General features: G+C 42.4%; 1 protein-coding gene and 1 long non-coding RNA gene across 3 annotated transcripts; both read left to right on the top strand.

The window, feature by feature from the left end:
- The first annotated feature begins 53,250 nt into the window (after positions 1-53,250).
- LOC122781796 (endothelial PAS domain-containing protein 1-like) lies at positions 53,251-131,390 on the top strand. 2 transcript variants are annotated; one of them, XM_044045815.1, is made up of 16 exons: positions 53,251-53,702; positions 90,662-90,852; positions 95,221-95,366; positions 97,010-97,097; positions 102,781-102,899; positions 103,290-103,492; positions 113,971-114,077; positions 121,321-121,468; positions 121,716-121,924; positions 122,007-122,215; positions 123,104-123,220; positions 124,089-124,642; positions 124,742-124,829; positions 125,446-125,539; positions 125,633-125,842; positions 126,465-131,390. In XM_044045815.1, the coding sequence occupies exons 1-16, from the start codon at positions 53,644-53,646 to the stop codon at positions 126,614-126,616; spliced, it is 2,694 nt and encodes an 897-aa protein (XP_043901750.1). In that variant the 5' UTR covers positions 53,251-53,643; the 3' UTR covers positions 126,617-131,390. The 2 variants fall into 2 exon arrangements, with proteins under 2 accessions (XP_043901750.1, XP_043901751.1); XM_044045816.1 differs by having other exon boundaries at positions 53,252-53,702; positions 125,666-125,842.
- LOC122781798 lies at positions 79,740-81,993 on the top strand. The gene is made up of 2 exons (XR_006361857.1): positions 79,740-81,486; positions 81,895-81,993. It is a non-coding gene; the product is annotated as an uncharacterized LOC122781798 (long non-coding RNA).
- Positions 131,391-144,179: the final 12,789 nt, after the last annotated feature.

Genomic DNA, 144,179 nt, shown 5'->3' with positions numbered 1-144,179 from the left:
CCGTGTTTCTCACCACATATCTTTAAACTAAAACTCCGCACCTCAGCGCTTTTGATGTGTGAGTTGTTAATGCTTGATCTCAACTCAAGATGCCAAGAAATGAGGAAGGCCAAAGTCACAAGTCGACAACTTGCCAAGGCAACGCTAGCAGCGACACCATATTGGCTGCTATTGCAAAGCAGGGCACTGAACTTTCTAAAGTTTGTGGTCTCGTGGATGACTTGAAAAAATCTATGGAGGGGTGACTCGACTCCATTGAAGAATGCCTATCTAATCTGCAAAAAGATCACCGGGAGGTGCGACAGCGTTTGGGTGACATTGACGAAGGCTTAACATCAACTGACGCTCGCATCACGGCCCTGGAGGCCACCTGTGGTGAGCTACAGGCTAGCAATGCTAAGCTAAAATCTAAGCTGGTCGATCTGGAGGGGCACTCTCGTCGGCAGAATATCCGCATCGTTGGTATCCCAGAGGGGGAAGAGAAGGGGCATCCCTCCAAATTCGTCAGTGGGCTAATTCCGAAGATATTCGGCCAGGAAAACTCTGCCAAGCTGCTAAAAGTGGACCAGGCACATCGACTCTCCAACGCACATTCTAAACCATCGGATAGACCCCGGGTCATCATCGTGAAACTTCACAACTACGCTGATTTGGGGAAGATCTTTCGACTCGTTTTCAGGAGTAGAGAGTGCACATCTTTCCCGATTATCCACCCGAGGTCTCCGCCCAGCGCTTCTCTTACAACAATGTGAAGAAGAAGCTGAAAGATGTCGGGGCAGAGTGCTCATTCCACTTCCCACCAAAGCTGCAGGTTACTTACAACGGCTCTGTCAGCACATTCAACTCGGCGGCTGATGCTGAATGGTTTGCTAGTTCGTTGCCTGCTAAAACTTAATCTATTAACATATGTCCCGTTGTTTGGATTGTTTGGATTTATATTTTTGAAATTGTTCACTGGCATGTTTACAGATTTTTCCATGTTGGTGCAGTGCCTTTATTTATCTTCTACAGTTGTGTATTATGATGGCAGGTTAGTCATACACCCTTCATATTAATATTTTTTATTTCTTTTTTTTACCTTTTATAAATTCCTTGGTTCTTTGTACACACTTAAGACACCTTTACTCTTTTCGATGCTATTATATCGCATCTGTGGAATAGATTGTGGAGATATAATTTCAAAGATAGGCCTATACGCTGATGACGTGGTTTTGACTCTATCAAACATTGTGAGCTCGCTGACACCCCTTCTGGATCTCATTAAACAGTTTGGTAATCTTTCTGGATTCGCCATCAATTACGACAAGAGTGTGTGATGATCTTGGTGCAGACTTTTTGAAAAACCTGCCCTTTAAAATATGTGCTGATTATTTCACTTATCTTGGTATTAATGTGACTAGGGATTCCAAGTCCTTGTTAAAACCTGACTGACAAACTGAAAAGCAAAGTAAACAAATGGAGGCTTCTACCTTTTTATCGCTGATTGGACGGATTAATATTATCAAAATGACTATACTTCCTAAATTCACCTATCTCTTTCAAAACGTGCCTGTATTTCTTACATCTGTGTTTTTTAAGACTGTTGACTCAATCATTTTACTGTTTATCTGGGCTTACAAGACTCCTCGCATAAGCAAGTCTCACCTTTGAAAGCCCAAGGCAGATGGAGGTCTTGCTCTCCCAGTGTTAAGACATTATTATTGGGCATGTAATGCCAGAAATTTGATTTTTTGGAATCAGTCTTTGTCACATGACAAACAAAACAGTTCACCTGCCCCCTTGTGACCATTAATTGAATTGAACAAAACTTTAGCTTGTCTTGGTGCCTCACCTCTGGCTATTTTGTTTTCTAAGATCACACCTCAGTTAAAAGACTTGAAAGATGACTTTGTAATGAGAAACACTTTTGAAATAGGCACCTCAAAATATTTAATTTCTTTGCTTGTTGACTTATTTTATGTGGCAACCCCATCTTTGCATCTTAAAGAATTGTGGGAATCGGACCTCGGTGAGAATATTTCTGATGATTTGTGGGCAAAGGCGTTGTCTAGGATCAAACTCTGCTCTATAAACGCCAGATTTTAGCTCATTCAATTTAAAGTGATTCACAGGTTGCACTAATCTAAAACTAGACTCAATAGAATCTTTCCTTCAGTTTCCTCCTTATGTGACAGATGTTCAAACAGCGACAGAACTTTGGGTCATTTGTTCTGGTCCTGCTCCAAACTTACTACATTTTGGCATGAGGTTTTTTTTACAGGATCATACCAAACTGATCTTGTTCCGAGTGGTACCTTGGTTGTTTTGGGGTGTTCTGATTCCTCTTTAAAACTGTCTCATGATCGTCAACAGGCTCTTGCTTTTTGTTTAGTTGTAGCTAAGAGGGTCGTCTTGGGCGTGTGGAAGTCTCCCTCTCCACCCTGCTTTAAGAAATGGCTTAATGATATGGTTTCCCTTTTGTATCTTGAGGAAATTAGATACTCTCTTTGCAACTCTCACGACAAATTTATTAAGATCTGGGGGCCGTTTTTGGATGCTATGAAAAAGGACACCGCCTGATTGTTGGACTCAATTGAACTAATTTCCAAGAGGATTGATGTGGACTCTATGACCTTTTCCCGCACTGGCGAACGACTGAGCTGTAATTTGTGATCTGACTTGTGTACAGTTTTTTTTTTCTCTTTTCCTTGTATGCTGGCATTATATTTTACTTTTATTTTTATTTGTTGATTTATTTATTTATTTGTTGATTTATTTATTTATTAAATTTTTTTGTGTGTGTTTTTGTCATTCATCTTCATCTGAGTTTGGGGAGGGATGGGGGGGGTGTTGTTTATTTTGTGCCTTTTATTCTTGTCTAAAAATTTGAAAATGTAAATAAAATTTACAAAAAAAAGAATTGTCAATAGTAGCACCAAATTGTATCTTAAAAGTATTTATTTATTTCTTACCTGAGCCTAACTCAAATGTAAACCACACTATTGAACATCACGTGATTGACTTGTCACCTCAGCATAGCATCCATGCTTTCACTAGAGGGATTTACCATCTGTGTGCAGACTTGTCAAATGATCATCATTTCACAGCTTTCTGTTCTATATTAAAAGACCAACAACAGGAATCCATTGAACAGCCTGTGCACTTAAATTGTCACTGCAATCAGAACTCCTGCACTTCACTTCAAACAGTTGAACGTGGAGGCATCAGTTCTAGATTGTGATAAAGAAATCATTGTTTAATGCTCATGTTTCATCATTTGATGTTCTCTGGGGGAAGAAAAGAAACACCTTCAGCCTGAGGGATGTTCCAAAATAAGCAGCAGTGTTTCTTTAGTGCAGTGAAGCATGATGGGACATCAACAGCATCAACAGCTCTTGAACACATTGTTGAGCTTTTATTTTTGGGTTATCGTGACTTCAGAAGAACACAAACACGCTCCAGCTCCTCTCTAGCTTGTTGGAGCGGCTGCAATTTTGAAAATATCTCGCTCTGAATGGTCGAGATGGTCGAGTGAAGGAGATGTTGACATTTAAGTGGCAATCAACCATCAAACACTGAACTGCATGTATTCATGACTAACCCTGTCATCTCTCAACACTGCTCTCTCTCTCTCTGTCTCTCTCTCCCTGTCTGTCTCTCTCTCTCTCAATTCAAATTCAATTCAAAAAAGTCTTTATTGTTATGGTAACGTACATCTTACATTGCCAAAGCATTTGTCTCTCTCTGTCTCTCTCTGTCTCTCTCTCTCTATCTCTGTCTCTCTCGCTCTCCCCCTGCACTGCATGCTGGGAGTTTGGTGGTGGAGAGCATGGTGAGTGTGTCTGAGAGTTTGTGAATTTTCAAACTTTTCTCTTTGTTTCTGTGTTTTTTGTATGATAGTGTAGTGTGTGTGTGTGTGTGTGTGTGTGTGTGTGTGTGTGTGTAGTTGCGGTCGTTGTTGCTTGTGTGTGGTGTCGGTGTTCTGTGTTTCACGGTGGAGATGGCGTCTCCTGAGACACTGTCTCAGACAGACAGACAGACTGACAGACAGACGACTTTATTGATCCCTTTGGGAGGTTCCCTTGGGGAAATTAACAGCTCCAACATCAGCACACAGCACTGTTAAGATTAGAGTCACACTTTTCAGGAGACTGGAAAGAGAAACACCCCAGTTACCAAACACCATAAAATATAGAATAGAATAAAATAAGCTAAAAATAAAGTTAAAATAAAAATAAAAATAAAAATCTAAGAGAATATAAAAAATATAAAAATACAAACATAAATGACCCATGCTATATATATATGTATGTATACATACATACACACAACACATATATACATACACATATATATATATATATACATATATACATACATACACATACACATATACATATATACACACACACATATATATATATGCATATACATACACACACAGGTACACACACACCTACAGTTACCCCGTATTGCCCAGGGTTTTATTGCACTGTCTATAAGGTTTTATTGCACATGTTATTATGTTGTTATTGTTGTGGTTATTGCACATTTCACTGAGTTGTGATTATGGACATATGTTTGTTTAGTTCAAACTGCTTGTTTTGTTTGCCCTACTCCCCCCCAGTGAGGAGTTGTACAGTTTGATGGCCCGGGGGACAAACGAGTCCCCCAGCCTGTTGGTCCTGTACTTTGGGAGGAGCAGCCTGTTGCTGAGGCTTCTGTGGCTCCTCTGGCTGCTGATGACAGTGTGCAGAGGGAGGCTGGCATTGTCCAGGATGCTCAGCAGTTTGTCCACAGTTTTTCTCTCTGCCACTGTCACCAGAGGGTCCAGCCTCATTCCTACCACAGAGCCGGCCCGCCTGATGAGTTTTTCTAGTCTGTGGAAGTCTGCCTTAGTTGTGCTCCCGCCCCAGCACACCACAGCGTAGGAGAGAACACTGGCAACCACAGACTGGTAGAACATCCACAGGAGCTTCTTGCAGATGTTAAACGAGCGTAGCCTCCTCAGGAAGTACAACCTGCTCTGGGCCTTCTTGTACAGATGCTTTGAGTTGTATGTCCAGTCCAGCTTGTTGTCCAGCCACAGCCCAAGATATTTGTAGGTCTGAACGACCTCCACCTCCTCTGCTCCTATTAGAACTGGTCTCGAACTGGGTCTGTCCCTCCTGAAGTCGATGACCAGTTCCTTGGTCTTTGAGGTGTTGAGCTGCAGGTTGTTAATGTGGCACCAGACAACAAAGTTCCTCACCAGGCTCCTATATTCCTCTTCCTCTTCATTGTCTCTGATACACCCCATGATGGCCGTGTCGTCTGCAAACTTCTGGATGTGACACGTTTCAGAGTTGTAGCAGAAGTCCGCAGTGTACAGAGTGAAGAGGATGGGAGACAGCACAGTCCCCTGAGGAGCTCCGATGTTGCTGACCACAGTGTCAGACGTGATGTCCTTCAGCCTGATGACTGTGGTCTGTCTGTGAGGTAGCTGGAAATCCAAGCAACCAGGCAGGGGTCCACTCGCATTCTGGTGAGTTTTTCTTTTAGTACAAGGGGCTTGATGGTGTTGAAGGCACTCGAAAAGTCCAAAAAGAGGATCCTGACTGTGCCACTTCCCTTGTCCAGATGCAAGTGGGCTCGGTGTAGGAGGTAGAGAATGGCATCCTCCACACTGACCTCTGCCCGATAGGCAAACTGTAGAGTGTCCTCAGCGTGCTGTACCTGAGGCCTGAGGAGGTTGAGGAAGAGCCGCTCCAGAGTCTTCATCAGATGTGAAGTAAGTGCCACCGGTCTGAAGTCATTCAGCTCGCTGGGCCGGTTCTTCTTTGGAACTGGAACGATGCATGATGTCTTTCAGAGGGTGGGCACTCTCCCGAGTTGTAGGCTCAGGTTGAAGACCCGTTGGAGTGGCTCCCCGAGTTCCGCAGCACAGGTTTTGAGGAGCCGTGGACACACCTGGTCTGGTCCTGCTGCTTTCCGGGGCCGGAGCTTCCTCAGTTCTCCCCTCACCTGATCAGCTGTGAAGCAGGGAGGTGGCTGCGAGGAGGGAAGGGGGGGAGGATGGCTGGTGTCAGAGAGAGGTGGGAGTGGGGGCAGGTTGGGGGGTGGCTGTGGTCGCAGAAGGGGAGGAGGAGGGGAAGGTTCCGCTGTGCTGCCTGGGTGGGGATGTGCTGGGAGGGGGAGGGGAGCAGGTTTCGGTGAGGGCCGCAGTGAGGGTGGGAAGTGGGGTGGAGTGGATGAATCTATTGAAGAAGGTATTCAGATTGTTTGCTCTCTCCACTCCTCCCCCCTCTGTGCTGGATTTGGCTTTGTGGCCTGTGATGGTTTTGACACCTTCCCAGACCTCCCTCATGTTGTTATCCCTAAGTTTCTGCTCCACTTTCCTCCTGTAGTCATCCTTTGCCTCCCTCAGGCAGACTTTCACCTCCCGCTGTGCTGCTTTCATCTCCTCTCTGTCATTAGACCTGAAGGCCTTCTTCTTCTTGTTGAGGACCGAACAGTCTTGGTGGGGGCGACCACGTCTGCACAGAAGTTAAGATAGTCTGTGAGACAGTGAGTCATCCCCTCAATGTCCTCAACATGCTCACCCAGCAACACATCCCAGTCCGTGGTATCAAAACAGTCTCTCAGGGCCTCCTCAGCTTCAGGAGTCCATCTCCTGATGGAGCGAGTGGTGACAGCCTGCCTTTTGACCAGGGGGGGTGTATTGGGGCTGTATATACACCAGGTTGTGGTCTGACTTTCCCAGTGGGGGAAGGGCGGTGACTCTGTATGCTTCCTTAACATTGGTATACAGTAAGTCAATCATCCTATTCTTCCTGGTGGGGCATTTGACAACCTGGTGAAAAGCAGCCAGGGTAGAGTCCAGGGTGACATTATTGAAGTCTCCAGAAATAATTATGAAGGCTTCAGGATGTTGCCTCTGCAGCCGTGCTGTGACTTTAAGAATCTCATCACAAGCAGCGTCTGCTTTAGCCTGCGCCTTGACCTCGGGAGGAATGTAAACACACAGGGTGATCACGTGACTGAACTCCCTCGGCAGATAGTATGGCCGCAGGCTAACAGCAAGCAGCTCCAGATTCGGGTCACACAAAGCCGCCTTCACGGTGACATGGCCGGGGTTACACCAACGGTTGCTGACATAAATGATGAGCCCCCCACCTCTGCATTTGCCGCATGCCTCCGCGTTCCTGTCGGCTCTCACCGCAGTAAAACCCCGCAGGTCCACGTTAGCATCCGGTATGCTGTCGGTTAGCCATGTCTCCGTCAGGATGAACAAGCTGCACTCCCGGTAGATCCGCTGGTTCTCCAAAGCGGCCAGCTCGTCCAACTTATTCGGCAGCGAATTGACGTTCCCCATAATCACGGAGGGAAGCGATGGTTTGAAGCGCCTCCGGTTCTCCGCTAGCCCAGCCTTTAGCTTGGCCCCAGCCTTACAGCCCCGGTAGCTCCTCCGTAGCTCCGCTGGGATGTTGTGCCTCTGTCCGTCTGTTGTCCTCCTGAGAGCCAGTAACTTCTCTCAAGAATAAGTGAGAGAGCTGGCTCCTGTGTGTGTTTTAAAGTTCATTGTATCCATGGGATACATGTTAAATCCTTCACAAAGAAGTTCAAAGGTATTTAAAAGAGTAAAAAGAGGTAAAAGCGTAGAAACGAAGAAACTGCTGCGGAGCGACTGGAAATGCTGCCGTCTCCTACAGCGCAACTACTATTTTACTACTGTCTCTGTCTCTGAGACACGGAGTGCGGCTTGTGCCGCAGCCGAACACCACGGTGGAGCAGGTGTTGTTGGTGGTAGGAGAGCAGCTGGGACATGGGAACATCTCATACGCGTCCCGCATGAACAAAGCCGTGGTTGTGTTTTCAAAAGAGGCGGCTTTTGTTCCTAATGTATACAAGGTTTATACAGGTCTCTCCTCTGGCAGTTCCTTCCACCTGGGTCACCGTGTCTGGGGTTCCCCCGTTCATCCCCAACGAAGCGCTGGCACAAGAACTGAAGCGATTCGGGAGGATGGTGAGTGGATTCCGGTCTGTGACTCTGGGCTGTAAGGACCCGAAACTGAAGCATGTTCAGTCTCTAAGGTCTTCATGTTTCTGGACTCTCCCACTCACACTCTGGACGTGTCCTTCAGAGTGAAGCATGAAGACAGGTCTTATATGATCTACGCTTCCTCTGGAAAGTATTTTAAGTGTGGTGACATGGGACATAAAAAGATTGCGTGTCCTCATAGACAGAGATCAGCTGTTCAGGTGAACACAGGGGAAGGTGGGACTGCTGAGGTCGGTGGTCCGGTGTCTGTGACGGCCAGTGCCGGTGGCTCGGGTGTCGGCGGTCCGATGTCTGTGGCGGCCGGTGTCATTGGCCCGGTGTCTGTGGCTCCCGGTGTCGGTGGCCCGGTGTCATCTCAGGTGTTGTCTCAGATGTCAGTACAGGTGTCAGCTGAAGCTGTGGTCAGGGAGGAGCAGGCTGAAGCTGACATCACAGATCTGGTAAGTGAGGCAGAGTCAGATGTTGTCTCTCTCACTGACAGTGACAGTTTATAACCTCTGCCACCACCCTTCAGAAAGTGGTGGGCTTAGATCTGCTGAATGAGAAGAAAAGATTTTGTTCAAAGAAACTTGTGACTAACCTGTGGAAAAACTCAAACATCGCTAATGTTAAAAAAAGGAAAAAAAGGAAATCGTCTAAATAAAAGGTCATGATTAATAATCACTTGTTGTTTCTTTTTACTGTTCTGTCTCTTTTTGTCTGTCATGAAGGTCTTGAGAGCGGCCTCTTCAAATATTAATGGAGGTAGAGACGCACATAAAAGAGCTTTCTGAAACTATTCAAGAGAAAAGACTGGATGTATTTTTTCTCCAGGAAACACACAGTGATAGTGGGAATTAAGTAGACTGGGCTTTATGGTGGAGAGGACAGTACGTCCTCAGCCATGGCACCAACTTCAGTGCAGGAGTGGCTGTTTTATTCTCTCCCCTTTTAAATGTTTAGATTATTTCAAGCTCAGAGATCATCAAAGGGAGAGTTTTAATGATAAAAGCTGAACTGGAGGGTCACACTTTTAATTTGATTAATGTGCAAGCACCAAACCAGGGCTCTGAGCGGGGAGAAGTTTTTAAAACACTCCAAGAAGTAAATCAATTTGACAACAGACATTGTCTTATTTTAGGAGGAGACTGGAACTGTTTACAGATTTTACTTTGGACAGAAAAGGAGAGGAGTCACATTTCCAGTCGTCCTCTTTTTTATCTCAGCTTTTAAAGAAAAGTCATGTGGTGGACACTTGGAGGATGAAACACCCTGACGTCAAAGAGTACACGTGGGTAAAGATGTCAGATGGTAGAGTCAGTGCTGCTCGTTTAGACAGATTTGATCAGATTCAGATTTTTTTACTGCACATGTTTTTAAATGTCAGAACCTCCCTGTGGTTTTTACAGACCATCACTTAGTTTTAATAGAGCTCGTTTTATCTCACACACAGAAATCAGACTAAAATTCAATCCTCTTTCTCTAACCCCAAAAAACTTTTCTCTATCTTCTCTAACCTCCTTGATCCCCCCACCCCCCTCCTCCTTCCTCCCTTCTACCAATTCACTTTGTCAACTACTTCACAAAAAAGGTAGATGACATTCGCTCTTCTTTCTCAACCCCACCTCCTGATCTCACCACTCTACCAACCACACATTCAGCTCCTTCTCTATCCTCTTTCTCCCCTCTATCTCAGGATCAAGTTCTTTCCCTAATAACCTCTGCCCGCCCCACCTCCTGCCCCCTTGACCCTATCCCCTCTCACCTTCTTCAGTCAATTGCTTCTGATCTTCTTCCTTTCCTCACCCACCTCATTAACACATCTCTGTCATCTGGTTGCTTTCCAGACTCTCTTAAAGAGGCCAGAGTGACCCCCCTCCTTAAAAAACCCACCCTTGACCCGTCTGAAGTAAATAACTACAGACCTGTCTCTCTTCTTCCTTTTCTCTCCAAAACTCTGGAGCGCGCTATCTTTAATCAACTCTCCTCCTACCTTCACCGGAACAACCTTCTTGATCCTCTTCAGTCTGGTTTTAAAGCAGGTCACTCGACCGAAACTGCACTTCTTGCTGTCACTGAGCAACTCCACACTGCCAGGGCTGCCTCTCTCTCCTCTGTGCTCATCCTCTTGGACCTTTCTGCAGCGTTTGACACAGTTAACCACCAGATCCTGACTTCCTCCCTTCAAGAACTAGGTGTCTCAGGCTCTGCACTTACCCTACTCTCGTCCTATCTTCAAAACCGAACATACAGAGTAACCTGGAGAGGATCCGTGTCGGAACCCTGTCCTCTAGCTACTGGGGTCCCTCAGGGTTCTGTCTTGGGCCCTCTCCTCTTCTCTCTATACACCAACTCTCTTGGTTCGGTTATTCGCTCTCATGGTTTTTCCTATCACAGCTACGCCGATGACACCCAACTCATTCTCTCTTTTCCCAGCTCCGACACACAGGTAGCAGAACGGATCACCGCTTGTCTGACAGACATCTCTCAGTGGATGTCTGACCATCACCTGAAACTCAATCTTGACAAGACTGAATTTCTTTTTCTCCCAGGAAAGGGCTCTCCCACCACAGATCTAACCATCACCCTCGACAACTCTGTGGTAACTCCTTCTCACACCGCAAGGAACCTGGGTGTGACACTTGACGACCATCTCTCCCTCACTGCCAACATTGCTGCAACAGCTAGATCTTGCAGATACATGTTGCACAACATCCGAAGGATTCGGCCTCTTCTAACCCAGAAGGCGGCACAGGTTCTGGTCCAGGCTCTTGTCATCTCACGCTTGGATTACTGCAACTCCCTCCTGGCTGGTCTTCCTGCATGCGCCATACGACCTCTGCAACTCATCCAGAATGCAGCAGCTCGACTGGTCTTCAACTTACCAAAATTCTCCCACACTACACCCCTCCTCCGCTCCCTTCACTGGCTTCCTGTAGCTGCTCGCATCCGCTTCAAGACTCTAGTGCTTGCGTTCCATGCTACAAACGGATCCGGTCCAGCCTACATCCAGGACATGATCAAAACCTACACCCCAGCCCGCCCACTCCGCTCTGCATCGACAAACCGGCTCGCTGCCCCCTCACTGAGAGGATCGCAGAGGCACTCGCAGAACTCGAGACTGTTCACTGTCCTCGCTCCCAAATGGTGGAACGATCTCCCCATCGACATCCGGACAGCTGAAAGCCTCCACATCTTCCGACGCCGACTAAAAACACATTTCTTCCGACTCTACCTCGACTAAGACGACAAAAAAAAAAAAAAAAAAAAACTTGTACATCGCACTTATGACTAGCACTTAATAGTTTGTTCTACTTGAAGCTCTTACTTACTTCTAGCTCTTATATGTACCCAAATGTTTAAATGCACTTTTGTAAGTCGCTTTGGATAAAAGCGTCTGCTAAATGACATGTAATGTAATGTAATGTAATGTAATGTAAAAATCCAACGCATTTTAATCTTAAATTGTTACAGGATTTAAATTTCTGTGAGAATTTTTTAATTGTTCTGGGAGTACTGGAGATCCAAAAAGGCAGATTTTAACTCTTCAGTGGTGGGAGGTGGGAAAGGCCCAAATCAGGGTCTACTCTGCCTACTCCACTGTGAAAATTCAGAAAGCTGTGCAGGAGTTAGAGGAGGAGATCAGGGACATGGAAACTGTCTCTGTCTCACACAGTTCCCCAGAACATTGCAATCAAAGAAAAAGGAAAACAGCTGAGCGCTCTTTTAAATGAGAGAGCTAAAGGAGCTCTAGTCCAAGCTTATTTTATTAAACTCCAAGACCTGGACCAACCTCCTTCTTTTTTAACCTGGAGAGATCTGTGGTTGAGAGGAGGATGGTGTGTCTTTGTCTTCCTGATGGAACAGTGACCACAGAGGCGGCGCAGATGAGGAAGCATGCAGTGGACTTTTACACAGACCTGTTCAGGGCGGACGGTTGTGATGAGGCGTCTGCTGCAGAGCTTCTTCATCAGCTCAGTGTGGGAGACCAGGAAGTGCTTGACTGTGACATCAGCTTAGAAGAGGTGACCAATGCTGTGTTCCAAATGGCATCAGGGAAATCTCCAGGGGTGACTTTTTTAAACACTTTTTTAAAAATTCTGGGACAGGATGTTTTTAAGGAGTCCCTTTAAGTGTCCCTTTTAAAAAAAGGGACACTTGCTTCCTGTCAGTGTGCGTTTCTCTCACTGCTTTCCAAAGAAGGAGACTTGACTCTTTTAAAGAACTGGAGGCCGGTGGCTCTTTTATGCTTGTACTATAACATTTTATTGAAGGTTTTATCAAACAGACTGAAAACATGATGGTCAACCTGTTTTTAATGAGAGACGTTTTTGACATTTGTGGACTGTGCGGGCTGAAGGCTGGTCTGGTCTCTCTTGACCAGGCGAAAGCATTCGACCACGTGGACCATGACCTGTTCTCCACTCTGCAGGCCTTTGTTGTTGGTGGGAGCTTCCTGTCCTGGGTGCAGCTGCTGTACTCTGAGGCGTGCTGTGTTGTGAAGGTGGGGGGAGGTTTGAGCCGTCCCATTCCAGTCAGGAGAGGGATCAGACAGGGCTGCCCCATCTCAGGACAGCTCTACAGTATCACCATCAAGTCTCTTCTGTGTAGGCCGAGGAGCAGGCTGGGGGGTCTGGTTCTGGCCGAGCTGGGCCAGAGTCCTCCAGTTGTTGTGTTGGCCCATGCGGAAGACGTTAATGTTTTTATTCAGGACCAGAGGGATGTTCAAGAGCTGGAAAAAAGCCTGTTGTTGAGAGAGTGAACTGGGGGAAAAGTGGGGCCTGTTTGCTTGGTCGCTGGGACCCTGGTACTCTTCCTGGTCTTCCAGGGAATCTCCAGTGGGGCAGGAGGGTCCATTTAGGCAGTGAAGAAGTGCAGAGACAGAACTGGGTGGGAGTGCTGGACAAGGTTGAAGCTAAGTTGGAAATGGCTGCTCTCTCAGTTGTCATACAGAGGCAGAGCTCTGATAGTTAACAACCTGGTTGCCTTGACTCTGTGGCACAGGCTGGCAGTTCTGACGCCACCATCAGGGCTGTTAGAGGAAGTGCAGCGGCTCGTGGTCAACTTCTTCTGGTCTGTGTTACGTTCTAATAACATGGGTCACACTGTGATACATGGCATTTTGCTGTATGTTGCTGGATAATGGGGAATGTACCTTTAAGGGACTGGGTTAATATTATGGGAGGGATACATGTTGAATCTGTGACAATAACAGAAGTAAAGGCAGTGTTGTGTAACCCTTTTTGGTGGAGCTACAACATATATAAGAAACTGTGGTAAACAAATGAAATGTAATTTATCTATGGCTAGTGAGATCAGAAGCTCTAGAGCCGACTACAGAGCCAAGGATGAACCAAACAACACACCAGGAACAACTCGGACGCAGTATCTCTCCTTTGAGAAAGAACTCCTCTTCCCATTTAATAAAACAGGGAAGGATGAATAGAAAACACAGTTACAGTGTATATAATATGTACAATACTTACCCGGGTAGATATAAAAATAATAAAATAATAAAATAATTCACAGATGTTTAAATAGTCTTTAGTTTCAATGTTCAATTCAACCATTTCAACTCAAAAGCATAGTCCTGCAGCAGGTAATACTGCACAGTCCACTGGAAAAGTGGCAACTGTTTATCCTTCCGCACTGTTGAATGTGCTGACTGTGTGCGTGGAAGCAAAGTTTCTGGGGTTTAGGATTCCAATCTTCTGCATGCAATTGAATCAGTAATTCTTCTCCATTGGGCCGTAGCTCGCCATCAAACGTCCAAGCTCCAACTCCAGGTAGATCGGGAACTCTCGGGATCCACAAAAAAACCTGACCTATTGTGAATAAGGTCAGACATTCAAACTTCTAATCAGTATACCACATAAAAGCTAGAATTCACCTGATCATTCTCTAAATTACCAGAGAATAACTCACAAAACATTTTAAAAGAATTTCACAATTATCAAACATCAACATATATAATAACAAAATCAATTTGCTAGAAAAATTGCTAAAGAATTATGGTTACTGAAATAAACTTTCACTCATTGACCTTCACATATCTCAATTGACATAAAATGATAACATACAACAATAATAATAAAAAAAATCATCATCTGACCTGCAACAGCAGCCTATAGCAGAGTCTACAAAATAATTTAAGTGCAGCTTAATGTGCTTTAAGTGCACAGTAAAGGTAGTTAACCAACAACAAAAATTATCTAATGTACACAATTACCAAAGTGCAGATGTGTATGCATAAAAAGCACAAATTAATGTCCTTAAATCCACACAAATAACCATACAGCATATAACAATTATGCAAGGGTTAAATACAAACAAACAACAACGACTAATTTAGACTTCACTTTCAAATTAACAAAGCTAACATCTTTAGCATAAGTGAATGGCATTACCATAGTGTTTTGTTAGCGTTAGTGGCTAGCGCAATAGCGGCTAGCGATAAGAAGGGTCAAAACATTTCTCACCGATCTGTCCTCACTAGAGGAGTAATCCTCTAGTGAAGACAGATCCTTCTCGCTGTTCTCTCACGGGATTGCAGTGAAACTATCCAGCTGATTTTCATCGATTTTAATCAACTTCTAGAGCTTTTTTCTGTCAATGTTTCATGTGCTGTGTGTCCCGATGTTTGCTCTCGCTTATCAAGAGAGGGAAAACCTTTGCGGAGGTGAACTAGATGAAAGCTGACACCTGATTGGTCAGTTGAACCAGCATCTTGACATGCGACAGGCTGATAAAACAAACAGGAATTAACCCGCTGGCAGAGGGAACAATCCTTTCAAAATAACAGCACAGAGCATTTCAAAATAACAGCACATTTAACCTTGGTTACAGTTGGTTCAGACATCGGAATGTGTGTGCGTGTGAGTTTTGTACACAACATTTGGCGACAAGGATCTCTGGATTTAGCCTTCCCCCACCCAAAGTGTTTCTCACGGTGCCCGGGGAACCCGCAGTGCCATGGACACGGTGGCTGACAGGGTTTAATGCCTATGTTGATGCGCTGGGACTGCGCTGGGATGCACTCTCTGACGCCGAGCTTCCCGACAAGCGCAAGACTGCTATCCTCGTCCACTGTCTCGGTACCAAGGGAAACAACGTGTACTGATACGGCGGTACAGGCTCAGGAAGCGTCACCAACGACCAGGTGAGTCTATACACATACAGGAAATTCTTTTCCAACATGCCACTGGGACCCCCATCCTTGCGGGGTTATACAAATTCTGCCATTGAGATGGTGGGCACCCTGGATCTGCATGTCCACTACGGTACAACGCACCTTCCCTCCTTCCCTTTTCATGTGACACGGCGGGGTACCAACCTTCTTGGCCTGGATCTGTTTATAGAGCTGGGTTTTTCTCTGATGGACAACAGTGGACGGGCTATAATGCAAGTTTCTCCAACAATGCACCAGCAGTGGCCTGCACTGTTTGATGGCCTAGGCTGTTTGACGGCATTCATTCATCGACCCCTGGTGGACCCTACCGTGACACCTGTTATTCAGCCCCTCAGGCGCCTGCCTCTCGCCTTCCGGGAGGGCATCACTGCTGATTATCGAGCCAATAAATGCTGCACCTTGGATCTCAAACGTGGGGTCTCCGGGTCTGTGTGGATCTGCAACAGGTCAATAAAGCCATCATTCCGGATAAATACCCTCTACCCACAGCAGAAGAGCTCACCTCTCTGTTCCATGGCTCTACAGTTTTCTCAAAGCTGGATTTACGCGAGGGCTACCTGCAGGTTCCCCTTCACCCAGCCAACCAGGATTTAACAGCATTTGTGACACACGCTGGGGTGTATTAGCTCTGCCCCCAGCTGTTTCCAAAAGGTCATGTCCACAATTCTCGCTGGGGTCCCAGGGACAGCAGTTTACCCTGACGACATTGTGGTGCATGGGCCGGACCAAGCCACCCACGATGCCCGCTTACACAGAGTGTTTGAGGCTCTCACCAAACTACCAAAATCATCTGACTCTGAACAGTGAGAAATGTCTATTCTCATTACCGGCTGTGGACTTCATTGGATTCCGCCTCTCAGTCGGTGGCATCGCACCTCTCTCTTCCAACGTCGAGGCAATACAGCGCATCCCAGAACCAACCTCCACCACACAGGTTGCCTCTTTCCTGGGAATGACGGCTTATTATTTGCGTTTCCTGCCCAACTACTCACAAACAACAGCATCCTTCCACCAGCTCTTGAAGAAGGAGGAGCCCTGGGTCTGGAGTCCTTTTCCATGTTAAGAGGACAGTTGATTTCGCCTCCTGTCCTTGCTCACTTCAGCCTCTCCAGCCCAACCTTCATTACCTGCGACGCCTCTATTGCTGCAGTTGAAGCTGTCCTGTTGCAGCTTCATGATGGTACAGAGAGGCCAATCGCCTTTGCATCTCGGGCCCTGACACCTACAGAGCAGCGGTACTCTGTGGGTGAACGTGAGGCGCTGGCCTGTGTGTGGGCATGCGAACGATGGCACATGTACCTCTACAGCCATCATTTCACCATCAGGACGGACCACCAGGCCCTCACAACAGTGCTCTCATCGTCTGGTTCAGGACATAAGCCTCTGCGACTCCACCGTTGGGCAGAACGGCTCCGTAGGTACCATTATGACCTCGTCTTTGCGCCCAGGCAGGGAAAACGTGGTGGCAGACCTCCTCTCTCGCTCCATCACAGCCCCAATCCCTTCAGTACCGCCATATGATGAAGAGCCGGCTCTCATCCAAGCACTGTACACACCGTTACAGCCAGTAGTTACACTAGAGGAACTGAACACTGAATCTGAGAGAGACCCAATATTATCCAAGCTGCGCACGTACATCAGAAACGGCTGGCCATCCCACATCCCGGAGGAGTTGAAGGCTTTTGCTCGAGTGAAAGACGAGCTCTCCTGCTGAGACGTGTGTCTCGAGGGGGCTCTGCATCGTCATCCCAAGCACTTTGCCGTGAACTGGTGTGGTGGCCAGCCATTGACCATTTGGTCCAGGACTGCTCAGCGTGCCTCCTCAGTGGGAAAACTGGACCCCCGTCGACCCCTCCCCTACAACCACTCCCCTGGCCTTCCCGCCCCTGGGAACATGTACAGCTGGACATCTGTGGGGAAATCCATGGCCGTGGTGTTCCCCACCACCAGCGCTTCCTGGTGGTCGCATATGACCTTCGCTCCAAGTGGCCGGAGGTTGTGCCAGTGGGGACAGTTACGTCGCGCGTCATGATCCGGGTGCTGGACACATACGAAGCGCTTTTTTACCACCCACAAGCTAACGGTGGAGTGGAATGTTTCAATGCGACATCGAAGAATAGAATCCGTGCTCATCAAGCGCAAAGCTGTGTGTTCGAGGAAGCCCTTAACCAGACCTTACCGCACTACAGGGTAAGCCACCACTCCACCACACTCGTGTCAACAACTTTTCTGATGTTTGGACGAGACTTGGAACTGCCATTGCACAGGCTCCGAGCACCACATGGTGATTTCCCCACACCCACCGGCCACAACGACACAACAAGATGGCCTCCTTCTGGTCCCAACCCAGACAGATCAGGCGCCTTCTTGGCCCCGCCACTTTTCTGCTCGACGACGGATCACGGTGGCATGCCAGTAGGCTGAGGGGAGTCCCAGAGCCCATCTCTGAGTGCACAGCCTCAACACAGGGCCCGTCACCGTTCCTGTACAACATGGCCTCTGATCCGGGTCCACCCCCGGTTCCGCTCCCTGCCCCTGTTCCACCCCCCGTTGCACCTCGCCAGACCCAAGGCCGGTGCGAGCCAGAGCTCAGCCTGTTACCTTGTGTGACTATGTCATGAGATACCATGCTTAGTTAAGCAGTTTTGTCATGGACTCTTGCGTAGTACATTTTGCATTCTGACTGTGCTGTCATCTTGTTTTGCCATCTTGGTTGTACGTTTGGGTGTTTTTTTTTAAGTGGGGGGAAATGTTATGTTCTAATAACATGGGTCACACTGTGATACATGGCGTTTCACTGTATGTTGCTAGATAGTGGGGAATGTACCTTTAAGGGACTGGGTTAATATTATGGGAGGGCAACATGTTGAATCTGTGACAATAACGGAAGTAAAGGCAGTGTTGGTTCAGACATCGGAACGTGTGTGTGTGTGAGTTTTGTACACAACAGTCTGGTCAGCACTGGCTGAAGGCATTGGCCCTGTACCTTCCAGGGACAATTTGTCCAGAACCGTTGCTTTCAGGCTGAAGGGTGCACAGAGGCCACTGTACGGCAACAACCTCTGCTGGTTCTCCACCACACACCTGCCCTTTTTGAAGAAGCCGCTGCCCGAGTGAGAAACTTGATTTGCGTCTAACCACGCATCCTTCCAGAACTGAAATGGAGACGCTGCAGCCGCCAGCTGCCATCCTCCGACCCGCGATGTCCGCACCTGGGCCGACATCTCGTACTACGCGAGTTTAAGCAAAAGTAGCGGGTGAAAGTATTAGTCAATTCAATAAAACAAGTGTTGTTCAGTTAATCGATCGTTACAGTAGATAGAAACCCACAGAGAGCAGGAGACACACAGTGTAACACCAGTGGAAACACAGGAAGTGACACAATACGTTACCGCCCCTCAGAATGTGAATATATTGTCTGACAAAATCACAACACCCCTCCAGGTGGTTAAGAACTTTATGTCTTTTATGCTTAGAGATGATTCCCCGCACAATTCAAGTGTTTTCATCTTATTGAGCTTATCAGTTTATCTAGTGTAACCTGTGTGTGTTCTTTGTGTGTGCTTATGTCGAGGATAGGGTCAATAAAATCTATGTGTGTGTGCTGGTGTATGCAGGGTTCTCGTATTGATGTGGTCATTAATTACAGGATATGTATAGTAGACAATGTCAGAGAAAACATGAAAAAGGTAAAAAAGGTAAAAATACCGTGATATTACCAAGGGGTACACTACAGAGACGTGCAATCATAGTGCTATTATGTGAAATTAGTGACAGAATAGGTGAGGGAACGAGAGTGGGAAAATAATTTCAGTGTTTAATTATAGATGTTTTGATTTATTGAGGGGAGATGGATCAGCTTTTTGTGTCTTTAATAGAGCCAGGGCTTTACCTCTTTGTCCTTCTTTGTCCCGGTATAATTGACCATTAACGTAGAGCTTGTCCACTGTGATCACTGCCCGGGATTCGCCGTGAACAGATTGAGTTGGTGCCGAGTCCTTAAGAACACGTTTAGCAGCTTATGAAGTGATACACAACCTTTCTGTTCTACCCCCTCTAGTCCTTCTACTCTTGTGTTTGTATCATGTATTGTCTATGTGTGTGTGTCGCTGAACAGCATTAAACTGATGCACAAGCAACACAACCTGCATCATAACCAAGTGTTGATTTTCTCACAGCAGTTTCTGAGCGATCAGTGTATTTTTCAGTAACCAAGAGACAGATAACGGCCCGTGGCATCTCACTGTTCCCACTGTCAACGTCTCTGACAATTTAGATGGCAAAGATGAGGGTCAGGTGCAGAGCAGCCGATCACACTTGTCCATACTTTGAAATCAATTGAACGTGAGATTCATATCCTTTCAAAATACAGTAAATGTAAATACCATGAAGCTGAAACAAAATACATATACGTGGCATTGGAAATGAGTCATAAAGGTCAGAAAACACAATAAAGAAGCTTCACACAGACACAGACACACACACAGGTCTCATTGACTGCTACATTCCTGTCTGGATGTATAATTCACACGTTTCATTCACATCTTAATATTCATATCTAACCCTAACACTAATTTTACAAACACCAAATCTATATAACTTGTTACGTTTGTTTAGTTTTGTAATTCATTAGAATGGAAGCAATCAAAGTCATTTACAGTGCAGTATGTTTCACTGTAAAATCTCATAACATTCAGACTAAAGAAGAAATGAAACCAATGCTTTTTCCAGTGTTTAAAGTTAGAGTTTAATTTTATTAATCCCCTTAGGGAAAGTATTCCTCTGCATTTGACCCATCCTAGAATTTGGAGCAGTGGGCTGCCACACTGAGTAGCGCCCGGGGAGCATTGGGAGTTGGGTACCTTGCTCAGGGGTACCCCAGCCCTTTTTGGCCGGGTGGGGATTTGAACCGGCGCCCTTCCGGTTACAAGTCAAGTTCCCTTTCCACTTGGCCACGGGCATTTATATATGATGTGTGAAACCTCTGCCTTAAAGTTAACAAGTTATACGAATCTAAAGTAACTTCTTACCCTTAGTATGAAGGAACTTAATTCATTAGCAAGTATCCAACTGAAGTAGATTTTTTAACATGAGAGTCCGAGTCAGGAGAATAGATCAAGATGTCATCCAAGTAAACATATGTCGCATTCACACCAGTCCTTGTAACTCCCACCCTAGTTTGTTAGTTTGTTTGCTCGGAAAGTCCGGTCCGTTTGGGGAGACGTGAATGTGCAACAGAACTCTGATCCGCACCAAAGAAGCAAACTCTGGTTCAATTCAATTCAATTCAATTTTATTTGTATAGCGCCAAATCATAACATACATTATCTCAAGGCACTGTACATAGACAACATCAAAGAGAGCAGAGACCCCCAACAGTTCACACAATGAGCAAGCACTAGGCATCAGTGGAGAGAAAAAACTCCCTCTTAACAGGAAGAAATCTCTGACAGAACCAGGCTCAGAGATGTGCGGTCCTCTACCTGGACCGGTTGGGGTGAAAGGAAAAATGGGGGACAGCGGAGAGGTGGGGGACAGAAAATGGGGGGAGAGAAAGGACAAGAGGGAGATGAGGTAGAGACAGAAGAGAGAGAGGGAGACCAGCAGCAGATACAACTGTATCAGGTTACAAGTTTATACAGTTACTGATCTCGACTTTTTAATTATAATAGATTAATAATGGTGATGATAAGTGTAGCCTCTAAAACTGGATCTTGATCCTGCAACCTGCATGATGAGAATTCAGAGAGAGAGAGAGGGAAGGAAGGAAAGGCACAAACTAGGGAGAGAAAGAGACAAGGTTAATGACATATAAAAAGTCATAATCATATCCTGAGTGTGAGAGAGTGAATGTGTGTGTACCACAGCAAAATCCCCCAGCAGTTTAGTTCTATAGCAGCATAACTAAGAGATGGTCCAGGTTTCCCTGAACCAGCTCTAACTATAAGCTTTATCAAAAAGGAAAGTTTTTGACGACCATCTCTCCCTCACTGCCAACATTGCTGCAACAGCTAGATCTTGCAGATACATGTTGCACAACATCCGAAGGATTCGGCCTCTTCTAACCCAGAAGGTGGCACAGGTTCTGGTCCAGGCTCTTGTCATCTCACGCTTGGATTACTGCAACTCCCTCCTGGCTGGTCTCCCTGCGTGTGCCATACGACCTCTGCAACTCATCCAGAATGCAGCCGCTCGACTGGTTTTCAACTTACCAAAATTCTCTCACACTACACCGCTCCTCCGCTCCTTCACTGGCTTCCTGTAGCTGCTCGCATCCGCTTCAAGACTCTAGTGCTTGCGTTCCATGCTACAAACGGATCCGGTCCAGCCTACATCCAGGACATGATCAAAACCTACACCCCAGCCCGCCCACTCCGCTCTGCATCGACAAACCGGCTCGCTGCCCCCTCACTGAGAGGATCACAGAGGCACTCGCAGAACTCGAGACTGTTCACTGTCCTCGCTCCCAAATGGTGGAACGATCTCCCCATCGACATCCGGACAGCTGAAAGCCTCCATATCTTCCGACGCCGACTAAAAACACATTTGTTCCGACTCTACCTCGACTAAGACGACAAAAAAAAAAAAAAAAAAAAAAAAAAAAAAAAAAAAAAAAAAAATATATATATATATATATTGCACTTATGACTAGCACTTCATAGTTTGTTCTACTTGAAGCTCTTACTTACTTCTAGCTCTTATTTGTACCCAAATGTTTAAATGCACTTTTGTAAGTCGCTTTGGATAAAAGCGTCTGCTAAATGACATGTAATGTAATGTAATGTGGAGATGAGGGAGAGACAGAAGAGAGAGAGGGAGACCAGCAGCAGATACACAACAACTGTATCAGGTTACAAGTTTATACAGTTACTGATATCGACTTTTTAATTACAAAATAATAATAATGGTGATGATGAGCGTAGCCTCGGAAACTGGATCTTGATCCTGCAACCTGCATGATGAGAATACAGAGAGAGGGAAGGAAGGAAAGACACAAACTAGGGAGAGAAAGAGACAAGGTTAATGACATATAAAAAGTCATAATCAAATGCTGAGTGTGAGAGAGTGAATGTGCATGTACCACCGGAAAATCCCCCAGCAGTTTGGTTCTATAGCAGCATAACTAAGAGATGGTTTAGGTTTCCCTGAACCAGCTCTAACTATAAGCTTTATCAAAAAGGAAAGTTTTAAGTTTAACTTTAAATACAGAGAGAGTGTCCGCCTCCCGAACTATCATTGGAAGCTGGTTCCACAGGAGAGGAGGAGCCTGGTAGCTAAAGGCTCTGCCTCCCATTCTACTCTTACAGACTCTGAGAACCACAAGTAAACCTGTATTTTGTGACCTAAGTGGTCTATTAGGGTGATAGGGTAAGACTAGGTCTTTCAGGTATGAAAGGGCCTGACCATTAAGTGCTTTGTACGTGAGGAGGAGGATTTTAAATTGAATTCTAAACTGTGGGTGGAGCCAGTGTAGAGAAGTTAACACTGGAGTTATATGGTCTCTCTTTCTAGTTCCTGTCAGAACTCGTGCTGCAGCATTTTGAATTAACTGAAGGATTCTAACAGACTTGTTAGAACATCCTGCTAATAAGGAGTTACAGTAATCTAATCTAGATGTAACAAAAGCATGAACTAGTTTTTCAGCATCCTGTAAAGACAGAATGTTTCTAATTTTCATAATGTTCAGCAGGTGGAAGAAGGCTGTTCTGGAAATCAGTTTTATGTGTGAATCAAATTACATTTCCTGATCAAAAGTAACTCCAAGGTTCATCACAGTGGAACTGGAAGCCAAGGTGATGTCATCTAAAGTGACAATGTAGTCAGAAAGTTTTTCTCTGAGGTGTTTAGGGCCGAGTATAAAAGTTTAAAAGTAGAAATTTACAGGTCATCCAGGACTTAATGTCTCTGAGACATTCCTGAAGTTGAATAACCTGATTTATTTCGTCCGGCCGCATTGATAAATAAAGCTGTGTGTCATCTGCATAACAATGAATGTGTATGTTGTGCGTTCTAATAATGTTCCCTAGAGGAAGCATATATAAGGTAAAAAGTATAGGCCCAAGCACTGAGCCTTGTGGAACTCCACAATTAACTTTTGTTTGTAATGAGGCTTTATCATTGATATGAACAAACTGGAATCTATCAGATAAGTATGATTTAAACCAGCAGAAGGCAGCACCTGTGATACCAAGAGTCTGCTCCAATCTCTGCAGTAGAATATTATGATCAATGGTGTCAAATGCGGCACTAAGATCTAACAGGACAAGTAAAGAAACTAGTTATCTGAAGCCAAGAGAAGATTGTTACTAACTTTAGTGCTGTTTCTGTGCTATGGTTTAATCTAAAACCTGACTGAAAATCTTCAAACAGGCCATTAATGTGCAAATATTCACATAATTGGTTATCAACTGCCTTTTCTAAGATTTTAGAAACAAAGGGAAGATTAGATATAGGTCAGTAATTAGCTAAAATATCTGGGTCCAGGGTCGCTTTTTTGAGAAGGGGTTTAATAACTGCTATTTTAAATGTTTGGGGCACATATCCAGTTAATAAGGACAGATTAATTTGAGTTAATATAGAGCTATTAATTAAAGGAAACACATCTTTAAACAGTTTGGTGGGGATAGGATCTAACTGACAGGTTGATGGCTTAGATGATGAAACTAATGATGTTAACTCAGGGGGATCTATAGGGGAGAAACTGTCTAACTGTGCACCTGGTGCTTCTAAAGCTCTTGTGCTAGAAGATGAGTCAGTCCCAATATGAGGGAGGAGATGATCCATTTTTTCTCTAATTGATGTTATTTTATTCACAAAGCCGTTGATAAAGTCATCACTGCTCAGTGTTAAAGGAATAGATGGTTCAGTGGAGCTGTGGCTCTGTGTCAGCCTGGCTACAGTGCTGAAAAGAAATCTATGATTATTCTTATTTTCTTCTATTAGAGAAGAATAATAGGCAACTCTAGCTTTGTGTAAGCTACAAAACCATCTTTCCAGGCTATATGAAGTTCCTCTAGGTTACTGGAACGCCATTTTCTTTCTAATCTACGTAACGTCTGTTTAAGAGCACGAGTATTGGAGTTAAACCATGGTGCTCGTCTCATCTGATTCACCACTTTCTTTTTCAGAGGGGCAGCACAATCTAATGTAGTACGCAGTGAGGCTGCTGTACTATCAACAAGGTTATCTATGAGGGCGGGAGTAAAATCACAAAAGGTACCTTCAGATGTACTGACATATGGCACAGAGTTAAATAAAGGTTGCACTGTCTCTTTGAATGTATTAATATTATTATCAGATAGTATTTCTTATTTATGTTATTGTAGTTCATTATTGAGCAATTAAATGTGAGTAAATAATGATCAGTAAGGAGAGGGTTTTGAGGAACTATGTTTAAATTATCAATATCAATACCATAAGTTAAAAAAAGTGTGATTAAGGCAATGAGTTGGTTTATTAACGTGTTGAATAAAACCTATTGATTCCAACAGCGAGTTAAATGCGCAGCTAAGACTATCACGGTAAACATCTACATGGATGTTGAAATCCCCTACAATTATGATTTGATCTGTTTTAAGCACCAACTCAGATAAGAACTCAGAGAACTCTGATAGGAACTCTGAATAAGGTGCAGGTGGACGATAAACTGTGACTATTATAATTGGTTTCTGTGATTTACAACTAGGATGAGATAGATTAAGAATAAGGCTTTCGAACGATGAATATCCTGGTTTGGGTTTGGGATTGATTAATAATCTAGTATTAAAAATGGCTGCTACCCCTCCTCCTCGGCCTGAGCTTTAGCATGAGTGGGTGGAGTTGATTCATTTAGACTGACATAATCGTCTTCATGTAACCAAGTTTCAGTTACAAAGAATAAATCAATACAATTGTCAGAGATAAGATCATTTATTAAAACATATTTTGAGGAGAGAGACCTTATATTTAATAGTCCACATTTGAAAGTGGTATTATTTGACTCTATTTTATTGTTGGTATTAATCTTTATTAAGTTAGAATGTCTAACTCCTCTTCTGTTTGTTATTGATTTATTTACTTTATTTAATTTAGTTATTACTTTAGTAGGTCGAGGGGCAGACACACACTGAAAAAAATGTTTTGTTGAACATACTTAATTTTATTTCGTCAAGTGGTTGCACGAAATAATTATATCTAAAGCTAGATATATTTTTTATGTTGGGGGCACTAATAATCTTTAAGTAAATTCAAATAAATTATATTAGTAATTTTTCCTCATCTACGTTGAGTACATTTTAATCTAATTTCTTTAGTAAGTCTAATTAAACCAGTTTTAAATATGCTTAAATAAATTGTTTATGTTTTTAGATTTTTATTTGCTCTTTCAGATCAATTAAATTGTTCAAATACTAAAACCTTTAATTAAGTTAATTCTAATGAAATATTTTTTAGCTATAATTAGTTCAACTTTTAATAAATGCCATATTGGGCATCATCCACCACACAGAAACAAAAGCTGAATCAAGACAACTGACTTTAATAAGCTACAAATGCTAGAAGTCTCATGACCCAAGATACGTATTATACGATGAAATGCAGATAGCAATACTGTTCACTTATATGCTAACATATATGTTTGTAAAAGAAAGATAATTATGTTGCTCTGATTCTGTAAACAACCATGAAGACCGAACACATCAATTCTGACACCTTTTCAGAGATCAGATCAGAGACAAGACAAAAGGCAACTTTTGTTCTCAACATATACAATGCTTCTTATAGGACAAGAACCTGTAAGGGCATAAACAACAATACCTTACCTAATAAAAGCCTCTACTAAAGAGATGAAACAAGAACACATAATAAAACAAGTGGCTTTGTTGAACGTTAGTGGATACATTTCTAGTGAATATCCTATCACTCTATTGGGTGTTGACCTGGAACAGACAAGAGTGGTGATCATTCATTACTGCCATAACACACATAACTAGCAGTTTTTGGGTGTAGTATTCACACCACTGGCTGTGTGAATACTTATATTTTGTACACAAACACTTTCTCACCTTCATGGAACACTAACTGAAGTTGCATTTGAGATCACATTAAACATCCTCTCCACAATTAACAGAAACAGCAAAGCACCATATACAAGTGTGGCTGAAGCATTCCTACAGTCCAACACTGATTTTGTTCTTCAGGCCAAGGACCTTGGGGGAAAGCTTTTCCCCATCCATTTGCATGAGCACTTTTTGAATGAATTCGTAATAGTGTCTCAGTTCTTTGGGGTAGGCCAGGTTCAATGCATAGATCACTCCAAGCATCACTGCGCAAGCCTGGGCTGCAGAGCCAATGTTGTCCAGGATGATCACGCCTTCAACAAATATTCCAATGTCATCATAATGTCCAGTTTCTCCATTGTCCTTGCTGATGACATAAATGCCCATGGTGCACCTTTGCATGTCTGTCTGGATGTCTTTTCCTTCGGTGTCCTGCGTATTTAAAGTAAACAGGAGAAAAAGGAAAACGTTTGAGTGCTTTCCCATTAATAACCACTATTTTTAAGAAATACATTGTACACCTAGCACAACAAATATTTTCAGATTTCAATCAGGGAAAATGTCCACACAAGCTACATTTGTGCATCCAGTGTTTTATGGGCATTGTGTGATGCAAGGTGTGCTTTTGAGTTTACTCTTCGATCTCTATGCTGGGATCTATCATATAAGACACAAGAACAAAATATTTTACCATATTGACTCTGTGGATTAGCATAACCTCACTACTAGTCATTGAGTTACTCCATACTTTGACTGAAGACAAATAACCCAGAGCTATATACAGTCATAAAAATAAGTATGTCTGATGGAAATTGTTGTCTTTTTGATGTATTTGGACACACCCACTCTTTGAAACTGTTCCTTTAGATGAGGGTGGCATTCTTGATTAACAGCTGCTTACATTGACTTTTTTAAATTTGTAGTATATAACTGTAACCCAGTTAAAAACATTTAGCAATATCATTTCATTTAAACATAAATAGCGTGGTTAAAAAGGTTGAAATTCATTTAAATGTTATACAAATGTTAAAAGCAGTTTGAATATATGTTATATGTATATTTTTTTATTTGAAAGATAATGTGTCTGTGAAAACAGTAAGTACCAGCATTTATGGGGTTAATACAGATGGGTCGGAATGTCACATCGGACGTGTTTTGGAGAGGGACAGGTAGAGAGAAGGGAGGGAGAGAGAGAGCAGCGGAGAGAGAAGACACGTGAAATGTGTTGGTAAACCGTAGCGAAAAAAAGAGATTGTTAAGTAAATGTTTGTTACAAAGTTCGAGGAGGTGTTCAACCCGGACTCTCCAGCGGACCAAGTAGTGACTTTGCTGTGTGTGTGAGTGAACTACTCATCCCGTGAGGACGACAGAGAACTAGCAGCTAACGCAGTAGCGAGTAGCTCGCAGTGACTGTGCGAAGTTAGCAGCAAGCTACCTGTGCGGCAGAGGCTGTGGGAGAGGAACGTGGAGCTGCAGACGACGCGCGAGCACCGCGACATCGGGAGTGGCTGGACTACGTTTCTTTCAGATGGTTTTTCTCCTCAACTCATCTCTTCTCCGGTCATCAGCCCATTTGTGTGTGTACAACATTGATCATTAAGGTACCTTTTTTCTTTTCTGTGGCCCGGATAGGGTGAAGCAGCCATTTTGTTTGAGGCTTCAACGAACACAAGCTTCACACAGGCCTGCACCGTTTCTCTAAAGGGGTACCCCATTATATTTGCAATATAGTAATAGGAGTGCCGGTTTTAGTCAAAAGGTGTGTGGGCCCACAAATTGTGTTTTTGATATTTGCTTTTACTTGTGGTACAGTGTTTGTTCTGTGTCTACCTGAAAAAGGGTGTTTTCAGTTACGTTATTATTCTCCTTAAAATAAGAGGAGTATTTCAGTTATTGTGTTTCCTGTAAGAAAGGGACTATTTATTTACAGTGTTTACCTTGGAAAAGAGGGATTTTTTTTGATGGTTTGAGAAAAGAAAAGAACATTAATTTTTATTTTATTTTCATGTTGCATTAATCATTTCACTGTTAAGTAAATAATTGAGAATTTATTTTTCTAAAATCTTGTGTTGTGCATTCTATTGCTTACCTTTTAAAGGGGAAATCACTTAATTCTGATTCATCTGTGGTATTAAAATCTCTATTAAAGGTATAGATTAAAGTTAAACTCATAGGTAAGTTAGAAGTAGTAAATGTGTGTAATTCAAAAAGAGATCCAAACAAATATTAAAACTGAGTTAATCAGAGTTAAGAATAGTAACAAATATATTAGAAGAACCCAAAAGCCTTGCCCTCATCTCTAAGATTACAGAGGGGAGCGCTACATAAAATGGAGGCACCGCTGGGATAGTTTGGATTTCTCAGTTTAAGGAAAAATTAAAGCCTAAAGAGTTAAAGTAACTAACTAAAGTGAATAACCTAACTTAACTTAATTTTTAAACAGCATTAACATGGACAAAGCAGAACTAGTGTCAGAGTTAAACACTCATGCACTTATGACCATCGTCCCAGAAGATGTAGAGATCAGTGACGTGGAAGAAACACTGGAAACTATCAAGTCTTTGGGACGGGTGCGTGTCCGTGGAGAAACTTCAGTGCAAGTCTAAACCGACGGATGGTTTTGTGTGAGTGCAAAGAAACTGTGAATGAGGAGAGTGTTCCTCCTGAAATTGTTGCAATTGATGGTGGAGAGGCATGGTCTATTATCATCATTGGAAAGGCACAGGCAGCTGCTGAAGAGTTTAATAGTAAACTGAAAGGGTTGCTGCAGGCTGAAGGGAAAACAATGGAGGACCTCAAATCATTATTCCCCAGTACACCCCTGCCCTCTAGCTCCACTGAATCCATCCTGGCTGCTGTTGGAGATCTGTTGGACAAGACAACAAAACCAGCTGATGGTGGAAGTTATGGTCGACTACGCATGTTCTCAGGATCCCTACCAACGCTGCCAGGTGAGGAACCATTTGACCATTGGTTAGAGCAGGCATGGCTTATGGTAGAAGAGACTGAATGCTCTGACAGAGAAAAACGACGCAGACTTATTGGAAGTTTAAAGGGGCCCGCACTAGAAATTGTGAAAGCGGTGGAGTGGCTCACACCGCTTTCACAGTGGTTAAGACCCTACCTTGTGTACCAAAGACATCATGGTCGCAAGTTCGATTCCACCCCTGGCTAATTGTACTTGATTCCATTGTAAGTCGCTTTGGATAAAAGCGTCTGCTAAATGACATGTAATGTAATGTAATGTAATGAAAGCAGTGTGGCACACCAATCCTGACGCCAGCCCAAAAGAGTGCTTGGAAGCCCATGAAAGTGCTTTTGGAAGCGCTGAGTCTGGTGATGATCTCTACTTTGCTTTTCGGTTGATGCAACAGCAAAAAGGAGAGAAACTATCAGATTTCCTTCGACGTCTAGAGAGGTCTTTAGCTAAGGTGATTCAACGAGGTGGTCTTCCGGCTAGCTGCATGAATCGAGCCCGACTGGAGCAACTGCTGAGGGGTGCTATTGCTTCCGACCTGATGTTAATCCAGCTACGCTTGAGAGAAAGGAAGGCTTCACCTCCAAACTTTCTACAACTTTTGACCGAGATTCGTGCTGAGGAAGAGTATGTAACTTCTAGGAAGAAGCTTAGCGCCTCAGTACACCAAGTGCATGCTAATCAAGAAGCAGATATAAGGCAAGCTGAGATGCAGAGTTTAAAAGCGGAAATTAAGGAACTGAAGTCATTAGTGGCATCAGTTGTGACCCAATCCACTCCAGTCAAGGAAGATAACAGGGAGGCTACATGCATAAGTGCACCGCCTGGCCCAGAGAACCGGCAAGACGCCGAGCTGGCTGCCTTGAAAAAACAATTGAAACGAATAAAGCAGAAAACTAGCAACAAGATGACTGAGCAAGACGCTGCAGTTAAAACCATGGAGGCTTCAAAACAGGTCTCCAACTCTTCCAAAGGAGCACCAAAAAAGTCAGAGGAGAATTTCTGCTATAGGTGTGGTGAGAGTGGACATCATCAGTCAGTCATCATCTAACCGCTTTATCCTCCACCAGAGGGTCGTGGGGGGTGCTGTGCCAATCTCAGCTACATCGGGCGATAGGCGGGGTACACCCTGGACAGTTCGCCAGTCCATCGCAGGGCCACACACAACTAGAGACAAACAACCATTCACTCTCACACTCACTCCTACGGTCAATTTAGAGTGTCCAATTTACCTAATCCCCACATTGCATGTTTTTGGACTGTGGGAGGAAGCCGGAGTACCCGGAGAGAACCCACGCACACACGGGGAGAACATGCAAACTCCATGCAGAAAGGCCCTTGTTCCAACCGGGGCTCGAACCCGGGTCTTCTCACTGCAAGGCGAGAGTGCTAACCGAGAGTGGACATTTTGCTACTAAATGCCACAACCCTGAAAATCAAGCCAAGGTCATCAGAAAGCTAATTCATGCTTTAAAGATGACAAAAGACAAACAGCAGTCTGATGGTTCCACTGCTAGTGAAGTTAACTGTGGGGTCAGGAAAAGTGCTGTTACCTCATCGGAGCCGGCTGGCATCCCTGAAGGCTTGATTGGTCAACCCAGCATAGTACCTGTGAAAGTAAATGTCATTGCTGTGATGCCTTGTTTGATAGTGGCTCGCAAGTCACCATTATCTTTGAGTCTTGGTATGAAACTTACCTGTCTGATGTTCCCATACGCGCCGTGTCTGGTTTAGCCCTGTGGGGACTAAGTGAATCCAAGGGCAGTTATCCCTACATTACATTACATGTCATTTAGCAGACGCTTTTATCCAAAGCGACTTACAAAAGTGCATTTAAACATTTGGGTACAAATAAGAGCTAGAAGTAAGTAAGAGCTTCAAGTAGAACAAACTATGAAGTGCTAGTCATAAGTGCAATACAATTTTTTTTTTTTTGACTTCTTAGTCGAGGTAGAGTCGGAAGAAATGTGTTTTTAGTCGGCGTCGGAAGATGTGGAGGCTTTCAGCTGTCCGGATTTCGATGGGGAGATCGTTCCACCATTTGGGAGCGAGGACAGTGAACAGTCTCAAGTTCTGCGAGTGCCTCTGTGATCCTCTCAGTGAGGGAGCAGCAAGCCGGTTTGTCGATGCAGAGCGGAGTGGGCGGGCTGGGGTGTAGGTTTTGATCATGTCCTGGATGTAGGCTGGACCGGATCCGTTTGTAGCATGGAACGCAAGCACTAGAGTCTTGTAGCGGATGCGAGCAGCTACAGGAAGCCAGTGAAGGGAGCGGAGGAGCGGTGTAGTGTGGGAGAATTTTGGTAAATTGAAGACCAGTCGAGCTGCCGCATTCTGGATGAGTTGCAGAGGTCGTATAGCGCATGCAGGAAGACCAGCCAGGAGGGAGTTGCAGTAATCCAAGCGTGAGATGACAAGAGCCTGGACCAGAACCTGTGCCGCCTTCTGGGTTAGGAGAGGCCGAATCCTTCGGATGTTGTGCAACATGTATCTGCAAGATCTAGCTGTTGCAGCAATGTTGGCAGTGAGGGAGAGATGGTCGTCAAGTGTCACACCCAGGTTCCTTGCGGTGTGAGAAGGAGTTACCACAGAGTTGTCGAGGGTGATGGTTAGATCTGTGGTGGGAGAGCCCTTTCCTGGGAGAAAAAGAAATTCAGTCTTGTCGAGATTGAGTTTCAGGTGATGGTCAGACATCCACTGAGAGATGTCAGTCAGACAAGCGGTGATCCGTTCTGCTACCTGTGTGTCGGAGCTGGGAAAAGAGAGAATGAGTTGGGTGTCATCGGCGTAGCTGTGATAGGAAAAACCATGAGAGCGAATAACCGAACCAAGAGAGTTGGTGTATAGAGAGAAGAGGAGAGGGCCCAAGACAGAACCCTGAGGGACCCCAGTAGCTAGAGGACAGGGTTCCGACACGGATCCTCTCCAGGTTACTCTGTATGTTCGGTTTTGAAGATAGGACGAGAGTAGGGTAAGTGCAGAGCCTGAGACACCTAGTTCTTGAAGGGAGGAAGTCAGGATCTGGTGGTTAACTGTGTCAAACGCTGCAGAAAGGTCCAAGAGGATGAGCACAGAGGAGAGAGAGGCAGCCCTGGCAGTGTGGAGTTGCTCAGTGACAGCAAGAAGTGCAGTTTCGGTCGAGTGACCTGCTTTAAAACCAGACTGAAGAGGATCAAGAAGGTTGTTCCGGTGAAGGTAGGAGGAGAGTTGATTAAAGATAGCGCGCTCCAGAGTTTTGGAGAGAAAAGGAAGAAGAGAGACAGGTCTGTAGTTATTTACTTCAGACGGGTCAAGGGTGGGTTTTTTAAGGAGGGGGGTCACTCTGGCCTCTTTAAGAGAGTCCGGAAAGCAACCAGATGACAGAGATGTGTTAATGAGGTGGGTGAGGAAAGGAAGAAGATCAGAAGCAATTGACTGAAGAAGGTGAGAGGGGATAGGGTCAAGGGGGCAGGAGGTGGGGCGGGCAGAGGTTATTAGGGAAAGAACTTGATCCTGAGATAGAGGGGAGAAAGAGGATAGAGAAGGAGCTGAATGTGTGGTTGGTAGAGTGGTGAGAACAGGAGGTGGGGTTGAGAAAGAAGAGCGAATGTCATCTACCTTTTTTGTGAAGTAGTTGACAAAGTGAATTGGTAGAAGGGAGGAAGGAGGAGGGGGGGTGGGGGGATCAAGGAGGTTAGAGAAGATAGAGAAAAGTTTTTTGGGGTTAGAGAAAGAGGATTGAATTTTAGTCTGATAGAAAGATCGTTTGGCTGCAGAGATAGAGGCAGTGAAGTTGGAGAGAAGAGAGTGATAGGAAAGCAGGTCATCAGGGTGTTTTGATTTCCTCCATTTTCTTTCTGCTGCCCGTATCGTGGCTCTCTCAGCACGCACTGAGTCCGACAACCACGGGGCTGGGGAGGACTTACGAACCCGCCGGGAAGTAAGAGGACAGAGAGAGTCAAGAGAGGAGGACAGAGTAGAGAGGAAGGTGTCTGTGGCAGAGTTGGGATGCATGAGGGAGAAGGAGTCAGCTGAAGGAAGTGCTGATAGAACAGTTGAGGAGAGAGAGTAGGGAGAGAGAGAGCGAATGTTGCGACGGACAAGTGCAATATCCGATGAGATGAGATCATCAGATTGGGAGAGTGGGAGAGAGTAGGAAATGAAGAAATGATTAGAGACATGAAGTGGGGTTACCTTGAGGTCGGAGGTGGAGCAGTTTCTGGTGAAGATGAGGTCAAGGTGGTTGCCAGCTCTGTGAGTTGGTGGAGAAGGAGCAAGTGAGAGAGAAAGAGATGAAAGAAGAAGAAGTAGATCAGATGACTTCTCTGACTGGATGTTGAAGTCACCAAGAAGAACAAGTGGTGGACCATTTTCAGGGATGTTTGAGAGGAGGACATCTAGTTCCTCCAAGAAGTGTCCCAATGGGCCTGGTGGACGGTAGATGACAACAATGATGAGTTTTACTGGGTGAGTTATAGTTACAGCATGAAATTCAAACGACTGTGAAGAGAAGTGAGGCAGTGGGAAAAGAGTGAAAGTCCAGTTGGGGTTGATAAGCAGACCTGTCCCGCCACCTCTTCCAGTGGATCTGGGTGTGTGGGAGAAGGAGTGGGCAGAGGAGAGAGCCGCAGGGGTGGCTGTGTTGGAGGGTGTTATCCAAGTCTCTGTGAGAGCAAGGAAGTCCAGACATTGCTCAGTAGCAAAGCCAGAGATGAACTCAGTCTTGCGGGTAGCTGACTGGCAGTTCCACAGGCCCCCTGCAACAAGGTGTTGGATGTGTGTGGAGCGGGTGGGATATATAAGTGAGGAAAGGTTACGGTGGTGCTGTGAGTGATTGTGAGGTTTGTAATATCTATGAGAAGAGACATGAACAGGAATGGAAAAAACGCACATATGTGAAAAGTAGTAGGTAACAGTTGTAGGTACAGGTACTTAGCCTCATTAGCCTCCTTGTTAGACTCCAGTTTAGACTCCTTTGTCTTTGTCTTCCGGAGTCTTGACTCCGGTTTAGACTCCTTTGTCTTTGTCTTCCGGAGTCTTGACTCCGGTTTAGACTCCTTTGTCTTTGTCTTCTGGAGTCTTCGTCTGAGGAGTCTGCCGCTGAAGCTGCCGCTTCAAAGTGAGTGCTGCTTTTTCAAAGACACCTGATTAGGTGCTGATTAATTGCAGCTGAGTGGCCACTCCCTCTAGCCAATGACACTTCAGTGAAGCTGATTAGAGGCTGATTGGTTACAGCTGTGTTGGCCACTCCCCTGTAGCCAGTGAAACTTCTCACCTGGTGATGGTCATGGCTCAATAGAAACTAGGTCAAAACAGCAACAATAACAACTTTGTCTTTGACCTAGCAGACAAAATATCTTAAACAACGTTCACCTTAAGTACACAGACAAGTCAAAAGTCACTAAAGTCAAGCAACACAGTTAGATATACTAGCAAATAATGACATAGCAACCAAATAAGAAAGACCTACAGAAGTGATACTTAGCTTAATTCCAGTAGTCCTATGAGATACCCAGATAGTCCAAATGCACACTGACAAATGCTGGTTTGGGTCTGGTTTAAATCTTACTCAGCTGTGTTGGCCACTCCCCTGTAGCCAGTGAAACTTCTCACCTGGTGATGGTGATGGCTCAATAGAAACTAGGTCAAAACAGCAACAATAACAACTTTGTCTTTGACCTAGCAGACAAAATATCTTAAACAACTTTCACCTTAAGTACACAGACAAGTCAAAAGTCACTAAAGTCAAGCAACACAGTTAGATATACTAGCAAATAATGAAATAGCAACCAAATAAGAAAGACCTACAGAAGTGATACTTAGCTTAATTCCAGTAGTCCTATGAGATACCCAGATAGTCCAAATGCACACTGACAAATGCTGGTTTGGGTCTGGTTTAAATCTTACTCAGCTGTGTTGGCCACTCCCCTGTAGCCAGTGAAACTTCTCACCTGGTGATGGTGATGGCTCAATAGAAACTAGGTCAAAACAGCAACAATAACAACTTTGTCTTTGACCTAGCAGACAAAATATCTTAAACAACTTTCACCTTAACTACACAGACAAGTCAAAAGTCACTAAAGTCAAGCAACACAGTTAGATATACTAGCAAATAATGAAATAGCAACCAAATAAGAAAGACCTACAGAAGTGATACTTAGCTTAATTCCAGTAGTCCTATGAGATACCCAGATAGTCCAAATGCACACATCTTGGTCCAAAATGAGTCCTTGACAGAGACTGTCATACCCGTGGGAACAGTTATCGGGCATATGTATCTGACAGATGCAGTTACTCACCTATCTCCGTCCAAGACAGCTGACACAAAGTTCGATCCGAACCTGATCAACTTTGGGGACTCACCTGTCTCAGAGGAGTGGAAACAGAGACTCCGTCAGAAGCTATCCGCAAGGTCCCAGGTTTTCTCGCTTCACGAATGGGATGTCGGATTAGCAAAGAGTGTAGCGCACACAATCCGGATGTCGGATGCACGGCCGTTCAGGGAGCGCTCTCGTCGCCTTGCTCCAGCTGACCTGGAGGACGTGAGAAAACATCTCCAAGAACTATTGCGTGCGGGGATCATTAAAGAGTCTCGTAGTCCGTATGCATCCCCAATTGTGATTGTTCGCAAAAAGAGTGGAGCCGTGAGAATGTGTATTGACTACCGATTGTTAAACAGCCGAACAATTCCTGATCAGTATACCACACCGTGTATTGATGATGTGTTGGATTCGATGACCGGAAGCAAGTGGTTCTCTGTTCTTGATCTGCGGAGCGGTTATTATCAAATCGCTATGGCTGAGGAAGATAAGGAAAAGACAGCCTTCATCTGCCCACTTGGGTTTTTCCAATTTGAGAGGATGCCACAGGGAATAACTGGAGCCCCAGCCACCTTCCAGAGATTAATGGAGAAGGCTGTGGGTGACATGAACCTCCTCGAAGTCCTTGTCTACCTCGATGTCCTGATCGTATTTGGCCGAACTTTAGAGGAGCATGAAGTGAGACTTCTTAAAGTTCTTGATCGTCTGGCAGAGGTTGGGTTAAAAATTTCTTTCGACAAATGTCAGTTCTGCCTCCCGAAGGTAAAGTACCTTGGACATATTGTGTCGGCCAATGGAGTATCACCAGACCCCTCCAAGATAGAGGCAGTTACCACTTGGCCACAGCCTATAAACCTGAAGGCTCTTCAATCCTTTTTGGGATTTTGTGGCTATTACCGGCGTTTCATCGCCAATTATGCAGCCATTGTCAGGCCATTGTCTGAGCTCACTAAAGGCTACGCTCCAACCCAGAGGGGCAAGAAGACTGAGAAAGACAACACGAAGACTTACCTCAAAGAGTCCGAACCTTTTGGTGAGCGATGGGACCAGTCCTGCACTGAGGCTTTCCACGAGATTATCTTCTGCCTTACCCATGCACCTGTGTTGGCCTTTGCAGATCCCAACAAGCCATACATCCTGCATGTAGATGCCAGCCTGAAAGGGCTTGGTGCTGTCCTATATCAGGAACACCAGTCGCCTTCGCCAGCAGGAAGCTAAAGGCATCAGAGAGGAATTATCCCGTGCACCAGCTAGAGTTCCTTGCCCTTAAGTGGGCGGTTGTGGATAAATTTCATGATTATTTGTATGGGGTCAGATTCACTGTCCGTACGGACAACAATCCGCTCACGTATGTGCTGTCGACCGCCAAGCTCAGTGCTGTGGGGCACAGATGGCTCTCTGCCTTATCCACCTACAACTTTGATGTCCAGTACCGACCAGGCAGACATAACATAGACGCAGACCTGCTCTCAAGGATTATGCCTGATGAGAGTTCAGAGGAATGGACAACCATACCACAGACTGGTGTGAGATCCATTTGCAAACGAATCTGCATTCCTGGTATGGCAGGCAGTCCACTGAGGTATGTAGATCAGTTGGGAGCTTCTCCTGAATGTGTGCCCGATGTTTTTGCCTTCCCAACTCACCTGGAGCTGAAATCATTGGGACAGATGTCCAAGCAGGAGCTGATAGATGCTCAGGAGAATGATGCAGCTATCCGAACTGCTATCCAAGCTGTTACACATGGAAAATGGTCAGAAGGAAATGGATCCAGCCCAGAGAGTTTTCGTTTTAAAAAAGAGATGGGGAAGCTGATGATGAAGAATGGGCTACTCCATCGTATAAGCAAGCGGTCCTCCGGAGAAGAACTGGCTCAACTTGTTTTGCCAAGCAGGTTCAAAGAACTGGCGTTGAAGGCCACGCACAATGATTTAGGACACCTTGGTATTGAAAGAACTACGGACTTGTTGAGGAGCCGATTCTTTTGGCCCAAGCTTGCATGCGATGTTGAGCAGTACATAAAGAACTGTGGAGAGTGTATCACTCGGAAGACCCCTTGTCATAGGGCAGCACCCCTGCATCATATTTCGAGCAGTGGGCCAATGGACCTTGTGTGCATTGATTTTCTTTCTTTGGAGCCAGATTCTACAGGCATTTGAATTTTTTTGGTGGTCACGGATCATTTCACCCGATGCGCCCAGGCCTTTCCTTCCCGAAATCAGAAGGCACAGTCAGTGGCAAAGATCCTGGTGGACAAGTATTTCCTGCATTATGGTCTGCCAGCAAGAATCCACTCAGACCAAGGGAGAGACTTTGAAAGCCAGTTAATCAAAGAGCTTTTGAAGATGATGGGGATCCGGAAATCACGAACCACTCCTTACCACCCGCAAGGAGATCCGCAGCCAGAGAGATTTAACAGAACTCTTCTTTCCATGCTGGGGACCCTGGGGTGTGAGGAAAAAGCAGTGGAGCAAACATATTGGCTACCTGGTTCACGCCTACAACAGTACCAAATGTGACGCTACAGGGTACTCACCCTATTTTTTGATGTTTGGCCGAGAAGCAAGGCTTCCTATAGACTTGTGCTTTGGGACCTCTCCTGATGGCAAAGCTGATGGTTGCCATTCCCGCTATGTAGCCAAGCTGAAAGACGACTTGCAGAGTGCCTACAAGCTCGCTTCCGACGAGGCCCACAAGACACATCAGAGGAATAAAAGATCCTATGACAAGAGAGTGGGATTCCAAAGACAGAGTGACAGAGTGTTACTGAGGAATCTAGGACTGAAAGGAAAACATAAACTGGAGAGTCGTTGGAGTCCTATTCCTTACCTGGTTCTAGGAAAGATGCCAAACCTTCCAGTGTACAAAGTGAAACCAGAGAATGGAGGAGGAGGAGTAAAAACTCTCCATCGTGATCATCTCCTTCCAATTGGACAGTTGGTAAGAATGCCGACAACTGAGGTAGAGGACAAGCCACAGGTCAAAACAAGAGCAAGAACAAGAGCCGAGACACAAAAGAGATCAAAGAAAGTCTTACCTGAAGTACAGGAAGTTCTTCAAGAGATGCAAGAGTTCACAGATTCCTCTTCGGAGGGGGAGTATTATGGACCTCAAACACCCTACAGTACTTACCTGGAAGAAATCCTGAAAAAGGAAAGAGGTATTCCTGGACAGTCAAATCTCATCCAAAATGATGGTGATGTTTCTCAACAGTCAGATGGAGATTCTGCTGAGGACAGCTTGTTGCAGGAAGAAAGTGAAGTGGGAGAACACAACAGTGTGGGAGAAGAGGATGGAGATGAAGGTTCAGTTCCTGAGGAAGAAAGTGATCCAGAGTCTGATAACCCTTGCCACGATGAGTGTCCAGAGACAGTCACTAAAGTTTAAGTTATTGGCAAACCGGAAATCCGTCCAAAAAGAATAGTGAAACCAGTCATCAGGTTAACTTATGATGAACCTGGTAAGGCAAAAGATCAGCCTCTCATTATTGTACATAGAGGAGTTGTCATTCAGATTGGCAAGAGTTAATCTAAACGAGGTCCTGTGCCTTTTACAATAGTTAACTGTTGAGATAAATAAAGATTCATTATGTTTGATGAGGACATCAAAAACCTTTAGAAGGGGGAGGGTGTAACCCAGTTAAAAACATTTAGCAATATCATTTCATTTAAACATAAATAGCGTGGTTAAAAAGGTTGAAATTCATTTAAATGTTATACAAATGTTAAAAGCAGTTTGAATATATGTTATATGTATATTTTTTTATTTGAAAGATAATGTGTCTGTGAAAACAGTAAGTACCAGCATTTATGGGGTTAATACAGATGGGTCGGAATGTCACATCGGACATGTTTTGGAGAGGGACAGGTAGAGAGAAGGGAGGGAGAGAGAGAGCAGCGGAGAGAGAAGACACGTGAAATGTGTTGGTAAACCGTAGCGAACAAAAGAGATTGTTAAGTAAATGTTTGTTACAAAGTTCGAGGAGGTGTTCAACCCGGACTCTCCAGCGGACCAAGTAGTGACTTTGCTGTGTGTGTGAGTGAACTACTCATCCCGTGAGGACAACAGAGAACTAGCAGCTAACGCAGTAGCTAGTAGCTCGCAGTGACTGTGCGAAGTTAGCAGCAAGCTACCTGTGCGGCAGAGGCTGTGGGAGAGGAACGTGGAGCTGCAGACGACGCACGAGCACCGCGACATCGGGAGTGGCTGGACTACGTTTCTTTCAGATGGTTTTTCTCCTCAACTCATCTCTTCTCCGGTCATCAGCCCATTTGTGTGTGTACAACATTGATCATTAAGGTACCTTTTTTCTTTTCTGTAGCCCGGATAGGGTGAAGCAGCCATTTTGTTTGAGGCTTCAACGAACACAAGCTTCACACAGGCCTGCACCGTTTCTCTAAAGACAAATATTAAAACTGAGTTAATCAGAGTTAAGAATAGTAACAAATATATTAGAAGAACCCAAAAGCCTTGCCCTCATCTCTAAGATTACCGAGGGGAGCGCTACATAACCTTTTGCAGTTGGCACTGTTTCAAAGAAATCAAGTCTTTGCCTGTCCAAATATGTTAGCAAATGACTATACTGTATATTTACAATGTCATCCAGTCTCATTTACACAGATAAAGCAGCATTATAAACTTCATCATTTGTCATATAATGTATAATAGTGCACTGTAACAGTAAAATATTATTTTACACACACAGTAGAAACCTCTGTCTGATGTGGAAGATATCCAGTGGAAAGTCACCACTACAGGGCAACTAACTTTGAGTCTCAAATACAAGTTACATTCAGAACTAATTGCAAAAAGAAAATATTTTTATTCACCATATACTCGTGGATTAGTTGTCCATCATCTTCACCAAGGTAGAGGCAAAGTGCCCTGAGGACTGCTGCCCTTTTTGAATGAACATCACTTGTAGCCTGTGTAAAGAGATCACATTGATTAAAAACATTTCTTGACACTTGAATAATTACAAAAATATTTAAAATGTTCAACCTAGGGTTATACTTTAAATAACCTTATTCATTTGATTACAAAATAATGGTGATGTATGAATGTGTAGGATGAAAGCGCTGTTTTACTTTACGTTAAATTTGGGACACAACGCTGACAAAAATGGTGACCCTTTTAAATTAGGTGCTAAGCACATCCAGCCTGATATGCTGGCTGCTGTGCTAAGCATTGTCCAAAACCCTGCTTAGTGCAGGTATTGTGCTTTCAATGTCCAACCTAAGAAAACAGGGCTGCTTCCCTGGCCCGTGTGCCATTATTGCTAGTATAACATATAATCATATTTCTTTGTAAATGTGTCTTGCCGTAACAATCCAGGCCATTACTACACATATACACGTACACTTTGAGTATATCAGTAAGTGCAATTATGACAAATGTTAAGGAACATTGAATGAACATAGTTACCTCTTGTAAGATCTGCATATGTTCGGCTAGTTTCTGGCCAGTAACACCTCCCTTCTTCTGGAAAATTGACGTCAGCTGGGACTGAAGACTGTCCAACTGTGCCATGAAGGTCGTCTGAAGGGGATATGTTGTAATACGCTGAAATTCAGCATTTATCTGTCACACATAAAAGAAAGAGACAGAAGACAAAGAGCACCGTTTAGTCATGTATGTAATGGTGATCCATGAAAAGGATACATTAAGACTTTCCTGAGGTTGTTTTCATGGCATACGTATATGTGTACAGTGTTTTAGTCAACTACTATTAATACATGAAGAGAAATACCATTCTTCAGACCACAACCCTTACAGTGAAACTACCCAATGAAAAAAGGAACATGGGGGAAGGAAGCATTTACCTCATCAATATTGAAAAGTGCAGGCCACCTCACTTTAAACTCTCCGGCACCTGGACTTCCATGCACCACTTCTTTTCTCCCGTAGGAGAATGTTTTAAACATCTTCTCTCTTAGATTTGATGCCCTGTTCCTTTGTCTGATGTCATTCAATAGTTCAACTCTCAGATTTTCCAGACTTTCATCTGTTTCGCCAGTGGGGTGTGAAGGACAATAGTTGACCTCTGCCTTTTTAGCCTTCTTTACATTTTTGGCTGGGAAGCATTCATCACTGGATTTGTTTTTCAATGCATTTACAGTCACTTCAGGGCAGCCAATACTCCGCATCTTTGTCCGGTAATTAGCCATTTTGTATTTCAGGCTAATCATCCAGCTGTAGTACCCAGTGGCAGACAACTCTCGCAAACAGGGGAATTTGTTGATGAGTGCCCCTGCTACATCATCTATTTGGTGATTTTGTGGGTATGCTGTATATTCGAAAATCTCCTCAGCTAACTTTTGTAGGATGTCCGACTTCAGCCCTGGAGTAATCTTCAGCCTTGTGCCATTTTTTCTGAAGGTCTCATTCCCCCGCTGAAGCTGCACCTCTACACCGTAGGAAAAGCGATGAATGATGAATTCACGGGGCCATGCACGTGCTCTCAGCTCACTGTCTGAATGTGACAGATTGATGGTGTTATCTGAGTCAGATGAAGACAATGAGGACACACTCTGAGGTGTGTGAATGCTTGATGGACTCCCAGATGGTCCAGGAGTGCTTGAAGTGTTCTGCCTTGAAGAAGGACTTTTATCCGGATGATTTTGCATGTACACAAGCTTAATTGTACTTCTGTCTTGAATGTCTTGCACTGAAGCAATGTTCATAAACTCATCATTGAAGTCAGGATCCATGAATTGAATGTGAAAGTCTCTTTCAATTCCAAATGTATCACGAATAACATTGTGCAAGTCCATTAAAGTCTTTGGCTTTCCTGAGTGGAGATCAAGTCTTCTAAAGTCATCCTCTTCTACGATGACTCTCAGCTTCATAGGCTCTGCCATTCTTCAATCTACATGTGAGAGTGGAAAATATACAAATATTAAAAAAATAAATACACTGAACAAATGTGCACAACATATTTGTGATCTAACCTTGTATGTGTATGAATCTTTTAAGTGTCACCATTCGGCAGCCAGCAATCCAGTAATCTGCCAAGGGGTACTGATCCACAAGGGCACCAAGCTGAATGAGTGAGACTTGAGAAGTTGGACACAACTCAAACGCCCTAAAATGCTCCCTATACCAAGCACCAAACTCTTTAACAATGAAACTCAAACTTCCCTCCACGACAACCATCTGGACAACTTCAGCAAAGTCTGGCAAGCCACCTGTAGAGCCACAAGCAACAATCATGCCACCTCTGTATGTCACTCCATGGACAGATGCAGTCTTTGTGAGCTGAACATGCGTAATATCAGGATATTTTAGCTTCAAAACTTTCTGTACATCCTGATGCAAAATGTCAACAGAGACAGTTGAGACAGCTGATACAGTCAAACTAGACTTTTTGGTTGTGTTTGACTCCAAATAATATGCCATCATGAACTGATGTTTCACCGCCAGTGAAAGGAGTATGTTTTAAAAGCAGCGTGTGTGACGAACAACCTGTTTAAAAAAACTGTGCTTTGCTTCAAATTTTATTGTCCACAGACTGACTAGTGGACCAAAAAATCGAATCATCTGTGGATAATGTTCGACAAAATGATGTTTTGGTATTAGTTTGATACCTGGAAACACCTGCATCTGTGATCACAGATTCTGGCCTCAAGGAAAGCAAGTGATTGTGCTGTATGTACTGGTGCAACAACTAATTCCACAATATCCTTCAGGTCCAAAATTACCTGCCAGGCTGGCTCATTTGGGGGCACTAACTGTCCAACCAAAAATGGGAGGAAACGCAAGAGACTCCATTTTTCGTGAGCATTCCCTCCAATAGTTTTTTTCAGCACGAAGGTCCTCGGAATAGCATGTGGGCGATTACGCTTGTCTGCCCATTTGGAAATTTCAAAATAGACTCATTTAGACTTTCCAGTGTGAAATATTTTTTGGAAATGAAATGATTCAGACAATGTGCCAACTCAACTGGTACTATGCCTTCAAAGATGTCATGTGCAACATCTGGAGGGTAGCCAGTGCAAATGTTGAAATGAGAAAGATGCAAAGAGAGAACACACCGCCTTTTAACACCATAGCATGGTTTCACATTGATGTGTGCTGAACTAACATGCATTTCATGTATCTCTTTCCTTCTCAGAGTAAACACATCTGAACTCACTTCTTTCTGCTGAATTTCAGACTTTTGGGCCAGACAAAAACGGCAAATATATTCAGCTACAAAACTCTCTGTAAATCCAGCAATTCCATGCGCTCCCAAATTATCTGCTATGACACACTATACTGTGCCCTTGACAAGAGCTCCAAGATGTGCAATGAAAATACCTTGACTTTCTAAAGTCACAAGATCCTGCAACAAGGGTTCTAGGACTTTTTCATAACCATAACTCCTCACATCTTCAGATCTGCACAGTAAAGCCAAATGAATGGAAGACAATGAGGAATGGTGACCAGGTGGTAAATTGCTGAGAGTCCAATAAACAGCACAGATCTTGTGTTTTTTACGAGATGTGCCCAACGGATTACAAATCTCAAAGTCATCCACGTACAAATTTAGTAACACTCTCAATTCACCTCCTGATAAAAAAACTGTTTTGTTGAAAGAACAAACCATCTCGTATCATATCAGACCTGTATGTAACTTCTTTTCCTCTTTCCTCTGATATGAGACTACAATCTAATACTTCATTAAGAATGTGACAGTCTGTGAAAAGCTGTTGCAAAACCTTTAATACTGGAACATATTGCAGTGTTCTTTTGTCTTTTTCATCCAATATATATTCTATGGGCTCTACAACCTTGAAATTGTCCCTGTAGTATTTTTTGCGCTTAAATGACGTTGCCAAAGGACAGCCTTTACCAATTGACTTGTACACAGGATTAGATGTACACAGAGTGGATGCAAGTTCTTTAATGACAGTTTGATCAACTTGCAGGCTGTAACTACTGAGTGTGTCTTGTATCACATTTGTTGTACTAGACAAAGAAGCTGTACTTAACAAAAACTGAAGTTCCTCCAGCAATTCATCAATTGCAGCACTTGGCACATGAAAGATATTTTCTAGTTTTAATAATAATGCTGCAAGTTTTTGTTCAATTATGTCTGTGTGATCCTTTGGTGTATTTAAATCAACATCACCAGACTGACTGTTGTCACAGAATTCCTCATTGTCTGAACCATCAGACTCTGCAGTTTCAGTCACAAAGAGGCCATGAACTACAACATCCTTAAAATCTACCAATGAATGCAAGCTGTGCTTTCGACTTTTGTGAGACTTGAAAGTACTAAATACATTGGATTTGTATTCACAGCCTTTAAACATACAATTAACTGTCTCATTGTTTTTTAGATGATGGTTTATGTGTGCAAAATAATCACGTACAGTTCCAAGTTCACTAAAACCACATACTTGGCAGGAAAATGTAAGTTTGTTTTGTTTGTGCTTTAAGACATTGCTATAATTCCTTGACAAGTGTGTCAAAAGTGAATTCCAAGTCTTAAAAATGCATGGACAATCTGGATATACGCACTTAATATGATGGCCACGCCCAAAATGACTATGTCTTTGTCTGTAACGTTTAAGAAGTTCTGAGCGTCTAGACACTTCAGCACCACAGTCTTTACACTGCCACATAAACTAGACAAACAACAAATACAGAGAAGTATGACACAATATGACAAGAAGACAGAAAATCAAACATTACTTAAAGTGTTTTGCAGTCACCTCAGGGGAACCAATTTTGATTAAAAAACATGCCTGCAGAGAAAAAATACTTTGTAATTTTGTATTAAAACCCCTAGTTTACTCACAGGAGTTACAGTAAGGCTGCCAACACATGCTAGTACTGTATGATGTTACCATACACACTTATACATAGCTATACTTGTTAGAATTATTTATCCTTGGTACAATTGTCAGATTTGTTAATTCAATTTATGTATGATTTAAACTTACTGATTGTCTAATATATGACTGTGAATAATATGTTTGTTAAATATGCTTACCCACACAATAACAAGGTTCCAAACTTGGGTTGAAATTCTGATGAGAAAAACCTGCCAAGTAAGAACAAAAATATAAAAAAAACATGTTGCCAACTTTGTGTTTGTAAAGCAATGTTAAGTTTATCATCATCATATTGAAATATGAAACAGATGACAGATTACAGGCAGGCACAGCAAAATATGCAACATTATTATTATTTTTATTATTTATTCACTACTGAATACTTTCTAAGTGCTATATTATTGGTACATGATTTAGTTCACTTCACAGCATTAAGATATTACATACATTGATGCAAATGTAACAACATGCCCTGCGATGGACTGGCGAACTGTCCAGGGTGTACCCCGTCTATGGCCCTATGTCAGCTGAGATTGGCACAGCATCCCCCGCGACCCTCCGGTGGAGGATAAAGCGGTGGATAATGGATGGATGAACAACATGTTTTACTCATTCGTTATTGACATTGTAACATCCTTAAAGTTTTTTATAATTTTGACATTTTTAATCATCATGAGAGAGACTGCGTCTCGTGACCGATCATGCAGCGTGTGATGGTCACACACGCAGTCTTTCTATAGTGCGCGCACTCCTACTCGCTCGGTAAGGCTTCCAGGAGATTATGTGTAATTTGATAATTTGCGGGCGTCAGGGAGCTGCTATCAGTATGCGGGATACCCCCGAAACGTAAACGGGGAGGTGGAAGACTGAACGGCATCCGAGTCACAAATTCAAACAGGATGGCATGCACAAATTAGGACAAGCTTATCTTTTTTGAGCTACATTTAATTGAACAAAATATGATTGTCTAATTGGAACTAATACAATTTTATAAGGGAAGTTAAATAATACAAATATTTCTATTAAAATATGCTTGCCCAGTATAAGCAACATTTACAAGGGGTCAGAATCATTTAGTCTCTATGGGGTTTTTAATATGTGACTGCTCGAAAAGAAGCACAGAGAAGCATGAAAGACTGCCACTCTGTGTCCTGGTCTCAACTCTGGATTGTCATGGGTTTCTAATAAAATGTCCTAAGCTGCTAGATTAGAGAGCTGCTCCATCCAAAGTGGGATGGACGCCGTCTCTCCTCATGAGACCAGGTTTCCCCCAGAAGTTTTGCCAGTTATCTAAAAACCCAATGTTGTTTTCTGGACACCACCTCGACAGCCAGCAATTGAATGACGACATGCGGCTATACATGTCATCACTGGTTACATTGGGCAAAGGACCAGAGTAGATTATGTTGTCAGACATAGATTGTGTTACCTACACACAGACTTAACATTAACTTTAGTGACCTCCGATTGGCGTAATCGGGTGTCATTACTGCCGACGTGAATAATAACTTTACTGAATTTACGATTATCTGTAGCCAGCAGTTTCAGATAAGACTCTATGTCGCCCGCTCTGGCCCCGGGAAAACACCTGACTGTGGTCGCTGGCGTCGCTATTTTCACGTTCCTCAGGATGGAGTCACCAATTACCAGAGTTGGTTTCTCAGTCTGTGTGGTGCTGAGAGGGGAAAACTTGTTTGAGGTGTGAACAGGTTGGTGGTGGACAGGACTCTTAGGCTTAACACTACGCCTCTTACTGCAGACAGTCACCCAGCTGCCCTGTTTGTCTCCCGGCTGCACGGGAGCTGCTGGGGGAGCTAATGCTATGTGGTCTGCACTGACTACTAGGGGCTGGCAAACTGATTTAGCTTCTATGGTGCGGAGCCGAGTTTCTACTTCACTAAGCCTCGCCTCCACCCTAGCCAGCAAGCTACATTTTTTACAAGTACTTTTATCACTAAAGGAGGCAGAGGAGTAACTAAACATGTGGCACACAACACAGGACAGAGCAGGAGAAGGAGAGGGAGAGAGAGAAGCCATCGCTGCTAAGCTAACTTTACGCTAGCAAAGAAAGAAACACCGTATGTGATCTACGTAAACGATAGAGTTTACGCAAAAGTAGTGGGTGAAAGTATTAGTCTTAGTACTAGTATTAGTAATAAAACGAGTGTTTGTTCAGTGAAACGATAGTTCCAGTAGATATAAAACTGCAGAGAGCGCAGGAGACACACAGCGGAACACCAGTGGAAGCACAGGAAGTGACACAATATGTTACCGCCCCACGGACGCAATCACAAAGAAAAAAGTGGTTACCAAAAGGGATGAAATATTTCAGTATAGAATTAGATCTAGACATACAGGAAATTATGACAACTAACATGGAAAAACTATTGGATAAAATTCAATTTAATTTGGACAACTGGAGTAAACTACGTCTGACTTTATGGGGTAAAGTAAATACAATAAAAATGGTTGTAGCACCACAAATAAATTGGGCAGCCTGTGGCCAAGGGGAAAGGGAACTTGACTTGTAACCGGAGGGTCACCGGTTCAAATCCCCACCCGGGCTGGGGTACCCCTGAGCAAGGTACCCAACCCCCAATGCTCCCCGGGCGCCACTCAGTGTGGCAGCCCACTGCTCCTAATTCTAGGATGGGTCAAAATGCAGAGGAATACTTTCCCTAAGGGGATTAATAAAAACTAAATTATGTGAGTCTAAGAAGAGAGGGGGTCTGTCATTACCGAACATAAAATATTATAATGTTGCCTTTGAGATGTCCAAGCTTACAAAACATTGGGATGAAATTGTTGCTGGTTTGGACTGGGTTCTGATTGAGCGGGAGCTCACTTCCCTCTTTAGTACTTGCACAAATAGTCAAACATGAGAAGAAAAAAATGGTCAACCGTATTCTAGAGCATTCGAAAATGGTTTGACAGGAGGTACATAAGAGATGTAAAATGTGTCAGTATACTCAAAAATATGCACCCATATGACATAATCCAAAAATAAAGATAGATAGACAGACTATCTATTGGGCTCAGTGGTTATGAAAAGGTATTAGAATTATAGATGATTTACTTGAAAATGGTCATTTTCTTTCATATAGCAGATTTAAGGAAACATTTCCTTTAGAGGGCGGAGGCCACTTTTGGAAATATTTACAAATTAGACACTGTGTTAAGGAGGTTGTTCCCGCTGGTCAGGATAAGGGTTCAGTTGAGTGTTATTTGCAGCTACCTAAAATGCATCATAAAGCATCAAAATGGTATGAAATGTGTCCTTGGACAGACATTAATGGTTGTAGTAATCTCAAGCGGGTATGGGAGAAGGAGTTGTCTTGTACTCTGGATGAAAAAACATGGGAAGGGATTCTTTCCAACAGTGAAAAATATGTAAGAGAAGCCAGAGGCAAATTTATTCAGTATAAAATAATTCACAGATATTATTTTACCCCATCAAGACTAAATAGAATGGGTTTGCTTAACAATGATCTGCTGGAAGTGTGGGGAAAAAAGTGGCACATTTGTACATGCATTATGGGAATGTTCTAAGATCTTCCCTCTGTGGAGAAATGTTTTAGATTATATAGGCAAATGGCTGAATTGTGAACTTCCCAGATCGCAGAGACTATGTCTCCTAGGAGACCAAACAATGGTACCACACTTAAAGAAACATATTTTTAGAATCTTAAAAACTGGCCTAATGACTTGTGCACGGACAATTTTAAGGTGTTGGAAGGAGCCTCAAGCTCCTGCACTGAATATGTGGAGAACTCAGATGATGAAAACGGTTGCATGTGAGAAAATGTTGGGGAGATTAAACAGTGAAAATGATATGATAAACGAACAGTTTTGGTAAATGTATATCTGGAGAGAATTAAAACTAAACTAAATTTATCTACATATTTATTTATTATTAACCGTGGGTACATTTGTTGTGCAGAGAGATTCAAAATATACATTTCATTTTTCACTATCCCCATGATTTCTTACCTGTTTTGATTGTGTATTCATCCTTTTGTCCATGTTATACGGAATGTTGCTGCGATGAAAATGACTCTTTAATTTTAGGCTTGCAGTACTTCAGTGGCAACCCCTGTCAAGGTTGATGGTTGGAAGTAGCCACCACATCATGGCGTTTGCTTCTGCTTGCATGATGTTGGTTGCCTGGGTAGGTGGTAATGGTGGCTCATGACAGCAGCATGCTCTGCGAGGAAGACAAGTTCAGCTGGATTTAACCTGTGATGAAAACACAGACACCACACCATTGTTTATGATAAACCTAAAATCATTTTATTTGAGTAAACAAAACAGTTGATGGATGAGAAATTAAGTAAAATGAAGCAATGACAATTGGAAGTTGGGACAAAACTTATCAGTGACCAAGAAAGGATCTGAAAAATAAATGCTAAGTTCAGAGATATTAAAGACTTCAGCCTGTGCCCACCAGCTGTCCCACGTCTTCTGCAGGATTTTCAACCTCTCCCTGGCCCATGCAGTCATCCCTACCTGCCTGAAATCAGCCACAATCATCCCCATACCAAAGAAGTCACCCTCAACCAGCCACAATGACTACCGTCCTGTTGCCCTCACACCTGTATTGATGAAGTGCTTCGAGAGACTGGTTCTGAAGCACATCAAAGACTGCCTCCCCCCACATTCCAGTCCCACCAGTTTGCATACCAGACGAACAGATCCACAGAGGACGCCATAGCTCTGCACACTGTGCTGAGCCACCTGGAACAACAGCAGAGCTATGCCAGGATGCTCTTTGTGGATTACAGCTTGGCATTTAACACAATCATCCCAGACATTCTGATCTCCAAACTGAACACCCTGGGCCTCCACCCTCTCACAGGTACCTGGAAAAAGGATTTTCTCACTAATGGCACATTTCCACCGGCTCTACTCGCCTCGCCACACCACAGCACGGTTTAAGTAGCGTTTTTTTTATCTGCTTGCCAAGCAACGTAATTTCGTAGCCAGTTTTCACTGCTGTGTTTTCTGTGCAATGACAATAAAAGGAAGTCTAAGTCTAAGTCTAAGTCCACTAGCATAGTACCTGGTACCAGGTACTATTATTAGTACCTGCTCCGGCGAGGTTCCAAGCGTGCTAAGTAGGTACTATGTGATGATTGGTCATACTGCTGGTCACTGACTGGCCAGAGTCCCGTCACAGGAAGAGACGGCCCACACATAAATCAAGCCCAACTGTACATCAGTTAAAACTACTTAACAATCCTAAAAACGTGGGTTAATCGCCAACAACTACAGAAGTCTGGTGTAAAGTCACTAGTCACTCTGTGTGTGTGTCGCGTATAAAATGAAGTCACCGCAGTTTCACTCAGCCGTGCAGTGATGACTCCGCCCACGTTAAGTGGAGATGCAACCTAATCGTGTCATGTCGTGCTGGTCATGTCGTGCCGAGGCGAGGTGAGGCGAGTAGATCTGGTGGAAATGCGCTATAAGACAAACATCATCAACTGTTGCAGCACTATTTTCCACTTACTTGAATTCAACTGATATATTGTCTTGAAATACTCATGTATTCAAAAAACAAGTGACAAATCTGTAAAATAATCATAAAAATTCTGTTTAATTACAGATTTTACAATATTGCAATCTCACAGATCAGGGTGCCTGATAAATCAAGGATTAATAAATATCTTTTTAATAAACAATTTATCTTTGTACATTTAGTAAAGTGACTTCTTTATGGTCTAGTTTGCCTTTGACTAAAATATAGTGACCTTCTTTGTCTTTAATTTGTGAAGTCGTATGAAACTGAACTCTGTTGGAAAGCAATATAGTCACTCCCTCTTGCACCCTGATCCATGGGAGGAATAAAATGTGTTCATAAACAACTTTTTTTTTTTTTTTTCATGTTCTGGATTAGAAAGATGTGTCTCTTGCCAATAAAACACTTGTATGTTCTCCTTTTTCATTTTTGCAATGACCCTGCTTCTTTGTACGCCGTTATGTAACATACTTAGGTTAAGCATTATTACACTATATTTGTTCTGAGTGTTCTTCTACTTCTGCTACACGCTGTTCTGCCTCCTTGACTCGAGTCATCTGAGATCTGATATCCTTCAAAGTCTGGTTGAACTCATCCCTGAATTGAGCCAGCTCCCTTTTCAGATTGTCCCGCAATGTTGAACTGAGTGTAATCAGCTAAGCTTTCTCTTTAACCTCCGTGTGGAAGCTTGTTCACAGATTAGCTTCGGTGTCCATCCTGGCAAGGTGAACTAGCATTACCTCATTGTCACGCTCCATGGCTTTCTCTAGTTTAACAGTTCTTGAAGTCGTTCTACGGCTCTATCAACGCCATGCCAACGCCATGCCAACGCCACGCCAACGACATGCCAACTGGAAGTCCATATCTCTGTTCATAACTTTTATTGTCTGGTTTGGTGGACTCAGGAATGGGTCTCTGCTTTCTGTGGATGACGTGGTCCTGTTTGCTTCTTCATTGGGTCGTGATCTTTAACTCAACTGCTTTGCAGCCAGATGTGAAGCGGCTGGGATGGGAATCAACACTGCTAAATCCGAGACCATGGATCGATGTTCCTACCCTCACCTATGGTCTTGAGCTGTGGATGGTGACTGAAAGAACGAGATCGCAAGCACAAGCAGCTGAAATGGGTTTCCTCCGCTGGGTGTCTAGGCTCCAGGCATGTCCCACTGGAAGGAGTCCTTGAGGAAGACCCAGGACTCACTGGAGAGACTCTGTCTCTTGGCTGGCCTGGGAATGCCCCGGGATTTCCCCAGAAGAGCTGGACAAAGTGGCCGGGGAGAGGGAAGTCTGGGCTTCTCTGTGGTAGAAGATGAATGGACCATCGTGATAATCAGGCCACCTGGATTTATTTTGATTTTATATCAACCAATGTTCAATGAGTGAGTGCTTCCCTTTCTGCTCCTTTTTCCAAGATAACTTTCACTTTGGATATGTGGCAGTTATTCAACCGTTTAAGAATTACAGTACTGAGAAGCTGACGTCCCAAACTTGAACATGTGCTCATGTGTACACGTGTTCATGTGTTCATGTGTTCATGTGTACACGTGTCCATGTGTCCATGTGTACATGTATACATGTGTTCATGTGTACATGTGTACATGTGTTCATGTGTACATGTGTTCATGTGTACACGTGTCCATGTGTCCATGTGTACATGTGTACATGTATACATGTGTTCATGTGTACATGTGTACATGTGTTCATGTGTTCATGTGTTCATGTGTACACGTGTTCATGTGTTCATGTGTACATGTGTTCATGTGTTCTGGGTCAGGCGGTGAATTACCTGCATTGCTTTATTTGCGTACCAGTACTTTTAGGTCATCCTTTCAATTCATTTGTATTGGCCCTTATTCTCAGGGTGCACCATGTGAAGCTTAACCATTCCTGCTAGAGAGTTTTTATTCTTAAACAAAAACATGATCTATTTTACACATTGTACATTTTAATCAACATAGGGAGTGTGTAAAAACAGCTTTTCATTGGAATATTTACAGGCCCAGTGTGTGTGTGTGTTCATCTTGACCAAGGTAACACAAGAAGAGATCTTTGTGCAGACCTCAGTGATCGTGACAACATCACAACTCTGTACAAAATAAATATCAGGTTTGGACTGAAGAACTTTCATTTGATGGATGTGGTATTTTCCTGTAAAACATATCAATTCACCATCATCATCATCAACAGATTTTGAATTATATTAATATCAGGAGGCGGGTAAGCTCTCTGGAGGCGGCCATTTTGGACCACCATGTAACACTGTGCCTTTAAGGCGGACCTTTCATTATTGTTTTGTTTTGACAGGAACACGCCTCTTCTTCTTCTTCTCTCCACCTGTTGCGTGTGAGGACTAACCGAAGGGGGCGGGGCTCGCTAAGTAGCCGTGAAAGGGGGCGCGGTTCCAATGGCAGAGGGCGGTGACTGTCACGGTGCCAGCTGAACCGCAGGTCAAAGACCGAGCAGCGGCGACTCTTCGACTTTCTCACATCTGCGACGGAAGCGGCGGCTTCAGGCGGCCGTACAGCAGCGCTTCAGCGGCTTTAACCAGCGTCCAAGCCTCGGTCTGTGTGTGTGTGGAGGTGTTGGTTTTCCCTCTCTGCGGGTGAGAGGCTGTACAATCCTCGGCAGTGTTCTGAGACTGTGCGGCCCCACCAGAACCAGAACCAGCACCATCAGCGCTTCATGGACTAACCTTACATTATCTGTCGCTGAACTCTGAACTCTGGCCTTTTCATGTGACACACACACACACATATTTTTTCTTCCTCACTTTTATATTTTTCCTTCTTTAAACCTGGGCTTAACTTTGCATGTCGGGGAATAACAGCGTTAGAAGAGCAGACATGACAGCAGAGAAGGAGAAGAAGAGGTAAGAAACATTTTTATCTCAGTGTTTTATTGATTTATTCAGTTTCTTTAGAGTGTGTGTGTGTGTGTTAGAGATACAGAGGGAGACCTGTTGCTGCAGCGGAGCAGCATGTGACTCGGCCTCTGTGTGTGTGTGTGTGCGTGTGTGTGAGAGTGTGTTTAATTTGGCTTTAGTAGAAGGAAAGCCTTGTGACAATGTAAATGTGTTTTTAAAAGCACTAACGATGACAGAGTGGCTGCAATTAGCCTCATCAGAGTTACAGTGGGTACGGAAAGTATTCAGACCCCTTTACATTTTTCACTCTTCGTTTCATTGCAGCCATTTTCTAAAATCTAAAAAAGTTCATTTTATTTCTCATTAATGTACAGTAATGTTTTTCTTTAATAAATTTGCAAAAATGTCTGCATTTCTGTTTAATTTCCTGTCAAGATGGGGTGCTGAGTGTACATTAATGAGAAATAAAATGAACTTTTTAGATTTTAGCAAATGGCTGCAATGAAACAAAGAGAGAAAAATTTAAAGGTCTGAATAGCTTCCGTACCCACTGTAAGTGCAGGGGTTTCCAGCGGCGCTAAAACACCAACTGGTTGAAATTGCATCACTTTAAATGTAACGCAGCCTTTAAAAGGCCTATAAAGGAGTTTATCAGTGAAAAGAATAACAGGTTACATTACCACAAATAATACATTTACGTGTGTTTCTCCACAATGTAGCTCAAAGAAACACTGAAGTTATGGTTATACAAAAGGCTGGATTATGCAGCCAACACGTGCACAACAATAACATTTTTAAATGGTCATAATTGATCATCAATTTGGAAAATTATTAAATTATTCCAGTTAATTGTGTTTGTTAAACAACAAATTGTTCCACAGAGAAGCATCTCAGTGTTTGTACATAAACATTACAAACACATCAATATAAAATTAACCTAAGTAACTTTATTTCTATTGAATAATGATACATTGTTGTTGATGTATTGGCCTCAGAGGAGCCCCTGCTCCAAACAGGATGCCGTGCAGACACTTCATGTCTGGGATCATACTTCTGTTCGCGTGGTCATTCTTGCATTAGAATGTGGTTCAGGTGTCTCATGTGGTGATTGTTCATCATATTGAACATGATCAATCAAATCATCATGTATTTTAGTCACAACAGAGTTTTAATGCAGTTCATAACAAACATTGTTTTTCCTTTAGTCACTGAAAACATAAACTTTGTGTCTCCAAGGCAACAATCAATAATCGATCAGTGCTGAAGGTCTCCAGCTGCCTGTCACAGACATGTGATACAACCTGCAACTCTGCATTCCTGTAGTGGAGAGGACTTTTGACCACTTTGTGTTCCTCCTCTATTGACATACAGTATATATACATATGTTTATGCACACACACACATACAGTATATATACATGTGTTTATGCACACACACACATACAGTATATATACATATGTTTTTACACACACACGGATACATATATACATATGTTTATACACACACACATACAGTGTGTATATATACATGTTTATACACACATACATACACATATGTTTATACACACATACACATACATATATACATATGTTTATACACACACACATATATACATATGTTTATACACATATACATATAATTATACATACATACATATATACATATGTTTATACACACACAAACACATACATATATACACATGTTTATACACACACACACATACATATATACATATGATTATACACACACATACATATATACATATAATTATACACACACATACATATATATACATTTGTTTCTACACACTCACACACACACATGCGTGTAGTATATTTAAATATATATGTAGTGTTGTGCATGTTGTGAGTGGTGATGAGGTCATGGGCCCCATATTACATAATGATGCTTGTACCAGTTTGTGTCTCCATTACTGATTGACCACACTGCTGTTTTCACAGTCACATCACAGACGGTGAAAATGTGCTAAAATATATGTAAACAAAGCAGCAGCAGCAGTAATAGCAGCAACAGTAGAAGTAACAGCAGGGACAGATATCTGTGTTCATCCTGTCAACCTCGTGACTGCGTCCTCATCAGTGTTGAGCAGGAATCATTACTCAGCAGTATATTACTGTGATATGATGACTTTGCACAATAGTGTAAGGAATAACAGTTACAACAGTAGATAGTCTGTATTTCTCTTATAAAGAAAAATACGAGTTAAATGAATGGATACTTCATTATCTCCTTTATTATTACATGAAATGCTTTGTGACATCATTAAGATGACTTGCTGTTGCCATAATGAAAATAAACAGTGAAAGTTGAACAAGACAGATTTTGCATTTGTGCAATTCTGCAGTTTTATGGTCATTGTTTCAACAAAGTGTATTACTAATGTTGTGGGGACCTAAAACTGTTTACACGGTATATTCTGGTATATTACAATATAACACTGTGGAAATAATGTTAACTATGAACATGTTTGATGTAAACTAGGGATGTCCCGATCTGATATTGATATCGGTTATCGGTCCGATATCAGCCAAAAACCGAGTATGGGATTATATCGTGCCTCTAAAATCTCCGATATAATCGCTCCGATACAACAGTCCATTCCGCTCCAGCTCTTCTATCCATGCAGCGCCCGTTGTGATCACGTGGGCTCTGCGTGTTGGATGCATGTGCTACTGCTATTTCAGAGGTTAAACATTTTTCTTTAACCTCTGAAATCAGAGGCTACGAAGCCACACGGCGAGCGTGAGTTAGCCGTTAGCACCACGTTAGCTCATCATGAGGCAAGCCACTAAAACAACATTATTTCATAAACCACCTGTCGACATTCAACAGCCTCCGTTTTTTAATTATACCCCAAAAAGCAGCCATGCCAAGAGCTTTGTGTGTTTTAAATGTGTCCTGAAGCTTAGTACGTCCCGAGGCTCCGGGTTTACACTCAACCTTTGTGGGTTGGGCTAATCCAAAATAGTGAAAACAAGGGGGGTGTTCTCTGAAGACAAACTGTTACCCGTGAACACGAACACAAACACAAACACAAACACAAACACAAACACAAACACAGACACAGACACGGACATGAACAGGTTTTCATCAGCCATTTTAGACAAAGTGTCCTGAAAGTATGTGAGAGGTCACTGTCTTTCTGCTGAAAAATATGTTAAAACTGTACAAATGACTATGAATACTAGGTTATATGAAAATCAATAAACGCAAGAAATAAGATGAATGAATTAAATAAATAGTCCAGTTCATGTACAGTGATAATGATAATTAACTAATCAATACATTTATCAGCTATAAATATTTCTGAATAATATCATTGTTTCATTGTAAAAACAAAGTGCTTTAAGTCACATTTAGATTTTTATGCACCTTTGTTTGTCGTGTATTACAGGAAATGTCAAAAGAGAAAGCAAAAAAAAAACTAGGAAAGTTTCACATTTGTTTAGTGTCAGCGGCAGCAGTGACAGTAAGTGGACACTTACACGTAAACATTGCAGCAAGTATGTCCTCCCGTGTCAACGTGAGTTATAGACTCATGAAAGCGCTCCAAAATAAATACAATATAAATAAACACCACATACACATCATGAATCATGCTGCTTTATCAGCACAACTGTGACTACAGGCAGCAGCACTGACAGCAGCAGCGACAGCAGCAGTAACAGCAGCACTGACAGCAGCAGCAGTGACAGCAGCAGTGGCAGCAGCAGTAACAGCAGCAGCAGTTACAGCTGTAACAGCAGCACTGACAGCAGCAGCAGCAGTGAGTGTTACTGGATAACAAACACACAATAACAAGTGGAGCAGAAAGACAGTGACCTCTCACATACTTTCAGGACACTTTGTCTAAAATGGCTGGTGAAAACCTGTTCATGTCCGTGTCTGTGTCTGTGTCTGTGTCTGTGTTTGTGTTTGTGTTTGTGTTTGTGTTCGTGTTCACGGGCGCTGTTTTCAGAGCGCCCGTGTTTCACAGGTAACAGTTTGTCTTCAGAGAACACCCCCCTTGTTTTCACTATTTTGGATTAGCCCAACCCACAAAGGTTAAGTGTAAACCCGGAGCCTCGGGACGTACTAAGCTTCAGGACACATTTAAAACACACAAAGCTCTTGGCATGGCTGCTTTTTGGGGTATAATTAAAAAACGGAGGCTGTTGAATGTCGACAGGTGGTTTATGAAATAATGTTGTTTTAGTGGCTTGCCTCATGATGAGCTAACGTGGTGCTAATGACTAACTCGCGCTCGCCGCGTGGCTTCGTAGCCTCTGATTTCAGAGTTTAAAGAAAAATGTTTAACCTCTGAAATAGCAGTAGCACATGCATCCAACACGCAGAGCCCACATGATCACAACGAGCGCTGCATGGATAGAAGAGCTGGAGCGGAATGGACTGTTGTATCGGAGCGATTATATCAGAGATTTTAGAGGCACGATATAATCCCATACTCGGTTTTTGGCTGATATCGGACCAATAACCGATATCAATATCAGATCGGGACATCCATAGTTTACATCAAACATGTTCATAGTTAACATTATTTCCACAGTGTTATATTGTAATATACCAGAATATACTGTGTAAACAGTTTTAGGTCCCCACAACATTAGTAATACCCGCACACACACACACACACACTGTGTTTACTGTAGACACACACATACATGCACATACACACACCTGTCCTCTCTGTGAAGTTTGAAAGCAGCTAGCCTAAATGTGATGCTAAACCATCATATTTATTTCACCACAAACGTCAGATCAACGATTGATCCTTGTCGATGTGAACTCCTCCTCTCACTGACTGCTGCAGTGTCAGTGAAAACGACATGAGCAGGATAAGAATAAAAATAATAATGACACTAATCAATATTAAATATTCACTCGTTCACAAAGCTGTGCTGTCAGGGAAACTGAGTTGTGGCATTTGACACATCAGCTGTGTTGATGTGGCAGCAGCAGCTGATACCTGAGCCGTGAAGTGATACATTCATAATAACACAACAATGAATGCACAGTGTTGTGATTGTGTATCACGTGGTGATGCTCCATCATGATTTGAATCTATTACGCTGCATCCACAATAATGTTGTTATTAGCTTTAGGTTCAGTTATAAAGAAGTTGCTTTTATTTGATGGTGTAAACACACAGGAGCGCCGACTGCAGCCTCCACATTTGTAAATGTTCATGTGAATCGTTTAAATTGTGGCCTGAACCTCACCAGAAATAACTGGTGGGGGCCAGTGTGGAAATCCACGCACTCCCTTCAACATGTGATTCCGCTGGAAACAATGTTCAAAGGTCAGAGTGCAGGGCAGCTGCCAGGCACACAGAAATGACTGATCACAATTGTCACAGCAGGTGTGTGACAGTTTATTCTGCTACAGTGTGTGGTCACAACCTGGCAACATAAAAGTAAACCTCCAATTTAATCTTAAGTAAAGATAAAAATTGTCATTGTGTAGATTAATTCGTCCTCATTTTCCTGTCATTAAAACTCTTACAGTGAAGTCCACGTCCATCCGTGTGTGTGTGTGTGTGTGTGTGTGTGTATGTGTGAGTTTTTAAAAAAAAAAACCTAATGTAAAATGTAAGGTGTGGAATAAACGTAGTTAAGCACTATTTATGGTAAAGTTATTTTCAACCTAACAGCCAGTAGATGGCAGTACACTTGGCTGTGGGGAAACATTAGCTTCTATAGTTTAAAGTTAAATGTAAAGATGCTCTACACATTCATTACAAGATAATACAACTAAATTATATATTTTAAAATATTAGACAGATAATTAGAGATCTCCTATTATAGTGATCAGAGTTTTATTATGTGTTGTATATTTTTGCTCTAATTGCCACGTCTCATACATCTTTTTTTTTTTCTAGTATAATAACTTTGAAACTCTCATCACTGAGAACGTTTTGCATTTCGATGCTTTAAGATGCTCAAAAACATCGTTTTTCTAACCTTTGGTAACATACAGTAGATGGATGCAAATACATATATTTACTTTCTTGTATAAATTTCAAGTCTGTTGTACTTGACATTGGTCTTAAATATTATTAAATTGTATTTGCTGTTGTAAAAAGCTACACTTGGAACTTAACAGTTTTTGCCTTGTTTTTAAAAGCAACAGAGAAATGATCGCGGGGACAAAGAGGTGATGAGGCAGGAGTAAGTGTCCAAGCCTGTCGGTTCTGTTCACACAGAGAACCAGTCAGCCTCCGCACTGCTACCCCAACGTCACACCACTTACAGCAGGCGCTGCTCAACCTGCCCCCTCACAGAGATGGTGCAGCTCTGAGATCTACTGCCCTCACAGCCCTGAGCTTCTGCTTCTTCATAGTGTCATGTGTCAGGACAAAGCTGTTCTTTAATAAATGTGTGTGTACAAGGTCAGCATGTGCTCTGATGTAAAATGAAACAAAGATATCACAGACTTAAGCTTGACTTCATGTTTCCCTTAAAATTATCACATGTAAAATCCTGTTAAATATATAAGAACAATGATCTTTTTAGTGAAGTACATCTGTCTGATGTTTACAGAATCAGAGATTCAAGTTCAGAGAAGCCAATCACAGTATTAGAATTATCTATTCAACATATATAAATATTGTATAATATTTTCAGATTTCCATGTGACATTGATGTAAAGCTTAGAAATATATATACATATACATGTATATATGTATATGTATATGTATATATATAAAACTCCACTTGTTTCCTGTAGAGAGGAAAACAAACATATGGAGTTGATCGCGGCCGGACGAAAAAATAAGAGATTAAAGGGTGAACACTGAGAGAGAGAGAGAGGCAGAGAGGCCGTGAGTAATTAAGTGAAGTGCTACAGATACAGATGCAGGATGTTTCCCAGCTGTGGGACTGTTGTGGTTTGTTCTCTGAGGACCAGCAGGGGCCCGAGAAAACCCTGGAACTTTAACTGAACCTGAACAGTAGTAGTGAACCTGTTCAATTACAATGATTTAGTTTTGGTAATGTGACTTACATTATTATGTTGTTGTTGGGGAAACAACTTTATGAATTTTGAATATTAATAATTACTGATGGAATAATTAATTATTAATAAGAAATGGAGTCTTGAGTCTGTTGCTCAGGTTCCTCCTTACAAAGTTAGCTAGTTGGAACTAACCTGGCTCTGGATCTTAGGCTCTGGTGTCTCTGCCTCTGATGGGTCTGCCTGGAGATCATCACAGAGGATTCTCTTTCTGCTCTCTACTGAAGGATCTTCAGCTGAAGAGCTGATGTCCGTGTGTCCTTCCTGCACCCAAACGGACTGGAGAGAGAAGGAGAGGGGAATGAGAAGACAAAGTCATATGGTCCTCGTCCAAACCCAGGTGGTTTCAAAGCTCCTTCAAAGCGCTCCTTGCATAGTGTACCTTTAACACAAAGACAGTGTTAAACCCAGGAATATGGATTCTTATTTAACCTAAACCAGGTCCTTCAATAAGGACCTGCTGTTTATCCTTTAACTCATTACTGACTGACTTATTTACTCACTGAAACTTCTGCAGCTTTTACCTTGAAACATAGAAGAAACAAACTTGTGCTGTTTCTCTTCTCTTTTGTTTTATTCACTCCGTTAAAACCAATATTCAGACACACAGTGAGTTTGTAAATATGAAGCTGTAGCCTGAGGGTGCTGGCAGCCTCTCACACTGCAGGTGTCAACAAGTATTCTCAGAGGTGAAGTGAGGAGGTGTCAACAAGTATTCTCAGAGGTGAAGTGAGGAGGTGTCAACAAGTATTCTCAGCGGTGAAGTGAGGAGGTGTCAACAAGTATTGTGTAGTAGTATTGTGAGTTGAAGTGAGGAGGTGAAGTGAGGAGGTGGTGTAAGGAGGTGGTGTGAGTAGGTGAAGTGAGGAGGTGAAGTGTGGAGGTGGTGTGAAGAGGTGAGGTGAAGTGAGGAGGTGAAGTGTGGAGGTGGTGTGAAGAGGTGAGGTGAATTGTGGAGGTGGAGGTGGTGTGGGAAACCTGTCAGCATCTTTCCTCTGTTATTTTGATCTCCTCAGTCTCTCTGTTGTTTTACCTCATGTATCTTTTTGTTTGCACCATATTCTCTCACATTTATTCCAGACTCCCCCGCTGTGTGCTTTGCCTCCCCCTGCTCATGTTGTTGCCCCCCCTCCTCCCCCGTTCATCCATGTTTGAGGTCATTTGACCAAACCTATATGTTCCCCTCTCTGCGTCTTCAGAACTCTGTGTCCCCGCCTTTTCCTATTTCCTTCCACCAGCTCCCACTCTTCCTCTTCCCATGCTCCACAATCCACTGTTTCACCTGGCTCAGGTCCAGGACCCTGCATACTCCTTCAGACTCCTCCAGACTCCTTCAGACTTCTGCAGACACCCCCAGATTCTTGCAGACTCTTGCAGACTCCTGCAGACTCCCCCAGACTCCTCCTGACTCCTGCAGAATCCTGCTTGTAAACTCAGCTGCAGACTCAGTCAAGTGATGTAAGCTGCAACTAAAGATTCTTTTCATCTTCTGTTATTTCCTGGATTCATTGAGTCCTTGTTTGGACTGTGACAGGTCAATGCAAAGAAACCAATTCACATTTAAGAAGCTGAAAAATCTAATAAATATGAATGATTGAAAAAAGAGTCAAACTGATTCATCAATGTATTGTTTAATAATCCATTCATCGAATAATCGTCTCCTGTGTTGGTTGAGGTTGTGGGTCTGTTAAATGTGTGTGTGTGTGTGTGTGTTTTTAAGCACAATTTTCCTTACATGTACACAATTTTCCCTCTAACATACACAATGTTCCCACTCACATACACAAAATACTCTTGTAGCTCTTACATTCACTTTTTTTAGCTCTCATTTTCACTTTTTTGGCTCTCACATAAACTTTTTTTAAGCTCTCACATTCACTTTTTTTAGCTCTCACATTCACTATTTTTTGGTGATATTTCAGTTTTTCCTTTTTAGAAGATTCTTTGTCAGAAGATTCTTTGTTATATGGAGCAAAGAAACCAGGAAATATTCACATTTAGAAGCTGGAAAATGACACAAACTTGTTATAATGATTCAAAATACCATTCATTTAATAATCAATAAGGATTGGATGAATGGATGATATGTTGCTGTCCTTTTACTATTAAAGTGTTAACACGATAACACTTTCGGCCTTAACCAGGACGTGAAGAGTCACTGACGCAGGCTTTAACCCAGCGATGCATCACCGTTCAGATTTATACAGCTCACCTGTTTTTAAAGGCTCATTTCATACATTTCTCTGTGTGAGGTTTTGACAAAACATGAGCAGTCACTGGTCCCACGGTGTGGTCTGTGGATTATACACAGTCACTGTTACAAGAGACATAATACCATTATAATCCTGAGCGTCACCAGTGGACTCACAGTCTTCTGTACTGTAATTTAAATGGATTTATTGGCTAATATGTTTCTCTCTTTTTCCTTGATCTGAAAAAATGAAACAGTTCATCTATTGATTATCAAAAGAGCTGACAATTCATTTAGTAATCAATGAATAAATTACAGTACATGTTAAATAAATAAATAAAGGTGTGTATGTTCTAGTGTATTTAAAATATTGTGACAGAAAAGATTTAAATGAGTCAAATTTGACTTTTTCTCTTTAAAGTTGAAGACAAGGTTCAGAACAGAAAAACACAAAGCGTTGTGTATTAATATTATATTAATACATGTTGTACTTTGTTTTATTGAAGTTATTAAGTTATTGTCCAGTCCCAAATATTTACAGAGAGTTAGAGAATGTTACTGAACAGCATCATCAACACCAAAGAGCTCACCCATCATCCACCTATCATCCATCTATCATCCATCCATCCATCATCCATACATCACCCATCTCTCATCCATCCATCCATCATCCATACATCACCCATCCATCATCCATACATCACCCATCTATCATCCATTCATCACCCATCTATCATCCATCACCCATCTATCATCCATTCATCACCCATCTATCATCCATTCATAACCCAACTATCATCCATCCATCACCCATCCATCATCAATCCATCACCCATCCAGCCATCCATACCACTTCATGGATTGCTCAGTGCTCAGTGAGATGTTCAAAGCTTGGGATTTGTATTTTATTTTATAACCTAACCCTTTATTGTATCTCTGGTTTGTCTGGTGAGACCATGTCGCCCTATGTCAGCTGGGATTGGCACCAGCAACCCACATGGCCCTCATGTGCAGGATAAAGTGGTAGAAGATAACCTTTCATATTAAAACGTAACAAAATATGAACAAATGGACATGAATTATCACACTTCCATAATCCTGTCCATCCTGGTTTAACCCGGTTTAACCCTGTTTAACCTGGTTTAACCCTGGGCCACATAGCTCATTCACTTCACTGATGGAGGTTTGAGTCACACTACCTGTGTTCTCTCTCTCTCTCTCTCTCTCTCTCTCTCTCTCTCAGTCTCTCAGTCTGTCTATCCCGACCATCAGTGTTTTGTGGGAGGGTTTTGTTTGTTTATGCCAGAATTGCTGTGTGTGTGTGTGTGCCTCTCTTTCATGGACTATCAGGATCATCAGCAATCTCCAGCATCATTCTTCCCTTGATTGAGCTGAAGTCGGGGGCCCTGTCTGGGATAGCTGTTTGTTCTGCTGTGTGTGTGTGTGGGGGGTTGGCTGTGTTTCCAGAACTCCATGTTCCGCAGGATCACAGATTAGCCAGTGTTGTATTGTTGCTCTGTGTTTGTGTTCGGCCAGGCGCCACAACTACAGGAAGACCCACTGTAAGCAAGGAAAGGTGTGTGTGTGTGTGTGTGTGTGTGTTTAGGGTGTGGGCAAACTGTTTGGACTCGTTTGACCCTAAATATCTTTATATTGGAAAGTAAAATCTTTCACTCAGAATAAAAATGAAAGATTAAAGACCACAAAGATATGAATAGTAACTAAAGATTAAGAACACATGATTGACAGTTCACAACAAGCTCTGTTCATAACAGATGATCATTTCATCTTCTGTTGATGATTAGTGGAAACAGTCTGGAGTTCCAGTTTCCAGTTCCAAAACATGTCCTCTCTCCCCCTCCCTCTCCCCCTCTCCCTCTCTCTCTCTCTCACTCTTTGTCTCTCACTCTCTCTCTCTCTCTCTCACCTCAGTGTTGCACCTGCTCTTGTTACCTGACCTGTTTCCTATAAGCACCTCTTGGCTTGTTATCACAACCATCAACCATCAGTCTGTCTGTGTGTGTGTGTGTGTGTGTGTGCACGGTTGTTCAGGGCACACACTTGTAGCCACACTATAGACGGGGTTGTTCGTCTCTTCTGATTTATTGACACCTGCACTGTGGAAGTTTCAGGTGTCAACATGTTGACTTCAGAGTCTTTCATTCACTGTCAGGTTTAATGAGGATAATTATGGTTTTAATCAGCCATTATAATTATCAACAACAATCACTACTTTTTTTGTCCACAAACCAAAACTGATTCAGTTTCAGTGATTGAATAATAATCAGTTGATTGTTAATTTTTCGAGCCCTAGTTAAGTATTGATTTTACTAGCTTTTATTGTTGTATGATGCGGAATAATACTTTGATTTCTTACATTTAGAAACAACATTGTATTGGAGTAAATGATGGTTTGTTTTGTATTTCAGTCTGTGTTCAGCAGGTTCATTGTTGACCACATGAGCACAGATGACCTGAAGCTATTTCACAGTCTCTGTACATTTTACATGTACACGGTTTATGTGTCAACCTATAGCAAAATCAAGCTTTGCCAAACATCGTGGGTCGGTTACTTCACTTGCTCACACGACGTATCGCAGAAGTTGAGAAAAGTATACGTCACCATGGTTTGCACTGTACTTCATCGACAACGCTCTGATTCGTTAGCTGTGTATTTGTCAGAAGAGAAAAACATCCATGATCCGTTAATGCATCTCGAAGCTGATGGTGGGATGACATTTCCCAGTGTCCTTGAATACATCTTGCAAGTTAGCTGCTAATTTTAGCTCAACATGTGCTGGACTTTAGAACATTGGTATCTGGTGTGTTTGTAAATCTAATGGTAACATTTCAGTTGTCAATTTATATGAACATTTTTTTATATTATATTTTATATTATATTATATTAAATGAGACTTGTGCATCCATTAATCTACGGAAAACATCAAGAACAGCAGTTTACAAATTGTATTTTCTCTATAATGAGTGGAACTTTAATCAAATTTATGATGTAAACAACATCTTTTTATGATTTTACTTTGATAGAGTTCCTCCTTTCTTTAGTGCGTGCACCTTTATATTATGTGAGTCAACAATCATTTATTTAGCTTTTCATGCTTTTATCGAAATGTTCCAAAAATAATATCAGTTGTTTGTTAGCACTCATTTTTAAAGGGCCACCTCACAGTTCTATGGAAGCACATGAAGCTCATTTTCTTTCATTACACCAGCCCTGATGCAGTTTGTGATAATTCCCAACAACACACACTCGATCTCCTCACGTCTGCAGGCGGACGCAAACAGATGAAGCATTGTGCGGCGCAGATGGAGACAGCTACGGGGAAAAAACTGTTATTAACCGTCTCGTTATTGCCAGCACAGAAACACAAGTACACAAGATGTCCAGCGGCTCTGTCCTCTCTGAGTGTTTGCCTTTTGTCTCACGTCCCCTCAGGCTTGTGTGTTTACGCACTGACTGACAAGTCAATCACAGACAGAGAAAGACGAGTGATTGTAAAAAAGCTGTGAGTGAGTGGAGAAAGTCAGAATGAACAGGTGTTGATGGAGGAGGTGAGAGTTACTGTCACACCATCTACATTCTGAAATTACGAAAAGGAGACAAATTACTTTTAAACCTGTTTTCAACTCACAAATGATGTCATCAGGCCACTTCAGTTCATGTCACTTGTGTTGTATAATTTGTCAACTTTGAACAGTAGCATACCGAGGGGTTCCAGTCAGTGCCTTCAGTAAAAAAACAACAAAAAAAAACAACATAGCGCACATGCACACCACTGTGCATCTATAGGCTACTGCATCATTACCACCACATCTTCTGTTAAGTCACTCAGCAAACGCAATTTCACAAGCCACTATATGACACAAAAACAAGCTTTCACATAAGCATAGGCGTCAGCTTCGCGGGGAACACATCCCCGGCACTATTTATGATCAACAGTTTTGATCTCACCACTTCTAAAAAATGTTATAAATTCATCATTAACACTCCAACTACCGGAAAATATGTACTTCTTCCTCTTGAAATCATTTCCTTCTTTTCTCCAAACAATCGCCATGAAAAGTGCACACGAAGGAGATCAGAAACCTGATGGATCAGTGGTGTTAATGCAGTGATCATAGTTTACTTCAAAACCCGCCAAAGGTTCAAACGTCGTTGATGACATCACTGGGGGCTAGCACCAGACACATCGCTGGGCCTGGGGCGTTCTGTCACTATGATATCACATTTTGATTGGCTGACGACACTTGTCAGTCAAAGTTATAACCAAATAGGAAATGGCAGCTTCAACGAAAGGCCAGCAATACTACTAGAGCAGGTCCACGGAGCTATGACGCGTTTAATGACATCCAGGAAAATCCAGCTCAGCTACACAAAAAATAACCATATTCTTTCTGGAAATATAATCATAACATACTGAAAAAGTAATTGATTTCAGACACACATTAATTTGATTATTTAAAGGGGACATATTATGCAAAATCAACTTTTTAACCATTTTAATACTTATATTTGGGACTCTGGAGGCCCTACCAGTCGCCAAAGTGTGGGAAAAGAATACTCAGTCATGTTTTTGTGGTCCCCCTTAGTGTAAGTATTGGCGATAAAACACGCAATGGTGAATTCCCTGCGCTTATGACGGCAGCATGGCGAGGGAGGTAGAGTGGTATTATGTCAACGTGGAGGGACAAGTGTGCTGTTGGTGGCTGCACAGTGGAGCACAGTGTTTTACAGAGGATTTTATATATGAAGCTAATGTGCCGGATAAAGTCAGCAAACGTGTGTTCGTGTGTTAGCACCACCTCGCATCAGACTGCGGCCAGCGGTCGCCGTATTTAGTCAGCAAACGTATTTCACCGACATACAAACACCGTACAAACACACACATTGTTAAGAAAAGGTCACATAGAGCTCATAACTGACCATTCTGACACGTCCTAATTAAAAATATTTGTTCAGTACGTCCTCCATGACCGGAGCACAGACTCACTCTGATACAGTCACATACAGCAGCTGTTTATGCAGCTCGCCGCTGGTGATCAGTGGTGGCGATCAGTGGTGCTGCACTCTCTGTGAAAATCTCTGATCGCCAGCTGCCTAAACTGTCGCCTTATGTAGGACGTCTCTTCCTGTGACGGCACTCTCGCTGTTTTCTGCGCACGCTGCCATGTTGATATTGTCAGAGAACTAGTGGAGGGAGGGGGAGACGAATAGAGCTGTAAAGTGCTGTAAAGAGGACAAATCAGAAACCCCCTGGAAGTAGTGGGTGTGTGTTTGCCTGTGTCTCATTTGCATATAAAAGGACCATGCACAAAACCGAGCGTTCTGAAAGGGGCGGGTTTAGCAGGGTTATTGAACTGCTATGGTGCTTCATCCTTATGGTATTTTGACCAAAGCATGTCACTGACATGTTCATTAGGACACCAGGGAACTATTTCAGTGGGGGAAATAGGGTATAATATGTCCCCTTTAAATAATAATAATAATAATTTAAAAAAAAAATACTTTTTTGATATTGTCAGGGCCAGCAGAGAAGGCCCTGCTGGCCCTGACAGCCCACCACTGACTTTGAATGAACTTGTTTTTTAAAGGTGAAGTTTGTAAGTTCTAGCGACATCTATAGGATAAACTCAAGACTGCAAAGTAACGCTCCTCTGCTCATCCTGAACACTCTCATCATGATGCTGTCGTCTCCTTTTACGACCATGTCAACAGACGAGGCTCGCACTTCAGACTTGACACACTTCAGACTTGTTTATTATTGTATAGATCAGTGATATATGTGTGATAACTCAAACGTTTATACTTTATTTGTATTGTTTGTAGGAATGTCAGGGAAAAGCTCAGTTGTTCCATTGTGTAACTTTCCTGTATGATTTCTATCCAATCAAGGATTGTTGGAGACTCCTTGTCCCCAACAATCCATTTTTCCAGCAAGGAAGTGGGAGCTTGTGTCTTAATCATCTACAGATCATGTGAATGAGATTCCTTATTTCTATCTTGATTGAACATACATCGTAGAAAGCAGGGATGAATAGTTTTTATTGTTCTTAATGAGGTTCAGTGTTTCCTCTGTCGTGGTTCTAATATTTTCATCTTCATATCATTATAGAAGATCTGAATAAGTCATTTTTCTCTAAGTTTAATGTTTCTTTTGAGTTTGTGAAAGCTTTTTAAACATTTGTTGGAAGATATTTGACAGTATGAAGTGATGCCTTCACCTGTTCACCTGCCTTCAGCAGTTAAATCTACTGTCCAGTGCAGCCGGAGTCAATTCTGGGTCATATGCCACACATCGTAGTAATCACAAGTTTCTTTCAAAGTTCAAGTTTTTAAATTCTTTATTCCAGAGATTCAGATGGACTGTAGTCCAATGGTTCAGCTTTCTCAGACTTTCTGTGGAGTTGTTGGTGTGATTATCCGTGTTGCTGTCAGGTGGTGTTGGGTGGTTCAGTCTATCTGGCAGGGAGTGTGGATAGATGGTACAGTTACTGTTGAGGAAGTTCTGCTGGCTGTAGGTGAGCTGGTGTAGGGCATGACAATCTGGTTTATGCATCTCGTATGAACAAAGCTATGGTTGTGTTCCTTAAGAGTGAGCCCCTGGTTTACAAGCTGTTAGAGAGTGGGGTGTTCATTCAGCCTCCGGCGTGGCGGGTCGCGTCCAGCTGCCCGGTGGGCCCGTGGACGTTGGGGCGGGGGCTGGTGAGTTTGCGCCAAGCATGGCGGTGGCGGCCGGTTCCGGGTCCAGTGAAAAGTCTGTAGAGCAGGAGGACTATGTGCTTGCAAGAAATCTGCATAGCTCAAAGTCTGATGAAGTCAATGGACAAACACAGTTGGCTACAAACAATGAAGGAGCAGTTTCATCAAGCCCTACTGGCCAAAGGTTGGCTATAAATGAAGGACAGGGGATGTGCAGCAGCCAGGCTTCATGTGATGAAGAGGAAATGGAAGATGATTATGAGTCAGATAATGTGTCCATTGCTGATTCCTATAGAAGGGGTACAGATCTTTATCCACTAGAGAGAATTAATCTCTTCTTAGATGAAACTTACAAAAAAATCTGTCAACATGAGTGATTATTTCAGTGACACCGAAAAATTCACCAGATCTGTTAATGTACTGAAAAGACAAGTTGGTTTTGACCTCAGCAATTTCAACTGCACCATAGGCTTTTCTATAGACAGGATAGGAGAAGAACCCCACCCACAGTCATCTAGGACACCTTGATCATTTAGACTGTTTTAGACAAAAACATCCACAATCTTGACAGGACACATAGGTCAGGGTCTGCAATAACCAGGTGTGTGCCGCGAGACTGGACAGATTTTACGTCTCAAAAACACTCAGTCCCAGATTGCTTAAGTGCGATATAGATCCAGTTGGTTTCACAGATCATCACTGAGTAACAGCGGAACTTGGAAAATTAAAAAGGCTGATTTTTATTCCCTTAAGTTGTGGTGGGAGGTCGGAAAAGCGTGTTTGTGTTTCTGTCAGCAGTACACATCCCACTCTTCTGCCAGCTCTTGTCTGGTCTTGCTTCCTCCAATTTAAAGACATGGATGCCCCAAGCTCTTTTTTCTTTAATCTGGAGAAATCAGTGGCACAATGAAAAATGATGAGTTGTCTGAAGTTGCCAGGAGGCAGAATTACCACCAATCCAGCTGAGATGAGTGATCATGCAACAGCTTTTTACACACACCTTTTTGTAAGTAGTTAGGCCAGTTGCCTTACTATGTACGGACTACAAAATACTCTCCAGAGCTTTATCAAACAGACTCAAGGAAGTTCTTGGTAATATCATACATACAGATCAGAACTATTGTATTTCAGACAGGACAATTATAAATAACATTTTCCTCATTAGAGATGTCATTGATGTGTGTAAATAATATAAACACTGGGATTATTTCTTTGGACCAAGAGAAAGCGTTTGATAGGGTGTATCATTCTTATTTGTTTTCTACACTCAGGGCTTTTGGTTTTGGTGATGGGTTTGTGTCTCTGCTTGGTTCGCTGTATCACAATGCACAGTGTTTGGTGGAGACAGGGGGAGGACTGAGTCGGCCACTGACTGCAAGGCGCGGGGTAAGACAGGGCTGTCCCATTTCCGGCCAACTGTATAGTTTAGCTGAGGGACCGACTCTTTGCCAGTGTCCTGTGGACTTGAACGTTCCCCAACCCTTTCTGCCTATGCGGATGATGTAAATGTTTTTGTGTTCAGTCAGAGGGATGTTCAATATTTGCAGGACACTCAATCCCAGTTTGAGAAGGCAACATCTGCACAGGTGAATAGGGAGAAGAGTGAGGCACTGTTGTTGGGTCAATGGGAGGATCAGGCCTTATAAATTTAAGATTCCCAGTCTGCCTGGAGGACTTGAGTGGGCAAGGGAAGGGTTGAAGGTGTTGGGAGTGTTTTTGGGAACTGAGGATTTTAATGTTAAGAACTGGGAGGGAGTTAAGGAGAAAGTGTGCGCTTGGTTGTCTAAGTGGAAATGGTTGCTACCCCAGTTGTCTTATGGGGGAGAGTTTTGGTTGCGAACAATTTGGCTGCCTCCACCCTCTGGCACAGATTTATAGCTTTGACACCACCGAGAGGTTTGCTAGAATCCTCTAGCAAATATAAAATAATATAATATATTATATTATAATAATATAATATAATATAAATCTGTGCCAGAGGGTGGAGGCAGCCAAATTGTTTGCAACCAAAACTCTCCTCCATAAGACAACTGGGGTAGCAAGTTAGTATCCAGAAGGCCATTCTCAAGTTTTTCTGGTCTGGCAAACACTGGGTCAAGGCAGCAACTCTCTATCTGCCTGTAGAATCACCTCTTTCAGACTGCAGACAGTACAGAGATTTCTGTACAACTGGTCCGAGCTGGTTGGAAATGGCTCGACTGCTCATGTGGAGAGCCGGTTGCTTGGGCTTTGAAAAATATCTTTTTTGCAGTCAGAGGATCTGGAATACACAGGACTAACTTCCTTTTACAGCTCTGTACTACAGGCCTGGCAGATTTTTAAGACTGAACGTGAAGCCAGTGAGACTCCAGGTTTATGGGTTTTTGAGGAGCCTTTGGTTTCAAATTGGTTTTTAACAGCTCCAACCCTTCAGTCTGTCAGCTTGCGGGTCAGACTCAGAGAGGTAGGATGCACCAAACTGGGTCATCTAATAAAGTGGACCCCTTCATCTGAGTGAGGGCAGTGAGTACAGCTTCCCATCTCTGTCTGTCTCCCCAGCTGTGGCAGAGTGGCAAGAAGGAGTGGGTAAGCTGCTGTCTCTTACAACACCACATCTGGGTAAGTTTCAGGATATAGGCAAGAAGGAACTTTATCAAACCTGTGTCAAAGTCCTTAATCTTCGGTCGTTGTCGGAGGTCCGGGAGTCGAGGTGGACTGAGTTCTTTGGCCCGGACTCTTCTCCGAAAGGCAGCTGATGGTCCTTGTACAAGCTGCCCATTGAAAAGCGGATGGCAGACCTCCAGTAGCTACAAACACATACAGAATGCACATTGATCCTGGGGTTAGGGATGAGTGTTTGTTTGGTTTTCAGACTGAAACCCTCACACATTTGTTTGTTGAGTTTCATAGGTTGGCATCTTTGTTTATTCTACTTGTTTATGCTAGTTGTTTCAGGATCTTGGGGAGACTTTTTAATTTGTTCTGTTTATTTTTGGACCAAAGTATCCTGCTAAAAGAAAATCTATTTTCACATTGCTCAACTTTTTGTCTCGCTCTGCCAAGTTGTCTATTTGGCTGACACAGAAACAGGGTTCTGGGAGTGTGGACACGGTGTCAGTTCAGAAGGGTCTATTAAAGGCTCGACTGAGGGTGGAACATGCCTTCTATAAAGTGACAGACAATGTGGAAGATTTCAACCGTGTGTGGGCTCTAGGGGGGGGTTTGTGTTCTGTGGGAAGGGATGGGGAGCTATTTGTAAATTTGTGATCTGGGGAAAGTTCTCATGTGGTTGTTGATTTGTTGTTCTTTATGTTGTTCCCGTTTTTTTTTTGTTCTGATCGGACAGTGATGTAGGTTGTCTCCCTGATGTGCGTAATAAAGGGACCTCTCTTCTCTTCTCTAATAACATCAGTCACAGTCAGACACACACTCGACATGTCACCAGGACTTTGTTAAATGCCACGTTTACACACGTTCACACACACATGTTTACAGTCTCAATATGATCAATATTGAGGCTGTTTGTGTGGATCAACTGACAGTGATCAATCAGTGTGTGTGTGTGTGTGAGTGTGTATTTGTGTGTGAGTGTGTCTGACGCTTTCTCGCGTTGCTGGCACGGCTAGCTTGCCTAGCTTTCGGTACACAGTAACAGGAGTTGGTTGGGCTTGACGTGCTGAGACAGCTTGTACACGACCCAAAACCTGTCTGGCCTCACGTGGTATGAGGCTGTGATCCAACATCTGGAAGACAATAGGAGAGAAAAGAGGAGTAACAAGCCAAATCCAAATGATCGTTTAGGACCAGCTACCTTACCCTGTAGAAAGACCATAGCTACAGAAACATTGAGGAAATCAAGAAAGACATTAAGGACTTGAAAGAAGGAAAAGCAGAGGGACCAGACGGGATCCCAGCAGAGGCTCTCAAAGCCGACATTGAAACCTCCACCTACATTGCTTCACCACCTCATGAAAACCATCTGGGTGGAAGAAAATGTCTCATCTGACTGGAAGGATGGCCACATTGTCCAAATCCCAAAGACAGGAGACCTCCAGGAGTGTAAAAACGACAGAGGAATAATGCTCCTGTCAACACCTGGGAATGTTCTCAACCATATACTGCTCGAAAGACTCCAGAAGGGAGTCGATGAGAAACTAAGGGAAAACCAGGCTGGCTTCTGGAACAACAGATCCTGATCCTATTATGGAACAGTCCATTAAATGGATTGGGAAATGCCATGGAAAACTGATGGCCCACTATGGGATCCCAGCAAAAATCATAAAGATCATCAAGAACACATATCAAGGGATGTCAAGTCCTCCATGAAGGAAGCATATCAGAGGCGTTTGAGGTCCTGACTGGTGTGAGGCAAGGATGCCTGCTCTCCCTCTTTTTTTCCTCCTTTCCTAGACTGGCTGATATAAGAAACCACCAACAATAGATGAACCGGCATACAGTGGAGTCTGACGAAGCAGCTAGAAGATCTAGATTTTGCTGATGACCTAGCACTGCTGGCACACACACACACCAGCAGATGCAGGAAAAGTCTGGAAAACTGGTGGAAACAGCTGTCCTGCTCGGACTCAAAATAAACACATCAAAACAAAGGCCATGCACATCAACAGCAACAACAACACACACATCACCATGGATCAAAACCCGCTAGAGGATGTAAACAGCTTCACTTACCTCGGTAGCATAATTTCTGTTGAAGGTGGTACAGAGGATGTTGTCCAAGCAAGGATCGGAAAGGCAAGGACAACATTCAACATGCTAAACAACATCTGGAAGGCAAACAATCTGTCATTCAAGACCAAATTACAAATCTTCAACTCAAACGTAAAGACTGTTCTACTTTATTGTTCAGAAACCTAGAAAATCTCTACCACCATACTCAATAAACTACAGACCTTCATGAACTAGTGCCTCAGACGACTCCTGAGAATATTCTGACCCAACACCATCTCTATTGCCAACCTGTGGGAACTCACCAAACAAGACACAATAGTACTCAAATCAGGAAGAGGATGGAAGAGCTACGTCGATGGCCTATGTTCCTCTAGGGACTTCAAGGCCTAAGTGAGTGTGTGTGTGTGTGCGTGGGCGTGTGTCTGTGGGTGTGTGTGTGTGTGTCTCTCTCTGTGTATGTGTGTGCGGGTATTACTAATGTTGTGGGGACCTAAACTGTCACATTATGGGGACTTGTCTTCCTTGTGGGGACAAAAATCAAGTCCCCACAATGTAAATGACAACATTTTAAGGCGAATATATGTTTTAAGGTTAGGTTCAAGGTAGGGTTAGGATTAGGATTAGGCCAGTAGTAATTGTGGTTAGGGTTAGAGTAAGTCTCCAGGAAATGAATTTAAGTCAATGCAATATCCCCTCAAGTCATGAATGTCCAACGTGTGTGTGTGTGTGTGAGTGTGTGGTTTACAGTGACAGTGTTACTTCTGCCACAGAGCTTCAGAATGTCAGGTATGTGCTGTCGGCCTTTCTCTGCCGTCCGTCAGTGATGCATGACAAAGTCTAGAGCACCAGAGCAACACTGTTTGACCTCAGTCCACACTTTAAGTGTGACTTTTGACAGATTTTTGACCAGTGTGAATGTGTGCATGTGAATGTATTGGCATTGGCTCCCAGGTGTACAGCAGCAGTGTAGTCAGTAATGGACCTGGGCAGAACAAGCTGCCACCTGCAGTCAAAGAAACTTTGTGTTAGCAAAAGAGACAGAAATATAAACATGATCTAGGTTTAATTCAAATAGAATTGGTCGACACCTGGGGATCGACCAAGTCTGGTGATAGGTGTCGACTTTAGAGTTATGACATGTTGCTTTAATAAAAGTCTTCTTGTCACTTGTTGATGTGCTGGCATCAGGGATATCACACATATCTGATATCCAGTGATTGCAGCGTGATTATCATGGCACAGTTCATGAGTAACAGCTGCTTGTGCATTGTCTTTATCTGATTCATTTCTGATGTGCTGCTGAAGGTCGTGTGAAGCATTAACAGACAGCTTTGTTGGTTGAGCATCTAAATGATCGGCATTAGTCATGAGTATTCATCACTTGCTCTTATATTTTAACAACATATTGATCAATGTTGCATTCATAAAAACACTTTTTCTACTAAATTAAATTGTGTGTTTGCAGACGTGATGACATTTCTGAGGTTTCTTGAACACATCACGTTGGCTCAACACACTGTGAGCCCAGCATTATTTAAACTGTCATGAGCTGCACGTTAGAATATTCAGTGAATATTAAGCTTTGAATGTTTGGACAGCATAAACACAGGCCCTTTTTTTCAAGCAAAATCAAGATGCTCATTCCTCTCTTTTATTATTAATATGACATTTGTTTTGTTTCCAGTATTATCATTAGTATTTCATTATATCATTACTTGTATTATTATTATTATTATTAGTATTGACATTGAAATAAAGTCAGTCAGTGATTAACCTGAGAGGAAGTTGTTCATTGTGAGCTGAATAACAATTTAATGTAGAGAAGAGGAAAAAAAAACTTCTTAGTTTTTACAATTTCTTAAATTGATCTGAAAATGTTTGATGAATGAATGAATTATAAAACTAAGGACACATTTGACTCACTATTCATTTTACATAACTGCAACTAGCAATCATTATTTTTTATTGTTATTGTTATTATTGTGTGTTGATCAGTGTCCTTAATTTCCCAAGTGTATACTGTGTGTAATCTCATATAACATACACTCACACATATATGCATAACTGACTTTTGTGAAACCTCACTCTGGTGAAGCACAAGACAATAAAAACTATATGGTTATACTGTCATATTTTATAAAGCATGTTATAAAAAGTCGACATCATCAGACAGAACTTTTCCTGATTCTCTTTTAAAGGAAACAAATGTTATTTTGCTGTAACTCATGGAAACAAAGGCTCACTGCAGTTGTAACTGATGTAACTGAAGCTGTCGTGTATGTAGAAGAAAGTGTGGACAATAACAAAGACGAAGTTTGCGTGAGTGCAGGACGATGGAAACCCGCATCGTCCCCGGCCTCATGTTGCTCTGAAAGCAGCAGCGAGATTGTGCCAATGAATCGGAGCAGAACCAAAAATGTTATCTGCTCTCCAGACCAGAATCAGCGCTGTCATTCAGATAAAGGCGTGGGACACAGACACAGAGTTCATGGAGTTCATTCACGATTCACTTTGTTTTTCTTCAGAGGTGAAGTGAGTGAGTGGAGCGAGTGAGCGAGTGTCGCCTGCTCAGATATTCTGTGTTTGTTCAGTGGAGTTTTTAACAGTAATATTAAAAATATTAACAGTAATATATGACAGCAGGCTAAATTTTAAAAAAACTGAGCATTTTTAACATTTCCTGTGCTGCAACGTCACTGAAAAATGGAGAGAAGAGTCTAAAAGAACCAAAATGATAATATAATATGATACTGGATCAGTTATTGATGGAGTTCTGAAGTGTTGCAGTAATAAAAGTCTTCCTGTCACTTGTTGATCCGTTCTTTTTTCCTTGTACAGACAGCAGCCATGTTTGCGCTGTGACGCTCTTGCCAGTTTTTTATAAATGGCCGCTTGTGTCAGGCGTGGCTAAGTCGCTGTGGACGATGACGGTAACTATGGCCGTGGCGTCGGACTTAAAAAGTTTGCAATTCCTAGTCAGTATGGGCCTCTGCCTTTCCAAGATGGAGAGACTCAGCCATGGATGTATTATAAGAACTGGCTGTAGCTCCGCCCCCCTGGTTCCGTTCATTCCTATGGAGTTGCTCACCCAGCGAATATGCCGAGAAAGTTTCTGACTTTGTTTTATTTCCGGGTTGTGTAGAGCATGAGCATGTGCAGTAGTGTTACTCCCCATGATGCCTTCCGTCCGTGTTCTCGACTTGCTCGGTACGTTAAAAAATGTAAAAGAAAACTCCTAATTGCCTTCATTTATTCACATTTCTGTTATTATCTGTTTCTGGGACACCACATGACCACGTTTAGCTGTGCTCGTACACAGCTGTAACGTCACTCTGAGAAATGTTTGTATTCAAGGCAGAGGGGGCGGTGCTCTATCCAGTTCTTATAATACATAGTGTTAATCCGGTGGGAGGAGCTGTGGACAGAGAGCCACCGCCCCAAAACCTGGAGAATCATGAGTCATGAATGAGAATCACCTGAGGCTCCTGTAGCGCCACACTACTGTGTCCATGTCGAATATTCAGGATCAGCGAGTGCAGAATGTGTATGTATGTCCCTCCCATTGTATCATATCCTAAAAAATTCTGCGGGGACCTGCAGCAACAATGTCCACAGACACACACACACACACACAGACACACACACAAACAGACAAACAGAGACACACACAAACGACAGACAGAGACACACACAGACAGACAGACACATTCACAAACAGACAGACAGACACATACACACACACAAACAGACAGACATATGAGCAGGAACTACACTCTTCATACAAAGGCTTACATTAATTGAAGACGAGATCGAACAGCATTTTTAAAGATGTTTGACTTTGAATGTTTTCAAGGTTTGAATTTTAGATCAAATGCTTTAAAATCAAGAGAAATAAATAAATAACAGAAAGTGGGCCTGGACCTAGCGTGTATGCTTGAGTTAACAAGCGTTAAAAGAATAAATATCTGAATATATGAAGTGATGAGATGATTGTGTATTATACCCTTATAGTTGAAACCAGAAGTTTACATACACTATATAAAAAGACACATCTGCTTTTTTTTCTCACTGTCTGACATGAAATCAGACAATCACTTTTCCTGTTTTAGTTCTGTTAGGATTACCAAAATGATTTCTATTCGCTAAATGCCAGAATAATGAGAGAAGGATTTTAGACATATTTTTATGACTTTCTTCAAAGTCAGAAGTTTACATACACTAAGAATATTATGCCAACAATTTGGGAAAGCCCAAATGAAGATGTCATGTCTTTGGAAGCTTCTGATTTCAGTTAATTAGAGACACACCTGTGGATGTATTTTAAGACACACCTGAAACACACTGCTTCTGTGTGTAACATCATGGGAAAGTCAAAAGAAATCAGACAAGATATCAGGAAGAGAATTTTGGTCTGGTTCATCCTTGGGTGCAATTTCCATTTGCCTGAAGGTGCCACGTTCATCTGTTCAAACAATTATACACAAGTTTAAACACCATGGGAATGTCCAGCCATCATACCGTTCAGGAAGGAGACGGGTTCTGTGTCCCACAGATGAACGTGCTTTGGTCCGAAATGTGCATATCAACCCAAGAACAAAAGCAAAAGACATTGTGAAGATGCTGGCTGAAGCTGGTAAGAGTGTGTCATTATCCACAGTGAAACGACTACTGTACCAACTGTGAAATAAGGGGGTGGCAGCATCATGTTGTGGGGTTGTTTTGCTGCAGGAGGGATTGGTGCACTTCACAAAACAGATGGCATCATGAGGAAAGAACATTATGTGGAAATAGTGAAGCAACATCTCAAGACATCAGCCAGGAAGTTGAAGCTTGGGCGCAAATGAAGAACGACCCGAAGCATAATGCTTCTGGAATCAATCTGGAAATTGCACCCAAGGATGAACCAGACTTGTGCAAGTCCAAAATTCTCTTCCTGATATCTTGTCTGATTTCTTTTGACTTTCCCATGATGTCACACAAAGAAGAAAGAAGCAGTGTGTTTCAGGTGTGCCTTAAAATACATCCACAGGTGTGTCTCTAATTAACTCAAATGTTGTCAATAAATCAGAAGCTTCCAAAGACATGACATCTTTATTTGGGCTTTCCCAAATTGTTTAAAGGCATAATAATCTTAGTGTATGTAAACTTCTGACTTTGAAGAAAGTCAAATATGTCTAAAAAAAAATCCTTCTCTCATTATTCTGGCAAATAGAAATAATTTTGGTAATCCTAACAGACCTAAAACAGGAAAAGCGATTGTCTGATTTCATGTCAGACAGTGAGAAAACAAGCATATGTGTCTTTTTATATAGTGTATGTAAACGTCTGGTTTCAACTGTATATGATATAAAGTCATATTAGAAATAATAAAATTGAGATTGCCTTTATTTTTTTGAAGTTTTTTTCTTTTAATAAATGATATTTACATGTTTTCTTGGGTTAACATAAATATTAGGGCTGCAATTTAAGATTATTTTTGACCACAAATCAAAATTTAGATTTAGTTTACAAAGATATTCATAATTTAAAAAGGTAAAATCACATTTTATAAAAAACAATTAAACATTAAATTAACAGATTAAGTAAATTTAGCTCAGTGACAATTTTCTTCTCCACCTAAACTATTAATCTTAATAATCTTGAACAAAGAACAAAAAAATTAAAGCAAATCATTTCAAAAACAAAAAAGAAATGAATGAATGTATAGGGCCAGGTATTACAGCGCTTACCCATACTTCAGATACTTTTTTCTAAACTCTTAACACAGACTCACACCTACAAAACACAATTGGCCAAATGGATCATTTTCTTCTCAAAAACACATTTTGTTAAATATATACTAACTCTTCATTTCAAAATAGAACTCATCTTTCTCTGCACACACTAACTTTACCAAAACACTGGAAATCTGACTCAAAATGCATTTATTCTGTCAAAGAATAACACTTGTTTTCACTTCACAAGGAACATGCAGTCAATCAAAGTACACCAGGTTTCCAAATACTGGCTATTGTTGACAATACAAAAACTGCATAGACTTTTATGTTTCAGTTTTACAGGTATTTGCATGCAAAACATGCAATCCACTGTTTTTACACTAAACGTCTTGGTTGGGAACTGTATGTCCACATGTAATGTTCACATTCAAAAGCATTCCAGTAAAAAGCAAATAATTTTTTTTTCCTTTTACTGTTTATTACAGAAGGTACAGTAGAAATACTGTTTACAGTATGATAGAACAGAAAAAGTTTTACAGTATTGCTTACAGTCAACAAAATATCCATGAAACACACAAGAGCATTCTGAACAAAAAAACAACAGCAAAAAGCCCGGATAAAAAGGGCGGGAACTAAAAAAAGCACAACATGACTGTATCTAATCTCTGCGATGTTCAGGGTTAGGCCACATGTTTTCATCAACATCGCATCGGATATTATCCAAAGGCGATGCACCTGGGATAAAACCGCTTGGTATGTCGGATCCACCCTTGCAGGGACATCAACTGTGATGTCCCTGCAGCCAGCATCCATGGCTTCAAGGAGGGACATCTGGTCATGTGGCTGATGGTCATAAACCTTCCACCTCCATGCAGAAAAGAACTCCTCTATGGGGTTGAGGAAAGGTGAATAGGGTGGAAGGAAGAGACGTACCCTTGGGTGGACTTCAAACCATGTTGTTATTGCTTGCGAATGATGAAGAGCCACATTGTCCCAGGTGATTACAAAGGTCCTCATGTTTTCACCCTCCTGATACTGCTCTGGAACCAGCAGCTGGTGGAGAGCTGGTTGAGAAAGGCAAGGAGGCGCTTGGTATTGCAGGGTCCAACCTGACATCTGTGAAGGAGTAATCCTGCATTTGCAATTGCTGCACACATGGTAAAGTTTGTGTAAATGACCTTTAATATGCCACAGCATATTCTCAAAATGTGTTGTTTCTATAGTTATTTATTTCATAAGTAATCCATTTGAATTAACTTGTTTCCTTTTACCGTTATTTCCTGTTTTTAGGTTGGTGCTTTTATTTTGATAGAGTGTAACCGGAAAAGGAAAAAAGGCAGCGGATAGTTAAGCGTTCGCACGGCACTTTTAAAACAGGTCTATTAAAAGTGCAAAAATGTCAGCTAATGTCTACTAATAAGTTCGTTTAGCAGGTGCTAAACGAATGGCGGATAAGGGCAAAAGGTTTGTCATCATTTCGTTTTAATGTTGTGCTTAATGCTCAATAGTAATGTGATGTCCTTTTATAGTTTTGCATTGTTTTATTCCAGTGTATTTTAAGCAATAAGCAATAACGCTGTTTTGGTGCGATGTAGGGCATGTCTGTCGGTCTGAAAGGGACAGTTATTTCATTTGCTTGTTTGCTAGTAATAATAAATTATATCTTATTATAATAAATTATTTGTACAAAATATGTTTGTTTATTGCACTGTATTCTGAGGTTGTCATTGAGCTAAAACAGGTTTAAAGGGATACTTCATTACTTCATGATTGTGAATGAGGATTCATTTTCAATTAAAGGTTAAAAACACACTTTTTTAATATTGTTGAACATTACGATGTTGTTAATACTATTTTTGTTTCATTCTGTAGGTCTTACGGTGTGTTCAGAGTGTGTTCAAGGTGTCAAAGGTTTTAATGGAGCAACGTTACCATCTATTCAGCTCAAAAATAAACACTTGTAACCCATCAGTTAAAGAGTTCGACCCTCATTCAGCCAGGGATGCCACAGTTTGCTCCTCCCTGTCCTGGCACATCAACTGTGGAAACCCTTTTTCCAATTACAGTTTGTCCACGTCAACGCCTTTTGGCCAGATTGAATCCTGCCTCATCTATATATGAATTCATGAGGGGCCGGGTTGGCCTCCAATTCCATAACTCTCTGAAACAAAGTTTATGTAAATCATGTAATTACTGTATACCATACTGTACTGTAACCTATTACTGTGTAGGTTACATACTGGACATTGAATTGAATATACACTATACCTGGACATATTGTCGTCGTAGCTCCTTGACTCTCTCACTGTTCCTCTCAAAGGGAACAGTATAGAGCTGCTTCATCCACACGGCGTGTTTGGACAATGTCCGCGTAATGGTTGTGAGGCTGATGCTATCGATATTGTCAAATATCTCATGGTCCTCCCCAATTCTAGTTTGAATTTCATGCAGTTTTATTGCATTATTTGCAACAACCATTTCTACAATGGCAATCCTCACCCACAACATCTTGGTGTGGTTCAGGAGCAGCTCTCAGGCTGACAAGAAGGCTCTGGAAAGGGTCAGAAAGTCAGCACAGGGCACCATAGGAGTGCAGCTGTCCTCTCTGTCAGACATCTACGAAACCAGGTGTTTGCGCAGAGCCACCAGCATCACCTGTGACAGCTCACACCCTGGGCACAGCCTGTTCTCACTGTTGCCCTCAGGGAAGAGGTACAGGTCCATCCAGGCCCGCACCTCTAGGTTTGCAAACACCTTTTATCTGAGTGCAATAAGAGTGCTTAACACTAAGTAACTCTTCCAATCTGTAAGTGCAATATTCTTACACTTCTTATCAGTGCAATATACACACCCCACATACATCTACCGTTGTACAGTATGTATTGTATATACTGTATTGTAAACGTGCAACTTTCCTCTCCTTTTACCAAGTGCAATATACATTTAAAATAACATCCATCCACTCTGCTGTACAATGTACTGTATGCACTATCATATTCTGCATATTTCTCTTACTGGCTCCCACTGTAAATACTTTGAATACTTTTTTACATATCCTTCTAATTTTTATCAAAGGTACTGGTGCACTGTTTTGTTGTTTCTTCTTCTATTCTTTTATCTCTTCACTTGCACTACTAGAGCTGTCCTTTAATCTCATTGTACACTGTATAATGACAATAAAGCTGATTCTGATTCTGATTCTCTTGATCATTATTGAGGAGCTTTCCTCTTCCCCCAGTAGGAGGAAGACGTTGCATTCTTTAGAGAACATATGCATTACTGTATGTTATTGACATGTCAAGTGAAAATAGAAACAATCCATGTAAAATGCTATACTTACCTGTTGGTTTGTTGAAAGATGCGTGTAACAGAGGCAACCGTTGACCGCCTCAAACTGGGCTATATAACACGTGATTAAACAGTGGTTAAGACAAAAACAGATTTATTAGCATTAATAAAACTTGTTGTGACCAAATGCAGACAAATCCATCCCATAGTTCCTTTTCTTTTAAAGGTTGTTATTACTGAGCTGATTCTAAAATGAAACTCATCAGGAGTGCTGATGTTTCCAGATGTTCTGGACAACGTGCACTGAAAACTGAAAGCACACAACGCCATTTCACCTGTTGCCGTGGCAACCTGAGCGTCAATATTAACCATTGGTAAAGGATGAAAAACGCAGTGCTGTTTTAAAAAAATTATTGAATGTCATTCATATTTGTTTACATGACGTGTTCCTGTGACCAAAGACTGAAAATGAGGATTCAAAAAATCTATCAAACTCTATCATATCACACCACTGAGTATTAGTTTGGACTGTTTTTGATTCTTAAGTGTGCGGTCCATGGTGACTGCACAGGAGTCTGTTCACAGAGAGGATTTTAAAGTGACATACTGTCAGCGCAAATCAGCCAAAATCAAAAGTTTCTGTAATAAAAGTCAAAGTATCAGAATTAAGAGATGGTGTAGTTCAAGTAAAACCTGAGTATTGTGAAAAGTATGAAATATCAAATAAAAATAGAAAGAAAGAAACATATTTTATAAAAAACTGATTCAACAATAAATAAAAATATTAATGTTAATAATCTTGTACGAAAATGTCAAAATATTATAATTTAATATTAATGAAAAATTAAACTGCTCTTTAAATAAAATATGCTGAATTCTGCATGGCTTTGTTGTCTACAGGGAATGCCATGGAGTACCATTGGGTATTAATGCTGTCTACAGCATAAAACACATGATTAAACAGTGGTCAAGACAAAAACACTCAATAAGAGACAGATATGTTTGTGACCTGGGAGTGGAGAAGCTGCCATGTGAGGATTTGACTTTTAGACACAATACCGTCAGAACAGATTATGCCTTAATATAGGTAGTTCAGGTACCATATAGGTAGTTCAGGTACCATATAGATAGTTCAGGTACCATATAGGTAGTTCAGGTAAACGCACAGTAACTGGGTTCAATTACGCTAATGTTCAACTAACATTGAATTAGTATGAAATTAAACGTTAGCGTAATTTGCAAACACATTACATGTGTACGACACATGTAACGTGAGTTAAACGGGCATTCACTTTAAGTGACGTTATAAGTCATGTGATGTCCACTTCATTTATTACAAATGTATTTGTGTCATTTTAATTAATTTTAACATCAAATAAAAAAAGTCCAGGTAGAGGTGACCGTTCACATCTGTTTTCAGAGAGAAATACTTTGTTGACATGTAGCATTGTTAATTGTTTACAGAGACGTGGGGATTTTATTTTATTCCAATTGGGTTATTGTCATTTTTCTTGTACTTTTTGGTTACTTTACTTTGTTGTTGTTGTTGTTGTGTGTGTGTGTGTGTGTGTGTGTGTGTGTAGTAAAAAGTGCTTACATAAATGCAGGCAGTTGACCACTCAAACTGTACTGAGCTTGTGTTGCCCTGTCCATGACACACAGCTGTTTCCACAGTTACTGCTTATTAGGCTCATTAACGGACACTTGTAGTGTACTTTTACTCACATAGATATGAAATATGAAATGAAATGAAAATATTTATGGGCTGCACACCCACTGTGTGTGTTATAATCCAACAGAACTGGATTATAATTTCAAATGTTTACTTTGTGTTTCCATTCGGGTTTAAACCTTGGGAAAGGGTATTCCAGGGAAGAATATTATTAAGTGTATCACATTTAGTGACCTGAGAATAAAGGTTGAAGCTTATGTGTTTCCTGATTTTGTGGTAGATCTAGGACTGAGGGATTTTGTACAAATACGATCAGCCCGCACCTCCAAGCTCCACCCCCAAAACACAGGAAGTCATTTTCTGGAGAGGAACTGCTTAATTATCCCTGTTATTATTCCATGACTTGCTCACTAACCTCTCACCATTGTCTCTGTTTCTACGGTGTTTTGTCTCTGGCTTGTTGTGAAGACTTTGGTCATGTGCTTCGAGAGCATGAGCAAGTGTTTGCACTAGAATAATCCAATATGAGCTCAGTACTGGGCTGATACTGGTCAGAGTCTGACATAAATGCTTCATGAATATGCTGTAGATCTAGCAGAAGTGATGACATTTGCCAGGGTATCTGAATGCATTTCATGAGCTCAACACACCGTGAATCCTGCATTACTTTCACTAGTTCTCATGCACTGTGCTGTAGAATATTCAAATATTTCCATCCATCCATTTTCTATCATGTTATCCTCCACAGGAGGGTCGTGGGGGTGCTGTGCCAATCTCAGCTGACAAAGCGCGATGGGTGGGGTCACACCCTGGACAGTTCACCAGTCCATCACAGGGACACACATAGAGACAAACAACCATTCACACTCACATTCACACCTATGGTTAATTTAGAGTGTCCAATTGACCTAATCCCCACATTGCATGTTTTTGGACTGTGGGAGGAAGATGGAGAACCCAGAGAAAACCCACGCACACATGTGACCTCCATGCAAAGAAGCCCATGTTCAACTGGGGCTCGAACCCGGGTCTTACTGCAAAGGCAAGAGTGCTAACCACTACACCAACCGTGCAGCCATATTCAAATATTTGACATTGAATTTTCAAATAGCATTTTTGCCATAAATGACCGCCCCTCAGTGAATTGCTTTTCAATAACATTTTGTCTTTATAAGACTTTAAAGGCTTCACGTCTGGAGCTTAAATGCTAGTGTGTTAGCGACAAAGCCCGCTAGCTTAAATGCTAGTGCGTTAGCTACAAAGTCAGCTAGCTTAAATGCTAGTGCCTTAGCTATAAAGTCAGCTAGCTTAAATGCTAGTGCATTAGCTATAAAGTCAGCTAGCTTAAATGTTAATGTGTTAGCGAGTTAGTCAGCTAGCTTAAATGCAGAAGTGAGATCAGAAGCCTCAGCCAAAGATTAGCGCTGTAACAGCCACAGTTTAGTTCTTCTGCAGTGTGTTTTTCATTCAACGGTGAAAACACACGCAGCTTCTGAAGCAGCAGTAACAGTGAGGAGCCTAATCGGTTCACAGCAATCAAACAACTCTAATTCAAAGACAAAGTGTATGGTTTTAAGACCCACAATACTTTGATTTGAAGCATGTAGTGGCTTCCTAAATATTTCAACTTGCATAATTTAGAAAATTAATGAAAATCCCTCATTGTGTTTGTTTCCTGGGTTTTTGCTGGTGCATCACAGTTTATCTGCTGTCACTGATTTTGATTTGCCAACATGTTGTGTTTGTGACGCAGACTGTTTCCCCCGGCCATGGTCCATCACTGCATGCATGTTACATAATGATGTGGTAGTGATATTTATTTATTGATGAGCTGTCATTCTCTCAGTACTGTGTGTGTGAGTGTGTGTGAGAGAGAGACAGGACCCAACTCAGCCAAACTCTGTGGGTTTTTCCTTATATGGATTTTTTTGTGCTGTGCTCTCTCTTTGAGCTTTGACATCAGAATCTAACTAGTTTAATTTCAGCTCATGAGGCCAGACTTGATTTCCCTGACATGTAGACTTAGTCTTTTGTCTTTTGGTTGAACTTTGTCCTTCTCCTCCTCTTAAAGAGTAAATGTCTTCTTTCTCTTTTGACTAATCTCGTCCTGCACACATTCAAGTTCACACTGAATAAGTCCTTCTCAATCAAACCAAACACATAAAAGTGGACTTTAAATGCACACATTTCAGTGTATTCATGATTCATAAATGCAAGTTTTCAGGTTTTCAGCCACTGTGAGTATTTTCTGTTTTAACCCGAAAAACTGAATGTCTTCGTGTTCTGGACAAAACAAGTCGATGATAATGTCAATTGTGACCTTTCATGGACCAAATAACTAAATATAAAATGATCAAGAATTAATAGTGAGCTGCAGGTTTAATTACATGGCTGAAAACTGGACATTTAGACCTTGTGTGCCCCTGTGACATTAAAACGTCTAATATTAAAGCGGCCATATATGGAGGTGTACTTACAAACATGAAGTCATTTTTATGGCCAAAAACGTCCTCGTCGCTATAAACGACTCGATGTAAATGTCTCATCACTGACGCTCTCGTCAGCCGTGCTGTTTCAGACCAAAACCACACACACAGAACACGGACTGTCTTGTGATTGGCCAGTTACCTGGAAGTGACGTAATTGGCACGTCAGATCTCAGACCCGCAGCTCCCCCTCTGGAGAGGCAGATGCACCACGAGCAATTATCAAAACATTGAGTAATGTCGTAATCTCTTACGCATTTGATCTGGAGTCTGAGCCAGAGTCAGAAGACACTGTGACAGTGAAAGACTGCTGCAGGACGCCTATAGCTTGGACAACGTTGTGGTTACCGTGATGATAAACACACATGCAAATGAAACACGAGCGTAGCATGTAGCTTAGCCTGTAGCCGGCTAATGCTAAACGAAAAAACAAGCACACAAAGACAGTTATATACGTATTGTTGGCACTGCTCCTTCCTTTAGGTGATGTTTGGTGCTGTGTCCTGCTTTAGCAATATCCTCTTCAATATAAATATTGAAGAGGAAGAACTGCTCTTGTTGTAGCTGCTGAGTGTATCGGTTGTACGGGGCTCAGCTACAACAAGAGTAGTTCTAATTCTTCTATGGCTGACAGTACGTCAACCATAGAAGTTGCGCCTCCTAGTCCGGGCACTAGAGTCAGGATGTGCCCGGACTCTGGTGCCTGGACTAGGAGGCGCTGCTGTTTAGAGGAGTGGTGAAATACGCCAGTGACGTAACTAATCAAGGGAAGTGCCGTTCTGCTTCGTAGAGCTCAGGAAAACATTCAAACCCTGCACTCTCAGCAGTGGCTGAACTGATTGTTATGGACTTTTAGGGCTTCATAGACGAGATTATGACGCAGATACAAACACAAATTCAGCATTAATTGGCACTTCAGGGCTATGTCCTCTTTAATATATGATTTAATACAATTTTTACTGATTACATTTATATCTGGTGTTATTAATGATGTCCACACAGTTTGCATCACATCCTCCTTTTGTTTGTGGAGGTCTAAGAAAACATGGAAGTAAGATCTTAGTCTGTGAAGCTGAATCATCGTCTTTGCTTGTTTTGTTTTTGTTCATGCAGTCTGGTTTACAAAGCAACTCAAGCTTCACTTTTCTGCAGTGTTGCCAATTTAGCACGACTGTGTTGCTATATGTAGCAAGTTTTCAGAGCCCTCTCATGACTCTTTCTTTAAAAATGAACTTTTTCTGGTGTTTTTAGAGACTTTTGGAGACTGTGACATTAAAGCACGTGTCGTGTCGTAAAGGTGTTTGCACATCACAGACGTCACAGTCTCCTACAGCGTCCATTCCAATTACATTCACATGGTCAATTATGCAAATGATGTGATGATGTCAATTAGTAGTTTCGAACGACAGCTACTTTCCATACGGAGGAGTTGTCTACATTGGTTAAAAATGAATTATAATAGTACTACAGTAGTTGATTACATGTTGCAGTTTTGAGAGTTCCCTGATAGTCAGGATTAAATGTTGCCTAAATGAAGTTTAATTATCAATAACCCAGTGGTCTAGTGGAAAGGGAACTTGTCTTGTAACTCTAGGACGAACAGGTCCAGGGTTGGATCCCCATTGCTTCCAATTGATTGAGTGAATAAGAAATTCTCATCCTAGAAAAAATCTAAACAGTGTATATCAGCCTCATCTGAATTAAAATAATCTGATTGAAATATGAACAAAAACTTTCGGTGACTTCATTTCCATGAACAGCAATAATCCCACCTTATTCTGAACTGACTTTTTTCATGGAATGCTAATAGATGCTTCCATGCTACTGTTGTGAAAACTTCCAGTTGTATGGTCTAAGGAAGGAACTTGGTTGATTGGTGGGTTTGGTGAATGCTTGTTTTCTAATCTGTTTACAGACTAATGTGTTAATCTGGTTCATATCAGAATATTGTCTATGATGGAGGTCTTCAACGTGGGGTCCGCGACCCCCCTGCAGTAACTCTGCAGACCCCCTAGGGGTCACAGACCCCCCGTTGATATGAACCAGATTAACACATTAGTCTGAAAGTTTTGTTTGATTAGACATTTTTTTATATTCTCCCCGCAATTTTTTCCACAAATTTAATAATCTTTAAATACACATTAACATGAATCCAACACACTGTAGTGAACAGATGGAGGCAGAAGATGTATTTCAGTCAGCAATGCACACATTCCACGACACACAGGAGCTCTTTCAAGCTGGGCACCGGTTCATTCACACGTCCCATCAACAAGGAATCACAAGAATACCAGGTACCAGGAACTCACAGTACTCTGCGGGGCTCCGCGTTAATGCCGTTAGTCGTTCATCTTGTTGCTAGGAGACTGTACACTAACCATAACAAGAGAGGGGAGACTCTGCTTAAATCTTCTCCATAAAGCCGTCCCGTCTCCACCCTCCTCTCCCGACGTTGCTTCCCTCCTCTGCATCCCCATGTGTTTTCTCGAGAGTTCAGGTGGTAAATCAGCTGGTCTGACCACTACGCAGGCCGGCGTTAGCACGATCAGCTGTTCTCCGGAGTAAACAACAGCAGCGTGTCGCAGTGGAAGCGGCGTTAAAACACGAAATAAAATCCGAAAACTCTCTCAAACAACATTATTAGAGAGGACAGGACTTCAGAGAGTTACAGTGAAAAAATAAGAACGAACAAAAAGAGAATGAAAATTAAGAAGTTAAAAAAAGCTGGAGTAACAGGCCGCACACAGTTTTGCTTAATTTTCGTTTCCACATTTATGTTTTAAAAATGACAATTTGAATAGCTTTTATGCATGATTACATGCAATTTACAGACATTGTTGATCTTGGCAGCTATCAGTTTATTGTGTTATGTTATGTTTATGAATGGCAGTGGCATGGCCACCCTACTCACTGTACCTTGCACATGTTTAAAATAAAAACATGAATATATGAACCTGTGTATTATTTGAATATCTTAGTATTGAATGCACAATAACAAGGTACATTTATACATGGCACTATAGGACCAATTTAATATAAAACACAATTTTATACAATATATATAAGTAGGGGGTCCCCGCTCCATCTTTCCATCAGTTTGGGGGTCCTTGGCCTGGAAAACGTTGTAGACTCCTGGTCTATGAGAACAGAGAGAACTTTGTAAGGAACAAAGCTAACTGTGGTCTTGTTGCAGGAGCAGCTCAGAGCGTCGGAAGGAGAAGTCCCGTGACGCCGCCCGCTGCAGACGTAGCAAAGAGACGGAGGTTTTCTATGAGCTGGCACACCAGCTGCCCCTCCCACACAGCATCAGCGCTCACCTGGACAAGGCCTCCATCATGAGGCTGACCATAAGCTTCCTGCGCACACGCAAGCTGCTGGCCACAGGTATGGACTCATACACACACATATACACGTACACACACACACAGACACACACACACACGCACACACATATACACACACACACACACACACACACACACACACACATATACACGTACACACACACATACAGACACACACACACACGCACACACACACTCACGCATACACGCTCTTCAGTCGGTGGTTACAAACATTGAAGATAAGACACATTTTTTGTGTGAATAATAATGAATTTCATAAGATCATAATAAGTCATGAGGAAAGTGTGGCACATTAAAAAGTTATAGAGACATAGTAGATATAGACATGATGAACTTTCAGTGCTAATCCAGATAATCTGTATTATTATTGTGTTTAAAAGAACGAACAATGAGATGACGCTGTAGAGCAGATTAGCGTACGCGTGTGTGTGTGTGTGTGTGAGACGAACTGTAAAGCAACATTGGAAAGTATTTGTCGGAGCTTTTTTAGTTTTGATTTTCCCTGTCTCCCCGTCCTCTGTCTCGGTCTTTAAAATTAGAAGCTGAGGAAGTTTGACACAGACACAGAGCTATTGTTCTGGAAATCCTTCAGTGTGTCCGTGTTCAACATGAGATCACAGCAACCAAATGAAAAATAGTCGTCAATGATCACAGCTTACAATTACATTTACTTTACTTTATTTACTTGAGTGGAGAGAAGGTCACGAAATAAAGACCTGAACAAATAGATGTTTGACATTTCTATTTGTCTGTGTAATTCCTGAATGTTTGCGCTGTGTGACGCCATCTGATCGTAATCTTTAAAAGAACCTGCTCGTCTCTCATGATCGTCTCCTTATGTAACGTGATGTTTTTGGTACAGTGACATAATGATGCGTACAAACCTGAACTGTGACATTTCCTCTGATCTGTGATTGAGTCAACGCAGTTTTAACCTCATACTTTCACTCATGGCCGGACCAAGACTTTATGGGGCCCTACTGATACAAATGTAAAACCATAAATCACATGAATTATAGTTTTTTAATGATTCTAATTAAAGTAAATTCACAAACGTGGCCTCGTATTCATTTACACTTTTATTTCAAAGTCAAGCACAAAGTGTGTATTTTTTACTGTAAAGCAGTTTCATGACACTTATGGCTGTCAGATTTGAAGAGATTTGAAGAGATTACACAATTCATGTCTTCATGATTTCAAGTACTGAACATGGACTCAGAACTTGTCTTCTCGGCTGTGATTTCATCCAGTTTTTTACGTTTCTTAGCACAAAACATCGCACGCACACACACACAACAGCCGTGACGTGACCTCAGATCCTGGTCTGGACCGGATCATGTTATCAGGATTCAAAACATTGAAAATCACTCACAAAGTTCATTGTGTTTGTGGTCGCACACATTTTTTCAAAATAAAATCAGATTTGAAAATGTGTTCAATGTACATTGACTAAGAAGAGGTCATGTTTGTGTGTACATAAATCAGCTGTTTGTGAACGGGTTAAAAACACCCTGTGGTCTTCAGCTTATGGAGATAATTTCAGTTTCATGTTCCAAGATCTTTGAGATATCAACAAAACATTGAAAGCCTCAAACCAGCGTCAAGGTATGTGAAAGTGTTTTGGTGTTTGGGGTATTTTTAAAAATGACTCTTACCTCTGCCCAGATTAGAAGAGAAGTGGGCCTTTAAAAAAATGTCTATAGTGGAAAGTGGAAAGTGCAAAGTTCCTAAAGATTCTGCCACAGTTGTCAAAGATAAAAGAGGAGCAGACGAGGGAAGAGGAAGAGGGGTAAAGGTAATGAGGGTAGGAAAGCAGTGGATGAGGGAGGAGGAGTCTGCAGATAGTGTTATCAGAGCCGGTCTGATTGCTCTACGATGGCAGCAGTGATTGGAGAGGAAGCAGAGAGCTCTGCCCATCGTCGGACGCTGCTGGCATTACCTCTGCTAGCCATAACACACGGCTGCCGTGGCGCCACACAGTGTGTGTGTGTGAGCCGCTGTAGGAAACCACCTCAGTTACACAACAGCAGCTCCTGAATGATGATGTGCGGATTAGGAGGCGCTCGAGCTGGGATTGTGCTGAACCTTCACTGTTATTACTGACGTCACTCTGAGGCCTCAGGTTCACACGATACAAAATAATGTCTCAGTATGTTTTATCATATTCTGACCATATCCAAAATATGATGTCACCATATAAATATCATGTCCATATATATATGTAGATAATATATATTTATTGTATTTCATCACACAACTCTTGAGTTTCTCACTGCAAAATAAATATGAAATGTTGTTTATATTGTTTTTCCTAGTCTGGATGATGATGCGTACGTTCACATTCACGTGCAGCATCTCTGTCACACACACACTCACAGGACAGTTGCTCAGATACACACTGACATGTTGACGAGCAGAAACCACACGATGACTTTGTTAAATGTCATTATAATTTACTGAACATAAACAAAATGTTATGGATGGATCTTTAACATAAACAATGTTTAACACACCAAATATGACACTGTACAATAGGACAGCAACAACTAATCACTCAATCACATGGTTCTCAAACTGTGGTATGTGTACCAACAGTGGTACGCGCGCTTCCTCTGGTGGTACCTGGATGAATACTGTTGTACTGTATAAACCAGAATGAAAAACATGAAACAAATAATAAAATGAAAACTAGGACTGTACGCAGTCAGGACAGGGCCTCTTCGGCCCCTGCCATCATGATGATCAACGATCATATTATTATTATTATTATTTACATAATAATAACTATAATAGCAATAATAATAATAATAATAATAAACAATCATTATTATTATTTACTTTACGATAATTATTTACTTTACGATAATTATTTACATAATAATAATGAGTATTATTATAATAACACTAATAATAATAGACAATCATTATTATTATTTACTTTATTATCATTATTATTATTGTTGTTTGGAAAACACTTGTATATGATGCAAGATTACAAGTTAAAGTGTTTCAAATATTGCAGTTTACATTTGGATAAAACATGATACAACAATCAAAAACCGAATATGGATATTATGTTTAAATATTGTGACATGAGTCAAGTAAATATGCTCTTAGATTTTGGATAAAGAATCTGCGATGATCATATTTAATACACTCAATATTATATGCTCTGTATATTGATATACATTATGAATACATATTGAAATACATGGAATCATCACATAATAAAACTTTTGTGCATTTTTTGAAAACATCCTGACAAACTCAGACATCTGCGGTGTCATTTTTCTACATTGACAAAGGTCATGTAATATGTAATATATAGATAATATTATATTCTGTGCCCAGTTCAGCATTTTCATTTCATTTGAGCAGATCACATTATTTTGTCTAAATCTGCCTTTTCATTTTCCTCATCCATTGTTGTGAAATAAAAACATGAAAGTGGACTGTCGCCCCCAGATCAGAGGCTACATGACGTGAGTGAGGTTTCCTCTGCTGCTGCTGCTGCTTCATATGACACACCCTGATCTTTATTTGTTTCAAATAAATATCAGGTAAACAAACAGCTCACATGAGCCTGTGCTCACTTCATTCAACAGAACAAGCATGAGAAAAAAAGCCAGAGAGGAAACCATTATCAGAACAGCCACTGTCTTTCCGGCACCCCATTATTTCTGCAACCAGGACGGTTACACAACACGACAACAAGAGAGACACAAGACAAGTACAACTTGCTCCAAATGACCAGTAATCACAGCTAAGTATTTAGGCCAAAGGTGATGCTGCTTTTTGGAGTAGGCCCCTAGAGTCCTCCCCAGCTCCCTGGGGCCCATGAGAAAGCTGCAGACCCCCAAGCTGCAGAACACAATCTTGAGTTTGGGCCTGGCTCCAAACTCAAGCCCCCCGGCCTCAACCAGAGGCCGGGGGCCTTGAGAGACTGACTTTTCTTATCTCAGGGAAGCACACTGGAGGAACTGCAGGCCCACCCTCCACCACACCCACACACACACACATCCCGTCTTGAGTCAGGCACTCTGCGACGTTTCTTAGATCAGCTTTTCAGACTTGGTGGACGCTCTACAGCATGTGTGTAAATGTTTGACCACAGTTGCTTCATCATATCTGAGCTGTGTCAGCGCTGTGGATCAGGAGCTCAGGAGATCAGGAGCTGGGGGGGGGGTCAGGAGATCAGGAGATCAGGAGATCAGGAGCGGCCTGAGACACAGGAAGAAGCTGCACTGCTTTGTTTTGGCCCCGAGCCAAAGCTCCTCGAAGGAAAACATGTCTGAACATAAGCACACACACACATTTAAAGTGATAGTAATTGTCATCACTGAATAAGAGAAGTGATTGCAGTGTTTTCCGTGTGTCTCTCCCTCAGGTCATAAAAGCAGTGACAGCGATGAGGACGGACAGATGGACAGTCTGTACCTGAAGTCACTGGAGGGCTTTATCACCGTGGTAACGTCAGACGGCGACATGATATTCCTGTCTGAGAACATCAACAAGTTCATGGGGCTCACGCAGGTACACAAGCGCACACCACATGACAACGTGAGAGGCTTCTTTAATGACGCGTGACAGCGAGAACTCTTTATAGAGTGACAAATGTTTGCATAATAAACAAATCATTTCCAAAATAAGTTTGCTAAATAAATTACAACTTCATTTTATGCAAACTCATCCACATAAATCAGCCATCTGTAGGTCCGGAACCAGTGTTTGAGAAACAAAACCAAGACCTGACTTAGACCAAGACCAAGGTCGGGCCTTGTCAACTTAACTGTGATTCTCTTCTTAGTCCCTTTTGGCCTTAGGTGCACTCTTAATTATTGAGCTATCAGTCCGTCAGCTCCCCCCTCTCATTTAAATATCTACATTCAAAAAAACAAGACGTTTAAAATGGCCGTTCACAAATCGATTGACACAAGATGGTAGACCTAACTTATTTCTAGTTTCTTTATCATTTTAAAATGATATGATTTTTAAAATGGATCATTTTAGTAGTTATACAACTACTCACTTACTCACTCACTCAGTCACTCAATCACTCACTCACAGTTCATTAAAGCGCCTCTGGCTCTGCTGGGTTGAAAGGATGAGGGTTTAAAAGTGCAGCTCCATTGTGGGCCAGCTCTGAGAGTCCAGGTATGAAATCCAAATAATTTTCTATTATAACGAATCATATCAACATATTTCTGGGTCTTTTATGATATTTCTTCTTCTTTTTTTTAAATAAATGCTACACACTTGACATTTAACGTTCCGACTAGTTTGGCAATAACCTGAGGTAAAATGTACGTCATCAGTCCGCATACTCACTTTGTCTAGAAGCAGCTGGTAGCAGTTAATGGAAGCTCAGTGAAACACGGCTGTAACCAACAGCAACAGGGAAAAAAACACTTTCAGCCAAACCTGTTTGTTTCTATCAAATGTGGAATAAGTCTCATTGATCTGAGTGTGAATGACAGTTAATAAGTGCAGCTTTCTCCTTGTGAGCACAGGTGTTGTTGTTTCACACAGAGTCTTTTTATGTATGCATCTGCACTTATCATTCAGGTCATAAAACATGAAAGAGTTTTGTAACCTAAGAATAAAAGAATGTTTCCATGCTAATGTTGACTTTCTTTGTTGCTGTGACACTGTAAATCTTAACATAACTTAACTAAACTTGTCTTCTTGTTTTTCAAAGTTCAGTCAACCACAGTAAACCAAACACAACTGCATTTTTTATGTATTTCGTGTCCACAATCTGACAATATTAGTATAGATTAGATTAGACTTGATCACACACTGGGGAAATTCAAATAAAAGAGAACAGTAAAGAGACATGGAAGTTCTGTAAACCTCATGATTAAACAACAACAACATTGTGGGTTTCTGGGTCATTTAACTGCATCCTTGTGGCCACAAGGAGAATGTTCTGAAAACCAGGCTTTTACTAAAGATGGGTCATAGGAGACAGTTTTTTAAATAAGGTCCATACATTAGTTCAAAGTAATGGTTCCCACATCCCACATATGTCATACGTACAACTCACATATGTCTCACATACAGTACGTCTCACATACATCTCACATATGTCTCACAATATCTGATCACTATCTGGGCCAATACGACAAAAAAACAGTCTATTCCAGCTTTAATAATGACACTTTACTGTGTTTCAGGTGGAGCTCACTGGTCACAGCATCTTTGACTTCACACATCCATGTGACCATGAGGAGATCAGAGAGAATCTCAGCCTGAAAACAACTGGTCAGTCACAGCCTCGTCCACATCACACACATCAAATACATCACATACATCACATACATCACACACATCACATACATCACATACATCACACACATCACAAAGATCACATACATACATACACATCACACATCACATACATCACATACATCACATACATCACACACATCACATACACACATCATCATCACACATCATCACATACATCACATACATCATCACACATCACATACATCACATACATCACACATCACACACATCACATACATCACACACATCACATACATCACATACATCACACACATCACATACATCACATACATCACACACATCACATACATCACACACATCACATCACATCACATCATACATCATACATCACACATCACATACATTACATACATCACACACATCACAAAGATCACATACATCACATACATCACACACATCACATACATCACGTACATCTCAGCATCACGCATCACACACACATACATCACATACATCACACACATCACACACATCACATACATCACACACATCACAAAGATCACATACATCACAAAGATAACATACATCACACACATCACATACATCCCACATATGTCTTACGTACAACTCACATATGACTCACATACAGTACGTCTCACATACATCTCACATACATCTCACATATGACTCACATACATACGTCTCACATACATCTCACATCTCACATATGTCTCACATATCACATACATCACATACATCTTACATACATCACATATGTCTCACATGGATCCCACATATGTCTCACATACGTCTCACATGCATCTCACATACATCACATACATCTCACATACGTCTCACATACATCTCACATACATCTTACATGCATCACATATGTCTCACATGCATCCCACATATGTCTCACATGCATCACAAACATCTCACATAAGTCTCACATACATCGCATAAATCACATACATTACATACATCACATACGTCTCACATTAGTTCAAAAATAATGGTTGTTACAGAATTACCGTAAAAATACTCAAAATGTTATGCATTCATTTTCTACTGCTTGATCCTCCACAGAAACCCTCCAGCAGGGGGCGCTGTGCATTCTCAGCTGAGACATCACATACGTCTCACATACATCACATACATCTTACATACATCTTACATACATCACATAAATCACATACATCTCACATACATAACATGCATCTCACATATGTCTCACATACATGACATACATCTCACGTACATCACATACATCTCCCATACATCACTTACATCTCACATACTTCTTACATATATCACAAACATCACATACGTCTTGCATATATCTCACATACGTCTCACATACATCCCACATATGTCTCACATACGTCTCACATACATCACATACATCTCACATACATCCCACATATGTCTCACATACATCTCACATACATCACATACATCTCACATATGTCTCACATACATCACATATGTCACATAAATCACATACATCTCACATACATCAAATATGTAACATAAATCACACATACATCACATACATCACATACATCTTACATACATCTCACATACATCACATACATAACATGCATCTCACATACATCACATACATCTCACGTACATCACAAACATCCCATACATCTCACATACTTTGTACATATATCACAAACATCACATAATCTTGCATATATCTCACATAATGCCTCACATACATCACATTCACATACATCCCACATATGTCTCAACATCACATAAATCACATACATCACGTACATCACACACATCACATACATCTTATACATCACATACATCACACACATCACATCACACATACATCACACATCACATCACACATACATCACACATATCACATACATCATACATCACATACATCACACACATCACATACATCACACACATCACACACATCACATACATCACCCACATCACATACATCAATTCAATTCAATTCAATTCAATTTTATTTGTATAGCGCCAAATCATAACATACATTATCTCAAGGCACTGTACATAGACAACATCAAAGAGAGCAGAGACCCCCAACAGTTCACACAATGAGCAAGCACTAGGCATCAGTGGAGAGAAAAAACTCCCTCTTAACAGGAAGAAATCTCTGACAGAACCAGGCTCAGAGATGTGCGGTCATCTGCCTCGACCGGTTGGGGTGAAAGGAAAAATGGGGGATAGTGGAGAGGTGGGGGACAGAAAATGGGGGGAGAGAAAGGACAAGAGGGAGAGACAGAAGAGAGAGAGGGAGACCAGCAGCAGATACACAACAACTGTATCAGGTTACAAGTTTATACAGTTACTGATATCGACTTTTTAATTTACAAAATAATAATAATGGTGACGATGAGCGTAGCCTCGGAAACTGGATCTTGATCCTTCAACCTGCATGATGAGAATACGAGAGAGAGAGAGAGAGAGGGAAGGAAGGAAGGACACAAACTAGGGAGAGAAAGAGACAAGGTTAATGACATATAAAAAGTCATAATCAAATGCTGAGTGTGAGAGAGTGAATGTGCGTGTACCACCGGAAAATCCCCCAGCAGTTTAGTTCTATAGCAGCATAACTAAGAGATGGTTTAGGTTTCCCTGAACCAGCTCTAACTATAAGCTTTATCAAAAAGGAAAGTTTTAAGTTTAACTTTAAATACAGAGAGAGTGTCCGCCTCCCGAACTATCATTGGAAGCTGGTTCCACAGGAGAGGAGCCTGGCAGCTAAAGGCTCTGCCTCCAATTTTACTCTTACAGACTCTGGGAACCACAAGTAAACCTGTATTTTGTGACCTAAGTGGTCTATTAGGATGATAGGGTAAGACTAGGTCTTTCAGGTATGAAGGGGCCTGACCATTAAGTGCTTTGTACGTGAGGAGGAGGATTTTAAATTGAATTCTAAACTGTATGGGGAGCCAGTGTAGAGAAGCTAACACTGGAGTTATATGGTCTCTCTTTCTAGTTCCTGTCAGAACTCGTGCTGCAGCATTTTGAATTAACTGAAGGATTCTAACAGACTTGTTAGAACATCCTGCTAATAAGGAGTTACAGTAATCTAATCTAGATGTAACAAAAGCATGAACTAGTTTTTCAGCATCCTGTAAAGACAGAATGTTTCTAATTTTCATAATGTTCCGCAGGTGGAAGAAGGCTGTTCTGGAAATTAGTTTTATGTGTGAATCAAATGACATTTCCTGGTCAAAAGTAACTCCAAGGTTCCTCACAGTGGAACTGGAAGCCAGGGTGATGTCATCTAAAGTGACAATGTGGGCAGAAAGTTTTTCTCTGAGGTGTTTAGGGCCGAGTATAATGACCTCAGTTTTATCTGAGTTTAAAAGTAGAAAGTTACAGGTCATCCAGGACTTAATGTCTCTGAGACATTCCTGGAGTTGAACAACCTGATTTATTTCATCCGGCCTCATCGATAGATATAGCTGTGTGTCATCTGCATAACAATGAAAGTGTATGTTATGCTTTCTAATAATGTTCCCTAGAGGAAGCATATATAAGGTAAAAAGTATAGGCCCAAGCACTGAGCCTTGTGGAACTCCACAATTAACTTGTGTTTGTAATGAGGCTTTATCATTAACGTGAACAAACTGGAATCTATCAGATAAGTATGATTTAAACCAGCAGAGGGCAGCACCTGTGATACCAAGAGTCTGCTCCAATCTCTGCAGTAGAATATCATGATCAATGGTGTCAAATGCAGCACTAAGATCTAACAGGACAAGTAAAGAAACTAGACCATTATCTGACGCCAAGAGAAGATCATTACTAACTTTAACTAGTGCTGTTTCTGTGCTATGGTTTAATCTAAAACCTGACTGAAAATCTTCAAACAGGCCATTAATGCGCAGATATTCACATAATTGATTGGCAACAGCCTTTTCTAAGATTTTAGAGACAAAGGGAAGATTAGATATCGGTCGGTAATTAGCTAAAATATCTGGGTCAAGGGTCGCTTTTTTTAGAAGGGGTTTAATAACTGCTACTTTAAATGTTTGGGGCACATATCCAGTTAATAAGGATAGATTAATTTGAGTTAATATAGAGTTGTTAATTAAAGGAAACACATCTTTAAACAGTTTGGTGGGGATAGGATCTAACTGACAGGTTGATGGCTTAGATGATGAAACTAATGATGTTAACTCAGGGAGATCTATAGGGGAGAAACTGTCTAACTGTGCACCTGGTGCTTCTAAAGCTCCATACATCACACACATCACACACGTCACACACATCACATACATCACACACATCACATACATCACACATATCACACACATCACATACATCACATACATCACACACATCACAAAGATCACATACATCACCTACATCACACACATCACATACATCATATACATCACACACATCACATACATCACACACATCACATACATCACACACCATGCATATCACATACATCACATACATCACACATCACATGCATATCACATACATCACATACAGCACATACATCACATACAGCACATATGTCTCACATACATCACACACATCACATACATCACACAGATCACATACATCACATACATCTTACATACATCACACAGATCACATACATCACACAGATCACATACATCACATACATCTCACATACGTCTCACATACATCACATATGTCACATAAATCACATACATCTCACATACATCACATACATCTCACATACATCCCACATACTGTATAGCTCACATAAATCTCACATACGTCTCACATACACAATATATGGCTCTGACTGGACAGAGAGTCTACAGCTTGCAAATGCTGGACAAAATAAAATGTTGGTGATGTTTTAGGTGGACTCGTAGGTTGGTGGTATTTCCACTGTATTTCACATTTGTGTGACACAGCTTGCAAACCGCAATTCTTTTATCCAAGTCCTCGCGCTCCTTCTTTTTTTTAAAACTGAAATGCTCCCACACATCTGCTTTTAAATGGGGCTGGACTTATAATACTACCCGACATTTTCTTGAATCTCCTCGGGTAAACAGAAAGATGAACACGTCTGCATCTGTGTAAAGGGAGTATCTAGACGGGTAACTTGCTACAGCAGGGGTCACCAAGCTTTTTAACTACTTAATCCACAACCTTTGTGTGCCATGATGTAAAATCACTGATTTTCTCTGTGGACTTTGGTGCACACAGTGAGTGGTTTTTACCAGGCACTACAAACCTCAGTTGCCTGCTGAAAAAGGCTGTCTGACAGCAGCAATGTAAGAAAATGAAGCTCATGGTGAGCACAGTGCAGTCAGGTCTTCACACAGTGAACTAGCCCATTAACCATAACCTGTGTCTCCACTCATCCCAGGAAACAGCCTGTTCCCAAATGAGGACACTTGTTACACACACACACGTGTGTGTGTGTGTTTTCCCTGTCCTGTTCCTGTCCTGTCTGTGTCTGTGTTTCCTGTCACAAACAGGACCTGTAGTCCTCATGGAGACCAAAACCTGGTCCTAAGTTAGGTTAAGGTTTAGGATTAGACATGAACTGGTTATTTAGTGATTTATCTGTAAAGTTGGGAAACTAATGATTGAAACTGAAATTGAAATAAATATTGAAAACGCTTTTTTTTATATCCAACATAAATAACACAAACATGCATAAATTAACACATGAAACCACATCTGTGTTTTTCAGGCAGTGGCTTTGGCAAAAAAGGCAAAGAGCTGACCACAGAGCGGGATTTCTTCATGAGGATGAAATGCACTGTGACCAACAGGGGGCGCACTGTCAACCTCAAGTCAGCCAGCTGGAAGGTAAGAGAGCCACTGTTTGTGAAGTGTGCACACAGCACACACGTCTTCTTCTCTGATTTTAGGTAGCAGTGCTACAGCGCCACACACAGGCCGGGTTTCTTTCCTGTGTGCCTTAACCAGTTAGATCTGACAGAAGAGAGAAAGAGAACACCACTGACAAAATCCTGTTTAGATTTGTGTGATGAAAGATGTTCAAATGTCAAGGTCACATTGTCCTTCTGAACATGAAATTTCATTAATGTTTAAAATGACTTCTAAACCCCAACAAGCAGCATGTTATATGAGTTATACGAGCACTGTTTTCAAAGGTTTAATCTCAGAGATGATGACTCACACAAATGAAATGATAAATAAACCTGTGAACTTTTGACCACTGTGTTTTTCCTGTAGGTGCTGCACTGCACCGGACACCTGAGGATGTACAACAGCTGTCCTCCCAGAGTGTTGTGCGGCTTCAAAGAGCCCCCGCTCACCTGCGCCGTTCTGATGTGTGAGCCGATCCCACACCCGTCCAACATTGACACACCTCTGGACAGCAAGACCTTCATGAGCAGACACAGCATGGACATGAAGTTCACCTACTGTGACGAGAGGTGCGCTGTTGCAACACACACAATATATATCTCAATGAGGAGCGCACATAACACATAATGCATTCCCCTCTTAACCTCTAACATTAAAGGGGACATATTATACCCTATTTCCCCCATTGAAATAGTTCCCTGGTGTCCTAATGAACATTTCAGTGACATGCCTTGGTCAAAATACCATAAGGATGAAGGATCATAGTAGTTCAATAACCCTGCTAAACCCGCCCCTTTCAGAACGCTCGGTTTTGTGCATGGTCCCTTAATATGCAAATGAGACACAGGCAAACACACACCCACTTCTTCCAGGGGGTTTCTGATTTGTCCTCTTTACAGCACTTTACAGCTCTATTCGTCTCCCCCTCCCTCCACTAGTTCTCTGACAATATCAACATGGCATCGTGTGCAGAAAACAGCGAGAGTGCCGTCACAGGAAGAGACGTCCTACATAAGGATCGAGCCGAACACTGTCCAACTGTAAATCAATTAAAAACACTTAGGGACAGCACCACTGATCGCCAGCGGCGAGCTGCATAAACTGCTGCTGTATGTGACTGTATCAGTATCAGTATCTGTCACATACAGACAGAGTCTGTGCTCCGGTCATGGAGGACGTACTAAACAAATATTTTTAATTAGGACGTGTCAGAATATATAAAATCCTCTGAGGCTGGAAGTTTGGGTAAAACACTGTGCTCCACTGTGCAGCCACGAACAGCACACTTGTCCCTCCGCGTTGACATAAGACCGCTCTTCCTCCCTCACCTGAAATGCACATGCTGCCGTCATAAGCGCAGGGAATTCAACATCGAGTGTTTTATCGTCTATACTTACACTAAGGGGGACCAAGAAAACATGACTGAGTATTCTTTTTCCACACTTTGGCGACTGGTAGGGCCTCCAGAGTCCCAAATATAGGTATTGAAATAAATATAGGTTAAAAAGTTGATTTTGCATAATATGTCCCCTTTAACTGTCACAACTGTGCTAACCCCAGGTCTTAACCCTGAAAAGGCCCATTAAAGTTGTGAGGACCAGACAAAATGTCTTCACAAAGATACATTTACATTACAAACAAGTCATCAATCAATTTAACAATAAAATGAATATAATCAAATAATCGCTCACTGAAAGCCTCAAAACTCATCAGTCAAAATAAAGTAAGATGGTGTGTGCGCACACACACACACACACACACAAGCACACAGAGGAATGTTGTTCACTGATTGCAGACTGAAATCAGTGAGACTTGGCAGAAACGTCAGTGGAAGCCACAGATGAAACATTAATACTTAAGTAAGAGGCTGTCACGACACTGAGCCACCGGGCCAAAGCTACACACACACATGCACGCAGAGCTGTAATCTTATCAAGCTGCTCATGCAGACAAAGGTTCCCTCTGGATAAAGTGTGCTTTATGTGAGAGCTGTGCTACAAACAAGGTCCCATTTTCTTTTTCTTTTCTGTTTTGTAAAATGTAATAGCAGGCAAAAAAAAATCTCCTCCAATTACGCAAATAAGTTCACTGTAGGTGGGTCGCCCTCAGCGTTCAGCTGGGACTTAGACTCATTAGCGACGGGACAGAAAGTTCCCTTGAGCTTGTGTTGGACAGCGACTGAAGGGAGGAAAGGAAGGATTATGAAAGAATGGAAAACAAGGTTTTTCTCAGCAATCCAAGCACACAGGATTTACATTACATTACATTACATGTCATTTAACAGACGCTTTTACCCAAAGCGACTTACAATAAGTGCATTTATACATTTGGGTACTAACAAGAGCTAGAAGTAAGTAAGAGCTTCAAGTAAGCCAAACTATAAAGTGCTCGTCATAAGTGCGATGTATAAGTGCTTTTTTTTTTCTTGTCTTCGTTGTCGTCTCAGTCGAGGTAGAGTAAAAGAAATGTGTTTTTAGTCGGCGGCGGAAGATGTGGAGGCTTTCTGCTGTCCGGATGTTGATGGGGAGCTCTTTCCACCATGGGAGTGAGGAAAGTGAGCAGTCTTGAGTTCTGCGAATGCCTCTGTGGTCCTCTCAGTGAGGGGGCAGCAAGCCGGTTTGCCGATGCAGAGCGCAGTGGGTGGGCTGGGGTGTAGGTTTTGATCATGTCCTGGATGTAAGCTGGACCAGATCCGTTTGTAGCATAGAACGCAAGCACTAGAGTCTTGAATCGGATGCGAGCAGCTACAGGAAGCCAGTGAAGGGAGCGGAGGAGCGGTGTAGTGTGGGAGAATTTTGGTAAGTTGAAGACCAGTCGAGCTGCTGCATTCTGGATGAGTTGCAGAAGTCGTATGGCACACGCAGGGAGACCAGCCAGGAGGGAGTTGCAGTAGTGGCAGCCTGTGGCCAAGGGGAAAGGGAACTTGACTTGTAACCGGAGGGTCGCCGGTTCAAATCCCCACCCGGCCAAAATGGCTGGGGTACCCCTGAGCAAGGTACCCAACCCCCAATGCTCCCCGGGCGCCACTCAGTGTGGCAACCCACTGCTCCTACTTGTAGGATGGGTCAAAATGCAGAGGAATACTTTCCCTAAGGGGATTAATAAAAACTAACTTTAACTTAACCAAGCGTGAGATGACAAGGACCTGGACCAGAACCTGTGCCGCCTTCTGGGTTAGAAGAGGCCGTATCCTTCTGATGTTGTGCAACATGTATGACATGTATTGGACTGAGGATGGTACCTGTGGCCCCGATGAGATGGCAGAACGCCCAGAACTGGGGTCCACGGTCCGAAACAATATCCAGGGGCAGTCCATGGAGCTTAAACACCTCCCTGAGAATCACCCTGTCAGCTAAGCTGTTTGCTTAGCTGTTTGCTTGGCCGACAGGAGCTTGGCCAGGGGAATGAAGTGCGCCATCTTGGTGAATCGGTCGACCACAGTCAGAATGCAGGTCTTACCCTCCGATGGAAAACCCGGATACAAAATCCAGGGAGATGTGGGACCAGGGCCGAGATGGTACTGGCAGAGGAAGGAGGGTTGAAATGACAGGCTTGCGTGTGGCACAGACCAGACAGGCCGCCACAAACTCCCCGATGTCGCAGCGCATGCCCGGCCACCAGAAGCGCCGACCGACAAGCTCAGCGGTGTGAGATTCTCCTGGATGGCAAGACCACTTCAACGCATGCCCCCAACCAAGCACCTGTGGACGGAAACACACTGGGACAAAGAGACGGTTAGGGGGACAAGACGCAGGGGGCGGGTCAGAGCGATGAGAACGCCTAACCCACTCCTCGAATGACAGAACCCACCACCAGATTAGGGGGAAGAATGGGGACAGGAGACTCAATAGTATCAGGGGCATCAAAAACGCTAGACAGGGCGTCAGTCTTAACATTACGTGTACCAGTACGGTAAGAAACGACAAATAATAATAATAATAAATTTTATTTGGAGGCGCCTCTCTGGGCACTCGAGGACACCGTACAATACATAAATAAAAACACTAAGCGAGAAAAAAAAAATTAAATAAAAATATATATATATAAAAGTAAAATAAGAAACGACGATGTAGATAGTTAAGTGGGGTAGGCAGTTCGGAATAGGTGAGTTTTTAGTCTTGTTTTGAAGAGTGTGAGAGAGTCCAAGTTCCTGAGGTCCGGTGGGAGTGCGTTCCAGAGTTGGGGGGCAGAGCGGCTGAAAGCCCTGCTCCCCATGGTGACGAGGCAGGCGGGAGGGACAGAGAGGTGGACAGAGGAGGCAGATCTGAGGGAACGGGAAGGGGTGGCTATGTGGAGGAGTTCGGACAGATAAGGAGGGGAAAGGTTGTGGATGGCCTTGAACGTAAACAGGAGGATTTTGAAGTCGATGCGGAGTTTGACCGGGAGCCAGTGGAGTTGCTGCAGAACAGGGGTGATGTGGTGGATGGAGGGGGTTCTGGTGATGATCCGAGCTGCAGAGTTCTGAACCAGTTGGAGTTTATGGAGGTATTTGTGAGGTAGACCAAAGAGAAGGGAGTTGCAGTAGTCGATGCGGGAGGTGACAAGGCTGTGTACAAGAATGGCAGTGGAGTGGGGAGAAAGGGAGGGGCGGAGGCGATTTATATTGCGTAGGTGGAAGTATGCAGACCGGGTGATGTTATTGATATGGGATTGGAATGATAATGTGCTGTCGAGGATGACACCCAGACTCTTAACCTGGGGGGAGGGGGAGACAGAGGAGTGGTCAATAGTGAGGGAAAAACTGTCCGTTTTTGAGAGGGTTGATTTGGTACCAATTAAAAGGAATTCGGTTTTATCACTGTTGAGTTTCAGGAAGTTGGAGGAGAACCAAGATTTGAGCTCGGTGAAGCAGTCAGTGAGGGAGGAAGGTGGGAGAGTGGAATTTGGTTTGCTGGAGAGGTAGAGCTGGGTGTCATCCGCATAGCAATGGAAATGAATGTTATATTTACAGAAGATATTGCCAAGAGGAAGGAGGTAGATAATGAAGAGAAGGGGCCCCAGGACAGAGCCCTGGGGCACACCAGTGGTGACGGGGGACGGGTGGGAACTGAAGGGTTGGAGTTGGATGAACTGAGTGCGGCCAGAGAGGTAGGATTTAAACCAGTCAAGGGGTGTGTGTGAAATACCAATGGAGATTAATCTGTTGAGGAGGATAGTGTGAGAGATGGTGTCGAAGGCCGCACTCAGATCGAGGAGGATGAGGATAGTGAGTAAACCAGAGTCGGCTGCCAGGAGGAGGTCTTTTGTGATTTTGATTAGTGCAGATTCAGTGCTATGGAGGGGGCGGAAACCAGATTGGAATTGTTCGTACAGGTTGTTAAGGGTTAGGTGGGAATGAATTTGGGAAGCAACAGTTTTTTCGAGGATTTTGGAGAGGAAAGGTAGATTGGAGATGGGACGAAGATTATTGTAATTATTAGGATCAGCACCAGGTTTTTTCAATATTGGAGTGATGGCAGCAGTTTTGAAGAGTGTAGGAACAGTTCCAGTGGAGAGTGAGGAGTGGATGATGGCAGAGATGAGGGGGAGGAGAGAGGATAGGCAGGCTTTTACCAGAACTGTGGGGAGATGATCTAGCTGACAGGTGGAGGGCTTGGACTGTTGGATGAGGTCTGAGATATCTGAGTCAGAGGGAAGCTGAAGGAAGGAGAATGAGTGAGACGTCAGACAGGGTTCTGGAGAGGTGCTGAGGGAGGAGCTTGGGCCTAGGTGCAGGTGGATCTGATGAATTTTCTGGTTGAAAAAGGACATCAGGGAGTTACAGGAAGCAGTTGAGTACAGGTGGGGGGGGAGAGAGGCCGGGGGTCTGAGGATATTGTTGAGAAGAGAAAACTGTGACTTGGAATTGCCTTCATTTGAACAGATTATGCCGGAGTAGTAGTTGAGTTTAGTTTGAGAAATACAGTCCTTATAATGTAAAATGTGATTTTTGTGCATGTCTTTGTGAACAACAAGACCAGTTTTTTTGAACAGTCGCTCGAGCTGTCGTCCTTTGGCTTTCATTTGCCGTAGTTCAGAGGTGAACCAAGGGGCCGAGGTGGTGAAGGAGACGGACCTGGTTTTCATAGGAGCCAGAGAATTAAGAATGGAGGTGAGGCCGTTGTTGTAGTGGGAGACCAAGTCGTCGGGGGTGGATGAACTGTGAGTGTTCTGGAGACAGCTGATACCAGAGGAAAGTGTATCAGGATTAATCTTCCTAATGTTACGGAATGAGATAACACGTGGGGGCTTTGTTAAGGACAGAGAGAGTTTGACATTGAATGACAGAAGCAAATGATCAGTTATAGGAAGTTCATCAGTAATACAGTTGGAGGGAATGAGACCAGAACAACAAACTAAATCCAGAATGTGACCCTTTGAATGAGTGGGGAAATCAATATGCTGCTGGAAGCCAAAGCTGTCAAGACAGGATGCAAAGTCACGGGTAAGAGGGAGATTGATATTGTCCATATGTATGTTGAAATCCCCCAGCATTATTACATTTGGGGAAAGTGTGGTTAGGTGGGTGAGTAGAGCAGCAAAGTCATTAATGAAGTTATTGTTTGTTTTAGGGGGGCGGTAAACAGTTGCAACGATGGTGGGAACTGGACCAGACAGTTGACACACAGTTGATTCAAACGAGTTGAAGGTGGGAGCAGATACCGGTAGGACTTTCCACTTCTCGCGGTGAATTATCGCGAGACCTCCACCTCGACCGGAGCCACGAGGTTGACAGTTGTAAACAAACCCAGGGGGCGTGGACTCGTTGAGTTGGGAAAAGTCGTTCGGTTGTTGCCATGTCTCGGTCAAGCAAAGAAAGTCAAACTTACGGTCAGTAAGGAGGTCCTGGATAAGATGCCCCTTGCTCGTAAGTGAGCGGATGTTTAGTAGACCGAAGTGGACCGGGGTGGTGTTGCATTTTCCAGTAGCGTTAGCGTTAGCCGACCTAGCAAGGCTGGCTAACACGGTGTGGTCAACAACCCGGCCGGTGATACGTGGAGGGCGTCGTGCGGAGGACCAGATGGATTGTATTGGTTTGGAGTTGTCAAAGTGGAAGCTTCGACGAGATCCGCGATGGATATATCTCCGACGAGGCAGGGAAGCGATGTCCGGATGAAGGAGAATTGCCGGTGGAGGCTTGAGCAGATGAAGACGGAGCCGATGGAGTTCAGCCGCTGAGTACTGGAGGAGTCCTGTCACCGGTTGATGGAGAAGCGACAGGAGAAACCAGACGAGGATCCCCGTGTAAAGCCTACAAGCCCACATTGTAGACGGAGACCCAGATGACTTAGGCCGAAACAGGCGAACAGCCCAGGTAAATGGCTCGAAGCCGAGGCAGTGGGCTAATGTTAGCTAGCTCACGCAAATGCACAGAGATGTCAGATGGTGCGGGCAGGTAAGCAATCTGTCTCTCACTTGAATGTTGAGAACAGTTGCACAGTCCAACAATAGAAAAGCTCAGAAGTATACACGTTTAAAAAAAAAAAAAAGTTAAAGGTTAAAAGTTATCGGCGAGCAGCGGCAGCATCGGCGCCAGTGTTCACTCGTGCCGCAGTTGTATATGAAAAGTGAAAGCGGGTAAAGAAAAGCGACCACCTGGACTACCTGGGGTTGAGGCGCTTAGCTGCTCGAAGGTACCCAATGTTGCGGTGATCTGTCCAGACCAGAAACGGTTGCTCCGCCCTCTCCAGCCAGTGCCTCTATTCCTCGAGCGCAGATTTGAAGGCCAGCAGCTCTCTGTCCCCCACACTATAGTTCCTCTCAGCCCGAGAAAGCTTCCTGGAATAGAAGGCACAGGGGTGGAGCTTCTGGTCCGAACCCACACTTTGAGACAGGATGGCCCCCAGCCCGGAGTCCGAGGCGTCCACTTCCACCACAAATTGACAGTGAGGATCAGGGTGACGGAGAATTGGTGCAGAGGTGAACCAGTGTTTATGCTCCATGAAGGCACGGTCCGAGTCTGGTTTCTGTTGGAAGGGCCCTCCAGAGGTGAGGGCATGTAAGGGAGCAGAGACAGAACTAAAATTGGGGATGAACTTGCGAACCCCAGGAAGCGCTGAAGGGCCTTCCTGGAGTCCGGAACCGGCCATTCACGCACCACTCGGACCTTCTTGGGGTCCATCCGGATCTCTCCGAGTGAAATGATGAACCCCAAGAAGGAAAATGAACGGGCGTGAAATTCACACTTCTCTGCCTTCACGTATAGGTGGTGCTGCAACAGTCTCTCCAGCACCTGGCGTCTCTTCAGCATATCGCGGAGGACGTCGTTAACTAATGACTGGAAGACAGCTGGGGTGTTGGTGAGCCCAAACGGCGTCACCAGATATCCGTAATGCCCCGACGGAGTGTTAAATGTTGTCTTCCATTTGTCCCCCACCCTGATAAGAACTAAGTGATAAGCGTTGCGGAGGTCGAGCTTGGTGTAGATAGTGGCTCTTTTGAGGAGTTCAAAAGAGCCACAGAGATCAAAAGAACCGTTCCACTTCCACCCCATAAGCAGAAAAGAAAAAGAGAGAAAACAGACAAGAAAGAGAAAGAGAAAACAGACAACCTCGAGGAGGAACGGAACCGGGATGAAGCTCTATCGTGCAGTCATGGGACGATGCGGAGGGAGAGCAGTGGCTTTGGTCTTACTGAAAACTTCACCAAGGTCGTGGTAAACGGGGGGAATTGAGGACAGGTCCGTGACGGTAGCTGGGAGAGACGTCGCAGTGAGATGATGAGAAACACCCCCGGTTGCAGCCCTTCCCCCAGCTAGTTATGGAGTTACTTGACCAGTTGATGACAGGGTTGTGATGTTGGAGCCAGGGATGCCCCAGGATGAGATGGTGGATGGAATCCTTAAGGATGTGAAGCCTCCAGTGGTGGAGACAGTGGTTGCAGCAGGGCTCCAAGCTCCTGTGCTAGGGACTTGGAGATGCGTTCAGTTGAGGAGCGATGCGTCTGACCGACCTGCATGGGTTCCTCTGGGTTGGAGTGGCTCTCAGGCCTGGCAGGTGTGTCTGATAAGGCTTATGGTTTCTCCAGACTGCGACCGACCGTGAGATGCTGACCAATATGGGAAGGGGGAATGTCTGCATGGCGGTCACGTCCCTGCTCCCGCAGGCAATTGTCCAACCTGCTGACTAGCGTGATGAGGGAGTCAAGGTCCTGGGGAATGTCCAGCGTGATAAGGAGGCAGTGAAAACATGGGGTGAGGGCACGCAGGAAGGCGTTGATGAGGGCTGGTTCATTCCAGCCCGAGTCGACAGCCAGGGTCCGGAACTGGATAGCGAAATCGCTTGCCCGTTGCGCTCCCTGCCTAAGGTTGGCCAGGGACCTGGCTGCCTCTCTGCCGGGTGCCACGTGATGGAAGGTTCTTTTAAATGTGTCCATAAGGCAGGGTCAGAGGGAAAGACGGCAGAGTTCAGTTCAAACTGAAGGCGACACTTGGTGAGAAACGGGCGGCACTCGCCCGAGTCACCTGAATAATGTCCGGGGTGGGCGAACTTGGCAAGCATGGACGTAGCGAGCGAAACATGGCGTCATGGTGGATGGCCAGCTGTTCCAGGTTTCGCCCCAGGCTCTCCAAGTGAGTGGTGTTCTGAGCGATACACTCCTCCTTTTTTTCTGTTTTCTTCAGTCTCGTTCTCCCTCAGTGTCTCCTTTTCATATCTCCTTTCCCATCCGTTTTCTTGTTTCTCTCCTCGATCTTTGTTATCCCTGCCTCGTTCTGACCGTGCTGTAAATTCAGGTCAAGGCCTCCCTCTCCCACAGATTATTAATCTTAATCCGAATGTGACTTTTTTCCTTTTTTCATGTGTTCATGAAAATATTGAATTCTAGAAATATGGGAATGTGGAGTCGGGTCATCAGTGACAGATGATCTGAAACAATCTGTGTGCGTGTGTGTGTGTGTGTGTGTGTGTGTGTGTGTGCATGCCAGAGTCTTTCAGAATTAGAACAAGATAGCAATAAATTGATATTGATAATCACAATAAAACATCAAACAATCAAAGATGAATTATGAACCAACCATGTTCCTTAGACAGGGAAACATACAGGTTACAATACAAGAAATTATAATCAACAAAAAGGAACTGATGAACAATTAAAGCAAAAAAACAACAACAATATAAGTCAGTAAACATCTCACACACACACACACACACATTCACAGTCATTCCATTTGACTAAAACTGCCCTTTTCAAATACCTGGAAACATTAGTTTTTAATTGAATTCCTCAGGAGATAATGTAATCAGGAGTTTAATTAGGAATTACTGTTCCACACAGTTCCACAGTTCATGCTCCCAACCTTTGACCCTTAAATAGTGGAGGAATCCAGTACACAGAAGAAGACTCAGAATGGTGTGTGACATGCTACACCTAGCCGTTAGCTAAACTGGAAACTAGAGTGAGACCTGTGTGTTTTTAGCCTGATCTGATTGCACTTTATATCATATTTAAAATAAAATAAATGTCTTTGATTTTAATGCAGAGTCCAGAGAGTATAAAAGTAAAATGCCACTTCTTTGGACTTTTGGATTTATGGACGCTTCCTTAGGTTTTTTTTTTTTAAACTGCTGATTTCAAGTGCAGCTAATGAAAGTGTGATTAACAACAGATGTTGGTTCCATTATTGTTGGTATTACAGTGTCCAGCTGTTTACTCCACTACATCACTGCTTTCCTGCCATTGATACCCATAAACCCTTGTGTTCAGGGGTCGTTTCCTGTCGGTTGGTTTGGTTCCCTCACAGTTGTGATTAACACGGAGCACACGGAACAAACCTTGTGTGCTTGGTGTTAAGTTCGCGGAACTAAACCTGGACCTGGATTTCATATGAATGGGATCCTGTATTTAACCCCTGAAACAAGTGGAGTGTTTTAATGAGGTAACTGAAGCCAGCTGCTTCTTATTTTTGGATTGGCTGCACTTCTCTGTTTGCTTTCCAAATCACACGCTCAAGTCTTCTCAGGTGCAGAGCAACAAGCTTAATGAGCTCGGCGTGCAAGAAGTGAATCACAGGAATTCACTTCACTTTGGAATGAAGACATTCTAATGTGTGTGTGTGTGTGTGTTGCAGGGTAACAGACCTGATGGGTTACACTCCTGAGGATCTTCTGGGTCGTTCTATCTACGACTTTTACCATGCCCTGGACTCTGACAGCATCACCAAGAGCCACCACAACTGTAAGCACATGCAACACACACAAACACACACACACACACACACACACACACTCATGCTATGATTCCATGTACAGAACTCTGTTACAATATTGTACAGCAGGTATTTTGCTGAGATTCACAGTTCAACAGATGCAAAGTTTGCTTTTCTATGATACAGTTGTAGCACGACTCTTCCTTTGCTCCTCCATCAGTGATAGAACCTGGTTTTAGTTCCTGCTCTGACGAGGTTCAGCTAGCCGATACTGTGACGATGTCATCAGACTGCTGGCCTCTGATTGGTCAGAGTGTGTCGTCACTGAAGCGTCATGAGCGCGACGTCAAAGCCAACAATGTCCAACTGTAGATCAAAGTGACAAAGACTTAAAGTGAGACAGCACCATCGTCACCACGTTCACTGGGATTTCAATGATTCACTTTCACTGAAAACAAATGCTTTACAAGTCACATATTTGTGTTTGTTTTGCGTATAGAAAGCTGTGATATAATGACTCCGCCCATGTTGAGGAGGTACTATGGTAATGAAAAACCAAACCAGTCGTGCCGGGCCGGGCCATGCTGGGACTGAGGTCCCAAGCATTTAGTTATAATTTATTCGTCAATGAAATGACATTAACGAAATAATTGTATTGCATCAAAACGTTCCAAAATAAAAAGTATTTTCCTTGAATCATATCGTAGCCTACTTACACATTGCATACACACTTAATCATCCTCTAAGGAAGACACACACGCCCCTGACTGTGTGTGTGTGTGTGTGGAGCAGGGTCATAGTAAAAAGATGACTCATTAAATTAAGTCCAGCCACTGATGGTCTGATAAGGTTTGCACAGTGGACAGGGAACCAGGAACCAGGTGGCCTCTATTACTATCTAATGACACTGTGTGTGTGTGTGTGTGTGGCTCATGGCTTTTATCTCCACTGACAGCAGATCATTAGAGACTTTGAACAGTGAGATAACGACAAGAAATATGGTCATTTACTTTCACAGTGAAGGCCAGTGACATAATGGCTGTGTGTGTGTGCGGATATTACTAATGTTGTGGGGACCTAAAACTGTTTACACAGTCACATTATGGGGACTTGTCGTCTTTGTGGGGACAAAAATCAAGTGACTACATTTTAAAGTGAAGATATGTTTTAAGGTTAGGTTGAGGTTAGGGTTAGGATTAGGATTAGGCCAGTAGTAATTGTGGTTAAGGATAGAGTAAGTCTCCAGGAAATGAATGTAAGTCAATGCAATGTCCCCTCAAGTCATGAATGTCCAACATGTGTGTAACATATGATTGGAATTAGAAATAAGGTGGAATATGATAACTGGACCGGTTTAGGGGAAAATCAGGATTTTACTTAAACACATGTGCAAAACATGTGCATGAGGAAACATAACAAAAGGAGTCTGTATAGGTGCTGACAAATAACTAATACACAAAGTAACGTCAAATAAATGACTGTAATGGAAAGACTGCATTAACCTTATCAGACCTTGTCTCTGGAAATAAAATCAGTCCTGGTCCTGACGGAGCACTTTGGTCTGACCTGGTTCAGTGCAGAGGTTCTTTGGTCTGATCTGTTTCACTGCAGAGGTTCTTTTGTCTGGTTCAGTCCAGAGGTTCTTTGGCCTGTCCTGGTTCAGTCCAGAGGTTCTTTTGTCTGGTTCAGTCCAGAGGTTCTTTGGCCTGGCCTGGTTCAGTCCAGATGTTCTTTGGTCTGACCTTGTTCAGTGCAGAGGTTCTTTGGCCTGATCTGGTTCAGTCCAGATGTTCTTTGGCCTGACCTGTTTCAGTGCAGAGGTTCTTTGGCCTGACCTGGTTCAGTCCAGAGGTTCTTTGGTCTCACCTGGGTCAGTGCAGAGGTTCTTTGGTTCTGACATGGTTCAGTGCAGAAGTTCTTTTGTCTGGTTCAGTCCAGAGGTTTTTAAGTTGTCTTCAATTACCTTTTTCACCTGAGGAGGAAGTGAAATCAGTTCCACACAGCACTCCTAAAGGGTTTACCTCACAAATCATCACTAGAACCCTTTCCTTAAACAACTACACGGGGTCCACCATCCGTTTCACAATCCTTCTTTTAAAGTTCAAAGCTCTTCTATATCTCACTGACCTTCTCTGGTCCTCTCCATACCCCCCCGCCCACCAACTCTGGAATACACTCCCACAACACGTCTGAAACATAACATCACTGGCCAACTCAAAACTGACTTATTCAGACTTTCCCACATGAGCGTTCTGCCACATCACCTCATACACCATTGGATACACGGGTTACGATACAATTCAAAAACCATACACTTTTATTACAGACTGATCCGATATGGATCGTTACAGTCGATACAGATATATAACAACAACATATAACAATAACAACAACAAAATCCCGTGCTGAACTGTGACCAAATTTGCCCAAAAAAAGTAAGAAATAACCTTCTCTGTTATCGGCTCCGTCCTCCTGACCGTGTTTCCTTGTCACAGACGCTCGACACAGATTACTTCTGTCCAGCTTTCCTTCCATCTTATAAAACCCAAAAATGGTCTACTCTTTGGATTTTTGTTTCCATGATGTGTTGAAAATCTTTCCCTTTCCTTTCACTGTCGTTCTTCACCTCCTCCAGAGTGTGAGAGTGAATGGTTGTTTGTCTCTATGTGTGTCCCTGCGATGGACAGGTGAACTGTCCAGGGTGTGACCCTGTGACTCTGCCTATCGCCCTCTGTCAGCTGAGATTGGCACAGAACCCCCGCGACCCTCCTGTGGAGGACGAAGTGGTTGAAGATGGAGGGATTATAAACTGAATAACAGAAGCTGGTTCCACTGTGACCTCTTTGGATTCAGTAGCTGACTTCTCTGTGTTGGATGACACAAGTCGTTTTTTTTTCCCTTGCTTCCTCTGACCTCTGACCTCTAGCTTAACATTACATTCACACACACACACACACATTGGCAAGTTTATTTAAATATTATTTTAAATCTTTAGTTTTTTGTGGTTTCTCTCAGAATCTTTGTTTGGTGTTCCCAACATGATTTAGGATAAATAGATTTTTGAGTAACTTAAATAATCATAATAATCTAATGTATTTATCAGAACTCTGCTCATGTGCAGAGGAGCTGCTCTCTGGCCAACGTGACCTGATCCGCACATGCCCCCAGCTTTCTGTGCAACATGTAATGTGTATCAGCTTATGCAACACACGCATGCACACACGCACACACACACACACACACACACACACACACACACACACACACACACACACACACACAGTCCAGCTCCTTTCCCACGGCAGCACTGAACTTTGGACACAGGCCAGCTCATATCCTCCTCTGCTCAGAGTCAAATATCCCACTTTTTTCTGCTTAGTTAATTTTACATCCATGAAAAAATACTTGGCCATTTATTTATTTTTTGAAGCACTTTATTTATAGAGTTTCACTTTACGAAACACAGAACAAAGATGCAATGTATTACACCAGCCTCTCCCACCCACCAAGGCTCAAGAGAAAAACAAAAGTAGAGGTAGGCACACATTATACCACAAACATCAGACCATACGTCACCAGATCCAATTGGCAGTACATGGATGTGTAAAGGAGAATGACATCATGTGAGGGATACGCTATGAAGGGGGCCCAGGTTTTTATAAATGACTCCAATTACTACATGTCATTTAGCAGACACTTTTATCACTTTCAATCAGCCAGGGGTGGAATCGAACTTGCGACCATGATGTCTTTCGCACACAGGTCTTAACCACTGAGCCACTCCACCCCAAGTGACTTACTTTGAACTGAGTACAACCTGCCAGGGGTGGAGTTGAACTTGCGACCATGATGTCTGTTGTACACAGGGTACCGGTCTTAACCACTGAGCTACCCGACCCCATTATATTATATCTCAAGTTCTCTGATGGGAACACTGAGAGTACCTCTTTGACCCAGTGTGTGAAGGAGGGAGCTTTCACAGACTTCCAGCACTAAAGAATAGTGTGTGATCAGTGCTACAGCGTTTGCCTGAGGGACAGCACGTTGTTCTTCTGATGGAAACACCCCGGAAATAGCAACTGTTGGATCAGAATTCCCTGTTTTGTTACAAATGGAGGAGATTGCTTCAAAGACCCTAACCCAGAAGTAATGAAGTGAATTGCAAGACCAGAACATATGACCAAGCCATGTCTCGTCAGACAGTGCAACACCCAGGTCGTCTTCCCATGCCAGACTGGCATTGTCCCCCTGAGGCGGGCTAATGCCCAGTACTCTTTTGTAGATTTTTGACAGCCTTCTTTTCATCATAGGCCTAATATGATAACTGGTAAAAAGGGAAATGGGAAGTGTTTCTTCACAAAACCAAGTACCTGTAAGTATCTGAAGAAATGACTGTTGGGAAGGTTGTGATCTCTGGGCTCAGACCTGAAAGACTTACACTGACAGGTAAGGAGCCACTCAGAATAGATAAGGGTTGGAATTAAGTTCCATAGAAGCCCATGTTGGTCCTTCTTTTTTTTCATAGGTAGAAATTCAGTAATTCAGTTTGAAGATGTTAGCTGACCAGTAATACAGTAAAAAATAGAATAGAATAGAAATACTTTATTCATCCCCAAGGGGAAATTGTTCTGACATAGCAGCGATACAAGAAATATAATAATATAATAAATAAATGTAATGTAACCATAAAATGTGTAACAGTGGGAAGAAATAAGCGCTTCCTACAGACATCTAGAAGCTCAATTAAAGATTAAAGAGGCCCAAATAGCAGCAGAGCTGTCAACATTGAAGCACGAGAAGGAGATAGCAGCAGCTTTGGCTGAAACCCAATTCCTTGAAGAAGCAGCTGAGCTTGAGAGTCGTGAAGGAAGTAGGAAGAGCACCGACAGGCTGGCTAACGTCAGCGTTCAACGCACACACGACTATGTTGAACAGCACTCTCAGCTACAGTCTAGTTACCAAGAGCCTCCAACACTTGAACCATATTCACCGCAAGCCCTTCACCTCTCAGCCAGTGATGATGTCCACACTGTACAGCAACCTTCAGATACAACGGCTGTTCCAGCTCAACAACCTGTGAGGTTAACGCTAGCTGCAGCTAAGCTACCTACGAGGTCAGCGTTCGCAGTTCCGGCTCAACAACCTGTGAGGTTAACGCCAGCTGCGGCTCAGCTACCTACGAGGTCAACGTTCGCAGCTCCAGCTCAACAACCTGTGAGTTCAATGGTAGCCACAGTACAGCAACCCACGAGGTGGACGCCTGCACCTCCGGTACTCTCGTCAGCTTCCTCTTGTTCAGCCTCATTACTCTCCTTTCAGAGCCCCGCCACAGCCGCATTCTGGCGACACAACTGGAATGAGTGACATTGCTAGGTATTTTGTGCACCGGGAGCTTGTGAGCTCCGGTCTCACCCAGTTCAGCAACCGACCAGAAAACTACTGGGTATGGAAGTCTTCCTACATCAACAGAAGAAACGATCCCAGCTTCTCTCTCACTCCAACCCCCTCAAAAACGTACATCCAGTATCCTAAGTATGAGCAACCTGAAAGGGGAATGAGAAACGTCAAAAGACAAATCTCTACTCACAAAACAGATGTCGATGCACACCGCTGGACTTCTCAATCAGACTGTTCAAGTTTCAAACCTGACAACATCGGGAAACAGTGTCCCATTCATCAAAAACCCTATCCTCTGAAGAAGTGCCGGGGTTTTCGAAGCAAGCCGCTTGAAGAGCGCAAAGCCTTTCTGAAGGAGAATGGGATCTGCTTCAAGTGTTGCTCCTCTACAACCCACCTAGCGAAGAACTGTAAGGCGGCTCTGAAATGCAGTGAATGTGATAGCGAAGACCATGTAGCCGCACTTCACCCTGGACCTCCACCGTGGAGCACAGAGAACAAGAACTCCCCCTCACAGTATGGCGGGGAGGGTGAAGGGCCCGGGCCAGCAGTCACCTCTAGGTGTCTGTAGCAGCTTCCGATCCTGTTCCAAGATCTGTCTGGTGAAGGTTTACCCCAAAGCACACCCAGACAGGGCCACAAACGTTAACATCCTCCTGGATGATCAGAGTAACAGGTCTCTGGCGAGGTCTGAATTCTTTGACCTCTTCCAAATCAAGGGTTCACACTCACCTTACTGAGGAAAAGGAAAAAGAGAAAAGAAGGAAAGATGTTAAGTGGATTCTCTGTGAATACGACTAAAGATTCTCAAAGATAAACACTGGACTCTGTCGCTCTTGGACTTGTTAGCTACATGTCAGCTTGTCTATGTCACAACACGGACACGTGTGACAGAATAAATAGTGCAATCCAATAATAAAGGATAATAAAAATGAGGCAGACCCAGTCCTCCTGCTTTCTCAGACATCTCCAGATAAGCTCTTTTAAACCGTGGGGTGGAGTTGTGCCAAATAAAGCAGGTAATATAACTGCTCAGCACTTTGAACCAGGACTTGGTCAATAAGATGGGGATCATCTGAAATAAATATAAGAACCGAGGCAGGATTGTCATCTTTACTGTGTTTACTCGGCCGGCCAGTTTAACGGGGAGCGCTGACCATCGAGTGTGGCTTGATCTTCTGTACTCATTTTTGGTCATTCTAGGCCATCCAGGAAGGCCTGGGTTTGGGCTGCGTTCATGGGGGTTTGTGACGTGTAGAGTGCTTCATAGTATGCCTTAAATTGGTCATTTATGATCTGAGGATGTGTGGAGGTTGAGTCTGGTGAAACATGGATGTCGTGAATTGCATTTATGAGCTGAAGTTCTGCAGCAATTTACAATAAAATGTCCTCAAGGTTAATGAAAAACGACAGCTCCCATGAGTCTGTGTGTTCAAACGGTCATAGGAGCTTGAATCGCCGACCGTTCGAAGGCATAAACGGGGTCAGTGTTTGGAACACAATTCAAAACGAAGTGAATCTGCTCCCAGGCAAACATGTAACATTTTCATGTTTGAAGGTGTAAATTTAATGCAATATGATGTGATAAAAACCTGTGGAAAGCATTTTGGTGTGAATAAAAACCTGGACCCGGCCTTTAAATGTTCATGTCTTACTTTACAAATGGACAAATGGAAGGTTTGTGCTTAGTCAGCAGCGCTGGGACGAGAAGTGTGTCCCTCATTACAGCCATAAAACACACCTTTAATCAGCCAAGCAGTGAAAATACAATAATACAATAATGTACTGTGTTTTCTGGTGGGCCTTTAGCCTCAATATCATCATTGTCAACCGAGCCAGTTCATACCATCTCTCTCTCTCTCGCTCTCTCTACAGTGTGTACCAAGGGTCAGGCAGTGAGTGGTCAGTACCGTTTGCTCGCTAAGACTGGAGGCTACATCTGGGTGGAAACCCAGGGAACTGTCATATATAACAGCCGCAACTCACAGCCTCAGTGCATCGTGTGCATCAACTATGTCCTCAGGTAAGTCCATGTTTCTTTCATGTTACAGTACGCTACAGTTTTTATTGACTGCTATGATGTTTTCATGATGTTTTTGATGAGGCCCTACTTTCCTATAACCTTTCATGATGTTTTTGTCTTCACATATTTGTGTATGTTATTAGTCACTTTGTCATGATCTGCTCTTTCAGGTGAAGTGGATGAGTGAACCTGTGTCCTTTCACAACCCCCAGCTGACATTATGATTGCATGTGCTCTACTCCTGCAGTGACGTTGAGGAGAAGTCGATGGTTCTCTCCCTGCAGCAGACCGAGTCTCTGTTCAAGCCTCGACACATGAGCAACTTCTTCACTGCTGGAGGTGCAGGTGTGACCGGAGAGCCAGGAGACGCCATGTTCACCAAACTGAAGGAGGAGCCAGAGGACCTGGCACAGCTGGCTCCAACACCCGGAGACACGATCATCTCCCTGGACTTTGGTGTGTAGTCACCTCCGTCATTACTTTGTTACGCACATTTATTCAGAAACAGTTCAGCGCTGATTTCCATGTCTTTGTTCAGGCCGCTCTCAGTGCGAGGTGTCTGCAGAAGCTATGCTCCCACTAGGACCGCCGTCCTGGGCCGGAGAGAGCCTCAAACCTGTCAATTTCACGTCAGGCAAATCCTCAGCTCCCACTTCAGGAGACGCATCTAACATGGCTGCTTCGACAGCAACACGGCAGAATCCACCAGCAGCCAGTGGTACTCCTAGCCTCAGCAGCTGCTCCACGGTGACAACACACTCAGATTTAGAAGAGTTATTTAGAAGTAGTTTCTGCATATGGAGGTATTTGGGAAATGTAGCAGGGACATTCCCATCAAATATGAAAGATATCCACTGAGCTTCTCTTTGCTCCACATAACAAAAACAAGGAGATTAAAACTACATAATTTTGGTCACTTTTGTTAAGTATCTTGTTTTGTTTCTCCCTTCATGTTCCATGTCTTGTCTTCCTGTTTTATTTTGAAATCACTCACCCTTGTCTCTGTTTCAGGTTCCTGTCTGCCCTTGCCCCCTTCCTCGTCTGCGTGCACCTGATCCCTGATTGTGTCTTCCACACCTGCATGCAATCACTCCCTAATCAAGCACTGCTTATATTCCCCTCTGTGTCTTGTCTCGTTGCCAGTTCGTTGTAGTTCATAGCTCACATTCCAGCACTCTTTTTCACAGCCATAGTCTAGTCTTCTCGTGTTTTTGTACCTTGCCTGCCTTTTACGACCTTGCCTTTTTGCCTGACGTTTTTTTGTACCTCTGCCTGATCTTATTGACCTCCAGTGTACTGAACCTCTGCCTGGAATGAAACTAGTTTACTTACTGAATCGTGTCCAGAATCCTGCATTTGAGTCCATTGTTCTGCTTTGCCATAGTTCATGACACCTACTGTAAATAAAATGATGGTATTACAGCATATTTGATTGTGAAAGAAGTGTTTGTCATCGGGCAACTGCTGCTGTTCATTTCATTATTTGTTTCTTTAAGTGATTCAGTGAGAGGTCAGAGGTCACTAACAGTGGGTATTGGATGGATGTTTGGAAGGAAAAAGGTCAGAGAGAGTGAATGGTTCCTTTTTCTCTCATTTTTATATTCTCTCCTCTTTGTCGCCGTCGTCCTCCTGCAGCCCAACAGCTCAGATGATTACTACAGCATAGTGGAGAGTGACCTGAGGGTGGAGCTGACAGAGAGGCTGTTTGCTCTGGACACAACAGAGGGCAGCAGCACATCTGCAAATACTGAGGTTTGTCTTCTTCCTCCTGCCATCAACATAATGTTTTTTTTATTCAATGTCTTGCTCACCTCAAAATTCACTGGTTGCAGAACTGTGCTGCGCTCTGATCGGCACAGCTCTGACAAGTTACACTGGTTTCATCTCAGGTCCGCACAGCTGCACGGCTGCAGTCGCGGGATTAGGTTTGCTCGTGGTTCGACTGTGTATGTTGTAAACAGAACAAACAGAGCAATATTTCTACCCACCGAAGAAACAGGAGCAGTCTGGGCTAGCAAGGATTGTATTTAAGTGGGAGAGGAAGCAGTTTCATTTTCCTGCTTCCTCTCCCACTTGTACTGAATTCTGCTGAAGTGCTGTGTATCCACTTCAACCTTCTGCACAGTTGCACAGACCCTTCTGTGCAACTGTGCAGAAGGTTGAAGTGGATACACAGCACTTCAGCTGTGTATGTGTGGGTTCTCTCCGGGTTCTCCAGCTTCCTCCCATAGTCCAAAAACATGCAATGTGGGGATTAGGTAAATTGGACACCCTAAATTGACCATAGGTGTGAGAGTGAATGGTTGTTTGTCTCTATGTGTGTGTGGCCCTGCGATGGACTGGTGAACTGACCAGGGTGTACCCCGCCTATCGCCCGATGTCAGCTGAGATTGGTGATTCGTTTGTAACCAGTGCACTTTGCTACCTGTATATCATCTTCGACACTGGATCAAAGACGCAATGCAACCATTCCACAATCAGTGTATTGTGGGGGTGAGGCTCACACTTTCCTGTTTGGCCATTCCAGGGACCATCTGCGCAGCAGAGCCATCACATCCATGTGTTCCTCACTCAATCATTTTTTTTTTTATTTTAACTGTTGTCCTGTCCTACTTTCCAGATGGACTTTAGTGACTTGGACCTGGAGACTTTAGCTCCTTACATCCCCATGGACGGAGAGGACTTCCAGCTGAACCCCATCATCCCAGAGTCTGAGTCCCTGGAGACAAGTCCCGCAGGATCAATGATGGGGAGCAGCAGCAGTATCAACAGCAGCAGCAGTAACCGCAGCAGCAGCCCTCCACAAACAAACCAGGCATCCCAGCAGACCATCAGCAATGTCACCAGCCTCCTCCAGCCCCTGTCCTCCCCTCCTCAACCCCATGGTCACTATCAGCCCCGGCCTGCTGCAGCCTCATCCTGGGTCACAGAGGAAAAGAGAAGCTCCAGCCAGGGGCCCACAAACCCCCGCACAGCATCTTACATGATGGGGCACATGCAGAACCCACCGTACCAGGCCCCGGCAAACACCCCCCTCTCTTCTATGGGTGGCAGGCAGAATTTGCAGTGGCCCCCGGATCCTCTGTTAACCTACCAACAACAGCACCCAGTCACCAAGTCTTACCTGATGGACTCCTGCCAACAGGACATGGCACAGGTCATGCAGAAGCAGAGGTGATGTAACAAGAGGCAGAAGTTCCTTTTAAGTTAGATCATTACATCCAACAAACACTGGAACCAGTACGAATGTTAAATGTGTTCATGTGTGTGCAGGTCTGTGGACAACTTTGTACAAGCCTACAGAGACTTGAGTCCAGCCAGGAACAACAGTATCAAGCGCTCCTTCAACCAGATGGCTGTGGTGAGTTTTAGCTCAGTAAAGACCAAGACTGAGTCAAGCGAAGTTTAATCTCTGGAGATTCTCCTGTCTGAGACTTCGCAGTGAGTAAGTGGGCGACTGTTCTGCCCTCCTTCAACCTCTCACCTGTTCCAACCCCTCACCTGAAATTATAGTATTATCAGTTTATTTATTGACATAAAAATCTTTATGAATGTAGCAAATACCCACTGTACAATTATTGGACTTTTAAATAGAATTACTTGTTGATGAAATACACACTACATTAAGTTGTAGTTTATGTTTAATTATACATTATCACAGCTTGATGATGATGAACAACACTTCTTGGCTAGTTCATCGTGCTAACTTTCTGTGACACGAATTATGGTCTGTCCAGATTTCTTTTAATGTACGTGTAACAAATAGAGCAGGTGAGATGACAGAGGTTCCCATAGGAATAAAAGCATTTTCATACACAGTCATGTGGAAATAAGGACCTTGTTCAACCAACCAAGCTGAAAGTGAATGTAAAAAGTGAAAATAAAGTAAAATCCCATATTTGTTTATGTAACGTAACAATGTAAACGTTATCATCATCATCATCAGACCAAGACTTCCTATTATTATTGTTCTTCAGGGTGAAAATAAGCCTTCAGATCTCATGTGGAAGAGGATGAGGAGTGAGAGCTGCATGGACATGGATCGCTCCCTCAGCACTGGATCACTGACAGGTAGCTGTACTTTTTATGCTTATACTAAAGTATATATTAAGTATAACTGTATACTTTATTAAGTTATACCTAATAAACACACACGTTTGACAGATTTTCCTGTGTCACCTCGCTGTCCTCTCTCAGAGTCGGGAGTGAGCAGAATGTTAGCGGGCAGCTTGCCCTCACACCCCAGCTCCCTGCAGCAACACAGGAAGTGTCAGTACCCAGGAAACGGGACATGCGCCACGAATGAGAAAGGCTTTCTACTGAAGAGCTGCAACTACTTCGATTATAACGTTGCACCATCTCACAAGATGGAGGGTGAGCTGCAAATAAACTAAACTAGAACAACACCAATAAAACCCACTGAATAAAATACAGTTAAACAATGAAACCAAACCAAGCAAACTTGAGTCAACAGCCATCTGTAGCCCCCTTTCCACCAACATTACCAGGAACTTAATTACCCCGGGGAGTTATTCCCGGTGATCTGTGTGGTATACATTTCCACTCAGAGTGTTGTTGATGACGTGCAGTCAAAACATCAACAACACAGCCTCGTCCTTATAATTTATTAGTTTACGTCACGCTTGAAGTCCCTAGAACTGTAGGTACGTCTTTCATGGAAAGGAAACCTGTGGATTTATGTAAACTGTGAGATACAGTAACTGTCCTGGCCAGCAGGTGGCAGTAGCTTTAATTCGTAGGCACTTATTCCCTTGAGTACCTGTTGTTGCCTTGATTAATGCAACACAGCATTCCTGTCTGTGGAAAAGGGGAAACATACTTCCTTATCAATCATTTCAGTCTGTAATTTAGTGAGGAAACAACTTGTAAAAATGCTAATGTCATCAGCATATACACTGTCTTGGACTCATGGATGGACATTTGGTAACAGAATTGTTCGTGAACTCACTGACATGCAGATTCTCTGTGGTTGCAGGTATAGCCAGTCGTTTGCTGGGCCCCTCGTTTGAGCCCTCCTTTCTGCCGGAGTTGACCCGTTACGACTGTGAGGTCAACGTCCCTCTGCAGGGAAACCTGCATCTCCTCCAGGGCTGTGACCTGCTTAGAGCCCTGGACCAGGCCACCTAGTCTCCCACATTCAAACCCCACCAAAGACCCAGACCTAACCCTAGCCCTGAACCTCAACCTACAGCCTGAGTCCTGTTTATCACCTTTATGCCTCTGAGCCTTCGACAACCCAGAGGCTAAGCTATTTTTAGGGAATAGTATTCACAACCAGCTCCTGCTTTATTTAGCTCACTCTGCCTTCTCTGTTGTTCTGTATGCTGATTCTTTCAGGAGTCAAGCCTCTTAAACCCGCCCTCTTTCTTCTTGACTCAGATTATGTGCAGGTTGACCTCCATCATACAAAAGTGTCCCTGCATTGAGCCAAACCCATCGAGGACCTACACAAATGAAAACCCCAGTCACTTGGTAAGAAAAGGTCAATGTGGGACAGTTTAATAAGCCTGACCCAGGTCCTGTGTTCAGTGTGGACACGGGTCTGGGCTAAACATTCAGACACGCAAGGCTGAACTTGGGTTTCGGTGTGAACAGGGTATTTTAGAAGTGTGGAATTCAGACACAATCTCTACAATCTCAAAGACAAGAGATTCAAACCTGTGTCTTATCCAGGGCCTGTTTCCTGTGATGTAAACTCTATGCAGCTGAGTCCCGCCTTACCTTCTCTTTATCAGCTCTGCTCTGAGGAGAAGATGCTCTTACATTACCTACACATTAACACAAGCACTGTGTTCTCTAACTCTCAGTGTCTGACCAGCAATTAGACCAGACCACTTTTCAAGTCTTAGTCAAAGGCGCAACAAACAGCCATGAATCGGTTCTGAAAAACGAAGGATTTTTCACAAATAATGCTCTTTGATTCTGCTTCTTGATTCCAATCGATCACTAACTGTTCAAAGGGAGGAGCCGTTTGGAGTGGTTTTCAACTGTTGTCATAGCAGCAGCTACCGAGACTGTAGCATAAGATTGAACTTCTTTTCTCCTACACAAGAAGTTATTATGTAGTTGAATCTATCAGAGTTTCCAAATTAAAAGTGTATAATATATAAAAAGTCTATGTTAAAATGTCTGAACTGACATTTCTTCAGTTCAAAGTTTCATTTTATGATCCACTTTTTCAATGTTAGTCGTTGAAGAACCTCAGTATCTTAAGCAGTGGCATCTTCAAGGTATAAACCGTGAAACATCAATGGACCATAAGCTCATACTGTGCTTTCTATTTCTTAAAATATTTGGGGTAATTAAAACTATTCATATTAAAACTAACTGTTGTGAGGCTAACTCCTCTGAGCCTAACTCTTCTGAGCCTAACTGTTGTGAGGCTAACTGTTGTGACACTAACTGTTCTGAGGCTAACTCTTCTGAGGCTAACTCCTGCAGCCTCACAATCTCTTATGGTGGAGAGAGAGAGAGAGAGACGATGAAGCGACAGGGGGAGGAGTCTGTGATGAGCCTTGCAGTTAGACAAGAGGGTGATGAAGGAGTGGAATGCTGTAGCTGGTGTTTGACCAGAGAGGGCAGTAGATACAACATGGAACTGTGAAGATTTGCTCCTGGATCAGCAAATATCGTTAACTAGATAAACATATACACTGGTTTACACCTGGAAAAGTGGTTTAGTTTAGTTTTAGTTACATTTTAAAGACTCTTACTAGAAGTGGGAATCAATAAGCACAATCAAAATGGCTGCATTTGTCTTCTGTGTCACATTTACAAACAGACTGAATCATCTCAACATCATCATCTGTTTCTGCGATGGTTTTAGTCAAATCTTCTTTTTTTCTCTTCTCCTCAAAGAGATTTTATATATATATGTATATATATATATATATATATATATATATATGTATATGTATGTGTATGTGTATGTATATATGTATATTCTTACACCTTCAGTATACGCAGTCAGCAGCAAAGCTATAGCATTATTCACCAAACTGAACTCTTGTACAAATTACACTGTGAGGAAATGTTGCAGGCAGCAGCCATTATCATCCTCATCATTATCATCAACACACCAGGTGTTTGCACAGAAAGGGGGAGGAGCCTCATCTGCCCTTAAAATCCCTTTAGGATTTTACAAACATTTGCCCCTCCACGGATCCAGGCAGACATTTTTTAAATATTAACTTCTGTGTCATATGCAAATATAATCTAACCTGTGTACTAACAACATTTTCACCGCATAGTATAATAAATAGTCTAATTGCCCAAAAATACTACATGGCTTTGGCAAGAAAGACTGTTCTATGTTATTACCTTTTAATAACAATACATACATTCTGATTCCATGAGCCTTCCTATAACTGGAATTTAATCATTTGCAATAAAATGTCAGACTAAACTTAAGAGTCCAAAAATCTGAAGATTTAATTTACATTTCACAGCTACGAATCACTGGGTAACCTGTTTATTGTTATTATTATTACTATAATTATTATTATTATTATTTTGTTATTATTAATATTATTATTATGTAACTCATTGATTTCCACAGAAATGAGTAGAAACAAATGTCTGCCTGGTGCGTTTGTGGCTCCGTGAGATTTATAGAAGTCACCATGTGCTGAATCAGCCAGAGGATTATTAGAGGGCGTTAAAGGCACTGATGGAGACACTCGAGCCAATCAGGGTTTGAAGTGCTCCAGTTTGGTATTAAATAAAAGGCCACTTCAGGAGAGGTCAGTCCTGTGTTATTACTGCAGCATTATCACTTACTTTAACACTCTGTATATGTAGCAGCGTTAGCAGTGTTAGCAGCAGCCTGTGAAGTGTGTGTGTGTTATTCTTCACGATTAGGACAAAGCCAGTTTTCTTTTTTTCCCTTTTGAATTCATGACACAGAGCGGCTGCCGTTACCAGGCAGCTTAGTTATAGAAATCAAAAATCACAGCATTGATAATGAGTCATATCATCAACAGTTCTCTGCAGTTTTCTCTCGGTCGGTCTCTCTCATCATGTACTGTCCTTGTGTGGTGACCACTTATGACTATGAATTATTGAGCTTTGTACACATTTACCATATATACCATATATTTAAGAAAGAAAAAGAAAAGAAGCTAAAACTAATGTTGAAGATGATTTATTTGTCCTGGTACTTTGTCCTTATCGACCTGCCGTAGACGTAGATCCCTCACAGTGCTGTTTCCTCTTATGTTTTTTTTTTTTTTATTATTATTATTATTCCCCTGCTGAGAATTTTATCGTAAAATAATATCTTTTGAATCTGTTTGCTGGCCAGTACAGTTTGTGTTCCTGCTTTAAGAAGATTCAAAGAAAAACAAATCACATTTAAGGGCAAACATCAGTTTTTTGTTTTGTTTTTTATCTTCACTTTTCAGATATGTAGCATTTTGAATATTTAAGGAGGTTGCCACATAATTGAATCATACAATCAATTTTCCAGGTGGATATACATGTATATGTATATGTATATATACATATATATATGTACACATACATACATATATGCATATGTATATGTATATATATTTACAATTATCGGTGCTTCATAGTCCACATATGTGTCATTTGTACAACTTTTATCACATGGATCCACTAACACTGTATTCTGCTTTATGTTGTGTTTATGCTGAAATGTTCTTTAAAAGTTTATTTTAATGTTAATGTGCCTTATTATGAACCTCTGGTTGTCTAAATATACAACGTGTTTTCACCCTTCAGCAGCACAATTTGTTTTCTGCAACCCTCTGTCAACAATCAGGTGTTTATATAAAATAAACAGCTGATTCTCAGATAATCAGCACAGTGTCTTTCCAGTGACAGAAGTCTCTCGGTGAATTCACACCAATCGCAAAGCAATTATTTTTTTCTGAGCGCAATTCGCAAGAACTTTCTTGCCCGTATTTCCAGCCCCTCCTGTGTTCTGAGTTAAGTGCGATAAACACATAAAATCCAGTAACGTAGACTTAGGTAATCCAACTTCCACGCTGTTCTGTTCAGCGTGCACCATTTCGGATTAAACATTGGGATGTTGGAAGAATTTGAATCTCCAATCATATTTTTTTAAGTTCAAATATTTCAGATCAAGCTCCTTCAAGGAATTTCACAATACATGAGTGGAAATTCTTTCCTACTTCATTTTTGCATTGTGTGTGTAAAGATGAAGATAATGTCTAAAAAGATGTATGTTGTGTTTGGTCATAGTACACAATCATAGTAAGTTTAACCAGAAAGAGATTTGACCTAAATAGTGTTAAGGTTTTCATGAAAGTGTAATTTAAAATAAATATAAACAGAGAACTTCTGCTTACATGTCTGTTCTGCTAACTTGAAGCAGACATGAGCTAAATTGAAACAATGTTTGTTTTAAAACACTTTAATTTCAAACATGAGCGCCTTGTATTGAAACAACTGTTACGAGAAAACACAAAGAAAAGGTGCAAAAATAACAACACGTATCTCAAAGGGAAGTGAATCGCTAGTGGATGCTATGTGCTAATCACTCTGAACTGTTTGAAGGAGTTTCCCCAAGTAAAACATAAGGTGTCAGGACTGAATTCACTCTTTCATCACTGAACGTCCTCTTTAAAGACAATTTCAGCATCATCTCTCTTCTTGTGTAAGTTTTGTTGTCGTCGTCGTTGTTGTTGTTGTTGTTTTTCTGGGATCCATGTTGAGCTACTATTTGTTTATGACAGTACAGTTATATTAGCTAATTCTACATTTTTTAATGTGCTAAAAGACATTCTATTGATCTTATTATTAATCCTATCATTATTATTATCATATATTGTCATTATTGTTATTACTATACATGGGACCTGATAAAAAGTTTTGTGTTTCTGCACTGGTATCTTATTAAAGCATGCCAATCTTACCTCCATCGTCGGCTTCATGTTTGTTGTAGCCTGTTTACTTTTTTATGATAATGTTATCTTTATGTTATATGAAAAAAACAGAGCTGTGATGGAATTGATTCATTATTGTAGAAACATGTTTTTAGATTATTAAATGTAGCAAATTATTTTTCTTTTTTGATTTACTTTTTATAAAATATATACTCACATTATTTTCTCTCTTTCTTTTAGTATAAGCAAAATGTCATAAAATATTTTAAAAAATTTAAATGCTGATTTTCGATCACATTTTAGTTAAAGTCATACAAATACATTAAATAAACCTTCAGCATAACATGCTGAGGCAATATAACATTTGTATTCTGTGGTAACTCATTAGAAACAAATAATAGTGGCACTATTACAAAGCCCTGTAGAACTCCTTTGTTCAGTGGTGGTTTTAATTACTTCTGTTGGTTTAAAACCCTGCTCCTCTAACTTTAATGAAGTATGGCTTACTGAAGGGCAACTGAGGCTGGATCCTGAAGCCCCATATTCAAGATTCAAGATTCAGAAAATTCAAAATTCAAATACTTTGAATGTCAATTTTTCTTATCTATGGGACATACAGAAAATCCAAATACCAAATTCTCTTCTCTCCTCGATACTGAAAGTTTAAATAAGACAATATAAAAGATTTTTTTGATTTTTTTTAAAGAATATTTTTCTTTAAAATCCAGGTGGTAAGACCTAAACATTGAAGGGACAAAAATCAGCAACAGGATGTGTAATAGTAGCAGCAGATATCACAATAAGTTATGCAGTGCAGGTGTAATATTCTGTGCTAATTTTATGTTAATATCATGTATATAATATAATATAACAGACATGTTATTCATTTCAATATGTTAAAAACTCTGTTTATGTGATATACAGTTGGTGAATGTAGAAATATTCCTGCCAAAATGGCCTTGTTTGGATTCTGCACAGTGGAATTGCTTGATGTCAGGTAACAGAACTCTATTTAACGCAGATTTGAATTCAGAGATTCTCGTGGTGTCCTGAAAGAAAACTTTTCGGCATTTTTTATGTTTTCTATTTGGGGAAACATGTGAGAAGGAGAGTGGAGGAGTAGGGGCGTTGTTTTTTTTACTCTGTGACTCAGTAGCTTTTTGATGTGTCGTTACTCTGCTTCATGGAAAACATGTTTCAAAGCCTGAACGTCACCTTTGATTTTGTGTTTGAAGTCTTTTCGCTTTGAAATTATGACGCACATCCTTGCACATTAGAAACAATTCTGAGCAGAAAAATAGGTAAAACGTGGCACAACAAGACAAAAGGTCTCGTACCTCAGACCTCTCACTCATGTGTTGTTGATCGTGTATTTCAGGATTTGATTTGAGGTCAATTCAATCCTCGGTTAAGGACCAGCCTGGACGGGTTGTCAGCTGGAATTGGCTCCTGCTCCTAAGCGACCCTCGTGTGGAGGATAAAGCCATTGACTTCCATTTAAACTGAGTTCTTTTTGCAACCTGTGAAGTTGACCCATAGTGGTTCTTCTGTATGCCGCCACTTCGAGGTTGGCTTCAGTGAGGAAACCAGACTACATAATAATAATAACAACGACAATAATCATAATAATGATAATAATAATACACAAGTTTTAGGTTATGGTCTAGGTTATGATACAATTATCCATTATTTTAACCTTTTTTGTGCTCTCCGAGTGCTTTCTCTGGTTATTGTCCTCTATTTTATTTATTTTTAGTACTTTTGCATTTAACTGTGTTTTAATAGTTGCTATATAAATAAAGCATTGAGCATCATTATTATCATGTAAAGTAGACACAGAATATTTGAGTGTATTTGGCTTTATTAAGCGTTCATCTTTGATCTCCTGACAGCTGCTTTTGCATGTGTGCATGAGTGAAGGAGAAACAGCAGCGAGTGGGAGATGGTTGATCTTTGAAATGGCTGAGGGTGCTGGAGGGTGTTGTGCCAACAAGTTAAACTTTCAACTTATTTGTTTGTCTTCCTTCCTTTATAGGAAGACGGGAACACAAAACTTAAAATCACACATCTTGCATTTTACGAATGATTCAGAGCCTTTTGTTTCCTTCATGTTGGGAGTCAGGAAAACATGTGGGAGGAACCTGCATCTCACGTTAAGCAGCTTCCTCTTTTTCTCCAGCTTCCACTTTCTAAATAGTCAGTTCATTACTTATTTTTAAGTAAACCACCCTCGGAGACACAGAATCAACAACAAAATAATTCTGGTCTGTCTGTCCACCCATGCGTCATTCTGCCTGTCCTGTGGGACCTGAGCATGTCTCAAGACAGTTGTCCAATAAACTGATCCAGGAACAGTTTGTTTAGCTTCATGCTGAGCTGCTCTGACTGGGACTGCCCCCCCCCCACACTGTAAACACACCACCAAGTTTCCCATGTGTGGGTCAGGGACACAGTTTGATCTCAGGGTATTAAATTCACTGTGTTCTTTACGTGATGGACATGGAAATCAGTGAGTCAGTGAGAATCCTATGAAGAAGTTAAAAATTACTTTACCAGGCGTTCGTCCAACACAACCCAGAGAACGATATTAACAATCCCCAGAGGAGGAAGCACAATGATTGTGCTGTTGTTGTGCAAATGTTTGTGAAGATAAACAACTGGTGGCTCCAATCCTCCCGTCTCCAGGCTGCGTTGTCCTCATGAATACTGTTTACTTTAAAAAGAAAAAACTGCACACGGCTGTCCAGAAGTCTTGGTTTGTGTTTGTCCACTCAATATAACAACCACACAATTTTCAAAATAAAAGTCTCTGTCCAAACTGAAGCAAGTAACACAACAAACAACTGTCCATCATGTCTGTGGTTAAAAACTGCTCCATGTGTGCGACTGAATTACTGTGAAACAAATATGACAGAAGTGACATTAACAGCTGAAGTAGCAGTGTTTTATGGTGGCAGCCATCTTGGAATCCAGAGTCGGGTTGGTCCGAGTTCTAAAAGGTTCTGTGAGCTTTGACCATGAAAAGCACAGCATGGATCTGACTGATTTTATATAGATTTCCTATTGCAAATTTTATATGTAAATGTAAATTGTCAAAAACAACAAAAACATTTCATGGATTCTAAGATAATAGAAAACTTTTTTTTATATAGAACTCCTGAAAAGAATCCTGGTAATCTGTGTGGTGTGCATCATTTTTCATGTGTTGTTGATGATTGTTTGATTGTGTTTGTTTCCCAAAACCAGTTTAATTTTAATAAACAAGAAAAAATGATAAATCAATTATAATACATGTGGGGGGGAGGAGCTTCAATGAGTGCTGTTGGGTTGAATTTTGGGAGTATAATATAATTCTAATATTATTAAAAAATATACATAATTATTGATGCTGGGAGGTTTATTAAGTAAACCTCCCAGCAGTGTAAAACGTACCACTGAATAAGCGTTATAAAACACAAACAATAACACTACATCTCCCCTTTCTAGAGAACAAAGGGTAGACTGCCTGTACACAGCTTGGATGGTCTCCCGCTTTCCCCTCCTGAGGCCCCGAATGGTTTTCCAACCGATAGTCCTTCTCCATGTCCTCTCCGAACTTCTCCCATACCCGCTGCTTTGCATCTGCCACAGCAGAGGCTGCCGCCCTTCGGGCCCGTCGATGCCTTGCAACTGCCTCAGGAGTCCTCCGGGATAACATATCCCAGAAAAACACTCCTTCAGTCGGGCAGCTTCCCTGACCACCGGTGTCCACCACGATGTTCGAGGGTTACCGCCCCTTGAGGCACCTAAAGCCCTGGAGCAACAGCTCTCCACTACAGCTTTCACAATAGCGTCTTTGAACACTGCCCATCCAGGTTCAATGTCCCCAGCCTCCACAGGGTACAGGAAAAGCTCCGCTGGAGGTGAGAGTTGAAGGCCTCTCGGACAGGGGCATCCTCAAGACATTCCCAGTTCATCCGCACTACACGTTTGGGTTTACCAGGTCTATCCAGAGTCCTCCCCCATCCTCTGACCCAACTCACCACCAGATGATGATCAGATGCCCCTCTCTTCACCCGAGTGTCCAGAACATGTGGCCTCAGATCCGATGAAACGATCACAAAATCGATCATCAACCTTCTGCCTTTGTCTCTTCAGACCTTAGAGGATTATTCTGCCTCTTTTGAAAGGTCTGTTCCTATTTAACCTTTAACAGAACAGTGTGACCATAGGCACTTGGTGAATATTCAGTCTACTGTGATCAGGGAATTACTGTATCTTAAACACTTGTGTCATTATAAACTTATCAAACATAATATAACATATCATAACTAAGCATCAGTTCTCAGAGTCCCATTTTCTAATTTACAGATTAAGCCTATTAGGTTTTATTATAGCTCTCCCAGATCTAGTTTTAATAGTAGGAGTCTCTGTGGGTGAAACTTGGGAAGGTGGTATGGATGCCTGTGTAGGCGATGGCTCTGGTGGTTGTTGCTGTGATGAAAAACCATTGTTATGAGCAGGCGTGTGTAGAGGTATCTGGTCCTGGTGGTTGCGTCTCACAACACCTTGAGGTAGCCCCACCAAGTAAGACCATGGAGCAGAGTGCTTCTGAAGCACTCTTCCCGATGCTCTTGCATCTGTCACCAACACCTGCTCTCCTGGCAGCAGGCAACTGAAAGACACGACACCGTGCCCGAGCTTTGTAATTTTCAGCATCTGACAGTCCCTTCACTTTTTCTTTCAAAGCAAATAGGGTGGTGTCAGGCAAAGCAGGCTCAAGCTGGAAAGAAAAAGTTTGCTCCATGAGCAACGTCTTTGAGCTGGGATGCCATGACGGGCAAAAATGGACTTGAAGTGCACAATTACATCAGTGGATCTGCTGTGAGATAATTGTGCCACCTCAACATACCTGGAGAAGTAATCCACAACAAGCAGGTAGGTTTTGTTCCCCAGGATGAACAGGTCTGCTCCCAGCTTTTGCCATGGTGTTTCGGGGCACAGTGATGACATCAGTGGCTCTTTGTGATTATGTCGCTCCTGTATACATGTCCTGCAGTTGAGCACCATGTCACCTGTTGGCTGAGTCCCGGCCACCACACACTCTGACGAGCATGAGCTTTGCACTTCACCACACCTAGGTGTCCTTCGTGTAGCCTGGCTAGCACATCGTTCCTCATTGTTGATGATATTACAAGCCGTGCATCTCTCAGCAGTAAGCCATCCTTCACTGAGAGTGTGGCCCACTCCAGCCAGTCATTTTTCAGCACTGGTTCCAGTTTTGCTTGTGCCGGCCATCCCTCTGTGCACAACACTGCAACACGTGAGCATACACTGTCAGTTTTAAGCTGCTCCTTCAGGTTCTCATTGTATAAAGGGCTGACAGGCAGGCTTTCAATGACACAGTCCACATAAATGTTGGTGCTCTTCATCAGCTCTTTTTCTTCTGCAGGCATGCTCAATGTGACAGGAGAACGTGACAATGTGTCTGCTGTCCAAAGAGACTTCCCTGGTGAATACACAATATAGTTTGAGTAGCACATGTTGGCATCCAGCTTGCTGAACAGTTTTGCTCGAGTGAGTGTTCCCAGGCTCTGTTCTACTGATGGCAGAATGTACATTTCACGACCACCATCCCAGCACACCAGTCAGTTGGCTACTCCACCCTGCTGATGACGCCCAGTGCTTCCATGCGCTGGAGCTCTACCTTGACTGGGCCTGGGAAATGTCACAGCATCTGGTTTGAGCTTAATTGTATGGTTGTTGTAACATACCTCGCCCGCTGCACAGCTTTGGATAGCTTGACGTGAGGGTCCCCATGTCTATGCTGTCGACACGAATGAGTAAACCAAGGGCTTTAATGGCTGGTAACACAAGCAAAGGTGTGCTCAGGTTCAATTCAATTCAATTCAATTCAATTTTATTTGTCTAGTGCCAAATCATAACATACATTATCTCAAGGCACTGTACATAGACAACATCAAGGAGAGCAGAGAACCCCAAGTTCATACAATGAGCAAACACTAGGCATCAGTGGAGAGAAAAAACAGAAGAAGAAATCTCTGACAGAACCAGACTCAGAGATGTGCGACTGGTTGGGGTGAACAGAAAATGGGGGACAGCGGAGAGGTGGGGGACAGAAAGGGGGGAGAGAAAGGACAAGAGGGAGATGAGGGAGAGACAGAAGAGAGAGAGAGACCAGGAGCAGATACACAACAACTGTATCAGGTTACAAGTTTAAACAGTTACTGATATCGACTTTTAATTATAGCAAAATAATAATGGTGATGATATGTATGATATGGATAGCCTCGAAAACTGGATCTTGATCCTGCAACCTGCAAGATGAGGACAGAGAGAGAGAGAGGGAAGGAAGGAAAGACACAAACTAGGGAGAGAAAAAGACAAGGTTAATGACATATAAAAAGTCATATTCATACCCTGAGTGTGAGAGAGTGAATGTGCATGCACCAGAGGAAAATCCCCCAGCAGTCTAGGTCTATAGCAGCATAACTAAGAGATGGTCCAGGTTTCCCTGAACCAGCTCTAACTATAAGCTTTATCAAAAAGGAAAGTTTTAAGTTTAACTTTAAATACAGAGACAATGTCCGCCTCCTGAACTGTCATTGGAAGCTGGTTCCACAGGAGAGGAGGAGCCTGGTAACTGAAGGCTCTGCCTCCCATTATGCTCTTACAGACTCTGGGAACCACAAGTAAACCTGTATTTTGGGACCTAAGTGGTCTATTAGGGTAATAAGGTAAGACTAGGTCTTTCAAGTATGAAGGGGCCTGACCATTAAGTGCTTTTTAAATTGAATTCTTTTTGAATGAACTGAAGGGTTCTAACAGACTTGTTGGAACATCCCGATAATAAGGAGTTGTAATCTAATCTAGATTAACAAAAGCATGAACTAGTTTTTCAGCATCCTGTAAAGACAGAATGTTTCTAATTTTCATAATGTTCCACAGGTGGAAGAAGGCTGTTCTGGAAATGAGTTTTATGTGTGAATCAAATGACATTTCCTGGTCAAAGGTAACTCCAAGGTTCCTCACAGTGGAACTGGAAGCCAAGGTGATGTCATCTAAAGTGACAATGTGATCAGAAAGTTTTTCTCTGAGGTGTTTACTTTTAAACTTATAAAAGTTTAAAATAGAAAGTTACAAGTCAGCCAGGACTGGATGGCTTAGATGATGAAACTAATGATGTTAACTCAGGGAGATCTATAGGGGAGAAACTGTCTAACTGTGCACCTGGTGCTTCTAAAGCTCTTGTGCTAGAAGATGAGTCAGTCCCAATATGAGGGAGGAGATGATCCATTTTTTCTCTAATTGATGTTATTTTATTCACAAAGACATTGATAAAGTCATCACTGCTCAGTGTTAAAGGAATAGATGGTTCAGTGGAGCTGTGGCTCTGTGTCAGCCTGGCTACAGTGCTGAAAAGAAATCTATGATTATTCTTATTTTCTTCAATTAGAGAAGAATAATAGGCAACTCTAGCTTTGTGTAGGGCTTTTTTGTAAGTTACAAAACCATCTTTCCAGGCTATATGAAGTTCCTCTAGGTTACTGGAACGCCATTTTCTTTCTAATCTACGTAACGTCTGTTTAAGAGCACAAGTATTGGATGGGAGCATAATCTGAAAGGTTTTTCCCTGGGTCATTTATAATAATGGTGTAATGTCAGGTAAATCCCAGGTAAATGACAAAAGTTCCTGCGGTGGAAAACAGGCTAATGTTGTTATCATTATTGTGGTTATTATTTTATTGCCTTAAAATGTGGCTAGCACTGTTGTATCCCAGTCCATGTTCTCCCAATCTAAATGTTAAATCTAAATCTAAATGTTAAATCTAAATCTAAATGTTAAATCTAATTTAGATTTAACATTTAGATTTAGATTTAATATTTAGATTTAACATTGAGATTTAGATTAAACACCTAGATTTAACATTTAGACTTCACATTGAGATTTCGATTAAACATCTAGATTTCATTTTTAGATTTAACATTGAGATTTAGATTAAACATTTAGATTTAACATTTAGACTTCACATTGAGATTTAGATTAAACATCTAGATATAACATTTAGATTTAGATTTAACATTTAGATTTAGATTTAGCATTTAGATTTAGATTTAACATTTAGATTTAGCATTTAGATTTAGATTTAATATTCAGATTTAATATTTAGATTATATTTAGATTTAGATTCAGCATTTAGATTTAATATTTAGATTTAGATTAAACATCTAGATTTAACATTTAGAAACGGCTTTACAAACGGCACACCATAGTGGCTAACCTTCAACATGCCAAACTTGTTCTGCCCTCCTTCACTGGAGATACTGACAGCACTGACTATGTGGTGAACACATCAATGTTGTCTTGGGTGGTGGCTGTGGTAGGATGTCCAGACCTTGGCTCATCTTCAAGGCTCTCACTACCACTCTTGAATTCAGCTGCCCACGACTGCACAGTTGATAAAGCTGGAGCATCATCCTCTGAACCTCATGTTAAAACCCAAAAACACAATTTGTCATGGACTCTGAGATGATTTTAAAGGGTTCTGTAAAGAAACAATAGACAACTGCAGCTGATTCATGTTCTCACTAAGACCAAAAAGGTGGAACACCTTTTTGGTCTTAATCCCCGCCCTTCTGAGGTCAAAATACATTTCTGACCTGCTGGTTCAGTATGAACCATCCAGACCTCTAAGGTCATCTGGGTCAGGTTTGCTCTGTGTCCCCAGAACCAGGACTAAACATGGGGAAGCCGCCTTCATGCCCCAGATATCTGGAACAAACTCCCAGAAGAGTGCAGGCCTGCTAAATTAATCTCTTCTGTATTCAAACCTTTTTATTGTGTTATATTATTTCTTTCATATATTTCATGCTGCTGCTGTATTTCTCTCTCTTTTTATTACACTTTGAAATGCTGTGTTGTAGAAATGTGCAATATAAATAAACTTGTATAATGTAGCGACCACGTCAGCAGAATGTCACCATGGTGCCAGAGTTTGTCCATAATGTCACAAAAGGTCTCTAGTACTAATTTTCAAAGTCCTCAATGATCTGTTAAATGTGGATTTAATGAGGAATGGTTGAATTAAATGCACGTCAGGTTTACTGCTCATACGCTGCATACCTTCATTATGCTTGTGGGTGCTTTTATTTTATGTACTTTACTTTATGATGATTAGATAGATAATTAAACACTTTATCAGGCAAAGTTTGTCATTATAATGCAAACAAAGAATCAAAAGTAGATTACAGTTTTTTTCAATTGCTAAAACACTGAACCCACGGATTGAATCTTTTGCTCTGTTAGGGCAGCAGGATGAGCATCACATCTATGTTGTTGTTTGGGACAATGTGAGTTTTCACAGAGCCCTCCAGGTTAGAGAGTAGTTCAATATGAACCAAGGTTTTATCGATCTTTGCCTTCTATTGTACTCCCCTTTCCTAAACCCCATTGAGGAATTCTTCTATGAACGCCAACCTTACACCAGGGTAAATCTCCTGTAAGCCATGGAACTTGCCTGTGGTGACATAGGTGTGGTAGCATGCAAAGCCTGGATACGGCATGCCAGAGGTTTTTTCCCCCTTTGCCTGGCCAGACAAAATGTGGCCCGTGATGTGGATGAAGTCCTGTGCCCTGACCCAGTACGGATACATGATGATGTGGCTGAGTAATGCACTTATTTGTATATTTTTGTACTTTATTTTTACATGGGCTTACTGTACACAAGTGGCAAATGCACAAGATTTCAGTTTTTTGTCTTTTTGTACAAGTGCTAAATGCACAGGTTTTTTGTTTTGCAACATGCATTTAACCTACAGTGAAGAATAAACATTTATTTCTCCAGCTTCATGTCCTGAGCATTGTAGCGTAGTGGTTAGTGACTGTTCAGTAGTGTTTTTAATTTTGATTGACTCGGGACACGATTTGACAACATAGTTCAGTTTTGAGCACAGATTGAACTGTTTTGAGGTGAAAGTTTGGTTTTGCAAGAGGAGTGTGAGGTTTTGTGAATGTAGCTTGGAAATTGGGTTTTGTGTTCACAGTTTAGAGAAAAGAAGAGCAGCTTTCAAGAAATGTGTCTTAGCAATCAAGAAAAACTATAATAGCATATTCTTTCCGTCTTCTGATTGCATAAGTAGTTTATATTTTTTATATTTGTACTGTCAGTTTTTGGTCACATGCTATGAACTGTGCATAATTCCCTTAAGCAAAGACGTGATGATAAACCCTTGCTGACTTACATGAATGTGCTTAGGGTGGAGCGTCAGTACTTCATACAACAATAAGTCGGAGTATCCCTTTAAGACTCTCAACTCGGCACTCGGAACAGGCAAAAAACACACAATGGAATTGTTGCATAATATAATCATTGAGTGTTTTGTTTTTCGGTGGGAAATTCATTCAGCGACACAATCACTGCGTCACCAGCTCACGACTGTGTTCTCAGCGATTGTCCTGCACACAGACAAAGAGCTTATGCAATCACTTAGTGTTTGACGCCTTCAACTCCTTCGGTTTCAGAGTTTTAGGGCTTATCAGCAAGAGAAGCAAAATAAACCCTTTGACAGGATGATGTGGACAGAGGGTCAGTGATTATTCTGCACTGAGAGAACACACACACAAATAATCCTGGTCACTGCATGTTTTCTCTTCCTCTTCCTCAGTTATGTAAGTGCTTAAGGAGGGAAAAAAGAAAAGTTTATGATGCTGACACTTATTTATAGCCTGTAAAAGAAGAATAAAAGGCAAAAATGTCACAAAGTGTTTACACATCTGATAAACAGGACAACTGCTGTAACATGAGATACAGATTTTATTAGACACATTTTAAAAATATTTTGGTTCAGATTTCCTTTCAGAACTGAGATGTTTGGCTGAAACATTTTTGCAGTGCAGTCTAAGGCCCACCTGCAATACCTCCTACGCCCACCATGGGGACAGTGCACGTCTATGGAAGAGATCTTTTATTCTGATTAACAGATACTTTCTTTTCATCTATAAAGTGGAAAATGCAAAGCTATGTGCCAGTATCTTCTTTAAATCAAAAGTGATTGATCACATGAATAAATGCACACACACACACACACACACAGGCCCTCAGTCTGATTTGGTGTGCAGTGAACTGCAGTGAGGCGTCTATGTTCGCCACTGTACCACAGGAACGTCCGTCCGTCTGTCCACAACACAGCTGTTCCACAGTGGCACCAGTGTTCAGTGTTTGGATGACAGTTGTGATAGAAAGTCAATATAAATGCAAACTTCATGGAGACAAGCATCACCTTTAGGTTCCTTTGATTCCTATGCGGTTTTCCATGGCAAACATGGTAGTAAATTGCATTGTCTGTTCTGTTAACACACCAGTGTGTACAGTGTTGACTTTGACCTTGTTTGGATAAAAGAAACATTTTTGTCCATGTGTAAAATGAATGGAGTGTTCCTGTGTTCCAGTAGCCATGTCTACATGTACACTGATACTGTATTTATAATGCGTGAGCATGTTTAACTGCTCTCACAACTTTTGACATGAATGTGACGCCATAGATATTTTTGTCAGATAAAACAAAAAATCCACCAATCACCTTTTTGGAAAACAATCAGGACTTTGATAGATTCAGTCTAGTAGGGACGACAATGTCAACATAACAATAATTACATTGTGACAAAACGGAACAGCGAGGACTCAGACGCAGAGGCCTTTTTATTGTCTTTATTGGCACTCTTAACGAAACACAAGGAAGATCCTCTTACTGAGGGAAAACAAAAGCGTGGCTATGAAAACCTATAACAAATGGCGAGCGCAACGCTCTACAAGAGAAACGTTGCGGAACTATAAACGCGGAACAAAAAAATCACTCCGAAGAGAAAACAAACTTGACTAAGGTTATCATGTAAAACTTAAACAGAAAACTCTCCAAACGGAGTAAAACACGGCTCTAAACACTTCAAAACGAAAGCTAACTCAAAATGCGCTTTTGAGTTAGCTTTAGCTATCCTAATGATTGGCGATCCTTAACTAACTAAGAATGGGATCAAAAACGAAACGCAATCAAAACTAGTACCGCGCGCGGTTCTGAACGGGTGAGAGCGCGAACAGGAAGTCGGCCATTTTAAACAGGAAGTGCCCTCTAACTTTGCAGTACATTGTCCGATCTGCACAAAACGAGTCGCCGTGTGCCACGGCTCCCCGCGCGCCTCGCGCTCTCACCCGTTCATTCACCGCGCGCGGTACTAGTTATTTTTATTACTAGTTATTTTCAGTACTAGTTATTTTCAGCGGCGTCCCCGCACATGTCGATCCAAATTTCGGGGGGGGTCGGCAACGTATGGCAAAGTTATAGGGCACTTCCTGTTTAAAATGGCCGACTTCCTGTTCGGTCAAATGCGCGTCCGTAAACGTGTTCAGGGAAGTTCCCTTGTCTTACATATCAAGTTTTGTGCAGATCGGACAATCTTAGAGTTTACTTCCTGTTTCGGGCGTTCCACTCCCTGTTGGGAGGTCATCTTTTGCAGACATGCTCAGGACAGGTCCCTGGTGTGACATATAAGGTTTTGTGCAAATTGGACAACGTACGGCAAAGTTAGCGGGCACTTCCTGTTTAAAATGGCCAACTTCCTGTTCGTCTCTGGGTTTGGATCATGGTCATAATGTAATTTCTTCTTCATCCTGACCCACTACACATGTGTACCGAATTTCGTGCATGTGCGATATTTGTGTTGGTCATGGTGAATTTGGACAGGTGGCGCCGCACTTATTGGCCCCTCCCACATTCAATTTTTGACGCACATTCCCCAAACCTTTTTCAGACGTAAATTTACA

Source organism: Solea senegalensis, linkage group LG15 (assembly GCF_019176455.1).
Source record: "Solea senegalensis isolate Sse05_10M linkage group LG15, IFAPA_SoseM_1, whole genome shotgun sequence".
NCBI classification, from domain to species: domain Eukaryota; kingdom Metazoa; phylum Chordata; class Actinopteri; order Pleuronectiformes; family Soleidae; genus Solea; species Solea senegalensis.
The sequence above is the reverse complement of the archived record's forward strand: the minus strand, read 5'-3'. Positions and strand labels throughout refer to the sequence as shown.

Coding starts and splice junctions, on each gene's coding strand:
- LOC122781796 (XM_044045815.1), top strand. CDS start 53,644: ATGTCGGGGAATAACAGCGTTAGAAGAGCAGACATGACAGCAGAGAAG. Junction 114,078..121,320: donor CACCAAGAGCCACCACAACT/GTAAGCACATGC, acceptor CTCTCTCTACAG/TGTGTACCAAGGGTCAGGCA. Junction 121,469..121,715: donor TGCATCAACTATGTCCTCAG/GTAAGTCCATGT, acceptor CTACTCCTGCAG/TGACGTTGAGGAGAAGTCGA.